The 137223-nt window shown below is 39.9% G+C and overlaps 6 protein-coding genes across 6 annotated transcripts in view; all 6 read left to right on the top strand.

Annotated features, from left to right (window-relative positions):
- The window catches only part of LOC116439569 (collagenase 3-like), a 7058-nt gene extending 6537 nt beyond the window's left edge, over positions 1–521 (top strand). Inside the window, exon 10 of the mRNA XM_032099260.1 lies at positions 1–521. This exon is cut by the window's left edge and continues 93 nt beyond it. Coding sequence (XP_031955151.1) covers positions 1–8 — 8 coding nt within the window. The 3' untranslated portion in view covers positions 9–521.
- Positions 522–25397: 24876 nt separating this feature from the next.
- Positions 25398–31884, top strand: LOC116436379 (stromelysin-1-like). Its single transcript, XM_032093450.1, has 10 exons — positions 25398–25531; positions 25676–25917; positions 26377–26525; positions 26620–26751; positions 27607–27768; positions 28177–28393; positions 29554–29687; positions 30242–30401; positions 31250–31353; positions 31547–31884. The coding sequence occupies exons 1-10, from the start codon at positions 25427–25429 to the stop codon at positions 31645–31647; spliced, it is 1506 nt and encodes a 501-aa protein (XP_031949341.1). The 5' UTR covers positions 25398–25426; the 3' UTR covers positions 31648–31884.
- A 5277-nt stretch (positions 31885–37161) lies between these two features.
- On the top strand, positions 37162–44340 carry LOC116439567 (stromelysin-1-like). Its single transcript, XM_032099257.1, has 10 exons — positions 37162–37368; positions 38132–38373; positions 38462–38610; positions 38926–39051; positions 39577–39738; positions 39871–40027; positions 40815–40948; positions 41470–41629; positions 42864–42964; positions 44028–44340. Exons 1-10 carry the CDS (start codon positions 37261–37263, stop codon positions 44126–44128), a joined length of 1440 nt encoding a protein of 479 aa, XP_031955148.1. The 5' UTR covers positions 37162–37260; the 3' UTR covers positions 44129–44340.
- A 522-nt stretch (positions 44341–44862) lies between these two features.
- LOC116439568 (interstitial collagenase-like) lies at positions 44863–60872 on the top strand. Its single transcript, XM_032099258.1, has 11 exons — positions 44863–45394; positions 52508–54136; positions 55081–55325; positions 55621–55769; positions 55860–55985; positions 56749–56910; positions 57315–57432; positions 58060–58193; positions 59209–59368; positions 60266–60366; positions 60577–60872. The coding sequence occupies exons 2-11, from the start codon at positions 54026–54028 to the stop codon at positions 60675–60677; spliced, it is 1407 nt and encodes a 468-aa protein (XP_031955149.1). The 5' UTR covers positions 44863–45394; positions 52508–54025; the 3' UTR covers positions 60678–60872.
- A 2732-nt stretch (positions 60873–63604) lies between these two features.
- Positions 63605–71165, top strand: LOC116439566 (matrix metalloproteinase-27-like). Its single transcript, XM_032099256.1, has 10 exons — positions 63605–63835; positions 64192–64430; positions 65039–65187; positions 65284–65412; positions 67164–67325; positions 67493–67616; positions 68465–68595; positions 68805–68964; positions 70460–70563; positions 70771–71165. The coding sequence occupies exons 1-10, from the start codon at positions 63683–63685 to the stop codon at positions 70869–70871; spliced, it is 1452 nt and encodes a 483-aa protein (XP_031955147.1). The 5' UTR covers positions 63605–63682; the 3' UTR covers positions 70872–71165.
- Positions 71166–118395: 47230 nt separating this feature from the next.
- MMP7 (matrix metallopeptidase 7) lies at positions 118396–123358 on the top strand. The gene is made up of 6 exons (XM_032099255.1): positions 118396–118689; positions 119218–119441; positions 119548–119696; positions 121811–121936; positions 122466–122627; positions 123146–123358. The coding sequence occupies exons 1-6, from the start codon at positions 118573–118575 to the stop codon at positions 123166–123168; spliced, it is 801 nt and encodes a 266-aa protein (XP_031955146.1). The 5' UTR covers positions 118396–118572; the 3' UTR covers positions 123169–123358.
- Positions 123359–137223: the final 13865 nt, after the last annotated feature.

Here is a 137223-nt window from a genome sequence, read left to right as displayed (position 1 = left end):
GGTGCTAATTGCAGCTGAGCACCATGTCATAGGCTGCAGGGCAGCTTGTAGCGCATGGGAATATTATTAAAGTGGGCATTTAGGTTTACCAAAGGACAGAAAGGTTCTATGAACAAGTACTGGGCTACCTACCACCAAATATACACTGTATATGTGGACTTATACAGCTACATGTCACTCTGGAACTGATTTAACTTAATAGGAAAAGAAAAAAGAAATCATTAGCATTTCAAGGGACATTCCACCATTTAAAGTTTGTCTAGTATTGAAGTGAGATGCTGGATACATCACACATTATCATGAATGCTACTAATTCCCAGTAATCTGAGCACATCTAGCATCTTGCAAGGATCTCCTAGCATGTTCCAAGAAATAGACCCGATAAACCCAGGAGCATTGTATTTTTAAACTAAACCTTCTTCCCTTTTTGAAATTCCTTTTAACGTACTGGGTATTCCGATGTGTAATGAATGAGTCAGGTCTGCAGGATGACTCCTTGAGCAAGTAACACCAGGCAGCAATGAAGAAGTTAGGCAATTCAAAAGTATTTGGCTGCATCCCTGCTGGATGGGAATGTCCCCCTGGAAGCAGATGCCCATGTCATCTTTAGAACAAGGAGAAAGTACAGAAGCAGTGAGATGTCATTCCAAAGCAGACAGGAAAGCAGGAAAAGGGAAAATTACTCCCTGCAGAAATCATAAGCCTGTATGATACTGGGGAAACCAGAAGGAAGCAGCAACAAGAGAATCACACAGGTTGAAACCGTGCATGATGCTACATGTGGTATCACAGCCCACGGTTTCAGCTGGTGTTAACTGAAGTGACATTTATAGAGGTTATGCCTGTGCCAGGAGAGAACCTGAATATCCAAAGCAAAATATTGAAAAGAATGTATTTTTTCATGTTGGCCACTCTTTTAATATCTATATCAATTGTTTCAGTATATTGTAAGATTTTGTTTTGCTTAGTTTTGTTTTAAGCAATGCATATGATGTGGAACTGTGATTCTTTTGATTTTAAAAAATAATATTAAATCAACTGGAGGAATAAATCAACATTGTGAATTACTTAAATTAAAATTTTATGTGCTGCCTGTCTCAGAAGCAATAGCTATTGGACAAAAGAAATCAAGACCCTTAATCTGTGCATCATATTAATTAAGATTTTCACCTCTGTTTAAAAATATGATTTACTTTTTTTCCCCTCAAGAAAAATAATTATATAGAAAAGAGAAGGAGAAGAAGACAGAAGAGAGAAAAAAGGAAAGACTGCTCAAATCTGAAAAATAAGAACAAAGTTGGAATTAGTCCTTATCATTACAGAAAGAATGAGAAATTATTAAGAAATACTGGGTAAAACAGTTACACATTAGTTTGAATATCAAATATTATCAATTAATGAAAACTACATTGTCTTGTTCTGCCTCCTCAATACCAGCCCCTAAGTCAATCAATCAGCCAGGACTGCCAAGCAAAGCTCACCAAAAATTAATATCTTTAAACAGACATAAATGACCAGGCTTACCTAGTGATGGGCCAGATGAGGGTAATTCTGTAGCTCACACAACAGAGAAGGTTAGTTGAGATAACCTAACAGATTGAGAGGTCTCTTATGAACATAAAATTGTGAACTAATGAGTTTCAGACCTTGATAAGCTTAAAAGAAATGGATGGAAATAGAACTGGAAAAAAACCTTTACAAATAGAAAGACTTAAAGTGGACTAAAATCAAAGTTCTGGCTTGTGATAACATATTGAGAAAACTGCTGGGGGAAGAGTCAGTAAAATCCTCTAAGCATAACAAACATAAATTGGTTCAATTACATATAAAAATAATTCTTGACAGACACAGTGTGCCTGAAAAAAAAAATGTTTAATATTGGGCTGAAGTTTTACTTTATTCTTGGCAGTGAAATAAGGGTCTGGACATGTAATCTTAGTCTTCATTTTCCTCAGTATAAAGACTTGGTGACAAATTGTATCAAAATAATAATGAGTCTTCCATAAGGACTAGTTGTTGAGTCTGAGTCTTCTGAGTTCCAAAGGTCTGACATGAGCTGCACTGGATAAGGGAATGCAAAAGCGGACAGGGAAGCAAGAGATGTCAATGAATGTCTTTCACATCTATGTGAATTTCTGTTAACATTGAACACTTGGCAGGGGAAAAAGGTACTGCATAGGAAGCTGGACCTTCAAAAGCCTTCAGCATGATCATATCCAGCTGCTATCCAGCCCAAACAGACAAATTCCTGTTAGCTGCTGGGCTGACTGGAAGCAGCCTTTGGCACAAGTCCAAGCACAGCTCCAGCTTCTGTGTCCACATCCCCAAGAGACGGGAGCTGTTCTGTGGTTAGCTCTACCTCAGCTGAGAAAAGTACCAGGCTGTCAGTTCCTGGCATTTTCTTGAGAAAAAAAAATGGAAAAAACTGCTTGTGCTATGGACGTAGAAGGCTGAGATCAGAGCCAGAGGGACCCTGTTGCTGCTGTCAGCCAGAAAGGAAAACTCTCCACAGTACCTTGTGCCCTGGGACCCATTGCCACCACATGAGAATAACACTGCATGGGTGCCTGGTGGAGACCCCATAGGATATCACCCAAGACCATCAAGAATTGAAAAGAAATAAGTCTTTTTCCCAAGGCAGAGATTGAATTGACGGCTTTCTCTGAGATGTGAGTGAAGAAAGGACCAGAAGGAGGCTGAAGCAGCTGTCCCCCAGGATGTAATACAAGCAGAACTAATAACTTCCCACCAGCTTGCTAGTTTTTATGTGAATACACAAATCCACCTAATGGCAGGGGATGGCCTGAAATCGTGTCAGGGAGGTTTAGGCTGGATATTAGAAAAAGGTTCTTCACCCAGAGGATGGTTGGGCACTGGAACAGGCTCCCCAGGGAAGTGGTCACAGCCTCAAGCCTGACAGAGTTCAAGAAGTATTTGGGTAACACTCTCAGGCACATGGTGTGACTCTTGGGGTGTCCTGTGGAGGGCCTTCATGGTGTGATCCTTGTGGGTCCCTTCCAACTCAGCATATTCTGTGATTCTGTAATTCGCTGACTAGTACATGAACAGCTATTGATTAATGTGTCTTTTACATCCATGTTTATCTCTACTAGGAATGATCATTTGAAGGGAGAGAAAGGATAAGGCAAGAAAAGGAATGTGTCAGATGATCCTCAGGGAGCTTTCTGTGCTGGTTAAATGCTCCTGAACAAGTAGGACTTAAAGGATGCAAATATATATTCCAGGTGAGAAAAAAAGTGAGCAAACATCATTTAAACTTTCCAAAGTGAGAAACTAGGCAACACTGTAAGAGTTTCCATGAACTAGAGATATACTAGTAGCTGAGAAACTTGAGAAGGAATTCAGTGTTCTGAAAATGCCTTTTTTTCCTTAACATAATCTCCAGAAACCTGCTCTGCAGACACTAGATGGCAGTGACAGCTTTGCTTCTTAGAGATTCTGCACGGAACCAAAAATTATAATGGTGTGTGAGGAAGACACAGGTAACTACAGTGAATTCTTATATTAAGTGAAGATATAAAAACTCCAGACACTAATATGAGAATTTAATTATTTATTCTATTGAAATTCAGATCTCTGAGCAAAAATGTAGGATATTACAATGTTCAGGAAGCTTCTAGATATATTCACTATCAGGGCTACTAATTTTTAAGTATTTTCTGGAATTCAATGCGATACACTTAAAACAGTATACTCTTGTCCTAGGCACAATGCAATGCCTTAGTCTAACTCCATTCATTGGAAAATTACACAGACACGTACACAGGCATGTTCTAACTGCCTGGGATCCAGGCAAACTTTCAGTATTCTTACTGACTCTGGAGAGAACTTACTGTTTCAGCAGTTTCTCAGATTGACTTAACAAGGATCTAGACCTCAGCCTTCAGTCTAGGTCAAAGAAGTGCACGTTCACTTATGCTGTGGTGAGTGTGTGTTCATCTGTCCTGCTGGAGATGTTTTGTCTTTACACATGTACAATTAAACAGTACTCTTTGGAAAGACTGACAGTCCACTAACCAGAAAGCTCATTTGGGATGTAGGATCAAGACCTTCTGTCAATTTTGTTTGGGAGTTTTTTGCAAAAAAGTGAGGTGTCTGCACACATGGTGAATCCACACCAGTTTTTGGGTTTGATGGTTGCGCTGCTTCTGATGAAAAACATTTCCAGAGAAAACCTCAGTAGCTCTCCCTAAGATGACGCGGAGGGTACAAAGCCCACACAGACTCCATCCAGCCTGGGATCTTCTTCTTTCCTGCTTAACACAGAGGGTTTGAATTTCCAGCCAGCCATTTCAGGACTATCTCTGGCACTCACTTCACCTATGTCCCATGTGCTGTTCTACAGAGGGTGTGCTCTGCTCCTGTCCCCTTACTCACAGGAAATGGATGAAAGAACATTTTCCTCGAAGGAAACTCTTACCAGGCAGAGACAAGCAGGTTTCAGTTTCTTTTTTAAATGTCATATAATGACTTTCCTACTGCCACAGAAATACAGGATGGTGCATTTCTGTGTGTATTGGAGTAAGCAATCCATGTTGTGTCTTGGCTTTTTTCTGGACTACACCAGGATCCTCCTACCACTGGGCAGGAGTAGGCTCATGGAGCAGTGTCCTCAGAATGGTCAGATCCATACTGCGTAGTCTCTGCTGGATCTCACATGATCCTGTTCTGCTCTTCTTAGAAGAGGGGAATGGGTCATTTCAAGGGTGAACTATTGCTTTCCCAGCCCAAATTACATTATTACAGCACTCTGTAACTTCATAATTACAGGGATTAACACCCCAGGAAGTAAGAAAAATTTCTTTTTATATCTGAATGATTTGTGTTGTCTGAATATATTCTTCACAGGAGCACACAAATGATGTAGCCCTCCTCAGAGTCTCTCATCCTAAGAAGAACCTGTGAACATTTGCTGGCAATCAGCCATGTCTGAAGGGTCTGGAGCTCATAGTGTCCTTCCCACTATCTCTTTATCTAGCAAATGTCCTTTTCAGACTCAGCTTGGACTGTGTCCTGAGCATGTCCCCCATTGTGCGCCATCCTGAGAGGGATAAGTAGTTTAAGCACTGTCAGGAACTGCTATGCAGCAACAGCCCCGCACTAACCTAGCAAGCATTAGGGAGGAAGCACGTGCAAGCCAGTGCAGTTGTGACGAGGGATCCATTCTGGGGGTGCTTTTCCTGGGCTGTTTGCTGGTGTCCCTTGCTGGTCTGCACAGGCAGTCCACAGTCTCTGTCAGGAAGGACATGGGCAGTTGTAGCTTTGACTGGTGGACTCAGTGCTGTTGGTAGTGGGAGCAAAATGATTTAGGAGACCTTGGTAGATAACCACAGCTTCAGGATCCCAGCAGTCAAGGCATAGAATGCTTATACATGTGTCCCTGTCCATGGCAGGGGCGTTGGAACTAGATGATCTCGAAAGTACCTTCCAACGCAAACTATTCTATGACTCTATGGTTCCGTGATTAAATTAATGGTTCCAGGCTGGTTTTGAGTGAATCAGGAGAACTAAACATATAAATCTTACCCCTGGTCCAAATTATGTACTCTTTTGCTATAGCACATGGGTGTTATAATGGCAAATCATGCAGAGATGCATGATGGGGTCAAAAGATATCAGTGGTGCAGAGAAGACAGGGTGAGACAAATGCCAGAAAGAAACTTGGTCATGGAAAGCTGCAAGGACCCTTGGGATAAGACCCATGTTTGAGGGCTCCCAAGGCAAGCTGCAGTACAGGTAAGCCAGGACCATTGGAGCTGTCTGTGCAGTGCCACAGAGTGCAGTTTCAACAAGGGGCAGTAAGGATGTGGCCAGGCAGCTGGAACAACTGAGATTGGTAAAATACTTGCTGTCCTTCTAGCTACATATTCTGATCTGTCGGTTGATCAGATTAGAACCTGCAGACAAAAGCCATAAAGGAAAGCCATTTTCATTATTCTGGCAGAGCCTAAACGCAAGGTTGGTTTATGCCTCAAAGTAGCCCATATCAGAGATTTAGCTGATGGCTGATTTCGGTCTGTAACACTAATAATTTAGCACACCATTTTATTGAGAAAATGCTTTTGTAGTTCCAATGTGGATGTTCAGCACCAAAACACAGGGAAAGAAGCTCCAATAGGGTCATTGGTTCACCAGTTATCTTGTATATGAGAACAGATTTCCAACTGAGGTCAATTTCAAATTTAGAGAAACAAAAATTAAGTTACACTCTCAAAAGTACGACAGAAACATCCTGTCTAAAATTCTGTTGAAAATTGTGGTACAGGAAATAAAATGCACCCAGGTCTATCTACAGTGATAGAAAACAGTGAATGACATTGCAACAGGGAGATAGAGAGCTATAACAGGAGAATGAGGATGTAGTAAGAAATACAAAGCAAGTGATAGCATTAATTTATTTCCAATTACTGTATTTGTATAATTACTAGTAGTATCTGAAGTGTGACTATTAAGAAAGAAATAATCAATAAGAAGACTGTTAGGATTTGAACCAAGATTCAAACCAAACAGAAATCTTAACATTGACTTCACTTGGTTTTGGTTTAGGGAATAATTGCCCGGATAACAGCTGCTTTGCAAAGAGCTTGGGCAAATTATTGCTCTCATATAAGTAGTCTCAAATTTAATAGCAAGTTGAGAGAAGATGCTACAAACTTATGTTTTGGAAGAGCACCTGGATCTGGTACCATTCAGGCATTTCAAAAAAACGGCAGCAAAAGCCCTTTGGCAGTTTTCTGCTGAGTGCCAAGGAGGAAACACACAGCTCACAGCTTCACATTCGGGAATTTTCTGTGCTGTGTTCATGAGACTTAGAGGATGAGTTGCACTCTCTGAAACTGAGTCACTTGATGCACAAAGTAAATATCGGATGTGGGCTCCTTCTCCATCTGTGAGGCTGCACAAGCATCAGCTCCAGAAGGAAAATGCTTGTTGAAATTTCAGGCTCAAACAATCCAGTGCTGTGCATGCAGCCTTAAATAAACACCGGAAATTTTAATTGTTATGATTCCTACTCTATTCATAGCTCTCTCCATTAAAATTTTCATGACACTCCAAGGAATGACTTGCATTATCTTGACATGTGTTTAAAAATGTGACATTTCTCCTTGAATCTAATCATTAGAGAGGCAGAACGTCAGCAATACCCAGCTGTCCAAATTAGGCTATCTCAGATGGTCCTATTCTTTTCTATCCATAATGGAAATGAGGAGTAAACAAGATCCTGTCCTGTGATATTTCAAGCGCTGCTGAATTTTTCATTGTTTTTCTTTAGTTCTTTCTTGCATAGATACAGGCGTTCTTAATATCCACATTCTCAACTGAATCTCAGATTTAAAATAAGACAGTAATCTCAACAGATATTTTGTGCTCATTATGAAAGACTATTCCCCTATGATCTATTTTTAAACTATTGTCCTAGTTCACTGAATGTGTCATTGTTCTTATACCAAGAGCAGTAAATATGAGGACCTACTTTCTGCAAGTTGCTTGCTTATGTATCTTTAGCAGAGCTCTTTTTTTTTTTTACTTTAGAACTGATGTTACCATTTCTTGCCCTTTGATGTGAGCAATATTTTTTAATTCTCCTGACAGTTTTGGCAGACTTTTTTTCTTGCTATTTGCTTCGTAAGCCTGTGTGACCAGAACTAGACACAATATTTAGGTCAGACTGAATCAGGTCATTATGTTTCCAGAATTATCATTAATCTCCTCCTCTACACTTTATAGTCTTATTTTTTATGGATGTGTATTGGTTTTAGTTGTTATAATAGGTTTACTTTAATCTTGGTTATCCGAGATAGCATCTAATAAGGAAAGACAAGCCACAGAAACACAAATTTAAGAAATGCCTCCAAAATTACATGAAAATAAGCAGGAGTCAAGGACACCATTGGTTTTGCTTCAGTGATTAGCTATCTGCCATTTATCATCTTCTCTGTGTTTACTGAAGGTCAGAGATTTACAGTTCAATATGCGTCAACGCCAACTGCCAGTACTGAATCACAAAGAAGCCCGGCCATCCTGTTACAATGGAACCACTCAGGAATAAAATAATAGATATTAGTGTTAGACGAAGACAGAGGACTGCATGAAACTAGGAATTATTTTCCTTCTTCCGATGTGTTTTACGGCAGGGTACTCCCCACTCAGATTACTGTGCCAATTTTATGATGCCAGGTTTTAGAAAATGAGTTTAAAAACAGCCGGAAGGCAAGAAACGTAGTCTGAAAATACACTTCTCGGAGGCAGAGGATCTGGGAAAACAACCTACTTTATGACAGGGTAGAGATTTAATGAATGTATGGAATGCAACCTTTGGGGTACAGGATAGGAACAAACCGTGGCAACAGGAAAAGGGGGAAGGTTACTGCTACCAGTAAACTCTACCAGTGCTGTTATCCTTACAAGGGAGGATACATGAAAGCAAAATTCAAAGGAGCAAGAAATGTCAAGCCAAACTTTACAAATAAGTGAGACCCACAGCTTTGATCCAATGATGAAATGTATGCACAGATTAAATCACCCGCCTTCGCAGATTAGCCTACAAGATTAGGCGGCTGTAATTCTACCACCACCACCCCAGGACACACCTTACAGCAACCACAGCTGTGTAGGTGGCACAGATGTGTTTAGGCTCAAAGAGGGTAGACTAAATTTTGACAAGGTGATATAATCAAAGCAATTCTCAGTATTATTTCTAGCAATGCAATTTGTTACTGAAAATAGTGCACATGTAAAATATCTATTTCTTAAAATATCTCAATGACATAATTAACCTCACTTCCTCTGTGTGAGATGACTAAACAACACTCTATATGTCTGCATAGTCAATACAGAAGTTGCAAGGCTATATGATAGGGTGATTACTGTATCATTAGTGAGTTGCCTTGGGAATGACCAAAATAGACTCTTGCTTCTTCTGAAATACCAGGGCTGAAGCAGAGGCAGGCTTTAGAGACAATGGAACTCAAGGTAAAATGCCTTCTGTTTTGGCACAGACATGCTCTTTCTTGTGGACCAGGGAAAAGCAGTCTTCGTAACTCCAGTTTGGGATGAGTCAATTCCTCCTCTAAAGAGTTTATGCTCCAGGGAGATGTAACGCACAGTGAGCTGGCAGATATAACCACAGTAGCCCATGAGCAGAGCACCAGCCTGCAGGAGTCAGAACCCATCCATGGTGTATTTCTTATTCCCAAGTTTGGATGACATGCTGTTGGTTGGAGAAGCCAAAGACAGAGACAAGGACCACCATGAAGAGGGCCAGGCAGGGACCAGGGAAGGGAAGGCGAGTGATGGTCATGGAGAGTGAAGGATGGGGGACTATCTCAGACTGCCCTGGACTGTGGGGCAGCTCAAAGCTATAATGCATCCCACTCATACAGGAAATGTGGAGCGAGTCCTTTGCTGCTCAGTTTCCTTTCTATGGAGACATAGTTTGTGCTTGATTTGATTCCCAGAGGAAACTGAAACTGAGAGCTGGGAATTTGCTTCCAGACCACTTTGCTTAGATGTAGGGAAGATGTTTAATTGCCCTGCATTTCTTATAAGCCCTATTGAATGGCATGACATTGTATCCTCAAATTTTAATATTTACAGTGTTTTGTTAGTGAGTTTTTAGATTATGGTCTATATTGGACCTTTTGCTAAGAAAGCAGCAGAGTCCTAGCCAGACCTGGAGAAAGAAAAGCTTTCCAAGCCTGACCGTTCATTCGCTCAGGATTGTTTTCAGAGTCAGGCTGAAGGCTTCAAACTTCCTGTTTGAAGTTTCAGAGCATGAAGGATGAGTTATTTTTGTATAAACAGTAAACATTTTCCATGAGCTAGCTGGTTAACTAGATCCTGCCTTCTCAAAAGGAGAGATTTACTGGGTCTTGGTGTTCAGTTCTAAATAATGTGTTTTTCTGCAAAAAAATTCTGCTGTTACTCAACACAAGCAATGCCAAGGAAAGCCTGTAACCCCATGTTTGAGACAAACTAAGAAGCTTTGGATGTTGTGTTGTCTTCATTCCTTTCCATTACAATGAGAAGAGAGCAAAGAGTGGTAGTGATCATGCCAGAGATGTGCTTTCACAGGCAGAGCCATTGAGGTCACTCCCGCAGCTTATAAAATTTTTTTAAAATTAAAAAATTTTTACACTTCTGGGGCATCTGAGATTACATTTCAAAGTTGCTTAAACAGCTAAAACACATTCAAATTATTTTTCTGTGCAGGTCTGAGAAAGTGGCTCTGCTCCATATGCTTGGCAGTATTTTCATTATTTTTCATACTGGAGATCATCACAAGCAACAGTTGGGTTTTTTTCTTGGGAATATTCCAGATTTATTGTGTGGGTGTAGTACATGTCTCCATGATCCCCTTGACTAGTCTGCTTCCTCACTTTGAATCATTAGATATTTCCATTAAGCAGATTGCACCGATTTAATTTTATTTTGGCTCTCAGGGGCCACAAACCCTTTCTCATTTGCTGTGTCAGGCATTCTTCATCTGGCATGGAGTAAATAGCAAAGACCTGGAGGGCCTTTCTGCACCCAGCAAAAGAACAAATGGGCCAGGCTGTGTTATGTCATGCAGCAGGAAATAATGCTTGCTAGGACTTGAATGGAGGTTAATATAGTTCGGATTAGTGTTGGAAGAGCAGCTTTTGAGCCTTCCCTGATATGTGACTTCTGTAACAGTATCTGCATTTGGATGTCATGGAAGCCAGCAGGATTTCCATCCTGATTGGATCCTCTGGGTTCAGTTGTCACATAAATGACACAAATTAGGCATCCCATTCCTCCCACCTTGCCCACCCCTCAATGCCCTAAAATTTTTCAGGATGTTTAATTTCAAAGGCTTTCAAAAGGAATTCAAGTATCATCCAGCAAAAAACAGCTGCAGGTAAGGAGATGTAATACAAGTGTCCTGAGACTTCATCAAACACTTCTCAGTTACGCTCTCGTCCCCAAACCACCTGGCAGTGTATAGGTGATAACATGTGATGGCAGATGATGGAACATAAGGGACTCACTTATTTGAAAAAACAATTGCAAAACAGTTAATCAGTGAAGGAAGGTACAGGACAACCTTCAGGGTAGTAAGAGAACGTGTAAACCCAGAAAAGAACATGCACTTGCATAAAGACCTTTTTTCAGCAGACAGGGTGAAATGCTTCCATAGTGTTACAGGAAAAATGGAGAAAATAAGCTAGGTATGTAACAGAAAGAAGGAAAACATTTTGTGCAACTGAACTACAGGATAAATTGTAAAACTCCTTTTTTCATACTTAGCTGTGAGATAAAAATAGCAGAAGCAGCACATTGGAGTAATTACTTCTTTATTAATAGTGAATACTTCTTCTATCCATGTAATCTCTTCTGAGCTAATGTAATTTCTTTTACTTGCATTCATTGGAGCAGGTTTGACTTAAAATCAAGTAACTGAGATATCATGCATGTGATTTCAGTTTGAGCTTAAGGCGTGGTATCTTTCAAGTAGAACTGATTGACTGCGAAAGAAAAATAAATTCTTCTTTTGGAAAGATAGAAATTATTTTTGGTTAAAGAATGAGTTTGGTTTTAGTAATTATTTATTGATCTGAAGGCAAAACCCAGTGGCTTCACAATTAGTTTCCAGAACTCTTACAGCCTTGGTGCCATGACAACTTCCCTGGACAATCTGTTCCAGTGACCAAGAACTATCTCAGTGAAAAACCTCTTCCTACTGCCCAATCTGAACTTCCCCTGATGCAGCTTCATTCCATTTCCTCATGTCCTATGGCTGGTCATACAGCACCGTGAGTTATGTAAATGAAATCATTTTCACCTTTGTTACAGAAACAAACGAAGCCAGAAACAAAGCAAAAACATTTTCTTGCTAAGCGCATGAAGAAAGTAGAAAGATTTGGCTGTTATTGAAGGTAGATTAATGCTCTAAATAAGGACAACATGCTTCATTCATATTCATAAGATAAACCTGGCTTACATTACCTAAGGGACTTTGGGTATTTTGCAATCTTGTTCTCTTTCTGCCTAATCATGGGGTATCCCTGAAGTTGTACAAATTGCTTAATCGTCTCCTCTCTTCAACAATGGCTCACTTCTCCTTTTGTGCAGATTGAGGACTGAGCTTAGCAGAGGTAAAGGGCTGAAGCCATCATGAACTTGAATTGAATATGGTATTAAGAGGGATCTTCCTTACACATGGTCTGGACATGTATTCCCAGTAAGCACACACCAGCCTTTGGGAGGCCAGGTGTGCTCCTGTGATGCTGTGTCAGTGTGTTAACAGGGTCCCCTTCACAGAGCCTCCTCTTTGCGTGGACACCACATAGTCTAACTTTTACCAGTGTAACAGCCTCTAAAGGAAATGCTAAGCCAGATGTAAAATTATCCTCTGCTTCCCATGTAGTCAATGAAGAAAGGTAGACAGAAGGCGATTCACACCACTAATACCTCAACTTCTGTCTGAAGACATCTGTTTTTCTTCATTGACTGCAATTAGGAAACTGGATGACTGTGCTCCTAACCTAGACAAATCTATGAAGCCACTACATTTATGCAAGATTGTCTTAGATTTAGGCAAGTTTTTGAATTTTACATGCAACACCCTTGGTTTTTTACCTTTTTAAAAATCAAATTACTAGCATTCTGATATGTTGAAGCATTTTTCAAAGGGGTTTTTTTGGGACATCCGGTTTCTTTTCACCTTTGGACCCTCAGAAAATTCAGATCCCCTCTCATTCAAGTACCTGAAATTTTTACTCCACCTAACTTCTGATAAATTCATTGATTTTGCCCAATGAAAGTCAAGATGCTATGACTTAGTCAGTAGATAACATTTCACTTTTTGTAGTCAGCTCTTCATTGGTACTCAGCAAAGTCCAGGCCAAAATAGAAATACTTCATAATGGGGGCACTGATTACTGGTAATCACCATGTTGTCTACAATACCAAGGTCCATCTAGACCCTGCAGCTGTTTTTGTTAGGTTGAGGTGAGTCCTTCAGGTGAAACATAAATGTTTAAACACTTGCTATCCCCTTTGGGCTTATGTTTTTGTTAAAGCAAAGAAACAGAATATTCTTATAAAGCTCTTTTAATGTATTTTAAGTGTGTACATTAGGTGAGATGAATCACATTCTGTGTATGTTAATCTTTCAAAAGGAGCGATCCAACACTAAGGGAAATCAATTTCATTCACAATGACTTTCATAGCTTTTATTTCTCTAAAAACAATTCCAAACAATATGTTTGGAATCTACACAAGGATCTCAGTCAGATACTCAACTGCACATAGTTTTGATCCAGATAAATTGCTTGTCTTTTGAAGTGACTTGTTTTTTTTTATTCCATCACATCAAAATGCTTAAGGCTAACTGATCCTCCTTTTTTTGTTTCCCACATCAGCCCGCAATGTGTACACATCCATAATTATGTTCCACTCACACTTTTGTTCTGTCATGTTCTTGTTAACTTTGGCCTTGGATTCTTGTTCTGAGATACTACTATATTTGGAAGCATGCAACATTTTAATGTTTGGTGTCTCTGTTTACAGTCAAAAATTAAAGATAAGCTGAGTTTAAAAAAATTAAAATTCAGACCTATTATGCAAGAGAAGAAAAATTAATAAGGATTAGGCAGAATGTAGAAAATAAATAACATAAAACAGCAAAAAGGAAGAAAAGTGATGTATTTGCCTGCAAACAATTGTTTTGAATAAGGGAATCTTCATTGCACAAATAGTTTCAAACTACACTTGAAGACTAAAAAACAGATGATGCAGAAAGATTCTGGAAGCCTCTGTGGTCAATAATGCTTTTGGACAAATAATGTAGAAGTGTGGGAAAAGATAGAAATAAGCCAAATTTTAGCTGTTATTGATAACAGGGAAATGGAGGCAAGGCAGATCTCTCTTGAGGGATTACTGGATTCCACTTCTTTCAGTTTTGTCTTCTCTCACATAGCTTTTGCTATTACAAATACAAGAAACAGGCCCAGGCTGATCAATATTATGCAAGTGACAAATCCAGATTAACCCACCAGTTAAGCATTCTAAAGTGATATCTCAGCAGACTCCACTTGAGCTTGTAGGTCCATCTCCTCTGTTCTGGCAGTGCCTGAGAGAAGACGAGGGCAGTGGCTTCTCTGCCAAGTGCAGTATGCCACCCTGTACAGGGTGGCAGCTGCTCCACAGGCAGGCTCTGCTCCTGGGACAGGGACTGAGGAGCCTGGGCTCTCACACAGCACTGGGAAAAGGAGGGAAAGAGCCTTTTCCTGACTTCATTTAGTTACCAGTTTTGGCAGCTACCATGGCTCATGGGTCAAATATTACCTGTGATGGTCAGAAGAGACTACACCGGAGTTACTCAGCTGACAGGGACAGAGCGGGTGTGACTGACCATGGGGTTCAGTGCTCAGCCCACCCCCAGTGCCAGGTGCCACACTGCAGGCAGAGCCTCTGGGCACACCCAGGCACCCTGGCTGACAGCACCAGTGAAAGGGGTCATTCTGGAACAGGAAGAGCATGAAAGCTCAGGTACAGGAGGGCACAAGGCACACTGTACTTTACAGGACCAGTGGGTGACCCTCTTTCTTGACCTGGATGGGTGTCCCCAGGAAGGCTTCCAGTGGGTGCAGAGCACTGGCTTACATGACACACATGAGGAGCTGCCTTACCTGAACTGATACTAATGACTCTGTTTATGAATGTAGATATGCCCCAGACTCAAGGACACACAGGGAATATTTTCTCTCAAGGAAATTCCCTGAACAACTATTGGCTTTAGCTACTTTTTGGGAAGGATCAGTGTCCAGGCTTTTGTTAAAGCATGTGTGATTTTCAGAATCTTCCCCTATCCTACTGGTGTTTCCTCACTCCCACAGACCTATATCTCCTGGCCATTTGTTCAGCTCCTCATCAGATCAGTTCTGCAGGGTGTGGAAGTGGGTACGTGACTGCTTCAGCAAAATGCAAATTCTTCCCAGTATTTTTTGCTCCAGAACAGAGCCTCAAGCAGATACTACTAATTGAATCACTGTGCTAAATAAATTGTAAACACCTGAGTCACGCATCATTTAATGTTCTTACAAAAGCATTAGGTTCAAGAAAATTTATATGGATTACTCAGACAAAGTGATATTTCAACAATATAATTTAGGTTAAATGTTCCTTTCGTGAAATGCCTCTTGAGAGTCATGGAGATATATTGGTGCATTCTGTTTAATTCCACAACTAAAGTATGGTATCAACGACTGCACTGAAGAATTTTTTCCTAAAAAACTCTCCAGAAAAATTAACTAGATATGTTTCTTTTATGGCCATGAGGACAAGATGCTATAGGACAATGAGAATCCTATTCTTGCCACGTTATTCTTTGTTTAACAGCAAACAGGATGTTTTTTCCTTTTTTATTATCCTTCTTGTACAAACACTGTAATTTATAATTAATCACATTGTATCTAGCAATCTATAAATTGCTTGTGAGCAGAACAGACTCTCGTCTGTGTTTGCCATTCCCTGTGCTAATGAGTTGGTGGTTAACATGATAGCCAGCTGGTTTTGGCACTGTCTATTTTACTAAAAGGAAAAATAAAGAATTGTTTATACAGCTGCACAAAAATGTGGAAAGTCTCTTGTGGAAGGCCTTATGTCACTTTTATAAAACTATTTTTACGGTCACTGGCCAAACAGAGGAAACTCTCTAGGGGTTGGTTCACTCCATCTTAAAGGAGTTATTTCAGGCAGTTTCAACGCATTATGTTCCACAGGTACCTCTTGAGAGTAATGGGAGCTGCACTGCCAGCAAACTCTATCCCTGTCTTTACACAGATAAAAGTATGACTGAACCTCATCCTTATTGTGCTGGGATCTTAATACTAACAAAGGACGTGACTGCAGCAATACACTCCAGTCCTCTAAAGCAGTTTGTCTGCAAGTACAAAGACCTCCCTTTAGGTTCTTCCTCCTTCAGGCTCTGCTAGTTCAGTGAAGGAATATCCTCCCTCTAATCCCTTTTCCTGTATATTATCTCCCCTCCAAGGTCAACTGGGCATCCAGAAATCTTACTAATTTTTCAGGAAATATTTAGGGTAGACAGGACAAGGCAAGGTGTATAAGCAGCTACTGTAGTTGTTCATCTCTCCTTCTCTCTATCTGCCTTTGGGCTGTGACAGATGAAATCACAAGTGCTGCTTTGAGTGTTGGTCTTTCCCTGCTCTGATGGATGTGATTATTGCAGTTTGGAGGTTACAAGGTAGTTTTTGTCAAAGATTGCTGCTTTCATTTTCTTTGCTTTAGAACTGTGTTTCAATCTTTCGTGTGTGCCTGAAAGTGATTATTCATCTGTAGTATAATACTTTGGTAGTAAGGATGTTGTCCTGATCCAAGCATACAAAAAACAGACTGTGAGAGAGAAACATCAGAGCTCCGAACTTTATTCTCTCACCATAATTACCCATCTATATGTCTCTCTTTATGTTGGCTGTGTTGCTCTGTATATGAGGTAGGTTCATAAGTAAAAAGCATGGATGGATGTGTGCATTATCTGTGGCACCAGTGTAAGGCTAGAAATTACATATTTCTGTTTCTGAGCACTTAGTTGAACATTAGTGCTCTTTTATATGCTGTGTTTCAAGGAAAAAAAAACTATTTTTTCCTGTTAAATTCAAATATGTGTTACAAGCAATATACACGTGATTGGATTTCATGCCTTAATTTTAATTGTATTAAAAAAATAATGTGTAAAACCAGAAATCTAAATTTTCCAAGTTCAGGAGTAAAACTATATTTAATATTTTCGGTGCTCTTGCCATTCAACAACCCCTTCTGAATTTAATGTGGTTTAAAATTTTGTTTAAATAAGCTCTTTCCCTTTATTTGTCAGCTTTCAGCAGGAAATGGTTTCTAACTATGTGAAGTAATAAGTGGTGTAGAAGTTTGGAAGAGCTAAAACATAATGTGGGAAATTTTGGGTGGTTTTGACTGGTATATATTTTAAAGGGAAATTTTGTTGTTGGAGGAAAGAAAAACAAGGAGTTGCCAAGCATATTATGTTTGAGAAATAATGAAAAATTATTTATTAACAATGTAAGAGTCTTGTATGATTACTTTTAACACATATTCAGTGACTAACTCATATTCCATGTTATGGAATTTCTCAAGTGAGCAGCAATTTAATTCATTTTCTGCCCAACTATGGTTTTTATTCAAATTGAACCATGTTCAAGCCATTATTGCAACAGTAGATTTTTTTTACTCTTCCATTAGCGAAATCTCTATCAACACCAGAGAAACACCACATTGTTTCTCACATTACATACAATGAACAATCTTCCATGTCATTTATACATTTTGTTATTTACATAAAATGAACAACCTTTCACGTCAATTATACTTTTCTTAATTTTGTCCTACAGTGGCATGTGAATATGTCCTCAAATTATCATCAAAGGAGACAAGAAGTCCTTTCTTTGCAGTACTCGGTAATAAACTATACACAATACCTCTTTTCAGAAGACATAAACCATGGAAATGATTGCTAAATATTATATTAAAAGTTTATTTCAGATGTATTGGGACCAACTGTTCTTTGAAAAAATACTTTTTTCCTCACCTTTTCATTTTCCTGGAATATAAGGGAAGATACACCTGTTTCTTGAAGAATGTTGGCAGGTCAAAAGAATGAGAGTTTTCAAATGAAAAAGAAATCAAGGTTTTAAATGTTCCTGCTCTCCTTTAATTGCATGTCTTCAACTAACAATAATATGGACAACAAGAAAAAATTCCCTTTATCCTTTTTCCATCTACTGTGAATAGAATGATAATACCTCTATTATTTTGCCTTTTTAATTGCTTCACAAATATTATTTGTGTTCTCAAGTAGAATGAGGAAAGACTATATGACATAGATGATAGAGAAATGAACTAATGATCCATTTTACACAGCATCCCAGTTCAGACAAACTAAAATTTGGATACTGCAAAAACAAATTCCCTATAGGGTAGGTCTTTTGAGAATTACAGTGTTATAAAGGATAATCCTGTGTCACCTTGGACAACTCTAACTCTGTATTTTTCAGTGCAAGTCCAAAGATCAGTAACCACTTCAAGAATCAGTAAATTATAAAAAAATTTTTTGTAAACTATATTAAAAAACTCACAGCCTATTCCCCTTGGTGTTTTGTTATTTGTAATACTAATTAAACTGAATCTGCTTAGTATTTTTAAATATTGTAGGTATCTATTTGCTAAATTGCATAGGTGAAGAAAACTCTTGTTAAATAGCGAAATGTTCATGCCAGTAAAAATATTTTTTTGGGGGTGTGAAAGAGAAGCAGATGACTTCAGAATCAAATGCAATATGAGGTTATTTATTCAGAGTTTAGCTACAGTTGTATCATTTAATCCCTGTAGGAAAAGATAGTTGCCATATGTGGAGCTGAAAAACTCTGTACTAAGAGACAGGTAAGGCTAACCAAAATTTCCCTGGGAAAATAAATAATATTATAGTTATCTCTGGAAAATAAAGAGATAGACAAGTTTTGACCTGTGGACAGTAGGCAGAGTAGTGACTGGGAGGGTGCTCATGATGTGCCCTAATCGTGTGTGTGTTGATGCTGAGGGTTTTGCTATTGAGCACAGCCATGTGATTTGGTGTCCAATGCATCTGTGAAAGACATTGTGTAAATTTCCCCTAGTTTACCCCAGATAACTGCTGAGACAGTATGGGGCACACTGAATGGAGTGCCTTCTACCACAAGAAGTTCACGTGTGATCTGGAAATTATAATGGGTTTATGATGAAGTGTTTACAGTAAGAGCACAGGAGATGCACTGACAAGCCTTGTGTGTCTTGTAAATGCATGATCTAGGGAAAAATCAGTCATTCTGAATTACACAGCTGACTATTATTTCATTCCTCAAACTCCATGACAACCCACAGCACTTCCTTCTGTTCTCATACACCTGAAGGACTTCTCTTAAATCTGGGAACAGTTTAGCAGGTCTTTAGCATGTGAAGTAATATCCTAAGGCATTTTGGAGAGAAAAGACAGTGATCAAGTCTTACAAAACCGTAGTGAAGCAACATCCTGATAAACCTTGTGGTTTTTAATTAGCTGGAGGCCACTGGATAATCATTTTCAACAAAGTTGAGCGAGTCCAATTCCTTGAGACCACTGTGAGCATGAAAAAGTAATTTAATTTAATATCTGAAACCTACTCCTTGATCATGTTCATGACTGCACATACAGGCTTGGCTCTTGTGCCATCTTCAGCAGTGACAGCTGGAGAAACTGCTGCCCAGAAGCCTCTTCCTCTGCTCTGCAGAAGAGCCCATCCCTCCCTGACACACTTTGCTCAGATCACCTGGATTTGATTAGCAATTAAAGTTGCAAAGGTTTCATAGTTCAATTTATTTTGGGTGAGGTAACATGAATTCATTTGAATACCTCAGCCACATGTTCAGTAATCCCAGTGCAGGCAGATAGTGGTGAGCTGGAGGAAGCCACTGATGGAAAGTGATGTATTAAGTAGTAATTTCATCTCTGCTTTGGGCTGAGTCTGCGTGCTTGAGATCACAAGTCGTTCTCTGTTAACGACAAGAATCACATGTTCATATGAGTTTTTTCAGATTGTGAATTTAATATTTGCAATATTTATTAAAATGCACCTTCTTTTTTCATCAAAAAACATTTTGGAATTATGTTCCAGGGCAGTTTAATGTGTTAACTGTGATGTTTGATTACTTGAACTGGTATTCAAAATAAGAATAATCTTTGGAATTCAAGAGTGAAAAAGATGTTTACTTAATGATTACTTACTTTTAGCTTAGCATTTCCACAAATGCACAATGACAGCACCTTCACTAGTCAGCATCTTTAAAGAAGTGGTTTGAGATATTGACTAGCCTTCTTTTTTGCAGGAGTTTAGACTAAATAAGTATTTTTTATCTTTTAAACATACAAGAAATATTCAATTATTTTGGCTTCTTATGTTTGGCAATTCCCCTCTGGTTTGTGGCTTCATCTACAAGAACATCTCTAAAACATTTAATTGTCAGTTTTATTACAAAGCTGATGAACTGCACCCTTGTCTGCTATGGTAGCATCTGAAGATTTCCCTCTTCATCACATTGTTCAAAGACATCCTTCTGCTAAGTGAAACCTTTGTGGGTGCAGGTTTGCTTGGAGCAGACAGGGCTCTAAGGTGGCTATTGCCACTTTATTTCATTCATCAAAATAAAGAAAAGATTGATTGCACAAACAATGTTGGTCACCAGAAAAAGAAGCAATGAAGGTAAAGTTCACGTTTGGTACTCATGGTCTACTGGCAGCTATTTAAGGATCAGTGTAAGGATCAACCACTACATAAAATGACTGCCAGTAGTTGATTACATAATTTTCAAATTATGACCATGACATATGACAGCAGGATGGCAGACAGTTTCCTAGAGTGCTTCCCTGCTCTCCTTGCTTGGGTCTTGTTTTGGACAGAGAACTCAGGCTTCTCAAGGCAGTGTCTTTTTTTTTCATATATCAACAGTGTGTTGGCTAAATATCTTAGGGCTTCCAAGTCAAATTATAAAAGCTGTCAGCTTTTTCCAGCCCACATCAAAAGGAATTTCAGAAAAATTAGGAGGTTCTTTACATGGCAAAGTTTCCTATTTCTTCCTGATACTTAGCTGAAAGCATTGCAGTCAAGTTCACATAACTTTAGCATATAATATATTAAAAATATGGCTAATGGACATTAAAAAATCAACTGTTTAAGCAGTTTTGAAGAGATGGGATGACCAACTACATATTGGAAATTATCTTCTGTGGACTTGTCTTCTGCTCTACAAAACCAAGAAACTACAGTAAATCTTCTTGAGTCTAAAAAACCATCACCTTAACTAACAACCCGAGATCTGGCAGCTTGTTCATATCCTTTATAAGAGAATAAGAATCGCGCAGGTTTAGGTCCTTGACAATAAAAGACTGTGCATGGGAGAAGAGAGAAGTGCAACATTTCACTGGCCATTCCCTTTCAGAAGGAAAGGCAGGATCCTGCCCAGATTTCAATTACCTCAATGGTTTGGTGTGAGATAGTGACACTGAATCTCGCAGGGACCAGGATGGTAAAGAGGAAACAGTGAATTAATTGTGTCTCATGACCACAGTGCTTCCTGTCACACCCAGCACTCTGGACACATCTAAATTCAGAGTATGACCCCAATATATTGCCACATACAAAATAAGGGTGCCATAATTTCCAACTTTCATATGCCAGTTTAGTTCCTGCAAACCTCAGAATTCTTGGGCATTGGATTCTGTCACACCTCTTGTTCACTGATGGATGATATAACACCAATGGACTGCAATCACTCTGTGACCCTGCCTTCTAAGCTACCAAGTCAGACATTGCTGAGAGGAAATGACATGTAACTTATGAAACTTGTTTATACACTAAATACAAGTACGGAAGTGATTTCAGCTTTGTTATTGCTGAGAATACTGGAGGATACAGACATCAAAAATATCTAAATTCCTGTTTGATTAAAATCTGCTATTGAGTCTACCTCTACGTGCCATCTCTCAGTTTGCAATGGAACCTGGACAAAATGCTTAGATGAAGTAGAAAAGTGACTGATATTATCACTACTAGCAGCTGTATGTTATAAAAGCAGGATGAAGAGGTGCCACCAATAAATGGAAGTATATGGATATACAGGCAAAATCGTGGAATTCAAGACAATACCTGTTTCAGGCTCAGTTTCAATGCTCTCAAAATACTGTCTTGCAGAAAGAGATTGAAAGTGTTTCAGTTTCAGTAAATATTCTCTGGTTTTCCTGAGTCCTCTAATAGCAGACCTACTTGTTTCCATGTCGCAAATTTATTGCTTGCTTACCTCCCCCAATCAATGTGCTATGATCTAGCTGTTATTTATTAAAGACTGGCTCACATAATGATGTAAAGGGCTTGTGTTTTTTCCTGTTCAGTTATTGTTCCTCAAGTCCCAGAATCTCTTTGTATAAATTTATCTCCCAATTCCATTCAAGTGAAAGAAACCAGCAGCTTCTTCTATGTCCGGGCATGTCCAAGACCTTCATAACACACCCTGCTTCTTTGGCACAAGTCTGTTAAAGAGGGAGAGTTTAGAAACGGTGTGAGTGAAAGGGAGGTGGGAAAGAAAACATCTACAGATCCTTCTAAAAAGTTTAGGAGGTGAAATCATAGTGTGCATGTGTGTGTGTGTTAAATTATTTCAAGCTTCCTCTGACCTAATTTGCTGTTGTTTATGCAGTTAATGACAATTGTTTACATTACTATGTTAAGTATCCTTCCACTTCTTTCCATAAGTTAAAAGTGCCAAGCAGAACTGGAATGACATTTCTGGATGGATCTCAATAGCACAAAAATAAGAAATGGCAAAATTCCCAGGTAGAATTTTGACAAATCCGCTAAAAACCCCTGGCACTTGGACTAGACCCACAGGATAATACAAATTGCACTGTCAGAGGGCAAACAGTTCTGTGGTGAAGGAATATTAGCCTTAATGTTGGCAGGCTTTCGGTGAAATGCTCTGTTCAACTGCAAGGGTCTTCCTGGGAAAGCACCCACTCTTGTCCCGGAGTGCGTGGTTAACTGCTGGTGATGTGGGACAAATGAGTCTGAGTGACGATGAGCTGAGGGAAGACATGAGCAGTATTCCTGGACCATTCTGGCTGCTCTGCTGCTGCATTAGCTGGAAAGTCATCCCTGACATCTGTATGGTTTCCAACCCAGCTGGAGGGCAACAGTGACTTCAGGGCACAGAGGGGATCAACTTCCCAGGACAGATGGGAATAGCAGCATCTCTTTACCTATGGGGCCAAGGCATGAAACAGACATCTGACCTGTTCAGCCTTGTCAAGGATTAAATGTTTCTGGGCACCCCTGAAGCAGAACTCATCAACAAATCGACCTATAGGTAAGGCAAGAATGCCATGCAAGGTCATCCGTTCAGCTCAGCTCACCCCATTTTAATTCTAGCTCTGTCTTTGCCAATAAATCTTCACTCTGTCCCCTGGCAATGTAATATTTAAACACTTTTAAGTGTTTAAACCTCTGATTAAAGCCACAACACAGTTCCCAATTTCATCCTGCAATACTTAAACCCAGGACTGAATACCCACGTTAGTTTGAATGCTAAGACTGCTGTCTTAGGGTCCAGCATAAGAAGACAACTCATCTCTTGGATCCACATGCAAGTATCACACTTGCTCACACATCTCAGAGCCATGCAGACTGCTCAGCAGTGAATTTCCATCACTCATGCTGCCAAACACAAGGCAAGATGCAGTTCTTCCTCCCCACACTCACCAGCCACACCATAAATGTCAGCTCAAGTATACAGGCAACAGGCTCTGGAACGGCAAACCAGCAGCTGGAGCTGCAACATGCCTATTGGCAGCCATGAAAAAGTCACTAAGAAAAGCTTCCTAAACGTCCAAAAGGGCTCGTTAGAATGTTCTCCTACTGGGTGTGCTGCATCTCATGCTGTGTCTGCTTAGCCCCTGAACACAGCAAACAGGGTGTTTACAAAACATTTAGCTGAAAGCAAATGATAAGTGGCATATGCAAGCTGCTGTTGCCAGGTGGAGAGATACAAACACAGTATTTAAAATGTCCCTGCTTTGTGTCTGGATTTCTATGTGGAAATGCAAACATAATACTCTACAAATGCAGTTTGAGATACTCTTCCAATGACCAGCAGAGAGAAACCCCGCTGCTGCCAAAAGGAGAGGTCCTAGCTTCCCCTCTTTCCTGGCTGTCTTCCTGGATCCCTGTTCCCATCTGTGATATCCCACCTCTGCTTCATGGAGGCTCTTCTCACCCCTTAGGGTGCCAGTGCATTTACTAACTTCAGTAGCAAACTATTTTTAATGGGGTTCAGGTTATTTTTCTTGGCTGTTTCCCGTAGCTTCAGCCCTCTGAATCGGTTTATTGAGGATACACTTGGTATCAGAAGGGCACAGAAAAACAGCAAGAGTACCGGCCAGGCTGGGAGGAGCAGGAGTACCCCATCACAGCAGCAGTGAGCTATTGGCAAAGCCACGCTCATCCTGCTGCAGCCTTAGACATAAACATTTGTACCACTTCACTCAGTGGTTCAGGGACCTGGGCTCTGACCTGGGTCACACACACAATGTGACCTGACTCCAGCCAGGCTGTTCAACACCAGTTTCCTTTGGAAGGAGGCCATGCCTTTCCCCAGGCCACCTTGCAGACTGCAGAGCTCAGCTGCTGTGGTGCTATGATTGTTTTTAAGAAGTCTCCAATATGTTTGCTCTCACTGGAAAAGCGGTTCCTTTTTCTTATTTTTCTCATGTTCAAAAAGAAGTGGATTATTTTTAGCTCATATTTCTCCTTTTGAACTTGCCTGTGGTTATTAAGTCAACACAGGAGAATTGTGCTTCCGAAGATGGATGTCTCGGAAATGACAGTGCATAGACATCCAAGTGACAGTGGTTCTGCAATCCATCCATAATGTGCAGTGCACCATGTTCAGAAAAGGACATAGGAACTAAAAGTAGGGCTTCTGGCAAATTGGGAAACTTGGAATCTATGGCACAAATCCTCATCACCTTCCATCTGATGTTGGAGGAGTTTATTAAAAGCTTTTGCTGAAGACCCTGGCATCCCAAAGATGTCTGTAGTTCCATAGGGCAATTTCTGCCATTTCTTCTTTAGTTGTGAAACCACTCTTGTCTAATAGACCATGCAGACTGGGATATATGATCCTGGGTGCTCTACTGAGACTTTTACATTGTGGTGTGGGGGAACAAGAGGATGAGGCCATAGTACAATGATTACATGGGCCAGGTAGCAGCACAAATGATGGTTTTTTAACAATGCTGGGATGTCAGGTTCAAGAAAAGATAAATGAGATTTTTGTATAATTGGCTATGACACTAAAATTATCCTGGATAAGACGGGCTAAAGGAAGGCATTCTTTCCTGACCTGCTGAGGTCCTGCATGCAAGCCACATTGAGAAAACTGAAGGAAGTTTCTGGAGGTCCCTTTTCAAGTATTATGAAGAATTACAGATGGTTGTCCCTCAAAAAGAGCCACGTCGCTTCAGCACCTCTGAGAAATGGGGTGGGTTTTGTTCAGCCCACTTTAGGAATGAAAAAAAAAACAACATACTGTTCGATAATATGATTGCGAAATCAGGGGGGTTTGGGCAAGGTAAACTGTCATGTGTTTGCTTGCTTCTAAACCCAAATTTGTTTTCTGTGTTTCTGTGGAAAATCAGAGGATGTTATAAGCTGAGTCATGCCATTATTGACTTTAGCAAGCACAGCACTGATATAAATAGTGAAACTCTGGTGTGTCTTAGACAGAGGAAGAAGAGATTGAGAGGTCTTCTAGCAAGGGCTGGTAGGACAGAGAGAAAAAGATGAAGAAAAAGATCCTTCTTTTCCTTGAGTTATTGTATGTTATATGCTCTTCTGCTTTTCCAGTGGCTCCAGAAAAAGAGAAAGAAGATATGCAATTTGCTAAGGTAAGAACTACAGACAGAACTGAAGAAATATTTTATTGAGAAAATCAACATAGTATTAACGATGTGGAATCTTTTATTATCAGCTCTCTGCATTTGAAAAGAAAGTTTCATGTTCTAAACCACTGCTTTTTTCTTCCCTATCAGAAATATCTGGAAAACTTCTATGATTTTAAAGAAGAAAAAGGTTTGTTTAAAGCAAAGGACCTCAACCACATGTCTGACAAAATACAAGAGATGCAGTCATTCTTTGGGCTAGAGGTGACTGGGGAGCTGAATCATAAGACACTGGACATGATGAAGCAGCCTAGATGTGGGATACCAGACGTCCGTTCATACAGCACCTTCCCACACAGCCCCACGTGGAAGAAGGAAGATGTGACATATCGGTAACATACATTAAAGCGTGCTTTTCTCCACACCACTGGCAAGCTCTGTGAATGCTAGGCAGAAGTAATGTCAACAGGCTCTTTACTATTTATTTCTGTATTTCTGCATGTAAAAGCTCTTTTCAGGATGAAAGGGACAGGAAAGTGGGAACTATTCAGGCTTCCAAATAGTGATGAGAATACCAAAACAGGAGTTTACATTAGTTAGCTAGCAGCTTACTAAATAATATACTCAGTGGATAAAAGGAATACAACTGAGAGTATATGTTAGGGTTTCTGAAAGACATGAAAGAAAACTGTAAAAATTTCATCTGTTATATAGGCAAATATTTTGAAAATAAACCACTTGAGATGCATAAATTATAATAGCTACTGATTAAAATATTTGACCTTGATACCATTTGTCCCAGTCAACATGTGATCTGGTTGCTTTTAATTCCTTTTGTCTTTATTTCACAGGATTTTGAACTACACTCCAGACATGCTGCAAGCTGATGTAGAGGAAGCAATTGCAAGAGCCTTCCAGCTCTGGAGCAGTGTCACCCCTTTGAGGTTCAGCAGGGTCTACGGCGGTCAAGCAGATATAATGATCTCCTTTGCAGCTGGATGTAAGGGGACTCTGTTGCCTGGGAATGATAGTACTTGACACTTTTTCTTCCCAAGATAATGAAAAGCATCTCTTTTTCCCCCCCTTATTTTTAGTTCACGGTGACTTCTATTCCTTTGATGGTCCAGGAGGAACTCTGGCTCATGCCTACCCCCCTGGTGGTGGGATAGGAGGAGATGCCCATTTTGATGAAGATGAAAACTGGACCAAATTTACTACCTATAGTGGTAGGTAACCTAAAATATTGTGTTGCCTGTTTTCTATTAGACAGTGTTGTCTTGAAGATGCTGTAAAGTCATATATCCCATGGCAGTAGTTCCAGTATTTACTGAGATGTAAAATGTCAGTGTAATTTAGTAAAATAATTCTGCATATTTGGATCTGGGCTGCAGTCACAACAGTCCCTTGAAGTTAATGCAGACTGCAGTTACAGCTCCAGTGAAGGAAATTAAGTTAGCATGGAATAGCAATGTCAGGTAATCATGACATCAAAAGACAGGGAATCTTGACCCTCAGATAATGACCTTAAAAGTTGTAATATAATCTCTCCCTTTTGTTAGTTTGTTTGTTTGTTGCTTGGCATTGGGTTTTTTCTGATTTAAAGTGATGCTCATCTTTAACTTCTGGAAAGGAAAAAAAATCTTGAATTGATTGGCAAATATAATATAACAGTGAAGTGTTCTGGTTTCAACAGTGTCCAGAGATTATGTTGCACATTACTGGTTTTGTGAAGGCAAATTCCGTGTCAGTTACTATTCCCAAAATCTGATCAGGTGACTAAAACCTTCTCACCTGCTTTTCAATTGTTATTAGCATTAAAGTAACCTTGATTCTTTGTTGGAAAATTTCTGCAACATGGGCAGAAACTGTTCCCAGAGTGGTTTTCCAGTGAGAAATCAATACCTATAATTCAAAACTCATTTCTTCTCCAGGAGGCCAAAGAGCTCTTACTTGGGCATAGTTAGATTTTGCCATTTTTAAGACCGTGAATTATATATCCCACATGAGAAAATGGTGGCTGTATCCTGGTGTCAAATGAAAAATGTATTTATTTTTTGTTCTTTGTGCTGGGTCTTTTTTAGGATACAACTTATTTCTCGTTGCTGCTCATGAGTTGGGCCATTCACTAGGTCTCAGTCATTCCAACGTTTTTGGTGCTTTGATGTATCCTATATATATGCCCACAGACACAAGGGACTACCAACTTCATCAGGATGACATTGATGGCATTCAAGCCCTCTATGGTAAGCAAGAAGCATCATTTTCTAGTGAAAAACGGATAACAATTTATAATGAATTTTTCCCAACAGCTAAAATGTACTGAACTTCCTACTACAAGAAAGATACTGAGGTTTAATTTACTTTTATTGGTTTTGGGCAAATCTCTTGGGTTTTTGTGGCTAACAGTCTACACTGCAAAATGGAATCTGTGGACTGATTCCATTCCAATTAGTACAAGTTAGTCAAAAGATCCAAGAGCCTTTCTCCGATGATACCAGAGGAACAGCCTGTGTCTGTAGCATTAAACCATCTTATCTTCCACAAAAGGGTGGTTATGTGCACATTTGGCTTCACATCATACAACCTGAAATGCTGTGGCATGAACTGCTCTGATCCACCTTCTAATTCCACACTTACCTTATTTTCCAAAGGACCCCCCAAGGAATCATCTGCACTTCCACCAAAAACTTCTCCCCCACAAGAACCAACTGAAACGATACCTGCAGAAGCCCCAACTGAAATGTCTCCCAGGGAAGAACCAACAGAAATGACACCCTCCAAGCCACCCCAAAGACCAGACGACTGCGACCCTCTGAGTTTCGATGCTATCACTACTCTCCGTGGGGAAACACTGTTCTTCAAAGACAGGTAAGCACTTTAATTTCCAGCAACATCTTTTTGTGAGTCTCACAAAGGCAAAGCATAAAATTCAGTTCAAGGAATTTATCTTCCCTTGGTTACAAAGGAAAATATTTCTTTCTGCAAGTGTTAAGGCAGAAACTTTGAAATATTTCACTAGCCCACCTGGGTTGGGTGAGCAACATGGTTTACTGACAAGTGAGTGTAATGTTTTAATCCATCAGACATCATCATCCATGTCTACTAAAATTGTGCAAGGCTGAGTAATTCCAGTATCACTCCTTAGCCTGCAGCTGCTTCACATGTGGCACTGTCCTCATCACACCATGCCTTGTGTGGGCCAGGGAGCAGTGGAAAATGTCCCTGGTGACTTTTAGTGTCACTCTGACCTAGGATTCTACACTAGACCTCTGCCCAGTAATGTCTACAGGGAGCCCCTGCTGTTGCAGGGTGACCTCATTTTGGGCATGTTCTGACACTGCACTGTCGTGGGTTGTTGGCTGAGCACATCCAGCCTGGTGAGAGCAAACAGCATGTCAGGCCCAGGGCTTCACCCCCTTCTTGGTTTGGTAGTTGTGTTTTGATTGAACAAGCTTCCTTTGATGGTGTGAGTCTGATTTCCCTTCTAAAACACATGAAGAATTGTAGCTTAAAAATTTAATAATTTTCAAGGAGGAGGGGGAAAGAGCAGTTCTTCCTTAAACCGAGTTTAACATGTTTTCAAGAATGATTATTTAACATTTGTAACCAAACTGAAATGAGCTGTGCCTACCAACATGGGTCATGGTTAAGTGAAAGCTGCAATTGTCAGCTTTACCACAGATATTCTATGTTGTCCTGGACAAACAGCCAGGCTGCAAATGCAGAAGTCTATGGGGCCACCAACGGTAGGTGACCCTGGCTGACCCAAGGGGTTGGACAAGATAAACTTCAGAGGTCCCTTCCAACCTGAACTATTCTGTGACCTCAGAGCAACTTACAGTAAAGGGCACCTGTCTGTGAGGGAGCAGGGCAGAGGGAAAGACTGCATTCCAAAAGGGGTAGTATCTCTGCCTCATAGGGACCACTGGTTCCAGAACCCAGACATTAGGATTTAAAGTACATTAATGGGCCCCTGATCTCCTGATGAAGTAGAGACAATGAAACTCTGCTGGTTTTGCTTCTATCAGCTACGTCTGGCGCAAAAGCCCATATTTCACAGGAATTGAGCACGACACCATCTTCTCCTTCTGGCCATCACTGATAGCTGGCTTTGATGCTGCCTATGAGGTTGACAACAAGGATCGAGTGCTGTTTTTTAAAGGTACCCCTCTTACATTTCCATCAGTTTCTTATGACTACCTGAAGTTAAAGCAATACTGCTAACGTTATTTAATCATAATGGAATGATTATGCTAATATTCATATTAACTCTAACACTAATACTAGCGCTAATAGAGAATATTCTTAATATTTAAATCCATTTAAATTTTGAAAATTATATTGCTGCCGTTAACTAGTGCTGCCTCACAACAGTCCTACATGCACTTTCTTTGGTCAGTGAGAGAGAAGACTATAGCTGAGACAAAATTGATTGCTACATTACAGTATCTAAATACATTTTTAAAGATGACAAACACACCTAAAAAATATATTGACTTTTAATTATTGAGTATATAATACTCTTAATGACTATAAAATGTGGAAAATCCAAGAGCTGTGAGATATTCAAACTTCTGTGTGCCCTAAGAGGGTAATGTTTTCAGCTGGACATCTGTGCTGTTTGGCGACATTAACTACACAGAAAGCTCTGGGGCTTTGACAAAAAGGAGATCAGACTCCTCAAGAATCCTTATAACTATTTCTGTTTCCTTGTAGATAACCAGTACTGGGCTGTCAGTGGCTACAGCATAGAGTCAGGCTTCCCCAAGCCCATTCAGAACCTGGGCTTCCCCACCAGTGTCAGAAAAATCGATGCAGCTGTTCATGACCAAAATACCAAGAGAACCTATTTCTTTGTTGGTAACAAGTACTGGAGGTAAGGTTCTTTTCTCTCCTGTACGAGAGTTAATCAAAATGGTTTTTTAAATCAAGTGATATGATTATTTGTACAGGAAGTTCATGTCCTCTTTTTGTTAGCCTTCTCAGCCACGGAAAGTTGAAACTCAATTACTCAGGTCTTTTCATAGAACAAAGTCTGTAACACCTGAGTGTTCACTTACTCTTACCAGGCTGTGATTAAGGGGCAAATGAGCTTTGATTATTCATTAAGAAGCAATGTGAACTAGTGTAAAAATATTATGTAGTATAATTAGTATAAAAATATAAATTGAGTAGACTTTGTCACCATGTCATGTATTCATTCTGTAGTTACTAAGGAGAAAAGTGCTCTGTAAAATTTATAAATGACAAATAAATCAATAAAATTATAGAAGGAGATTAAAGCATTTACTTCTTAAGAAACAGTTCAGCTAAGCAGTAATCTTAGCCTAATAATTAATCTGTAATACTATCTTAAAAGAGTGTTATTACACCTGAACTTGCATTTCTCTTACGGGGTCACTTCATGGATTGTGTGTTGCAAAATTAAAATAATTATGTTTGAATAATTATTTTTGTTACTCAGTATAAGCCCCATCTAGCCTTATTGTCAGTCTCAGGGAATGAAAGTGAATGTTTTAGTCTGATATTCTGAAAACAGGCTTACCTAGGCTACTAAAGATGTAAATATTCACACAGCCAGGATTTATACAGCTCTCTGAGATCACAATGCTTGCAGGTACTGGATTTTCAGCTGAGAGTAGGCATATTGTGTAAAAATCCATGTGGTTTCAACATTGAATATCCGATGCTTATTTTCTGTTTCCATGCAATTTCTTTATTTAGTTTCAATGAAAATACCCAATCAATGGAAAGAGGCTATCCAAGAAAAATAGCAGCTGACTTCCATGGGATCAGCTATCCAATTGATGCTGCCCTTCAGAAAAATGGTAAAAAAATCAAAATATAATATAAAAAAACTCAAAAAACAACTAACCAAAGCCAAAAAATTTATGTTTCCATAGATATACTAGATTTTTTGTTTGATTTTTTTAAAATCACCCAAGAAAATAGTGGGTGTGTAACAATAGGTACACAAAAATGAAATATTAATTTGTCAATATTTTGTCCTTCCAATTCCAGGATATTTCTACTTTTTCCATGGATCAAGCCAGTATGAGGTTGACATCAAGAAAAAGAAACTCATCCGTACAATGAAGAGCAACAGCTGGTTTAATTGCTAGAAATATTAAGTGATGGTGCAGGGGTATATTTGTACCAGAAAGAGTTTTTCATGTTTCTTGATTCTAAACAGTGTTATTTAGCTGTTCCTGTGCATCTGAGTCTGAAATGCTGACCTTTGGCAATTCTAATTTAAAATCTTAAAATGTAAAACCTAATGTACAGTTTTAATTTATTTTGTTCTCCAACTATTTATTAATCAAGTTGTTTTTGAGTAATAAATATTTTGCTTGAGTTTAGCAGTTCTTGTGTTCTGATTCAGTCCACTGGGGACAAGGCATCTGCTATAACCACACAAAAGCCTGAATGACACCAGGACCCATCAGAATTTCTAGCAGGGCTCAGTGTCTGTGGGGGGAAAGTTAAAGAGAAGAAGAAGTAGAGGGGCAGTTCTGACAGTCAATTAGAAATTACCCAGGGGACAGAGGTGTAAACAAAGACACTCAGGAACAATGTGGGGGAGGCATAAAAGGTAAGAGATCCTGCACAAGCATGTGCAAAGGGAGAGATTGGAGTCTGTGGCCTCACCCTCCATGACCCCCAGCATGGGGACAAAGACAAGGCAGGGGCTGGGACAGCTAGATGGGAACATGGCCATGGGCTGAGAGGACCGGTGCACCAGTGCCACTGAGGGTGGCTTTGATGGACAGAGTCATTGGTACAGCAGAACATGAGCAACCAGAGAGAAGGATAAATGTCCAGTCTGGGGATGGAGGTAGCATGCAGGCAGATAGGGAAGTGATGGAGATACGATCACAGGGTCACATGGAGTCAATGGATTAGCCCTCCTGAGCTGTGACCATGTGCCATGGAAATGGAATCAGGGCTGGCAGTCCACCTCACAATGCTGGACAAGAAGCCACAAACAAGAACCACTTCCCAGCAAACAAGCCAAAATTATAAGAAAAAGCCAAGGATTTTTATGTAACTACCACAGATGAATCCTCCAGAGGAGTGGTGCAACACAGAGAAATGCACATCTGATTCCTCCATGCTCCTTGTTTGGGTGCCCCTCACAGGGCAATAATAGCTCAGTGACTTTAAACACCCCTTGAGCTGTAAGACAGCTTGTCTGGAGTCCATCCTCTATTTGAAGGGATTTGATCCCATCTCTTACAACACTCCTCTGATGACGTGATTGTACAAGGAAGTGGACTTGCTATTACTCTTTCTCTAGCAGACTTGGCAAAGGCAGAAAGAGAGGATGGGAATGGCTGACAAGGAGAGTATTCCAGCTACCACAGCTCAAACCCATGAGGCAGAGGTAAAATTTGCTCCTGGTCTTCTGCAGAGGGAAGTTCCCTCAGATTTGATCAAAGACATATTACCCCCTGTCCCCACATCCATCAGGGCCAGAGGAAGCCACATGTCTCTCGGTGCACTCACAGAGCCACTGTCCCACTGTGCTCACAGACAAGATCAAAGAGAGGCAGGAGAGATAATGCTAGCCTGAATGGGGCTTTGAGCAACCTGGTCTAGTGGAAGGTGTCCCAGACTATCACAGGTGAGTTGGAATGAGATTATCCTTAATGTCCTTTCTAGACCAACAATTCTATAGTTTTATGATCTTGGAATATCTCTTCTCTGCCATGTCCTCCTCATGCATGTTTTGTGCCATGCTAGATATGCTCTAATTACCACTAAAGCCAAGTCTAAAGCCAACCTATGTTACAAATCAAGCCATGTCTTAACAGCCAAGTAGGGACACAACAGCTCAGCGTTGCTGCAAGGGATGCACCATGGTGAAGTCATGGACTCAAAAGTGGGTGAGCTCACCTGGCAGCAGTCCAGGCAGGGCAGAAACACGGGAAAACTGGGGTTGCCCCAGCATTTTCCAGTGTCTTTTTCAATAGCTTTTGCTCTGTACATAGCCTATCCTGAAGAAACTTCACTCCAAGGACATTAGATGCCTCCAGGCTTAGGCAGGGTGCTTGTGAGTACTGTTTGTACATAACTAATGGGATTCATTCTCTTTGCTTTTAAAAATGCCTACATACTTTGATATCCTAACTAGACACCTTCTTGTATGTGAAGTCTACCTTCAGAAACCAGGCCTTTAGGCTCTGGTTGTTGGCTGAGACTTGAAAGTGGTTGAGGAGGAAGCAAAAGGAACATTTCAGCAACAGTGAAGCAGAACACTGTTGTTGTTTACAATGACTCACATTAGATTAAAGTATTTCTCCTGCATAAGGTTAGTACTATTTTTTTAGTTATGACATCCAGGAAACAGCAAAATCAAAATACTCCCTCCACCTCTGGGTTTTAATTAGCTTAAACTCAAAGTACATCAAAAATGAGTGATATTTATTTAGCTGTGAAGAAAAATCTAGCAAGTGTAGCTTGGAGTAGAAACGAATGACAACATGCCATGGATTCCACATAGAAAAGGGGACTAGTGAGATGTGTAAACCATGGAGTTTTTATGTGTATTTCTGCTTTGTTAATGTCTTAAACTTGGAAATGAAAGAACATTACTTTCGGTTTGGGAAAAGCAATGAAATTCCTGGCAAATGAAAGACGTAGCTCAGATGACGTTGGAAACATTGGAAATAGGAATATTGGAGTTGCCTGTCTATACTTAGGGTAAAAGAGAAGATTTCCTGTAACCAGGATTTTGTTATAACTCATAAATGATTTCTGGAATTAAAGGCCTCTTGGGTACCAGCAGGGGAAATTTATCCATAAACATAATTTCAAGTACTTGTCCTGTATGAATAGGAGCTTTCCTTGGAATCCAGGAGCAAGCATGCAAATTAGAAACACAAAAAAGAACCTATTACATCTAAAATTCTTGACTGCACAACAGTTGACCTAGACCCAATCCCCTGCACATGAAATCTCAGGCAAAAACCCCTTAATGAGTTCACTGACAGAGAGCAAGGGTGACCCATGTGCAAGCTGACTGGAACATTGAGTGGTGTCAGTGAATCAGCATTACCATACTGGAGACTCACAACTTTTATATAAAAGCCAGAAGTAGGTCACACACTCACTTTGTCAGCAATAAGACATTTTTGAGGATAGGTTTGTGCTGCCAGGTCTGAGGGTTTGCAGCACAGCCGGGAAGGAGGTGCCAAAGGCACTGAGTTAAGAAATGTTCATGGCAGCACAGGCTGAAGCTGCCGTTTTACAGCTCAGAAGATTCCCATGCACAGACCTTCTCTTCCAGGTGTTATCCAAGGGTCCTACACTGCTACCAGAGTTCAGCCTGGCCAGGACACTGAGGATACATAAAGCAGCAGAGAGGTGCAGTTTCAAACTGAGTAATTAAACTAATCAATTTAGCTTGATCCTATTGAGGCTCTATGAGATGTTCTTTTTCTTTTCTCTATACTACATACTCACTAGTTTTAAAATACATAGCCTGTGAACTAGCAATAACCTTGCCAAAAGAAAGGAGCAAACTTTAACACTTCTTGTCAGTTATATGTCTTTCTCGGGTACAGCTAGCTTAGGGTGGGGCTATGGGAATGCATCCAAGGCAGAAGATTAATTCCAGAAGAGGTAGAGATAAGGGTAATCCTAGGAGTTTGCTCAGACACTTTTAAAGGTTGAAAAAAGGAGAACATAGCAATTTTCACACTGACTTCTTTAATCCAAAATGAGATTGACATTATATATTGTGCTACTTCTGGATAAAGTCACCTCAAAGAACAACATCAAAGAAGATCTCTGTGATTATGGAACTTTCTTCACAAAACATATTCTAGATGATTGATCTCTAGGTGATTGATGTCCTGAGGGAAATGCGGAATAGTAACAAGAAAAGTGAGTAAGAGGTCGACAGAGTAGCAAAAGTATGTCCTTGAGGAGACTGATAATTAGAAAACCGTAAAAATTTCATCAATACATTCTTAGATGGTTTTGACGGCTTCCAATACCCCTCTCATTAGAGACAAAGGTGAGCAATGAAAATTTAAGTCCTACAGGCTGGAAAGTTACTTTTTCCTTCTAGTACACACAGAGACACAGAAGGAAGAGAAAAAAAAAAGAGTTGGAAGGCTATAGGGGAGCTGTAAGTACCAGAAGCTGTTTCTGCAGAGAAGTATTTAAGCTGCACAGGAGAACTCTGCAGCCAATTTTTAGATTCATCTCACCCACCCAGGTACACCTCAAATAACTGTGTGAGTGGAGCCATTATCAAAATCTCCCTCAGGGAATTGCTTCCTGTCAGCTCAGCTGGCCCATTTCTAGGTTATTCCCAGAGCCTGTCCAAATCCTTCCAGGTCTAGGGAGGGGTTCTCTCCCCAGTGGAAATGCCACAGGTAGGTGTCTGCTCTTAGGGTAGGAATTCAGTCCTCAGTGACCAGATAACCTTTGTGGAGTCCCACCAGACTTGCTGGTGACAGTCCCTGTTTCAGCTGCCCAGATCCAGCAATCACTCTCGTCCTGCCTATGGATGGCCACTGGCATGTTGTGCTCTGGGGATCCTTCTGGTACCAACAAAATGCTCTTCAGCAGGAAAATATTTCAGCAAATATCTCAAGTGCACAATATATTTATAACCTCTCCTTTCACATGTCTATTATCCCATCAGCTCTGTGGAAGGGAGTTTATCTCTCTGCACATTCAAAGTCCCACCTGCACTGCAGGCTTACCCAAAATCCTCTGTCAGCCCCAAGCAGAAGTGGGCATGGAGGAAAAGTGGACCCAATCTAGAGTGAACCTGCTGTCGAGTGTCAGCAGTTCTTACCACCAATGGCAGAAATGGAGAACAGAGGAACCTCTCTGTGACAAGAACAGCCATCAAAGAGTTTGATCCAGAAAACCTCAGTGCTTTTAAAAACCTTATAGTAAGTATCAAAGAAGGAGAGTGTGAAATACAAAGTCTTTGGGCAATTCTCTGAGAACAGTGGAAAAAACTGCTGAATAAAAGTAACATGAAAATGTCTTGGCCCAATTTTTATAATTTTTATATATGATGGAAACAGTATTTTCATTTATTTGTGTTAATTTCACATTTTCCTGCAGAAAAAAAAAAAGAATGTTTAATCCAGGTGCAAACTCTTTTAAAAAAACTGCATAAACAAAGCATTGCTTCATCAAGCAAGGAGTTAAAACACTGACAGGACTCTATCAAAGAGAAAGATGGTGGCACTATAATAGCCTCCAAAAAAAAGGTATAAATCCACCCACCCACCCCCTCCCCCCCAAAAAAAAAAAAAGAAACCTAGAAAACTAATTTCTGTTTGTAGTCTACAGTCCTGTAACCTTCTGTGAATATTTGTCACTTTAGGTACTTCAACAACCCTTTTGAAATCAATATTATCTTCGAATGGAAAGCAGTAAAGAGATATGCTTTAAGTTTTGGAGCGTTAGACTACATTTTAACAATTAAAAGGTTAATAAGCTTATTAAAAAGATCTACAGGTCTATTATCTTCTCATTAATCATATTTCCATGTTGCAAAACCTGCACAAGGGTGGAACCGGATGAAAGACAGCACTGATCTGTTTTATGGCAAAACCCTTGTTTTCATGTTCTGTTGCTAGCTAGACATTGTGAGAATCAATGAGTCAGGGATTGGAAAGCTTTATAAAGCAAACAAATACTATATAAAGGTGAAGCAGGTGTGTGGAAGACTGCAAAAAAGACCTCTCTAAAGATTAGTGCAAATGAGAATGGAAAATCGCCCATTTCTCCTATTATTATGTGCAGCACTTTCCTGTGCTTTTCCTGCAGATACAAGGCAGACAAAGGAAGAAGGCCTGAAGCTTATCCAGGTGAGGAAGGCAGACCTCTGGGGAGATGTTTAGCTACTGTTGAGCATCCACGGCAGTCTGTGTAACCAGTATAGAGCAGCCAAAGAGCAAGTAGAATAAATAACTGATTGAATATTTCTCAGAATGGAGGGGGGTACTGTGATGACAAAGGCTACTTTAGCACCAACTCATCTTATTTTACTTTTTTTAAGAGATCAATTAAATCCAATGATGCATTCATTCACTCTGTTAATTCTACAAATAATTAAACTTCTGAGTCAGTCTAGGGTTGGTTTGTAGTTCACGTAGAAATGTGGTTATTTATGTGACGTGTAATATTATGAAACATAACTCTTGATGAAATAAGTATAGCATTTTTTTCTGAATTATTACTATCTAAAATGTAGGGAAATGGGATACAACTATTGAAATTTTATATTCAGTTGTGTATTTCCAATTACTTCCTCTAAAGGACTCTAGGTAACCCTAGGGCACAGGGTAAGTGGAGGGCACATTATCAAAAAATAATTTGTTAAACAAATACTAATTTTAAAAGTATTTTTGATAGCTACAAAATATTTATAGTGATAATACAATGTAAAAAAACTACTATTAAGAGAAAAATATTCATACAGGCTTTAACAAACTATTATCCATGCTGTCATAGAACAGAAAGAAAAGTACCAAAGGCATATGACTGACTGGTGTTTGTATAATACTTTATAAGCTACAAAAGCTAACACTATTGGTTGTTCTAAGTGTTGGGTTTGGTTTTTTCCATTAGAAGTACCTGGAAAATTACTATGGCTTTAAGAAGGATGGGGAATCTTTTGTTTGGAAAAGTGACAGTGCAATGTCCCAAAAATTAAAAGAAATGCAAGAATTCTTTGGGCTGGAGGTGACAGGGAAACTGGATTCTGGCACTTTGGACTTGGTACAGAAACGCCGCTGTGGATTCCCTGACATAGCTGAGTTCTCCACCTTTGCAGGAGAGCCAAAATGGACAAAACAAGTCCTGACATACAGGTAATCACAATGGAATTCTTCATGTCAAGACAGTGTGCAATACAGGGTGAGTGGTAAGAACACAACTGGTTCTTTTTATATTTTGAAGGATAGTAAACTACACACCGGACCTGCGTCCAGCAGATGTCAATGCGGTGATCAAGAAGGCGTTAAGTGTTTGGAGCAGTGTGACCCCACTGAGATTCATCAAGAAGGACCGAGGTGATGCAGACATAATGATCTCCTTTGCAGCCAGAGGTAAATCTTTATGCAACTGAGTAATTGCCAAGTTGCTGCAGTATAAGGAGCAGTTGAACTGGAATGATTTCTCCCATACATAGCACATGTGAAGTTCAATGTCCAGTTGAACAAGCAGACAGAAACACACAGTTCTTGCTCTAGGTGCTATGGCTATAATTCTTGACAGACTTTGGGGGAGGGCATAGAGGCAGATGAAGAGAGAGAGGAAGAAAATATAGGGAGCTGCCAGTAGCTCACTGGATCTATACCTGCTATGTGCTGCTCAATGTGTGCAGGAACCCCCAGTCAGCTTGTATGGGATTTGTTCTTCAGCTCACAACGACTTCATCCCATTTGACGGCCCAGGAGGCTCCCTTGCTCATGCCTATGCACCTGGCAAGGACTTTGGTGGAGATGCTCACTTTGATGAGGATGAAACATGGACCAAAAGCACAGAGGGTAGGTAATTAAGATCTCCAAATCATTCCTGAAGAAAGTTGCACATGGAATCAAGAGCGCAGTGTCTGTCTCCTCTCTTCTTTAAGAAGTGTTTAAATTGCTGCTGATTTGAAGGAGCACTGGACAGCTGGTTTCATAGCTATATAAAACCTCTGAGCTTCTAGTTTAAGTCCCCAGCTCAGCTTCTGCCATGCACTGGAGAGAGACTTATTTTTAAGGGGGCCCTCCCTCTCTCCACTCCTCCAACTTCTTCCCTCACAGCTACCTCACTTGCACTGGCCCAGGGTCCTTCTCCCACACTGAATTCTGCAGGATCTACAGACTATTTCCTCGTACTCTGCTATAACAATTCCATTATTTTTACTTCTGACCAGAATTTCATCTCCAACTGAATTTCCAACAAGAATTTCATTTGCTTAAGCAAGCAGTTCTGAAAGCCTCTGACCTACCTTATGCCCTCCATGTTTTTCAGGACAAATAAAAAGACACCAGTCTCCTATTATGTGTTTTGTTTGATGTTTTCAGGCACGAACCTCTTTTATGTTGCTGCCCATGAGTTTGGCCATTCACTGGGACTTTACCATTCCAAAGATCCCAATTCTCTGATGTATCCAGTTTACAGGAAGTTTGACCCTTCAGTACTCCTTCTTCATCAGGATGATATTACTGGCATACAGTACCTCTATGGTAATTCAGATTTTTTCATCAACTACTGCTTATAATTTCAAAGACTTTGGATACCTTTCAGTGACATTTTTGTGTATTGGTATACCTCAATGAGTTCACACTAAAATTTCTTCCATAAACTGCTTCTTTTAGGACCATCTCCTAACACAAACAATGATCAAAGGGAATCTACTGAGATAAAAGACCCAACTGAGTCAAAAGATCCTGTATTGCCAAACAGCTGCAGCTCCAATTTAACTTTTGATGCTGTCACCACTTTCCGTGGAGAAATAATGTTCTTTAAAGACAAGTAAGTCAGCTTCTGGAAGTAAAATAGCTGGGTGTCACTTTTTAAATTATGCCCCACAGCAGAAAAAAATAACTTTAATCAGAATATCAGCCATTTTAGACAGGAAGACAAGACAGGGAATCAGGAGAAGAGATGGAAAACAAAAAAAAGAGGGTGGTGGAGAAATAAAGAGAGAGGTTTAAGGAGGAGGATGACTTTTGGAACAGGGGCTGCTGTGAATGGAGGGTGAAAAGATGGCTCCTCTGCAAACATGGGCTGTTTTCACTTTAGGCTGTAAACAAGTCCCAAGTGTTCAGCATCTGGGAGAGCAAAACCTGTTTGGCAAAACACATCACCAGCTCTGGGACACTTCATACCCTCTTCGGTGTCTTTGCTTTGAGAGAGCTGAGACAGCCCTGACAAATACCTACTTGAAGAGCCCCTGTAGTGAGGATTTAGTATAATAATAAAAAGAAAGGAAAATTGCACTTTTGTTCCCAAAGTCTTACCCCATACCAGCCACGTGAGCCAGGTCCCTCTAAGTTCAATTTCTGCATTAGGGGAAATAAATGTTTTGACAAAAGGGTTCATCTGACCTATTTTAGATGTCTGCATCAAGAAGAGAACAATCCCACCATGCAAATAACTGTCTTCACATCAACTTTACAGGGAATGTAGTATAACTAACTCAGGGTACATGGTTGAGTTTAGTCTGATATATACTGCCCCTGTTCCCATGATGTGGTTTCATGCATTAATGTGTGTGAACATCTGATTTTGTTTAAAACCTGTTATGTATTTACACGAGGCATATTTGGCGCAAACATCCAGCGGTCAGAACAGCTGATTTTGATTTGATATCGTCATTCTGGCCACGGCTGCCACCTGGTGTTGATGCTGCATATGAAATTTCTGAAAAAGATGAAATGGTCATTTTTAAAGGTAAAATGTTGTCTTTTTATTTTCACATGTTATATTCCCAACTAGCCTTGACATTTTGTGTCTGGTTTCAAAATCACTTAAACTGTTTCTGTAGGATTCCACAATCTTTAATTTAGTCCAATAAATTTGTGTGTGTTCAATCACAGAGATAACAAAAGCATTATCCAAGTTAAAGAACATGTATCTTTTTTTTTAATATCCACATAGAAAAATTTCCCCCCCAGAATAAGTGTAATTACTTTTTTTTTTTTCTGGGAAATTATCTATTGAGTTTAAGAATGATACCATCTGCTTCTTCCAAGCTTGTGGGAAACGAATATAAGTATGAAGAAGGAGTGAAATTTCAGTTTTCAAAAAAAGTTATGTGGATAATTATTGCATTTTTTTGGACTCTACAACTATTTTCAGTTATTTGCAAGTACAGTGGTCATTTTAAGGTAACCATTAGATTTCATGAAAAGGATTGTGTCATTTCCAGAAGAAGATTCTCATAACATGTTGTTATCAACTTTTCTTAATAGGGAATGAATTCTGGGTTGTGAGGGGAGATACCATACTTCCTGGATACCCCCAAAAACTCAAAACCCTGGGTTTTTCAAAGGATGTTACCAAAATTGATGCAGCTTTTCATAATGGAAATGAGGGCAAAACATATTACTTCATAGCGGACAAATTTTGGAGGTAATATTTCCTGTATTACTTTATAAATAGAAACAAACATAACCACATGATCAATATCCTGTCATGATTTAGGATGCATTAGTCAGGCACTTCTGGTGATCTCTTTCAGTGTCACAACTGGTTGTTGAAAAATATTTGAAAGGAGGTGGAAGAGTACTTGTAAGTTCTCCTTTTAGTTGATTTAACTATTTAACAGTTTGTTTGTTTTTTTGTTTTCATTTAGCTGCCTTGGTTAAAAAGCCATCATACAGCTCCCCAGGTCATCTCAGGAAATCAGGCAGAAGCTCACTATTTATATCAAATATGTTTCTGTGGAGTAAGAAGGAGAATGTCACCCATTTTCCAGTTACTAACAGATAGTTTCATAAAGTTGCTGATAAATGCTATGTACTGCAATGAATTATCTGCTGTGAATGGTTATCATTTTTTTTTTTTTTTCCAATCCAGTCCCTACTGCTCAAGTTTGTCTTACAGGACATAGATTTCTAACAAAGAAAGTGCTCATGTTGTGGAAGCAGTAAATAACCTGAAGTATTGCAGATGAACAAAACTTCTTTTTCCTTCCACCACAATGCCCAAATGATTGTACATACAGAGATCACCACAGAGTAACTATTCAGCCACTTATTTGTAGTTTAGGCAGAAGATTAGACTTCAACATTTTAGGTCGAATTCTTGTAACTTGAATGATGAAGAGTTAGATCATTAAATCTCCTGTTAAGCAAATTATAGAAGGGAAAAGCTTTCACAAGCCCTCTTATTCCAGCACTGATAGATAAACTCCACTTCACCAATAATGTAATAGCTTGCTGTAAGTAACTTAAGTAAATTGACTTAAAATAGCTTATAACTTCAGAAAAAAACCCTAGATTTTTCCTGATAAACTTTTCTTACAGAGATATAACATGAAAGCACTCTTTTTTTTGATCTATTATCTATCACTCCTTGAGGCATGGTCTCTCATAAAAAACATAAAGTAGATTTATGGTGATGGTTCCAATATTAGGTATTCTTAGATGTATCTTAAGGTGGAGTAAATAGAAGAAATTCACCCAGTGCAGCTAACAGAGTAATAATGAATTTATGGCAAATTGTGTCTCTCTACCTAAATAATACTGAAAATCTTCAATGAACTTGGTTATCTGTTGATAGGTAGGAGATAATGTGCTGAGAGAATTAATCAAGAGTTGTTTACGGATTTCATTGACTCCTGTTTGTTTATCTCTTTTCTCAGTTATGATAAAAGAAGTCAGTCTATGGATAGAAAGCCATTACTGATAAGAGATATATTTCCAGGAATTAATGGGAAGATTGATGCTGTTTTTCAATATGAAAGTGAGTTGCTGTTCTTACTAAAATCTATACAAAATGCTCAGTGTGATAGGGCTGAGAGTGCTTGGGCAGAGAGAGGCATTTCTACATGCTGCTCAGAATCCCCAGGATGACCAGCAAGACCCTGAAGCAGTCACATAACACTCCCATGCTTCACTTCACCCCCTTGAAACATAATGATGGTGCACCTTTGGTGACAGCTGCACATCTGGAAAGGCCAGCTCTAAGGGACAGATGTATCTGTATTCATGCTGATGTGCACATCATGCCACAAAAATCAAGACAGTGGCGTCTCAACAATGTAAGGTGTACCTGCTGTGAGCGAGGCTATCACAGCCTGGCCCTCTGACACAAAACAATCAGCACCAGCTTCTCCTGCATGAGGGTGAATGGTACTTAGGGAGATGCTGGACTAGACTCAAGGGTACATTCACACTGCCACATGTCACAGCTTCCCAGTTGCCTGTTTGCTCCTCATCTGCTGCTCATCCAAACATGCTAATTGTTTCATAGCAAATCTTACTTCTTCCTTCAAAACAAGTCTCACACATTGAGCTGAGAGATCTCTCTCCCAGAGAGCAGTGTGGAAGTGACTAGCCCAGACTGGACCTCTCCTTCCCTGCATGGTATCTGGCAGCACCCATCAAGCAAGTACCTGCTCACACCTTGCTGTGCTCTGTGCCCCACTGGGGACTGTGCAATCCCTACCGACAGGTGGCTAGGAATGCATCCTTCTGGGGGTTTCAGCACAGCTGGTGTGTAAGAGCAGATACTTTACACTGAACAAATGCACAGGATACATCTTCTGTAGTGTGACCTTGTGGGGTTCATTGAATACATGATGCAGCCTGTGCAGCATGTGCATGGCTGGTTTGCTGTGGAAGGTGCCCTCATGCTGCTGTGCCATGTTTTGCAGAGGTTACACCTGGGAGTAGATGCTCTTGGCAGCATAAATGTATCCAAAGGTTGCTTTGAGCTCTTTGAGGATGTTGTTAAAGTGTACATATCTTTATATCTGCAATATCATAATTCATCTGGGTTGGTTTTTGTTTGTTTTTTTTCCTAGGCTTCCTTTATTTCTTCAGTGGAAGAAAGCAGTTTGAGTTTGATCTTGATAAGAAGAGAGTTGCACGCTTCCTAAAGACAAACTTTTGGTTTCCATGTTAAGAAAATGAAATCTGTAAGAAAGAATGTACTGTTACTGTGCCAGAAAAGCTTTTTCTTTTATAAATATATAGAATATGCAGGTACTTCAGCACTAGTCAGCAGACGTCAGTCCCCACACAATCTATGTTTCTTTAAATAGCGGAACAGTATTTAACATACTGATATGTACATAAGCATGTAGTTAACATCAGGCTGGCTAGCTTACCAAACGACAATGAAGTTTTTACTTTTGATACAAAATTGTGATTGATTTTATTATTTCCACCATCTTCTTTTCACTCTTCTTGCTGTACATCACCCTACACAGAGCCCTGCCATGGAGCCAGGAGTCCATGAGGAGGAGCATTTCTCTTCCTAAAGCTAGGATTGCTTTCAACCGCTTCTAGACATTTCAAAGTTAACCAAAAAGATTTACCTAGTGCTCATAGTTACAGTGAGACATACAGGAGTTCCAGAGAGCAATCCCTCCCAGCCTGAAGTGGGTGCTGAAAGGTCGAGGTGCTTCTTTTTTTCACTGAATGGAGAGGCAGTTTTTGTTGGACACCTGATAATAGCAGGCTAAATTTAAGTGTGACAAATTCTACCCTAAAGTATTTATTGATACATGTCATTTCCTGTGCAATGTGTTCTCAGGGAGGTTGGAGCAGATGACCCTACTGAGGTCCCTCCCAACCCTACCCATTCTGTGACCAAAGGTTCATCTCCACGGACACGGGAGCAGAGGGGCACACTGGCATGTTGGGAAAACCCAGACAGTCCTGCCCTGCCTCTTCTCCTCTCCAGTTTTCTCTGGGGACAGCCCATAAGTTGAGGGACATCCGTCACCATGTGTGAATGAGAGGGTCCCCATCACCTCACCTTGGGGGGGGATAGGGATCCTGGCTAAGAGCATTTGGGGATTTTATAAAATTTATTCTGTCATGTTTGAAAGGGACTGTGGAAATGTTCAAAATTTATTTTGAGTTGATTACTGGAAAGACCAAAGGCAGGGAAATGGAAGGAACCAATCTACCAATGGTAGACTGGGGAGGAAAGGAAAAATAGAGAAGTAAGTGGATGAGAGAGGGTGGTTCCGTGGAAACAGGCTGCAGTCAGCTGCTTCTTTGGCCCTGCCCTGCACGTTTGGTCCTGTCTTCTCAGTAAATCACGCCTTATGTGTGGACGAGCTCTTCCCATGTGTGTTTGGGTGAGCTTCAAGCTGGACTGGCTGCTGAGGAGGTTAAGAGGTCTGAATGCCAGCAGCTGGGGCATGACTGCAAGCTCCGGGTACGTGAATGTTCCTGGGGATACGGGCGCAGGGCCAGCTGCTGTACTGGGAGGGCCGTGTGTCTAAGGGCAGCTCCTGAGGGCCTCCATACTGTTGGTCTTTCCATGTCGGTGCTTCACCATGGGACAGAAATTCTCATCAGAGGGAGGCGAGCAATGGGGTGGGCTCACCATTCCTTCTCATATTTGCCCAAGCGCTCCATGTTTTCTGTCTGTGATGGTCTCTGTGGCCAGCCTCACAACCCTCTGGACCCAGGGGGCACATGGGAACCACCTGCTAGTCCAATACTGTTGACAATAATATACCTAATCCTGAAGCAGGACATCACTTGGGGCCCACAGTATTCAGATAGACAGCCAGCAAGATCTAAGGTCTTAGAGAAGGTATCCTTTCTTTCATGCATGTAACAAAATGTCTCCCAGCACCAATGTCTCTCCCACATAAAACAACATCCCCCCCAAAAAGGGAAAAAGCTGAGAAAAAATAGCTCTTCTATTTGATTCTGCTTCTGCACGAATCACAGAATCACCAAATGGCTGAGGTTGGTTGGGTCTCTGGAGGTTATCATGTTCAACCTCCTCTGCTCAAGTAGGGCACCTAGAGTGGGCTACTGAGTCTCTAGGTGGCTTTTGCACAAAGAAGGAGACTCCATCACCTCACTGGGCAACCTGTGCCAATGTTCTGTCACTCACAGTAAAAAAGGTGTTTCCTGATGTTGAGAGGGAACCTCCTGTGTTTCAGTTTGTGCCCATTGCCTCCAGTCCTGCCAGGACAAGGCAATTGTATTCTATTTATGCATAAAATAGTACTGCAAAAATGCAATGAGATGTTGCAACACATTTTATGTAACCTTTTTTCTGATGCATTTTTAAAACCCCTGGAAGCAGGGCTGCTCAAATGGGGCGCTCCAGTCACTGAGGAATCTTCATCAGAATTCTCAGGGTCAAAAATGTATCATGGCATTGTCAGTCTTGCAAATACTGCTGCCACACCTGCTGTAGAGGTGGCAAACAAGGTTTTGCTGCCCAAGCAGAACTAAAGTCAAAAGGATTAAGTTTAACCACAGGACCTCAAGAAAAGGAAATGGGTAGCTGTGGTCAGTGTCTGATATTGCCAAGGTCAGAGCAGCAGGTTCAAGACTTGTAATTTAAAAGTTTCTATTGAACTTAGCAGGAAATAATTCTGTACTGTTTATTTCATTCTTATTAGTCTCCTTGCACTGTTCTTGTTTTCTAATTCTGTATTTCCTTCGTGTTTCTGGTATGGCTTTTTGATTGGTCTCAGCTAAAACAATGAAAGTTAAAAAGATGCATGAACAGCTTGGCTCACACTTTTTAGATTTCTTTTTTTTGCTGTTGTTCCTTAAGGAAGTTTCTAACTGTTCTGGTTTGAATACTTTTCTTCTGTTGTTCCTACTGCTGATGCTCTTCTATGGTGTCTTTGCCTTGCACCTTGCACATCACATCCATTGTGGATAACAGCATGAGACCATATTATTTTAAATGGGATAAACTGTTCTATCTCTCTTCTATCCAACTTTCTTTGGAAATATTGTCTTTCAGATGAGATTATATCTCCCAGAACAAAGTTTGCTGGTACTAGACCTTTCGTGATTGTTTTGTAGTTTTCTGGCTGTCACATACTTATTCAACAAGTTCTTCCTTGGGTTTGGGGTTTTTTTCGTTTTTTAATGATTTTGATTAGTTGGAGTTCTTTCTTTACCTATTTCTGTGCACACAGTCATACTAATTGTGAATATGAAGCCTTAGATCTGTGGCAGAAGTAGAACTTAGCTGACTCTAGTACTGTCTGGCTTAATATAGTTTAGCTGGTTTAGTGTTGGATGTTGGTATCATTTTTTGCTTCACGATTCTTATTTTAAAAATCTCTGGTACCACTAACAAGACAACCTTACCATTTGAGTGAAAACAGGCCTCTGAACTGAAGGTGATTGACTTGTATTCAACATCTTGTACTCTCCTAAGATACAGTTTGAGACCTGGGCTCTGAGTTAAATGCATTCATTGTCTGTGGTACACTCAGTCCAAGCATTTCAGTTATAGTTTTCTCAGTCTTCTAAACACATAAGACGTTCTAGCAAATTTCTATCTTATTTGCATAGAAACTTGAATGAAGACAACAGTCTTTTCACAAGGAACCGGCTTATTATATGACTCTAGAATTCAGATCACAAGAATTTCTTTGTTATCTTCTGTGTTTTATATATAATAGTATCATTTATTTTGGTTTGTACCATCTTGTCTTGGAGGACATTTTGCCTGCATCTGGACGTATAGATTTGCCTTTTCCTTTTCAAAGATTCCATAGCACAACCATCAGACACAATACAAGGAAGTCCCAACACTATCTAACCCGGGAAAAAAACTGTTTGGTTTTCAAGTTCTTTTTCTTACTATTTATTGGTTTTCTTGGTTTCACACACTCATCCTGCCTAGAAGGGAGGAATGACCTTTGATATTGTTCTTGTCAGGATTACAAATATTTTATCAAACAAGGTAGGTCTGAGGTGCTGACCTGAACTGAATGACATTGTGTAGTGATTTAAACACTCAGACTAAGAGCAGAGATTTTATCACCTCAGTAAACCAGACAAAAGTAACTGATAAGTCCTGGCAGAACAGAATAAGATTAAAATGAGCCCATTTAAATATTGTTTGCAGGAATTTGTTCCTAGCGAGATGCTTGGTTTTGTTAATGGAAATGCTGTGGGGAAAAAACCCTTCCTTGGTGACAGAAACAGCAGATTTTTGGGTTCAGAAGTGTTTAAGACAACTCAGAACTCCAAAGATGCATGTCTTAGTTGCCGTTGATATTACAGAGAAAATACTTTAAAACTGCCAAGGAGCACACTTTGTTTCCAGATAATTCCCTGGCAGCCACTGAACTTCCATGTGGCTGCCAGGAGGAAAACTGCCTTTGCAGGTTCACAAGCAGCAGCTGCCTCACAGGATGTTTTAGCATTTGTGCTGGGTATCCAACTGCGGGACTGTGAACCCATAAGAGTTCCAGTATGTCCCAAATGGTGCAGATCCCCCGGAAATACGCAGATTTATTTTGTAGAGCAGTGTGGAGACATTGATCTCTTCTTGCTGCGTCTTTCAGGACAAGTTTTACATCTGCGTATCTTGTGTGATAACCACCAAGTTTAGAGGCAAAGGATTTCAAGTTGGTGAGGTTGGTTCTGCAGGGCATCCCAAGGCCTTATCTGCCATCAGGGAAATCAAGACCTGGACACTACACACCAAATTCCCATCCCAGAGAACAGCCCAACTGCAAAGATGAAGAACGTAATTTGATTTTCCTGTGTTCAGGAAACAGGTGCTTGGCATGGAAAGTGGCACTCCTTCCTTTCTTCTTTTACTGAAATCATTGATGATGCCACGTCTGAGACTGTGCAAGTCACTGAGGTGTAACACAGGCGCTGCCCCAGTGTGGGACTGGTCACATTGAACTGCTTTTCTACAATAGGATAATTACAACTGATTCAGCACCTGTCATCCTGAGCCCTATCACAGTGGCCTTTGGACTTCTGAGTGGTTTGGACTATAGAATTGTGCTCCTAACACTGCCCAGCACAGCACTTTGGTTTGTAAACTGAGTGACTGATCATTCCCTTGGAGCAGTGCCAACAGCAGTTCTACAAAGGAAATGTTTAACACTGGGTGACGTGAAGCCATGAGCTTGTGCAAACTTCTAGACAGCTGATTTGGAGGCTTGTCTTTGGTGGTTTCATCTCAATATTAGAATGTAATTGGTTCATTAAGGGCAAACTCATAATGAACCCTCTAACTTCAAGCAAATATCTGGCAATCAGTAGAATATTGCTGCGCAGTGACACGACTTACATCTTTGACACATTATACTTCACATGAAAAGTGACATCTTCCAAGGAAAACAGCTTGTTTCAGGATAATATTCTAGGTTTGCAGAAAGATTTTTATTTTGTTGTTTCAAAATAGATTGCAAAGACATTAGAAGATTAGGATATACATAAGAGCACGGAATGGAAAGAAAAGTACTTCCTGTGGGAATGCTGACTACTTTTTAATGTCATCTGCCATTGAGAAAGCAGTTGCAAACATCATTGTGACAAATAGCTAACAGTAAACAATTCTTTAGAATTATGAGGTACCACTTTTCATTTTTGTAACATAAAATTACAGAACTACCAATCAAAGTTCCCTTTTCCACAGTAATTTTGTGGTGAGAGACTTGATTTAGGGAATTTAGGGAAACCCCACTACGATTCACACTGTGAATTTATTTTTTCATAGTTCAGTCGGGGGTGTGGGTAGAAGTCATTAGAACACATTATCAGAGATAGTAGGGGAAAAGGGAAATAGCTTCAAGAGTCAAATCCAAGCCCTAGGTAAGTGAGATACAAAGTAAATCGAAGTCACTGAGGCAGAAAATTGCTCAAGGCTAGGAAATTCTTCTGGGGAAATATGTCTCCTCTTAACACCTCTGCCTAAGTGTCTTTTTCAGTTAATGCTGAAAAGGGAAACACTGCTGGGTAGACCTCTGGCAGTGCTTACATTCCTGTGAAGACCAAATGAATGAGGAACAGTAGAGAACCTAGAAAAGGGACATTTTGAGTAGTCTCTTGTCTCAACACAAGGAACAAGGGTGCAGTTGTGCCAAGGAAGAAGTGTGCTCATACAGGGAGACACAAATCTGGACTGCACGAGTGTACACTGGAAAAACCCTTGAAAGCACTGTCGTAACAACTGTGTCACCTCCTCTTCCTTAGCAGTTGTTTAGCAGATGGGTACCAGACCTAGAAGGGTGATTCAGGGTGAGTGAGGCACTGATGCTTTTGTTCCAGACAAGAGCTGCCTCTGAAGAACGCTGGAGGTAGGTAAATGTAAAGTTCACCTCTCTGCTTTGGTTACATGGAGATTTTCCATGTAAGCAGCTCTGGAACATCTCTGCTGTGAAGATAGGCTGAGGGATCTGGGAAGAGAAGGCTTCAGGGACACATCATGGTGGGCTTCCAGTACTTAAAAGGGACTTATAAGAAAGAGGGATAGGGATTTTTTACAAGGGCAGATAGTGATAGGACAAGGGCAAATGGTTTCAGCTTAAAATACAAGAGATTTAGATTAAGTCTTGGGAAGAGGTTCTTTACTTGGAGGTTACTGAGGCACTGGAACAGTTGCCAGAAAAGCTGTGGATGTCCCATCCCTGGAAGTGTTCAAGACTAGGTTGGAGGGGGCTTTGACTAACCTGGTCTAGTGGAAGGTGTCCCTACCCATGGTAAAGAGGTTGGAACGAGATGACCTTTAAGGTTTCTTCCAATTCAAGCCATTCTATGATTCTAAATTTCTATGATTTTAAGCAAACTCCAGGCAGGGACAGTGTGTTTGGAGTTGTCCAGATCTGGTACCCTGATGGATCTGAGGCTGCTGCAGCTCCCTGACCCCAGGTCCAGCAGTGAGGCTGTGCTTGTATCCCAGTAGGTACATGCACATATACATATGTACCCAATGGACTTGTGTGCACCCTGGCGTCTTTCCAGTCACAGCACCACTGACACAGGGGCCTCCAGCCCCTGGCCCCACCTCAGAGGCTCTCACTGAGATCCCCCAGATAGGATAGAGCCACTCACACAGGAAAATAACTAGAAATGGGGTTTAGTGAGAGACCAGGACAGTGCCAGTCAGATGCACGTGCAACACAGTGGTCCTGCAAGAAAAATGAGGAACTGTGCAGACACCGGTTGGTACTTAGTAACAATTCTCATGAGACCTGCTCCTCTGAGGAGGTCTCAGTTTGATTTTGGCATATTCATGTCTCATCCTGTTGTGATCTGAGCCTTTGTGTGTAGGCAAGTGCTTGAGAAGGAGAAGGTGGTGTTTTGCTGGCAGTCACACCATGGGAAAGCAGATGACTGGAACCTGTCCTTCCCTTGAGTGTGAGTTCAAGGGACTTGTGCCAAAGGACACGCAGTAGGAAGTCAATGCAGATGGTGAAATGGGACACAGCTTTGTAGCCCAACACCATGGAAATTCCCAAGACAGGGGGAAGCCACTGCTTCTGCTTCCTCTTCCTGATGCTGCTTGAGGTTTTTCACTTGATGACTCCTCAAATGCACACAGAGTTCCCCCAGCTGATTATGGATCCAGGACCTTCTAGTCCTTCCACTGACTGCTTTGGAAAGTAATTTATTTAAAGTTTCATAGAAAACAGCTACATGTCCTCTCTTACCCTCTGCCCAACTCACTATCCTCTTGATCACATTAAAATTTGGCCATAGACCCTTCACAGAAATCTGCAAGGCAGAAGAAACTCTCTGTTAAAGCCACAGCATATGACTTCCTTATCTTCCAGTCTCAGCCACTGAACACATCTGATTAATGTGCTTCTCTTCTTTGTGTGCATGTGTTTAAACGTGTCTATGATGCCTTCAGCAAATAAAAGGGAAAAAAGAAGAAATAAGAGGTTAACTACATGCTATGGAAAAAAAATAAGAAATGAAGGTAGTGAATCAGGAACTGTATAAACCATCCTAAAGAAACACAGGAAGGAGAAAAAATTGCAGGGAAATAAGACTAGTTTAGAAACAGAGTTAGAGAAGTTAAGCAGCAGTTCATGAATTCCAGAATCTTTTGAGTTGTAGCCAAGTGTTTGGAGAAGTGTCCAACATACAAAATTCTCTTTGTACATGTCTGAATCAAGATGGATTAAGAACAACCAATAATTAAGTCTCATTGGACTATGAACCATGAAGTTGAATTTCTTTCGTCAACAACAGCTGTACCCTTTGAGGAATTCTTTTCCTAGTTATTTCAAATCACAGCTTCTGCTTTCGAAGTGTCCTGTATTAGCTTCAATCAATCACTCCAGGCAGGTTATGTGACTCAGATTGGAAGGTATAAGGTAATTTACTTTCCCCAGGAGTGGTGTTAGCTTTGTTGAACCTAGCTGTAGTTGGGGGTGCTACACTACAGTGAGTGTAGAATCTCACACTGAATACATTATTTTCCATGATGCTTGGGAAAGTAAGTGAAGAATTTCCCATCAAGATTAAAATAATGTTATTTATTCGTATTTCTCCCTCTCACACTAACGTTTACTGTTTCTCTTTTAAGGTTTACAAGGAGGGTCTTTACTTTCAATAAGGACAGAAAACCATCCTGAAAGATGTCCACCCTGTACCTGACAGCCTGCATAGTTAGCAGCACACATCCCCTTCAGGCCAATTACTCTGATGCTTGCAGTTAGAAATGTTTTCCTTAGTTTAGGAGTCTACACTGTCCAGGATATTTAAACTTCTCTTAACACTGTTAGGGACCCAGCCAATAGAGTCAGTGTAGTATAGAGAGCAGTTCATCTCATCTAGAGGTCCATGTCATGTGGTCAGTTGAATCACTCTCTAGAATTCATAGTCCAAAATGGGAGCTTGGAGACCTAAAAAACTTTCAGACATCTACACAACATAACAACGCACATTCCACCTCATTATTCATTTGCCTGTACTTGAGACTCCCACCCAGGGCTGGCTGCCATGACACAGGTGCTATGGAGACCTGCATCCTTTCAGGGCAGCTGGAGATCAGGTGTATTCCCTAGAGAATTTCAAATAACACTAATGCTCAGGCAGTTGAATCCCAAACCTCATGTCTAAACTTAATCACTGCTGTTTAAGACCTCTCTAGAGTCTTGGAGACTGGACACTGCTAAATTTTTATTAAAAAATACCAGCTTTTATCATGGCTCCACTCATCTTCCTTCCACGAGACAGTGAACATAGCATAAAAAATGGTTACTTTAATCTTCCTTTTCCACACTCATGAAAATTCCTGTTGTACTTCATGAAGTCTTTTCCTCCCAGAGCTCATCTTTCTCTGCTTGATTTCAAACACACTATGGCAGCTGAGACCTTATCCATGCTGGCAAGAGTAGAAATGTTACCTACCACACATATGGGAACCCAGATTATGCATTCCAGTAGCATGACTGAATTTGTTAATATCAGTTTAAAAATATTGAATTATTTTAGCATTCATTTCCGCTAACATCATAAGGTTGTTTTAGATAGAACTGTTAGATAACTGATAACAGTCCACCTGGAGTTATGCTGCTGGTTATTCCTAAAAAAGATCAGGTTTTTTTACTGTCATTTGTACTTTGCTATTACATATTGCAACATAATATTCTACAGTCTGTTTAAGATTAAATCATATGTATCACACATAGCATAGTTTGATTAATAATCATAAAATAGATTATGTTGCTCTTATATGTTATTTCTTATTATTTCTCCAGTTTGTCAAAATCTTGTCTAAATGGTCTAAATGGTCTAAATTCATGATTCAAAATAAACATATGAAATTCAACTCCACATTTTTCCTGAAAAACATTTCCTTATTTGTTAAACATGCTATGAAATTGCCCAAACCAGAAGGCTTGGGCAAAATAAGGATAGTGATATTAGTTAAACACCTTGCGTCACTACCTGATGATGAAACTGCTATGCATCATTTTTACTAATCAGAGGATATTATACAGCATGAGTCAGGCTGTCACTGATTTACTATCAGCTATATAAACACAGCTGAGAAATGTGCTCGGTAGCTCGAGAGTGAAACTGAGGCAGACAACCTCAGATGAGGATGAAGACCTTTGCAGTTCTCCTCTCGCTATATGTGGCCACCTCCTCCACGTTTCCTGTGGCTCCAGAAGCAGAAGATGAAAGGAAAACCCTACAGTTTGTAGAGGTAAGCATTTTTTTCAGTGTATATCTAAGGGAAACCTAAGGAAGTCTGAGAGAGAACTATAATTGCAATTCACAGAGTATGGCTGGAAACTTAAGATGTACCATTTTGCAGAGGTTTCAAGAGAAAGCTTTTCCTATCAGCCTAGAAAATGTGGGAAAATTATGTGGAACTTATTTACCCAGAAGTCATCTGAATATTGTATACTTCCCTTTTGGTGTTGTCAGTAAAACAATAAAAAAACTACTGAGGCATGAGCTCTAGCAGCAACAGTAGAACTCAGCAGCAATTTACATTTCAGAACGTGCTTTGAAACTTGTGATATGACTGGTCTTAATAACATAAGGAAGGAAATTTGCTTGAAGCAGGAACATTTGTCCATGTTTTGGCTGAATAGATCTTTTATAGAATATTTTGGAAAAAGGGAACTCACATAGACACAACATAATTTGTTGTAGACAAAATTGTTGAAATTTAGTAGCAAGGCCTGAGTTTCTAGTATCATATTCTGTAGCTAAAAATAAAAGGCAGGATTCACCAAGTCTGACCCTTTAGCAGTAATCACCGGCTTCAGTGGGAGTCCTGGCTGTGTGGAGTCTCACTGCCAGCCTCAATTTCCTTAGTTATAAGTTTTCTTGTTATAAAGTTATAAGCTTTCTTGTAAGCTTTGCTCTTAGAGGAATTGAGCACAGTAAATAATGTAGAATTAATTATTAATAGTACATATTAGATTTTCAAGACATTTCTTGATCTATTTCATCAGTGAAACAACAAAGTCAGAAAACTATAGGAAAGCTGTACTGAAGAAAAGAGGTTGGTTTTGGTCCTGGTAAACAGAGGGCATGTCCATATGGCAATAGTTAAAGATTACTTAGAAAATTTAAGTGTGACCAAATATAGTACTGATAAGTCACAATGCTCTCTTTTTTTTTAAAACTCTGATTCAGAGTTATCTACAGAATTTCTACGACCTTCAAAAGGATCACCATCCCCATTTAAGAAGCCATGGTGAAAACCCCCTTACTGCAAAGCTCAAGGAAATGCAGTCATTCTTTGGACTACAAGTGACTGGAAAACCTGATCTTGACACACTGGAGGTGATGAAAAAACCCAGATGTGGTGTACCTGATGTAGAGCAATATGTGTTCACACCAGGGAATCCCAAATGGAAAAGAAATAATCTGACATACAGGTAATCTTTCCTAATCTGGTTCAAAAAGATATAAATCTAGCACACCAGCTTTGGGATGGAGGGTCTGAAGGAATTATATTACGTGATGTATGGACATATGGAGTGATTTAGTGATTTCTGGAAGAAAACAGATGCTTTAGAAGGCAGTATCTAAAACAAAGCATTTATTAATTTTCATTCATGAATGATACGTCTAAGATTTTTGACTTTTTCGCAAGTAATTATATTTCACCTAAAATGCTGAAATTTCAACTGTTTTCTAAATAATATATTATGTGCTGGGTTTTCTTTGAAGGATTTTGAATTACACCCCAAAGATGAGACGAGCTGATGTAGATGAAGCAGTCAGAAAAGCTCTCAGTGTCTGGAGCAACGTGACACCACTGACATTCCAAAGGGTTGAGGACAAAGAAGCAGATATAATGATCTCTTTTGCTTATAGAGGTAAAAATGATAACGTGGGATATTAAATACCCATCTGAAGTCATAGAAGTAATTTAAGATTTTAACTTATTTTTTACCTCTTCACTTTAGACCACGGTGACAATTCTCCTTTTGATGGTCCCAATGGACAGCTGGCTCATGCATTCCAGCCTGGTGAAAATATTGGTGGAGATGTGCATATGGATGAGGAGGAAGCTTGGACAAAAGATGGAAGAGGTAAGCATTTCGTAGCTGAATCTCTATAGTTTTAACCTCGTACAGTCTTACCTCGTGATGCTTTCTATTTAATGAGTCTTTCTACAGGCAGAAAAGTGAGCAAAAGTGACAGAGCCTTTAATTTATAATTGCTTGCCCTTTTTTGTTGTTTTTTACTGACTCTTTTAGGCATGAACTTGCAGAAAATAGCTTTTTTAGATCATAGTGACATTTATAATGGCATATAAATATTTAGGTCATAAGAGTGTATAATGATTTTAAGGTCAGAACTTCAAAATACTTTTTCATTCAGAGGAAAGCTAAAACTTGGATACAAGAAAATCGGTAGACTTCTGAAGGCAAATTCTTTCTTTTTCTTAACCTAGCAGTTCAGTTTTGTGCTAACTAGGGTGTCCTAAGTATCACTCAAACTATAATCTCCTTGCTTGTTTTGAAGTTCTTTTTCTGTTGGTTTATTGCCAACAATCCCTCAGCATGGACATAGTCCTTGATCTGAGTAGTTGAAGTGATAGCAGGGGAAACAGCTCATGTTTCAGACATAAGGACACTAGAGAAATGACAGAGTCCACAATTAAGGCCAGACATTCTTTTTATACTCTTATAGCTCTTCTGTCATAATGGTTTGGAGTTGTTATGATAATAGAATTACTTACAGACTCTCTTGTACCTCTAGTGTATTTTAGCATGAGTGTTTCCCCTTTAGTGAACTGTGTCGAGTATTGAAACAGATTTTATCTTGTTTCATATGGTTTTTATCCTACAGGCTACAATTTGTTCATTGTTCTTGCCCATGAGCTTGGCCATTCACTGGGTCTGTCTCATTCAAATGATCCTGGAGCACTGATGTATCCAACTTATTCCTACACGGACCCAAATGAATTCCTTCTTCCTCAGGATGATATTGATGGAATTCAGGCCATCTATGGTAAGAAATAATATATTTATTTAATATATCTATTTGGGAGGCTGGTAAATGGTAAGAAAATATGTATTTATTTAATATTTCTACTTGTGAATCTGGTAAATGGTAAAATGACGGTATTTAATATTCCACCAATGACAAGTTTAACAGTTTCTGAAAAATAGATGACAAAAGAGAGATAATTCCTGGAAGCAAACTTCAGCTGAAGTCCAGTTCCACAAAAATCTCATTTTGGAAAAGATGAACAAAACTGGTCTTATCAACATTAGAATTCTGCATTTAATGACAGACTCTTACTTTAAAATTACATCCTTTTTCATTCAAAAAGTGTTTTCTTTGTCCTCAGAGACCTTCTGAACATTTTCCTTATACTTCTCCCCACTAAATCATAAATGTTCATCCTACAGGACGGTCTAATGCTGCTGTGCAACCAACAGGACCCATAACTCCAGAAGCTTGCGACCCAAATTTGACATTTGATGCTATTACTACTCTACGTGGAGAAATATTCTTCTTCAAGGGCAGGTAACAACAACAAGCATACATATTATTTCTTCAAAATATTCAGTATTCTAAAAATAATCCATGAGGGAAAACTGTCCTTTTGGAACGTAATACAAAGAGAAGCACTAGAAAAGCACCATGTATTTACAGAAGTGAGTTCTCAGATCATTAACCCAAAGAGCCCTATTTGATAAAATTAGGGAGGGTGACATGGGCTTATAGGTTGTTTTCCAGCTGTTCTGCCACTGTGGCCAGCACTGTGACAGACTTTTCTCTGAAATCAATTCAAATGAACAGCAAAGTAAGAGCACTCACATACCCCTAAACAATGTGTTCCTGGGTCCCACCCTCATCCTCCGTACAGGAGCAGGGGCAGAACTGAAAGCACTGCCAGGGAGAGGATGTCTGAGCCTTACTGCCCTATAGAGAAATAGAAGGTCTCAAATTCAATTTGCCTGATTTTTAGCATGTAATTGAGGCGCTAAAATTACAAATGACTTTGCTCTAAATTCCTTTTACATGCAGTGGACAGGGGTATTCACATCCAAGTACCCATCTCCCTCTGTTGTACTCCAGGAGCTATAATAATTATTTTGAAGTTTTGATAGGAGCGGAATTATTTTATGACATAAATTTTGTCTAAAACAGATACATGCTGCGCAAGCATCCTGAAAGGACAGAGACAGAGCTCAATTTCATCTCCCTGTTCTGGCCAAGGTTACCATCAGGAATTCAAGCTGCTTATGAAAACATTGAGAGGGATGAAATTTTATTTTTTAAAGGTAATTGGACCAGAAGTTCTCCACTTTTTCTGACCTGTTACTTCCTGCTTCTTAAAAAATGATGCAGTTACAGAAGTTAAAATGTTTTTAAGGAAATAGAACAGATAATCTTACAGTTCTGAAAATAATTAAACCAGAGGATCATATTGCTGTAATGGATCTTCAGAGGTCATAATCTAGAAAACTTGCCCCTCTGTTATAGTTAATGCCTTGATAAAACAAGTAATGAAAGCAGCTACCCTTCTTCAGGTCTAGTTCTCTTCAGATAACAGCACTTCACTTTGTGCAGAAGGATTTTTACTGAATTCAATTGGCAAATACAGGCATTTCATGCTACAGTTACTGATATTCTTGTTAGTGTTTGTTATATTTTGAAAAAAAAATGCAAAAATATGTCTGGAAAACTTTACTATGAGAGGGAAATTGTTTGATGAACACAATCAGTCCTTCTTTTTAAAGGTGTCAAATACCCTTTAAATATCTCAAATAAATTCATTATACAAATACTATCATGCAAGACCTATTACCATAAACAAATATGTTCATTGCATCTAAAATTACCAAAACTTTTTGATTAGACATGTGCTTTTCTTAATAGTTTAATTTGATGCACATTGCCTAGTTTTCAAAATATTATATCGCTCTATAATCAAATAGCACATTACAGGAATTTTATAAATTCAACATCCCAACCCAAGGTCAATGGTTTAACTCATGAGCCTCCAGCACTCCCCAAGCTGTTATCGAGACAAATACCTTATTATTTTTTTTTTTAATTCTGGGAAAAGTTCTATCCAATACATCTTATAATTCTAATGTTTTACTCTTAAAACAAAAGCCAGTTCCCCTATCTTCATGATGTAGTCCCAGTGTAAGAATTAGAAACATTTTCTAAAGTAGTAAACTGAAAGGAATAATACTGAAATCTAGACACATTGTCTTCTACACATCTGAAACACAAGTAAATGCTGTTCATAACTAGCAAAAACAAATGAAATTTGCTCATATTTTTCAGAGGATAAGTATTGGGTTGTCAGGGGATATGACGTAGTACGTGGCTATCCCCAGCCAATCTATCGCTTGGGGTTCCCGAAGACTGTTAAAAGAATTAATGCAGCTTACAACGATGAAAGCACAGGAAAAACATACTTCTTTGTAGCTGACAGATACTGGAGGTAAGATTTAATGATTGTTTACCAGGAGGCATGTTTTTATTTCCCTGGGGACTGATGTATTACTAAACAGTTTGAGTGGGATGATGTTTAAACCAGGTATATTCCAGAAATTTAAATGTGTTTATTTGGAGTTTAAAAAAAATTAAGCACTTGCTAGAAAATGTCACTTTTTCATCAGGATTTTTTTTTCCTGAACATTAGATTCCTGTAGCAGGAATATAAGTACTTTCTCCTGAATGAAACAGCTACCCAATAAAAAAGAGTGGCTTTCTAGTAGATTTCTCACTTCTTCTCCACAACAGCGCTGCTTCTTTATGGGATGTTGTGATAGCATCTACTTTTACTTCACTTTTCAAACAAAATGAGCCATCAATGCAAAGTGTTGTAATTGAATTCCTCTGTGAAGTAACTATAAATATTCTCCAATTTTAAAGTTGCTTGTATTTCTAATTGAAGCTCATGACAAATATTCAGAGAGCAGTTTTGTTTGAGAAGTTTATCATTGAGACTAATTCAGCTATGGTTCAGGACTGTGCTACTGTCTTCTTCTCTGAAGTTTTATGTTTTGTTTTTATGTTGAACTGGATATTCAGTGCCTTGAAATAGAAATTCATTTTATGTGCAAGTGATGGCCAAGGCTCTGCTAGTCCAGAAATACACATGATTAATTTCTGAGCTGTGTTTCCAAGATCCCTGGGAATAAACTTTACCATAGGTAGGATCTTCAAATGTCAGAGAAATCTCTCAGAGAAACTTAATAAGGAGAATTAAAAAGCTACTTCAGTTAATCTCTGTGAGACTTCTTAGTAACAGCAGAGTTGCATGTAAGAATTTGCTTTTGAATTTCAAACTATTGTCCGCTTCCTCACAAATTGTAATGACATTTCTTCTTCTAAGATATGATGAAAAGAAAAAATCCATGGATCATGGGTATCCCAGGAAAATAGTCTCCGACTTTGGAAATATTGGCAGAGTTGATGCTGCTTTCCAGAAAGATGGTGAGTGAAACATACCTTTAATCTGTGTTTATGTGAATATTTGGGCTTCTATAGATAGAATAATTTTTTTCAAAAAGCTGTTATTAACCTTAATGAAAAGGAAATTAAAAATATCAGGTATATATGGACTGTCTATAATGGGGATTGTTTTTTCCAAAACACTGAAAAAAGTCACCTATGAAATATAATTGGATTAAATTTTGCTTCTAGGCTATGTGTATTTCTTCCACGGAACAACTCAGTTCCAGTTTGATCCTCGTGCCAAAAGGATTGTTCGACGAATGAAGAGCACCAGCTGGTTTAATTGTTAATTGCAATGTTTTTCCGTATGCCCATTGTATGTTTTTATGTGCTGCATTTTTCAGCATTTCATGATTCTCAGGTCAGAGCGGATTTCTGTTCAAATACTATGACAGTATAGTCTTAATAATTATTTATTCTAAGCCAAATAAAAGTATATAATTTATCACAACTTCTCATGTTACAGTTCAAGTTTCCTAATAAACTATGTTTCTCATATAATTGTGTTCTTGATGTCTTTTTTGCCCTGATGCTCAAGAGCCAAGTCTATCTTTTGAACACTAAAAAATGTATTCTGGCAGGAAATGTCAGGTTTGGTCACAAAGACAGGGAAAGGAGCACACACCTGTATCTGAACCCCCCACCCCACACAAATCCTAGTGAAAATCTGACGGTTAATTAGTTGGGGCTCACTATCACCAGTGTACAGCTCTACTTCCACTTTCTATTCCTCTTTCCCAACTTCCGCTATTAGACCATTCTCCAGAGCGTACATCTTTACAACTGTGGGCAGAGGACAAGGCTCTGTGGAAGGATTGAGCCTGAAGAGTAGTGACTCAACTCACCTGCCTGAACAGTTCTCTAGCACTATTAAGGCTCCTGAAGGTTTCCGGTTGGCTTCCAACTACCAGTCTAGAAGTCACATGTCCCCTCTAGGTTCTGGGTCACAGCCACCAGTGTGAGAGATCTGTCTTATGTTTTTAAATTGACATTTTTGTTTGTTGCAAAGGTTTTAAAGCTGGAAGGAATGACAATGGTGCTACAGTCTGATTATATTCATGCATATGTCACACAAGACAAACGTTGCTCAGGGGCTTTTGCACCAAACATATTTTTCCATGGCACTAGTATACATTCTTGGAAAGCATGTTTCAGCTGATATGAATTTAATTTTACAGAAAAATCAAGAACTATGGGCAGATTCAATATGAACTAGGAGAAGTGGTTATCTTGCTTCCACTGTGGCTGGCTATCAGATCCCCACAGCCATCTGCCATGCAGCAGTGAAGGATAGAGACAATAAGAGCAGCTAGGTTAAGATCAGCTGCACCTAATTTTATGCATTTATTAGTTAAGTTTTCTTCTACAGAAAATAGAGAAATACATATCCCTGGAGAGTGATTCAACCAGCTGTCTTAGAATAGGGTCATCTGACCTCTGCAAATATCTTCATTTAATCTAGACAAGTTTAAACCACTAATTTAGACTACATTTCTAGTTTCAGCTAACATTAGTGTTTGCTCAGAAGACATTTGAGTGACAAATAAGGGAGATCTACATCACACAAAACACTACCAGGGTTTTGCAACCTGGCCACCTACACAACACAGCAGCCAGTTCCCACTGTCCATGGGAGAGAGACCTGAAAAAGTGTTCTCACAAGTGATGTTTCGCAAACATGTCTATAGCTGGCCTTGGGGCCTGGGAAAAGAAGAAGCTGTATAAGGAGCTTCTGGTTACGGTTTCCTAATGCTTATCTTTGACATTTATTAAAGTTGGTCGATGTTGAACTGCCTCATGATTTCTTTCCTCCACTTAGAAGACAGCAGTAATGTGACCTCTGTTTTAACCCAGAAAGTTCACTGCCTATCCTCATCACATCAGCAGTACCAGGTCATGTTACTCAGAGCATCCCAGGAACCAGAAATAGTGCTGAAACATGGTCATGATGTCAACACAATACCAGCAGGGACTCAACATTCCTAATTGTTCACAACATGGGTGTCTGTTAGTTAGCTGTCTAAGTGTGCATTATATCAACAGGAATCTAATCAGTATGGTCAAATACATAGAGAACAACCCATACAATGCAATGATAACAAAAATGAATCAAGGGAAGGGTCCAAAATTTTTTAATAATAGCTCAGAAATGCCATTAACAAGTTTAACAAGGAGGCTATTGGGATGAAAAAATTCATCATTAATGCCTCCAGCTGGAGAAGAGTTGGCTGCAAGTGACAGCAAAAACGCCAAAAACACGGAAGCAAGTATTTCCCAAGAAAAGCAACAGTCCAACATGAAGGCACTTCTTTCAACAGTTTTGTAAAATTTGAGTACGTGCTGTCAGGGCTCCTCTGACGTGCCAAACACCTTCAGCTCCCTTTGCTGCCAGTGGAAGAGGAAGATGCTTGGCTGGAACAGGGTGAAGTCCCATAATTCGTCACAGCCTGGGTGACTCTTGAAACTTCCCTTATTCCGAATTACTTAAGACAGGAAATAATCATATCCCCTGTGGTTAATGTGGTTAAACTGAAAAAAACTTCTAGTGATGAAACTGTAGCTAGAAGAGAGATAGATAGATAGATAGATAGATAGATAGACAGAGACAGAGAGATAGGTGCAGACAGAGATATAAGATTATTCACATTTCTTAAGCTCAATTTATAAGGCAAAATCATTCTCATTTATGCATATTTTGGATTCCACCAGAATAATTTAAAAGAAACACACAGTTTCAAAGAGTTGCCAGGAGTAGGTGGGTAGGGAATTGGCATTTTCATCCATTTTCCAAAACATTCAGTCTCACTTTATGAATCAATTTGAAAAGAAAATATTCTGTTTACAGTAATTTCTCCCAAAGTTTGTTTTGTTTTGTTTTTTATGATATTCATATCTCATGCACAGTTCCCATTTTCTAGGCTGAGAATGGTTGAGTATTTCTACATTTGGTGGTCCCATTTCACACAGCTATGTTGGGACAACTTACAAGGTTTTGCATTTGTCCACCATTTAATCAGGCATGAAATTGCCCAGGTTTGTCAAATTCAGGGTAAAATAACTAAAATTGAGTGCCAGTTTTGAAACGGTAGCCAAGCAGGTTAGGCGTATTCAAATCCCAACTGACTTCAGATGACTGTGAAATCGGATGGGTTCAATTAAGTTTTATTGTGTCAGTCTGCACAGTGTTATAGCTCATGTGGAGGGAATCAGAGCACGATGAACTCTGAGTCAGTCTACAGCTGACTCTCCAGAGCACCCCATAACCATACTAGCTGGGAGGCGAGAAAGGAGGCACATGGAGCAGAAAGCAGACTGCTCTCCCACCAGGACAGGGATGACAGTAAAAATGAAGGCTCTTTCACTTTGGCTTTTAACATGCACAGCTGTTTCTGGCACTCTTCCCACCCACCCAGAGAAAGACAACAAAGAAGATGCAAAGCTTGTACAGGTAACTGCATTTTCCATATCTGAGATCTATCGAGCCCTCTGTTTTAGACCTAATCTGTGTGTTCCAGCTGCGCAGCAGCTTGCTGCTTTTCTGAGAAAATGCTATTGCATAGAACTCTGTTACCCAAGATTTACTAAAGTAGGATATATCTGTACAAACTGGAAATGTCAAGTAAATAAGAGTCAGGGCAATGTTGTCCGTTTCTGTTTAGCTATGGTCCTCAGGAAAACATCTGTGTGCTCCAAAATCACAGGCAGAAGGTTTTGTCAGCAACCTACACAAACAACATCAGTCCTAAGGTATTTGTTTAAGAAACATATCAAAATGTGAAATGTGTTTGCCTTTTTTCCCACTAGAATTATTTGAATAAATTCTATGCTGCTGAGACAGATCCAAATCAACTTGGATGGAAAATAAATGCTGAATCCACAGCTGAAAAACTTCAGAAAATGCAACAATTTTTTGGTTTGAAAGTGACTGGAAAATCAGATAATGAGACATTGGAAATGATGAAGAAACCCAGGTGTGGAGTTCCTGATGTGGGTCTCTATGGCTTCACTCTGCCTGGATGGAAAAAAACCAAACTGACATACAGGTAGTATTTCAGAAATTGCTTTCTGAGTTTAAATTTTAGGTTTGTGGGTATCCATATTTGCTATATTTAAATATAATTCTATAGCAATTGTTTCCTGTTGGGAATACAAAAATGTTTCACTCTCCACAGCTATTAGCTGTGCATGCTCCTGAGAGAAATTTCTGAGAACCAAGCTGAGTATTTTACATTTACTGGTTTAACCATATTATTGTGCCTGTCATGTATCACTCCTGACAAAAATTCTGTAAGCCAAACAGAAACATCAATTGCCCCCTGTAGAGGCTTCATTATCTTTAAAATTTGCTGAGACAACAGTGTAGTAGTCACAGAAACCTGAGGAGATAACTTTCCTTATGCTCAAGTGACAACCTCCTGGCTAAGGGCCATTTTAAGAAAAAACTGGTAACGTGTACACAACTATTATTATGGAAAAGACATATTGGACAGTTATCACATACCTTGAACTCACTCAGCCCAAGATGAATCTTGGAAACTATTTGTTTACAGGTTAAATTGCTTCTTGTTTTTTCTGTTCATCATTTTAACCATATTAGGAATTTTTTTTTCTGCAAATACTAAGTATTATACTTGCATTCTCGTAACTGTAGAATTGTGAATTACACACCAGATATGAGCAAGGAGGATGTGGATAAAGCAATGGAGAAGGCGTTGAAAGTGTGGAGTGCTGTCACTCCACTGATTTTCACTCGCATTCAGAAGGGAATAGCAGATATCATGATTGCTTTTGGGACCAAAGGTAATATGATGACTGCATTCAATGGTCAAATTAATTAATAGATTTTTCAATAGTCATAACCTAAGCTCAGTGTTGTTTCAACTCCATATTATTTAGCTCATGGACAGTGCCCTCGCTATTTTGATGGCCCCCTTGGAGTCCTTGCTCATGCCTTTCCACCTGGGAATGGTTTAGGTGGTGATGTACACTTTGATGAGGATGAAGACTGGACCACAGGCTCAGCTGGTAGGTTCAAAAAAGGTTTCTAAAGTGTTATACAGATGAATAAACTCCTTTCTGACTTTATTTAAGTGAAGGAAGAGACTGAGATGCAACATTGCATTAACCATAAGAGCTGTTTGAGGATATTGCAGGTCATCATCCAATAGGGATACTTACAATGGCATAGACATAAACTCACCCTGATCTACTCTAGTTCTTATTTAACACTGATAAAAATACCAACAGGACAATCCTTTTCAGGTAGGAATGCCACAGACAAAGCCACTCTTACCTGTGGGCTGGTGGTGGCCCATGTCCACCAGAGCTCCACAACCCCTGATAAAAGCTTTCCCCTCCTGGTGCACACCAGGCTTGGCACTACCATGGCCTGTGCTTTCAGCAGGCCTCAGAGGACATCCCCACCACCTAAAAATCAATACAACCAGCAAGGTTAATGAAGAGTCTTCCTGGGTAGGTTCAACAATACGCCACAGAGAGGGGAACACCAAGTGCCCAACAAACCATGTGGTCCTCTCAGCCTCCAGGCTGGCCATACAGCACATACTGCCTCTGACAGGTCCATCAGTACACAGACACATTACCCTCTTGTACGTTTCTTTTCTCATCCAGTTTTTGAGATGGAAACTGCAACAGAAAAATCATGGTCAGGAAGAGCAAGGAGAAAAAGAATAGGAAGGTGCTGTAAAACCACTGCACAAGGAGAGTACGGGTTTATTGTGGTGGGAAAAAAAGAGGGATGAGGGATGGACATGTCATGTGATTAAATGTAATGTTTTCCCCATCCTGGGACTGAATGGGTCAGGCCCAGTTTTGCTGCTGTTCCTCAGCAGCACAGCTCTAGCAGCCAGACATTGTAGAACTCAGAGCGCTTGGAGGACTCGTGAGAGGGGAGGACAGACTGGAAATATGTGTGGAAAAAATGAGGCTTTATTTTGTTTGGTTTTTTGAGAAATGAATGTCTTGGCTTCAGCCAGCCTTTCTTAAGCAATCGATGACCAGTCCTCTCCTCTGCCACAGACTTGTGATCTTCACTAAATCTGTTGACATTTCTGGCTCTTGGTCTGCAGAGCAGATGACCATTCTTCCCTAATTCAGAAATGCGTGTTACTTGCATGTTGAAGGAAATTCTGTTTTTAGTTATTTGTTGTTAACATATTTCACTGAGAATAAGCATGCATAAGAATAACATTTTAAAAATTTATTTTGTTTGACAAATCTATAAAGAAACCATATGCTTTAAAGTCCCAATGGTAGGAAGGTAAAGTGTTCTGCTAACATTTTATTTTTTCCTTGTCTATTCATGATCTCACCTTTCTTTCTCAGGTTTGTAGGAGGGAGAGTGACACACAGAGTGACACTTTGATACCTGCAGTGAGCACAGTGTGTTGTCCTGCCTTGCCCTGGAGAGCTGTTTGTTTGATCTGACTCACTATCTAATCTGTTCTACCTCAGTCAGGAAACCCTGCCAGGACATTCCAAAGAGCTGCACCCACACTCACCCCCAGATGTCTACTCATGCCACACACATATTTTCAGTAGCTAACAGAAAGCAGGAGGGTCAAAAGTCTCTCCCTTCTCATAGGGGAAGACCACAGTCTTGTCCAATACAAAAATGTGTTCACATATATGCATTCCCTAGTGAATGTCAATATATTGTATGAAAACTGTCACTGAGCAATAGCCTTGCTGTGGTCATTATCAGCCATTTGATGAGTAAAATTTGACTGATCTCTTCTCTTTATCAATTTCTTAAGGTTTCAATTTGTTCTTTGTTGCTGCTCATGAGTTTGGCCATGCCCTGGGTCTCTCCCATTCCAGTGATCAGAGGGCTCTCATGTTCCCCAATTATGCCTATGTCAACCCCAGTGAATTTCCCCTCTCTGCAGATGATATAAGTGGCATTCAGTCCATTTATGGTGAGTAAAATCCATGGCTTTAAAAGAAACAGTAAGCAGAGGGGAAATAATCTCTTTCACAAAGTTTCACCATAAACTTAATCATGTTGTCATAATATTAAAAAAAAGCAAGGTATGGAAACCTTAATATTTCTTTCCAAATCTCCTTTCCAAAATGTCTCCCTTAGGATCTCCACCAAATGCCCCAGACAGAAGGCCAACCACCCCCACCTCACCTAAAACCTGTGGCTCTCAGACGTCTTTCGATGCTATAACTACACTCCGACAAGAAGTCATTTTCCTAAAGGGCAGGTAAATACTGGTATGACATTTGTCTGCATGGGGTTTAGTTTTTCTTGATTTATACAAAGACTGAATACTTCCGTGGTTCACATGTTTACAGGATTTACAACAAGACAAGTGGATTTCAATTAATGGAAATAAAAGTTTTAGCAAATATTAGTTATACTAGTATTTTTAGAGGACCCCCTGAAAAAACATGCTTCATTTTTTCCCAGAAAACACCTCAATCCCAATGAGACCTTATTCCCAAATGTATAGATGGTTACACTGAGCAGTGACTTGACTAAATGATGCAAATATTTCCTGAGAATCACATAAAGGTTTGGTTTGGAAGGTACCTCGAAGATCATCTAGTTCCAACCAGGAACACTTCCCACTAGACCAGGTTGCTCAGAGCCTCATCCAACTTGGCCTTGAACATTTAATTAAGTATTTAATTGATTTTACTAATTTAAGTAATTAACTAACTAAGAAATAAGTATGTTTGACAATACAGTTGAGCCAATCACCTTTGCAAGCCCAAAATCATCCAGGGAACTAATCTGCCAAAGAGGTTACAGCAAGTCCCACCTGGGCTCCTATAACCCTCTTACTATATGGTACAGCAACAACCTGAAATATTCAGTTGCTTATAATTGATCCCACTTATCAATCAGTACCAATGACATGCCAGAAAGGAGCTAGAATAAAAAAAAAACCACTTCCCAGTACGGGGAGTTATTTCTGACACATCAGTCCAGGTAACTCCACTGACAAGAAAAAGCTTGTAAGTCCCAATGTTGTTCACAGTCTTTTGCACATATAGAAGTTTCTGTGGTTTATTATGTACTACAAAACCTGTTTCATATTTAAATCAGGCACTTATGGCGGGTCTATCCTGATAACTCAGAAGCTGAACGTGAATTAATTTCTGCCCTCTGGCCAAATCTACCTCCTGGCATTGAAGCTGCATATGAGAACACAAAAGATCAGATCTTACTTTTCAAAGGTGACGTATGAGATTTTCTTTAATTTTTTTCTTAATTTGATTATGTGGGAAGAAAGGATGTGTGCATAAAATTTACTTTTCAAATAAATAAAATAAAAACTCAGAACATTTCATCTAGTTTTCCTACAACCTACAATAAAGGAGTGCATTTTACCATTTACTGTCTGAAAATGACTGGTGAAATGAAATATTTTAATTTCTTTTAACAGGCAACAATTTCTGGGTTATCAGCGGCTATCGGGTGTTGTTTGGTTATCCAAAGAATATCAACACACTGGGCTTCCCTAAAGGTGTCAAGAAAGTTGATGCAGCTGTTTGTAATAAAAATACAGGAAAGACAGACTTTTTCATAGGTGACAAGTACTGGAGGTAAGAAGAATTGAAAAATGTTTTCCTACAAATGATTCCAATATAATCTGAATAAAAATTAAACCTTTTAGATAACTGTATGCAACTAGATAATTCTAGTAATTCTACTTTTCATAGAAGTGTTTCTTTGACTTCTGCATGGGGAGAAGAGTACAGCTTTGTGTTTGGAGAGCTTAAGTGTGTTCTGAAGTGGGAATTCAAAATATGGATGCGCTTTGATACATTATGCCTGGAAGCTGAAAAAAAATCCAGCATCTAGAGAACTTTTACAAATACACAAGTGTCTCTAAAAATTAAGGATAATCTACTTCAGCAGAAGGCTGTCTGTGATGGCTTGTGCAGGATTTCTCTGGTTTCTGAAAAGTCCTGGATTATTTTATCCCTTTTAGAAAAAGAAAAGTGAGAGCTCCTTTCCTGTCTTTGACTGGTTAACACCGGTTTTCAACATGTTCCCTCTAAATCCTATTCTCACACTGGCATGAGTGAGTCCTGATAACCAAAGTGCAGGCAGGTGGAAGAAAGAAGTCAGCTTTGGGAAGCTGAAAGATTCCTTCTGTGTGCAAGGACAATGGCTGCAAAGGTCTTCCTCAGGCAACCGGGGCAAGCGTGGGTCACACAGACTTTATCGTGACTAATTGTGGGGTTCCTCAGTGAGACATAAAGTGTCAGCTGGATGCTGAGATTCCTGTGGTTTCCTGTTTTTTAGTTTTGATTAATTTGGGTAGAGTATTTACAATATCTTGCATTGTTATATTACTGCCTTGGTCACAAGACAATAGCATGCAAAAAAACCACAACACCCATTTCTTACCTAGTAACTCATTCTCTCAGCTTCATGTGCCTGTGAAAAAATATTTCTTGTATCCAAGGAGAAGTAAAACAAAGGCTTTGTTTGCTTGTTTGTTTTTTTTTTTCCTGAGAGAGTTCCTCAAATCTGGAAGAACCTTTTAGGTTCTCCTTTCAGCTGCCTTAATTTAGCCCCATCTCACAAAAATTGTCCTGGCTCAGTTAGGAACAACTTGATTGTACTAGAAATAAGCCAGCTTCCTTGCCTCCATCTAAATCTGTCAGCTAATACAGACTATGTACAATATCCTATTGAAGTCTAAGAGGAGGAGTCAAAATTCATTCTGTAAATATGTGCAGTCACTACAGCAGGAATCAATCTGTCCTGTTTCCGTGCACTGTTATCAATAGAGGAGGTAAATCCCATCTCTGGAGTCAAAAATGTGGGTCTTCCTTCAATTTTTCTCACCTAAGATACTTCTTTGGAGCTGTACCTGTCTTTATCAGGAAACAAGTAGCAGCCTCATGGAAAACACAATGGCCAGCACTCTGCAGCCATTTGTGTAAGTAAATAATACAACTTTCTGTTGCAATCCCAGTGAAACCAACTAAATTGCAGGTGCTGGCCACCTTTAAACAGCTGCTTAACTCTGTGCAGAACTGATGTCTAAATTGTGTAAAATTGCATGTCTCCCTTCATATGACTTAGGTTTGACGAAAACAGCCAGACCATGGAGAAGGGTTATCCTAGACTGACAGTCAGTGAATTTCCAGGAATTAGCCAGAGGGTTGATGCTGTTTTTCAACAGAAAGGTAAATGAAATAAGCTTTTCAGTAAAATTGGTTTAGTTCTAAAGATCATAAATTCTGAATTATGATGGATGTCATTATTTCTGCATCCTGCAAAAGACAGAAATGAAGAGATGCTCTCCTGTGTGCACAAAAGGGATGGTGCCTGATTTGTCAGAATAAAGCTATTTCTTGTGGTCATAACATAATACATTATTTTTTCATTTCCAGGATTATTCTACTTCTTCCATGGATCAAAACAGTGGGAGTTTGACCCTATTGCTAAAAAAGTTATCCGGGAAATAAAGAGTAACAGCTGGTTTAACTGCTAGTATCATTAAACTTTCTTACATTCAGCAAAAGACAATAAATACCATTCCAGTGATCTCAGAAATTGCTTGTATGTACACTGCTCTACAGAACAGGCAACAGGACTAGTTTTCATAAATGCTTTTCATGTACTTTAATAAATAAACATGTCAGCTCAAATTTTATCTTCAAAGACTAAAACAAAATTGCACTTTTCCTGTAAGTGGAAAATGTACAAAATAATTTATTACTTTATACTCCAGATGATTTGGGCTGTTTTTAATATTATGGCAATAAACAGTTTTAGGTTGATGGCACCTGTTTTCTGCTTCATCTGTTGAAGGCATTCTACACTTCCAAGGTGTGAAAGGCTGCAGGTTAATATGCTAATATCCCTCCAGCATACAATGCTTGAACTTTGCCTCTATTCTCTCCAAAGAGCAAGTTTCTTTTCTCTCCATCTGTAAGATACAGGCTTTTCATTAGTCACTCGCTTTTCTGCTTTCTGCAGAAGATGCATTTTCCTGCATCTTGTCCTGCTCTTCCTTGGCTGTTGCAGCCTTGTCCCTTTCACATCACAATAGTATTTTGCCACCAAAATCGCCCTAAAGTCCCAATGTCTAAATATATTATCTCACCCAATAATCACCCTGATCTGTCTTTATAGCATAACAATTAACGTTTCATCAGTGGCCACTTTTTCTGAAGCTATGAATGGCATCCTTCACAAATCAGCCCTGCCCTATTCAAGAATAGATTCAACTACCATATCATGGAGCACAGCCATGTGCTAGCACTAACCATGTGCTTTAAGTGCACATACATCTGACATTTATCACCACCATTATTGCCACCACCATGGAAACTCCTCATAAAATCAGACAAAACCTATAGAGCCACAGTCATATCCTCTCCAGGTATTTCTTTTACATTTAGTTCTGGAAGCAGGCCCAGAGCACACTGCCAAATGGCTGGCCATACTGCCTGCATGGCTGGGGATATCTGAGAACCTGGTCTCAGTACCGGTTTGCCCTCCTGTTCCCTGGTTCTCACATATTCGTCTGTTTTACACACCTCTTGCATGCTTTAGTAAAATGTTTCTTTTTGCTGTGTATTTTTATAGCAATGCAATGACCTCAGCCTGAACCTTGCCCACCTGATTTGCTGTGAACAGCCACAGTACCACTGTGTTGCTGCTATTGCTATGAGAAACCCACTGGCTTTGTTCCCACCAGGAAATCAAAGTAAAGGCTCAAATGTGCTGTTTCACTTACCTACAGGTCTAATCATTGTGAACACCATCACAATCTAGATGCCTAACAAAATTTAAGCTTAAAGTGTGGTGGCATGGTAGATATTTGAGGGAGATTTGTCTGACTACTTTGGCTTTCTGTCTAGCTAGGTGAGTTAGGGAAGATCCCTGTACTGAGAGGAAGAAGTTTTCTACAACATTACTCATCTGGTCTCGTCTCGTCTCGTCTCATCTCATCTCATCTCATCTCATCTCATCTCATCTCACCTCATGTCATCTCATCTCGTCTCGTCTCGTCTCATCTCATCTCATTTCATCTCATCTCATCTCATCTCATCTCATCTCAAACACTATGCTGGGGCAAACCAGTGTCTTCAGGCTCCAGAAAAAAAATCTCTTTGCAGGGGAAGGCTATCCAACTAGCTTTCAGACAGATAAGGCTGTGGAATTTAGAGTGTCCTTGATGGGTATCTTTCAGGTTTTCGTTCAGAATAGGACATCCTACTTTTCTCCTCTATGAAGCTTTTTGACAAGTTACAACAGCAGCTTTTTATTATCACCACAAGCCAGTGACAGAGTTGTCTGAAGGCACCTGCTTGCACTCCCACTGTGGAGTGATTGTGATATCCAACACAAAAAGAGCAGAATATGCTGGAGGCAGGTGGAATGGAGACCTATTTCTGTATTTTCAGGCTGCTTAAACTCTTCTCCAGCGTGCAATTAAACTGATGGCTGTGTCGTAGAAAGCAGAGTTTAACAGCACAGTTGCAGAAGCTGCCAAGTTACACCCAAGTGTTTATACTCAGAGGCAAGATTACTCTTTCACACACAGTCTGCTCAGTGTGTAATATGATTGTAATTTTAACTTCAAGAAACGTTTAGTCATTGAGTCATAGAGGAGATTATTCAGTTCTTTGCAACACAGGCAAGTTCCTCTGTCTTCAGATATATAAACAAATATCATAGTGACCCTGTGCTCCCTCTTTTCCCAGGTGAAAAATTTTTCAGAATTTATATAAATCTCTTGTCTTAAGGCAAGTTAATCTTTAACAGCGAAATGTAGTTAATGAAGTTTCCTGGCTGGCAGCTCTGGCATTCTGTTAAACCAGTGTGCAGTTCATGTCCACAGGTCACCTGTGAAAATAAATAAAGCAACTAGTATTGCTTTTCCTTTATTAGCAAAGAAGGCCTAAAAAGTCATTCCCAACACAGAAAGACTTGACTTCTGATTAGTGATAACAGCTTGGTCACTCAGTTTTCCCTCTTTGACTGTCATTTCATTGGAGGAATAGGAACCAGAATAGGAGTGTCAGAACAGAAATCCAGTAAGTGAAGAGTGCTTACTGATGGTCCTGTCCTTCTGTCTCTGCCAGGAGCCTGGACAACATGGGATTATATTTTGCTCCTCACCATATCCTCCCACAGCCCTAAAGAGCCCCCAATACCACTTCCCTCATCTCATACCTCCTATAGCTCTCATAATGCATATCCTCCTACAGTATTTAGGTATCTAGCTGAGTAATCCTGTGTACTTACCCATGGGGTGGCCAGCACTGGTCACACAGCCTAGCCCAGGGATGAATTATCTGTCTTCCCACTAGCAGGGGTTTTTCTCCTCTAGCCAGCTGCTATTTTCCACAAAACCTGTAGGAACTGTGACATTTCAGTTTGGCTTGGAAAAATTGGCCTCCAGTTGCTGTGGGACCAGATGGACACACAGACACACAGAAAACAGGATCCCATGTGGTCAAGCTAAAATAATTTTCTCAGTGTTTTTACTAAGCATTCTTCTTGCTTTCCACTGCACATTTCCATTCACTTTTATAATATCGTATTCCCCCTAATGTTGACAAGAGGAGTTTGGGAGAGCAGGCAAGGCAAGGCAGAATTGACACATAAAACCAAGGAGACAGCTAATCCACAATTTCATTCCAGTTGTTTCATATCACTAAGAAAAATGGTCATTTGTTTCTCATCCAATTAATGTTTTTTAACAGCTGTTTTTCAAATTAATCGTAAGATAATAAGATGATGAGACTGAACTGAAACGAGGAAATTATGCATCCTAATGCAATGTGTTACTGAGGCACACAAACTACAGCATTCCTGGTAGATTGTCCTGAAAAGTCCTGCTCATTTCTTTGCCTACAGGAACCTGATCTCCTGACACTGGCATGGGAACATTTCAGCTAACAGAGTGGGCCAGGAGCTGTGGATAATCAAATACTTGGTAGAACAGAGCTTAAAAGCAACATCGTACCCTTTCAAGTGAGCAGTTCTCCCCTGTGCTCTCAGGTGACAGACAGATACCTCAAAAGCCTTGAGAAAACTAATATTGAATTTTTTAAGGGTTTGGTACCTTAAAGGAAGACAAAAGACAAGCATGGGAGCTAACCTATAAGGAAAGAACTTGCTATTACCTGGATGTACATAACCACTCTTCCCTGCACTTGATCATAACTTCATGCCCCTTGTTGCAAATTGCCCAAGTCCCAGTAACAGGAAAGTTGTGTTTAAGCACTGATAGCCAACATGCTCTTTACACAGCTTATGAAGTTTGAACCTTTTTGGACACTGGTCCTTCAGACGTGCCAGAGCCAAACCCAAGGCAGAGAACTGAAACCCAGTACAGACATTGCAGGTGCCGAGACAGGACGTCAACACGAACTGAGGATGAGGGGCACAGTGCAGATGAGAGGCCTGGCCAAAACAGGGAGAGCATTTTTCTGAGGTCGACACACACAGGCAGAGAGCCTTGAAGGGTGAACGTTTTTAACGACAGCCATCTCAGTGACCTTACTGAGTCACCTGCACATGTACTTTGTAGACAGGATCTAGAGGTTTGAGATGTGGGTTCTCTGGTTCTGGTTGTGAATCAGACTTTTTCATGGTCTGCCTGCACTCATTAATTAAATCAGCTTGGGATAAGGGGTGTCTCTTGGATTTTTTCCTCATGCATCCCCGGGCTTCATGTGTTTTTATGATCTGTAAGCACTGTACCTTGCTAACTTTGGGTGAGTGAATGGACATAGATCCATGTGTGTGTGTGCTCCTTGAAGTGCCTTTCTCACAGGCGTGTGTGGGTCTGCGCAGGCTCTGCAGGGCTCTGCAGCCTGCAGGGGCTACGGGAGCAGGGAATGCTTGGAAATACCTTCTCTGTATGATAGGAACAAATGCTGCTGGTGGAACAAAGGGCCATACAGCCTCCACTTAAATGAGGAGCACAAGGTTTCAAACTATCAGGTAAAAATCCAACATAGGCTCCTAAAGTCTAGATCTGGGTCTGGGGTGGGTAACTCAGCCTTTGGATATTGTGATGTGGATACTGTGACTGTGGATACTGTGACTGTGGATAATGTGACTGTGGATATTGTGACTGTTTGCCTTGGACTATTGAGGGTGGTGATTACTTTTGGAGCAGTTGCTGCGGATATGGGAGGTTAGCACAGGCCCCCCGAGAAAATGCTGCTTCTTGCAACAGATTGGAGTTGTGAGCTTCACTTTGCCAAGCACAGCCTGACAATTCCCATGGACACAGCCCACGGGGACCTGCCAGCGCTGCCCGCTGCCCCTGTGTCGGACCCCCCGAGCTGGGAGTAGGGGTTCACATCTGCGGCCCCAAGGCCACAGCTGTCGGCCAGGGCTCACAGCTGCAACCCCGCGGACACAGCTGGCACCCGACGGCCACAGAAGCCACCCAGCGGTGACAGCTGGCACGCGAATGTCACAACCAGCACCACGCAGGAGATGTCGCCCAGGGGTTCCAGCAGCCACCCTGCGGTCACCGCTGCCACCTAGCGCTCACAGCTGGCACCTCGCGCCCACATCTGGCACTCCGCGCCCACATCTGGCACCCCGCGCTCACAGCCGCCCCAGCCTCTGCTCCAGGTCGGCTTCCGACAGCTCCGCTCCTCAGACGCTTAGTTTCAGTTGTGAAGCTCCGCGGCTCACGACTTTCTAAATAAGAGTTTGCATAAAGGTATTTTATGGAGAGAAAAGTATGCGAGGAGAAGCACTTAGATCTGAAAATGAAAAATGCTTTGTTAAATATACTGTTAGCGTAATTTAAATTGAATAAACTGAGCTGTGTGTCTGCTACGTTGGTGGTAATTCAAAATCACCAAAGAGAAAGCATATAGAAAAGCACTGAGAGAGTACTGGAAACTGTGTTCTGAAAGACTGAGTCCCCTAAATTATCAGCAACTGTTACAGGAATTGGTAAAAGCTGTTTTTCCCTAGACTGAACGGTTTGCACTGGTTTGGATGAAGAATTGATACATAAAAATGCAGGTATTTTCAAAAAAGGAATACTTACAGACATATGGGAAGTGTCATTATTGGACAGAACAATTTTGTAATAAAGATGAAAAATATATAGTTTACAAAAAGCAATGAAAAGCATTTTTCAAATGTATGAGTAGGCATATAATGCAAATATGTATGCATATATTTACCTCTAGCTATGTTTCAGGCTATCACCATTATTTTTATAACAACTGCTTTTGATTTTCACCCAAGATTATAGAGGAAATTATTTACTCAGTAAATATATGAACTCTTTAAATCATGATGTAATTTCTAGTTTGGTTATAATTTTCCAAGTAGCTGAACAGTGCATTTATCACTTCATACTACTGCAACCAGGATTACTATGAACAAACCATGATTTTAGCGCAAGATAAATATATTTAGTGTAAGGAAGTAAGAAAAGTTTACACTGATCTCAGGAGCAGACCAAAGGTATGTTCTGGAGCAAAATTCTGCAAGTCAACAAGTGCTTGTTTATGGAGATGTACAGAGTATGGAAGGAGAATGACTATTAGTAAAGACATCTTTTTGATTTCTAAGTGCAATCAACTCTTTCCTCATTTCTAGGAACACAGTGCAGCCTGTGTACATCATAAACCAGAGGACAGAATTTAATTAGAGAAGAAGGCACTGATTCAGCAAAGCCTTCAAGCTCATGCCAAAATTCCAACATGTGTTTAAATAACACTCCTGTGGAAATCTTTTGTGCAGTCATAGCCCTAATGGGACATCTGTGCTCATTAAGACCATAGAAATGTACTGCCCCAAGAAAGTTCACACAAAGCAAGGCCATTCCTCAAGCACTTGGCTGAAGAGATGCACATACACACCAGTACATTCAAAGTGATCTGTGTGCAAATGAGAAGGAACCCCACCATGTTCCTTCCCCTTGCAGTGGCCTTGACCCTCCTTCCCAGAGCTTCACCTCCCAATACCGCCTCACAAACCTTTCTGCCTCTGCCTCTGGTTTTGCAAACGTTATTTTCTGGTACAGATTATTGGAGGCCATAATTTTGGGAATTAGTGCTATCAAAAGGCAGAGGTCTACATAAAATGCAAATTGTACAAAGGGAAATATAGAGGTCTTTCTTTAATTTCTGAATAGGCTGTGAGATATTTTTGCACATATAGCATTTCTGTAAGAATTTGGTTACACTATGAAGGCCAAGTTCTAGGTATCTAAGTATCTGATTTCCACCACATCTTTGTGTCTGGTGTCCTGCTGGCTGGATCTGAGCCTTTAAAGATGCTTAACCTTCAGGAAAACTCTCTGTGATTGGGATGAATTTGACCATTATTATGCCATCCTTAAAGTTTTAAATGAGGGTAAAATGAAACACTCATGGAAAAAAAAATTATTCTGAGCTTAAAGAACATACTGCCAACAGGCAGGATAAAGATTTTATCTCTTAGGACATCTATCTGGAGAAAGGATAAAGGAACTATGTACTTTAACATGAGGATGGTTTTGAAGACAGCCTCTTCATTATATTCACTTGCTTTGCATGCTTTTAGTTTGTGGAGCACTTTGTGGCCACAGAAACCAAAATCCTGGTGAGAGCTGCTCACATGCCTAATGGAGAGATCTAAATTCAGACCAATGAATGGTCCTTTGGACACCTTCAAACAATGTGGCCAAAGGTTTGGACTGACTTCTGCTTTTAGCACCAGAAGTCAGTCCAAGTCAGCTACCAAGTGCTTTCCCTGTGTGTGGCTGAGAGCAGAGACTGAGAGAATAGATGGATATAAATCTCAAGTAAAGTTTTTCTCCAGCATCAAGCCAAAAAAGGTACATGATGATCTCCTGCAGAAAACTCTTCTGGGAGCCTTTTCCTCCTTCAGCACGGGGCCAGGAGCCATTCTCAGTGAGGCATGGACTGCTTAAAAATCTGGTCTCTGCACCTAATGTTGGTTACCAGGCTAACAGGCCAGGCTGACATTGTAAGAGAAATATGGGGCTACTGGGGCTTTTTTTGCACACTGAAGAAAAGAGTCAAAGTGTGAATACTCTGTAAGATGGCATAGCTATGAGCCACTGGTGAACAAGGCAGAGGGGTTCCTATCCTTTTTCTTAGACTAAATACAATTGTCTTCCTCCAGCAGTGGTGCCATCCTCCTTGGCTGGCAGCTGGAATTACCAGCAGCGTGCGGTACCTGACAAAGGGACAGAGGTCTTGTTTCATTACAACATAAAATTTGTACGTTTATCTCCATGCACAGTAGTAAGTTTATCTCACTCTTTTGACAAAAAATCACAGCTGAAATAATAGTATTTTTCTTGTGCTGCTGCTAGACAAGAGCCTGTACAAGTCACAGCTTATGTTACAGCACAATCTGTTTATTCAAAATAGAAAAGCTGAGCACTAACCATCTACAAAATAATAATCACTCTACATACTAGAATAAAGTTGTTCTTTAGACTTCTTTGCCAAATTTCTATTTGCCTTAGAGAAAGCTGATGTAAATAACCTAAAATCATCAAAACCTGAATGTTCAATATCATAGAAAATTCCAGAATTATAATTTCCTTTCATTCTGAATCAAACCTCAATTCAGCATAAGATCTAAGATTTAGTATAAATAAACTATACTGTCTTCATACTAATAAACTAATTACTCAGTTTGCATTGCCAGACTTTTCTAATAATTATATGTTCATCACACGATTATTTTTAATCAGCATTTCATACATTACAAATTGTAAAATTTGTATTGGAAGATACCTACTTTTTGCCAATCAAAACATTGACATGTCAATGAGCAAAATTTGCTTGAGTTTTTCGGGTTTTCTAGGTGTTCTTTCACATGTATTATATCACAAAGGCAATGCATCAGTCTGTGGAGATAGATGCAGCAGCATGACAAGAAATCTTGAGGACATGCAGGCATTCCTAGCTTTTCAGGTGATCAGAAATGTAGGCTGCAGCACAATGAGCATGAAGGACTCAGAGACCGTGGTGTGGTGTTCCTGACATAGCAAACTACCAGCTCTTTTCAGAAGAGCCCAAATGGGAAAAGAGTACATGACTGCAAGGTGATGAGTTGTGGATTTTCTGGGTTTGGAAATGAGTAGGCATTGTTTGGATTATTTAAAAGGATCTTTAACATTTTAATTTTTACTAATGTTGTCTTCATTTTGTATTTCAAACATTTTACCTCTGTTATAAGCTCAACAAGGACTTTGTAATAAGCCTCTAAGATTTTTTCCCAGAAATTCCTAGTACTTAGAATTAAAGGAAGACTGTACTCTAAAAGGGCACAATGCAATTTTGAATGTAAAATGCTTCATCTCTTTTAGTGAGAAACACACTCTTGTTACTGCACCACTAAGTGAATTGCACTACATTAAGAAGACTACAAATTTAAAAACGTAAGTTGGCTATCAGAAAATGAAATCACCCCATGATATGAGATCATGAAGGGCTAGAATTTTCCACGGTGTGACATCTCCAGCTTTGTTTTTGACCTCATCCCTATTGCACAGCACTGCCACTAGATGTCAGATGATGAAAGGGCCCCACTAGTCCCCACAAGCCAGTCTGGTCAACAGATGAATTGGAAAAAAGTATTGCACAGGATAAGAGGAGTGGCCAGGTAAAAATAGGCAGCTACTGATCTTTACCTGTTGGTCATATTAAATTATGAGTTTTCTAGAACGAATTGCACTGCTGTGACACACAAGAACACAGGAAAATTCCTGAAGTCGCCTTCCTCCTCTGGGCTGTCACAGATTTTAGAGCATCTTTCAAAATGAACCCTGATTCATTACAGGAACTCTTCAGCATTACCACAATGATAACAATAAATAGAAATGGCAAAATGAGACTCAGATCTTACTCGATGTAAATTAAAGTCAGATAAAGAAAAATAAATTATCAGGTATAGACTTACCTGTATTTACATCTCAGCTGGCTCCATGGCCTTGCCCTTCAGCCCCACACTCACAGATAATTACAATAACTATGGGGTTTGGTGGTGAAATATCATGACGTATTTACATCCAAGGAAGTTTTCAAACTGGATACTGTAATGTACTGGATGTACTTGGTACATCTTCTGCGTCATGTCATGGAGTTGATGAATAGTCTCCATACAGGTTAAGGGAATTTTTGCAAAGATCAGAGCGAGGAAGACAGCCTTGGACCATATCCTGGTACCGAGCAGAAGCACTAGACTCAGACCATGAATGCCATCATGATTAAAACTTCCCAGGACAAGAGCTAGAAAGGGGAGGGACAGGGAAAAGGCAGTGTTCTGTGTAGAACAGGAGAAAAAAGCTTCCCACTTTCATCAGCATACAGGTAACATCAGCTCTGTATTCTGTGATTACAGCAGTTTAACCTGGTTTCTCTAGCCAGGTTTATAGGAAAAAATGTGCTTCAGTGTACTTCATTCTCTTCTAGGACCTTGTGTAAAGTGGAATGATGCAAAGGGATCTTGGTCATGGAGAATGATACTAAAACCAAAGCTGATGTCAGATTTATCCCTTCCCAGCTAGAGGGACATAATGCATATAGTGTTGAATTTAATTACTGGGGATGAGTTTAAATCACATCAGAATGGTGTTGTAGCACTATTTCATAGCACTGCACAACCTGAACCCTTCACTTGAATGCTCTGAGTACGAGGCGTTCAATTTGCACAAGTGGACACATAACATTTTTTCTAGATCTGATTTCCTTCCCTGGAGTGGTTGAATGATCGCCTTCCATGCAGTCTTTCCATCACTGTTCATGGTCACAGCTGTGAAAAGGCACCTGGTCTTGTTACCTGCTTCCGAGGCTGATGCTGGGTTATCTTTCCTTCCAAGAAAGAAGTGCCTCAGTTATTCATTAGAGTTCCTGGAATGCTATGTGTGGGGATGTTCTTCCTCTTTCCTCTGCTCTTATTTGCTACATCATCATGACTCTTATCCCTTTGACAGCCCATGTGGGACCCTGGCACATGCTTTTGCCCCAGCGAAGGGTTAGAAGGGGACAACAATTTTGACAGTACAGAGGAGTGGACTGTGGGAAATGGTTTATAAGCTTTGCAAATTCAAGGATTACCTGAGAACCAACCATTGAAATTTACTTCCAGAAATCAGTCTATTCCTGAGCTACCTGAGCATAACAAAATGGAACATGAGAACAGTTTAAAATGTGGAAGTGTGAAATACAAAATCCTACATTAGGGGATAAATTTGAGGTCAGTTTAGAAAGTGAGTACTAAATGAACAGACTGATAAGACTTAACCCCAAACAAACTCGTTGAAACAATTATAAAGCAATGGATCTAATGTTACTCTATCAAAACCAGACTGACCCAATAAATTCTGAGTAAGTTATTTCTGACCTATCATTGTGAAACAGAAGATGGAAGAACAAAATTTTATCCATTATTATCTGCAAATAATATTTTAACAAAACCCACAAGCCACAGCTTTTACTGCTGGTCAGTAAGAATCAACATAAATATTCATATAAACTTATTATGTTCCTTTTTGTTGTGGTTTTCCAAGAAGCCACGAGGTAAGTTTCCCTGTTGTGTGAGAGGAGACTCTAGGACCCTAATATGAGGGATTGCTGCTTTAATGTTAAGCATATCCTGAAGACCTATGCAAGTTCAGCACTGGAATATTTGTCAGCTTGTAATATTGAGGAGAAAAATCCTGAAATGTCTGTGGGACATACTGGTTCCTTGTCTCCAGTGAAGTAAATTGACCAGCAGCATAGAACTAATGCTCTATACTGTTAAACTAATAACTTGGTCCCTGACTCAACTTTGTCCTGGACAAACTTGCATTTGGACATGGTTCAGGAGTCAGTAGCATTCAGAGACCTTCCTCAAGAAATCAAGCAATCTGCATGTATCTGCCCTGTTTTGAAAGATAATTTTAGATAAGAAGAGAGTGGTTTCAGTCCTATTTATTTTAGTAGTACAGCAAGAGTCAGTGTTTGCTCTTTGTCTTTTGATGGTTTGCCACACTCGCGACGTACTCAACACCGTTTTCTTGTCTATACCACCATATTTTCTTCCCATCTGATAGGTCATCTGTCATGCAGCTGGGTCTTAACCAGTCCTTTTCCCTTCAGGATTCTCTGATAGCACATCCAAGTTTTAGTAGCCTTTATTTTGGGAACTGGTAAGGAAAACAAACCTGAATGTTAGATAAAAGTCATAGGTCCAGCCTTAAATCCTGTAAAAATTGCAAAAGCCTTTTTTTTTTTCCCCTGGATATTCCACTGTTTCATAACGCATTTTTGTGGCTTCGTTTTGGGCGTTTTTTAAGAGCATATCCTCTCAATATTTTCAGTCTGTTTGGGTGGCTTTGCTTAATGGTGCCACTGAAATCTAATGCCATGGGGGCTCCTGTTCAATGTCTGCTGTTTGTCCAGCTACAGTCTATAATACCCTTCCTTACAAGGTAGACTTAAGACTAATGTGCCACTGTGCCACTTGGTCTCTAATCAAAGCAACAACCAACTTGAAGCATGTCCAAGGCGTCTGACAAGCCACTGACTGCAGATCTCTCTGCCAAACCCCAGGCTCTTCAAAGATCTGGACTATCTTTTTTCTAATCTGCCCCAGAGCTCAGCTTTCATCTGTTTCATTTCAGCATCTGTATAGACTGTCTTGCTTGAATAATTTAAGAGCCAAATCCAGCATTATTTCTCCAGTCCTTTGATTCACCAGAGAGGTCCAACTCTGGCCATAGGTTGCTGATCCAGGTGATTTGTTGCCCCCTAAGCAGATGCTTCAGCAGCTGGAGAGGGTGAAGATGGACACACACCATTTCTGTGAGAGCATCAATCAAATTATCACTTAGAAGAGGGCAGACAGTGTTTGTTTGGAACCAGTTCAGCCCAAGTTTACAGCAGAAATCCCAAACCCTAACTCTTCCCCTGAGCTTTGCAGGCCTGCCACTTCAGCTACTGTGAAGTCAGGGACCAAGGGGACCACAATCTCTTCTGTGAAAAATGCAAAGTTCTTTCAGATAAGAATCAATCAGCATTGTGCTAAAAGCCATGACAATCACTGTTCCCACTGTGCTTTCCAGATTTAGAGCAGTCAGCCTGTTTATACCTGTTAATTTTGGAGCAACAGTCCAGTGAAATCCCATATACTGCAGCCACCCTTCACCACAGCCTCCCACAAGCTGAAAGACAGTCACACAAGACTTCACTGGATTTGTGCCTTAATGGCACTTTTCCAAAAATAATTGATGTCAGAGAAATCCTTTGGAAAATAAAGAAAAGTTCCTGAAAAAATAGGCAATTTATGTGATTTTTATTTTTCATCAGGAACTGAAAAATGCCCCAGATTTCATAAACTCGTTGCCTTATTCTTTGTGGCCTGTGAGTCATCTCCTAGATCTGTGACAAGACTAATTTTATTACCACTCAGTCTGTCATTCTGAGGCTCATAGAGGATATACCACCTGCAAAAATGCCTGACAGACCAGAGGCAACATGATTGTAGCTCAGTTAATGCTTTAATCTGTGCTGGGGACTGGTCTCCAGCTGTAGATATAATTAATATGACCAGATCAAAGAGAAATCATAGCACTGAGGCTACTAGAGTGAAGCATGTAAGATAGCATTTCAGGTGGATCCTAAAGCCTAAGGCTATGTCTCTAGCAGGAGATGGAATACAGTTGGGACCATTCACTGGCATGGTGCCCAAGAGATGTGAAACAGCTCACACTCAGGCTACTAAACTTTCTTAATTGCTCAGGTAGTTTGTCTACTTCCAAACAGGTTATTTGGGAACTGCCCCTGACACATGACGTGTCCTGAACAGTGCCTGGGAACCATCCAGAACATTGGTCTGAAATGAAGACACGCAAGAGCCATTTCAGCAATTTAGCAGGACAGAGGATTGAGATCTAGTTCCTGGGAATGTTTTTCAGTACAGCAAAATCTACTACCACCAGCCATAGCCTGAGCTATCCATCTCTCTCAAAGTCCATCAAACATCAGGTTCACAAATGCTTGTGCTGCAATTTTCAGTGAGGCTCACTGACAAAATATTTTGTGGACTAATTCATTTGAATTTTATGCAAATTTAGTTTGTTTCCATTTAATTTTAGGCCTGACAAGACAATTTATGTCTGACAAGAGAATTCAGATGACTTTCACAAGAACTTGAATCAGACTTGCTGCTGCTGCAACCATTTCACAAGAGGCAACATAGGAATGACTTGTAGGCAGCCACCACACCACAATTAAAAAACTGGAAGAAATTATAAAGTAGGATATTCTTTGGAGACCGCTATTGCTCATTTAAAACATATGTGAAACACATTGGTCTAGTGGTAGGATGAGCAGAGAGAAGACTATGCAGGAGAGCTGGCCCAGTAAAATAGCACAGAATCTTTTTAGATGCACACACAAAAACATGTATGTATATACATGGGTGTGTGCATTTGTATAACTTCGAGGACAATTCAGGCAACATACTGCAGAGATTCTCTGTGAGTGGTAGCTGCATGTGGGCAAGCTGAACTTGGCAGATCTGTAGCCCTTTGACTCTCTTCTGCTCCTCCTTCCACCCCACACAACCTCCATCAAGGTAACTCTGTGCTCACTATGACCAAGGCAGCAGTTGCTGCAGAAAATTCAGCGCAGCTTTCTGTGACCTCTTTTTGACAGATTCTTTATACATGACCTGCATTAGTGTTCCTTGTGTTGCTAGCCCAGTGGTACAGTTCTGACAGGTGTTTTTAATCTCCTTGTCTAAACGGAACACAAAGTTGAAGCTTTGTCAAGGAAGTCACTGCCATGTGCCATTCATCAAAGTATCATTATACTCTGAACCTATGATTTACTCCAATCTCTGGACAGTAATTTATAGGATGCCTCCACTGAACAGAGCTAAAAGCAGAAAAAGATTGCTCTGCCATCTCTCCAGCCTCCCCAAGGCTGCCAATTTCATAGGCATAGGGTGAGATTTACACTCAAGACAAGGTTAAACATAAAGCACAGACGTGGTTCATCAAATCATGGCTCCTGCTGCTTTAGAGGTAACAGTATCTAGAAGATCCACAAAGTATTTATCCCATATTCTTTCACATAGTACAAGGCACAAAACAGTACTGAAATAAACTGTTCAGATAAAGATCTTCTGTGAACACAGAAGAAGAGAGAAAAAGACAACACCGAGCTATCCCCCAAACCACACCAGAAGAAAATAACAGCTGTCACAGAGGACCTAAATCAGCAGACAATGTATTAAATACATGTAGCAGATCCCTTCTTACCTCAAGCACATTTTCCACCATTACTACTGCTCATTCTCTCTCCAGGAAGATGCTGGGGAAAAATATGCCCAGAAGCCAGTCTAATCAAACCTGTGTTTAAAACAAAATTAATCATCCTTAAAATGCTCTAGCTTCATCTACATAGAAGTGAAAATTGAAATATTTACATAAGTAAAGGTAGTAAATAATAAAAATACCTTAAAATTGGTAAAATTATAAAAGAAACAGTGGAAAAGAAGTGAGTTGTTTTCACATCTTTTCCCTCCTAATCCATTTTGATTATTTACCTCTCTTATCTATAATACTGGGTTTTTTCTGACTCATCTAAATAAATTTAATTTGATGTCTTTTTTTTCTTCTAATGAAATGGGAAAAATAAATGCTAACTGAAAATTGAAGAAAGAGGCAGTTACTTAAAAAAAAACTCCATGACTTTTACAAGAAAACTTTTCTGGAAAATTCTGACCCACCTATCTTAAAATCAGCTCACATTTACTAAGCCAATGAAATAAGGTTGCACAGTGAACACAGTATTATTACAGCTGCTCCAACCTCTGAGCAAACACATTGATTCATTCTAAAGAAGCCTCGCTCAAAAAAGCTGTAAAATCTTCACAGGAGGTATTGAATTCATTTGATTTGATTTGATGAATAGAGAGCTTGTGTATTTTCTGGCATAGGTGTGGGTAATAAAATAAACATGTACAGAGCTAAACCAAAGGTCTGTGCTACTGCAGTTAGTACGCAGCAAAGTTGCTGTGGAGAACATCTGATTTTCCTTGAAGACTAACATTAAAAGTATCATCAAAGCTTTAAATCAGATTTTCCAGAGCTTGTTGGTGGATATTAACCTTAGAGAAAACCAGACATGGTTTGGTGCTCATGAGCCTTTTCTACCTAGAAATTTCCATTATTTCCTAATGATGTTTCTCACTTGCAGTTTCTGTAGCTTTCTTTTTAGACCAAACAGTTTCGTATGGCTCCCTATAAATTTTCTTCTTAGCACATTACACGAAAATCTTGAAATATTTTGTTTTCTGGCTTATTCATTACATTTTTTTAAGGCATGAGAAAGTCTAGCTTCATCCATGCAGACTATATTATATAAATTGTATCAGCAAGGTGAAATTATCTGAACCCAATTGTGTAGGTGAGGACGCAAGGTTAGACAGCCATAGCAGGGCTGCTGGGAGTGTGCAAGCATAAGGGTTGCATGCTTTCCTGAGGGAGAAACAGCAGGAAGAGGAAGAAGGGATTGTTTACTGCCCTATTGCTCCTCATACACCACCAGTAGGCTGAATAGAACAGCCTCTGCCCACTTCCTGATATCACATATTCAAAGTTCTCTGTCAAAGGCACTATTTAGATCTCACTTGTCCCAGCCCATGGCAGGCAGATTGCAACTAGATGGCCTTAAGGTCCTTTCCAACCCAAACCATTCTATGACTCCATGATCCTACGACTGTGGTGAAAAAATCTTGCCATTTCAAATACATTTTCAAAAGTATGAAAAATACAGCATTAGCTGGTTTTTATCCTTGTGTTTTTTCTTCCAAATGTATGATAAAAAACAAAAAAGGTAAAGAAATATGGGAAAGGACCATCTAAAAAGCATTCATAAAGAGTTCAGAGAAATCAGTGGCAAAGTAGATGCAGCACTGAAAATGAAGGGTGAGTATTTATCCTTGCAGCAAACAGGCCTGATCCTGTCAGTCTCTGTGGAGGTAAGGAAGTTGATATAAGCATATTGTCTGTTTCCAAAAACAGTACATTTATTGATTTATTTCTGTGATTAAGCTGAATGAGATTTCTCTACCAGCTGCTATAACAAAGACTCTGAAATATATCATTTTCATATCGAAGCCATGTAATCATCAGATGATTTCAAATCCCAAGATATAATTCTGTTCTTCTCTCTGAGATTTGCTGACAGGACACAGGGGAACAGTTCAAAGCTGCACCAGAAGATGTTCAGACTGGACATTAGGAAGCATTTCTTTATGAGAGTGTGGTCAGACACTAGAACAGGCTTTCTAGAGAGGTGGTTGATGTCCCAAGACTGTCAGTGTTTCCAAGGCAGTTGGACAATGCCATTAGTAACATGTTTTAACTATTGGTCAGCCATGAAGTGGTCAGGCACTTAGGCTGGATGATCCCTATAAGTCCCTTCCAACTAAACTATTCTATTCTATTCTATTCTATTCTATTCCATGTTTATTTTGACATAAGACCTACCACAACAAAGAGGCGAGTGGTTCATGCTGACCCCATGAATGTCAAGAGCAAGTAGTGATGTTAGTTTTGTCCTGACATCAGTAGTTTAGAATTGACTTGACAGTTAATTTGGGTTGTTTGAAAATGAATGTATGGATGTGCTACAGGTAGTGCAGCCCAGATAGCCAAGCCTGTGCTGCCTTTGGGCACTCTGTGTCAATAGCTCAGATGTTGCTAAGCTGGAGCTGGGGTAACACAGATTTCAGTGTTGGCTCATGGTGTACGCTTAGTCTCTGAGGCACTCTGGCGAGGGAATAACAATGAAAAAAGGAGGTCTTAGTGAGGTGAGGCTTGGTCTCTTTTCCCAAGTGACAAGTGATAGGACACGAAGAAATAGCCCCAGGTTATGCCAGGGGAGGCTTTTATTCGATAGTAGGAAAAATTTGTTCATGGAAAAGGTAACTAAGCACTGGAGCAGGCTGTCCAGGGAAGTGATGCAATCACCATCCCTGAAGGTGTTTAAAAAGATGTTTAGGTGAGGAGTGTAAGGACACGGTTTAGTGGTGAACAAAGCAGTGCTGGGTTAACAGTTGGACTTCATGATCTTAAAGGTGTTTTCCAACTCAAATGCTTCCAAATAGGTAAAAACCCCCTATAAAATACAGAAAACTCTTTTTTTTTAACAAATAATTTGGTGATTAAATAGTTAATTATCTAACAGTTAATCATCTTTTATTCAAAATATAAATAACTTCTCTAGAGGATGAGAAAGCTGAAAAGAGACCAGTAACAGTCAGGCAAACAGTTTTTCCTGTGACAGGCAGCAACAGCTACTGACATGGATTCAGCAGAATACAAGTTCTGCAGATGTTCAGAGGTGTCAGTCTGATGGTGCTCACTGGGACTCACACCTCACACCCTTCAACAGCAGAACTGCTTCTCAGACCTCTGTCTAGAGGTGATTATGAAATTCTTCTCAGTGACTCAACAATAATCTGCAGAGAGCAGTGGGGGCATTTCATGAATGCAGACAGGATGTGGCAAGTATGAGGTTCAGTTCCAGAAATTCTTCACCAAGGTTTTCCTTTGTGACAGTAAGTTGAAGATGCATGAGAGTGAATTTGTCTGTTCTGTTTGAAACATATCATTGACATACAGGCTAAGATTAGATAAAGGTCCCCAAGAAGAGTCCAGATTTGCAGCTCCTCTAATGAACAATTTATATAATCCTTATTTTTAAGGATTTGCTTACTTCTTTCTTGGTCCAAAAGCCTATAAATAGGCTATTTATAAATAGACTATTGAGACCTATAAATAGGCTTCCCTTTGAGAGAAGGGGAATGTGATTAATATTATGAAAACCTAGTTGTGAAACTCTAGTTCCTAGAGTGGTTGCTATAGCAGTACTCAGCAGAATATCAGATGGAGGTAGAAGAAAGTAAAAACTGGACCATGAGGTCCAGAAAAAGGGTTGATTCTTTTCTAAGATTTCCTTTTATGTAAACACAGAGTACAATGAGGAATGCCACGACTCAGCCTAGCAGTATAACACTATTCCAATAAATACATCTTTATTTAATCAGAGTGGTATTTTGAAGAGTTTCAGTCTCACCTCAGAAACTCCTGGACATCGAATATTTTTACTTTTCTTTAATGTAGAATCTTTTCTAATGGAATTCAATGAGAAACCCCTACTGGCCTCTTCCCTAAGACCTGCATTTCCAGAGAAGAGGGTGACATAATGGGAACCCACTGAAGAAGCTGTGACTAACAATCTCCTTTCCCAAAAGAACCAGAAAAATATTCTGGAGTAACAGCTCTCTGGATGAAGAACTATCTTGTGGTTTAAGTGGTCCTATGCAAGACCAATGAGCAAAGAACCAAATATTCACACCCATCCAGTATCTAATTTTGGAGTTCAGCCTACAGCCTCTTCAATCTGTGCTTTCATCAACACAATCTGGTTTCATCAAGGAGAGGTGATGACAGAGCAGAAACCACTCACCATTTCTCCATTTTTATTTTGAAAGAACATACTGTATGATCTTATGAATGGGACCTAACACAGTAACTACACAATTATTTAGCTGAAAACAGTGGTAAAGGATTTGCATATCACTCCTTAAAACACTGAGGAAGCATAGTATAAAGTAGGGATATGAATGAAGTCTGATGCCTTTTGTAGTTGTTCTGTTCTGTTGTCACAGTTGTTTACATTGTACAAAAAAAAATTGATATTTAAATATATGTATCTTTTGTATTCCTTCATTTGTCTTTTTTATGTCGATCACAAATTTTCTCTACCAGAAACTGTTTCATTCAGGACACTTCAGATGACTGCCAGAAGACATGGATCCATGTTGCAGAGGAATTGCAAATGTTTAAAACACTTGCACACAAAGCAATTTAAGTAACACCTCTGCTGCCTCTATTCCTTTTACTTAATAGATGGAATAAGCCATTTTAACCCCCAGGAGAGCCTGAGATCTAGGTATAAGTGGATACAAAGCTGTTATGCCTCCCCTCAGAACTGTGGAACCTATGCAGAAGACAAACATATTTCATGTCTGGTATCTGCAATTCCTTGAATGATTTTTAGTCTTTTGCCCTGCTTCTTGTGGGTCGATCTTCCTTTTCTGTCTACTTCCAGAACAAAGCCAAGACGAAAAAAGCTATGATCCAAAACTGGGTCAAACTTGTCCCTACTTAACATAGCCTCCAGTTTTGCGCATCCAAATAAGTGTCCTGCATACATATCCCTTTCTTTTCTCCTACCACCAGTGAAAAGCAAAATCTTTTTCATCTCTTGCACTTTGAGCAAATAACTGAAAACAAGATTTGTCAAACACGCTAATAAAAGGAGACATCTGTTGCTGTTATTGAATTTAGCAGACACCAGTGAGCAATCCTGAAAATTGGGAAAAACACGCAAGGAAGCAGCTGTCAAGAATTTAAGCGAGTTGTTCAAAGCCACAAAGCTATGAGAAAGTACAGTAATTCTGTGCATTGGCATCCATAAAAGACTGGCTAAGGCAAAGGCAGACTAATTTTCCCAAGACAAGAAAAGCAGGTGTCATTTTAACCAATGAATTTTCGATGACATCAAAATCTTTGATTGAGAGTTTGATTACTTTCAGTAATACATGTCTTAGATGAAAATTTGGAGAAGCCATTCCACCATCTCTCCACCAGAATGGAATGCCCTCAGACAAAGAAAACAGGACATTTAATCAGATTTTGGCCTTGTGGATAGAGAAAGGAGAGGAGTGATTAATTTGTGGATGAAAATGAAACTACTTCTGGGATCATATGCACAAAATAATTGATTTGGGTTTTGTACACATTCTAGGTTATTGAATAAAAACATTTTAAAGCACTAAAATAAATTTAAAAATAAATATTAAAATCTGTATCATAATTACAAATTATCAAAATGCACTTTCTAAGTGACACTACTATCACAGTAGAAAACATTTATTTGTGGACTTATAAATAAACGTTTAGTACACATCTAAAATTCTTGTATTTCATAGAATCATAGCATTTAAATCATAGTATTTAAATATTTTTGCATGGACTTGTAAATATGCCAAGAAACTTGGAAGCTAACTGAATTTTAATGTTCTATCAAAAATTGCAATTTTCAAATTAAAAGTTAAATTGGATAGTAGAAGTTGTCTAATTTTTGTTATGTAATGTTTCTTGCTGGGATTTTCAGTGCAACTTTGTGGATTTTAACATAACATATTGCATCTGAACTATCCAGATACAATGATTTTCCATTTATTTTCACATTAAAAATTTTGAATCAAGGAAAACTTTGCTAAATATTCAGACTTGCACAATAGGAATATATCTTTCCATGGTACTTTGTTTTGGGAGCAGCATGGAAAAGGTTCTGGTTTTTAATATGCATGATTTGTGAAAATAGTAAGAAGTTTATTTATGTCGTCAGTGGAAATCTTTTGAAGCTAAGCTGTATAGAATGGCAAATTTTTTTATAGTTTCAGTCTGAAAAGGGGTCCCATCTACCATCGTTTTCAGCAAGATAATGGAGTCTTGCTTATTGAAAAAAAATTGTGATGATCGTGTCTCTTTGAAGAAACATAGTGTGTTCTTCTTAAGTTGTCCTGATTTCTGTAGAGTTAAAAAAAGAAACTGTGACAGGCTACTTGAGTTAAGCTTTTTCCATAATGAAAGGTGATGCACAGAAAGGTTACAATGAAACAGTTCTTTACCTTCTTCCTCTATGGGTTGTGACACAGTGACAGCTCGTGAGAATGGGGTAAAGAGATCTGAAGGGAAATGCAGGCCTTACTGAAATCAGTGATTTTTATCATTGGCCTCAAGGGGTCAGAGGTTTCCTCCAAGAGTTAAGGAATTCAGGATCCCAAAACCTTGCTCCCACACGTAAGTTATAGTAATTTGAAATGTGTTGTACCATGCTTATGTAACCAAAATACTGCACAATAAATCTATTATGTATGTATTTTCCTTGTTTTGAAGTTTCTCATTATGTGTGGTTTACAATAATGGCTCCTCTGTTATTCGTGCATAGTACAAAGTTGCATAACTTAGGGAAAATTAAGAAAGCCCTGTGCAATCCACACAGGATTATATGTGCAATTATATATGCAATACCACACAGGTACCACTCAGGTACCACAAAAAGTCTCTGCGCTGTCCCAGGTGAGCACTGGCACTTGGCGTTGGCCCTCCCTTCAATGTTTCCTCTCTCTCTAGTCGAGCTGCAACACAGCACAGTCCTATCTAGAAAGACAAGGCACCAAGTTCATGTTGCCATATTCCAGTGAAAGATCTATTTTGGGACAGATGAATCTGTCACTGCTGTCACCCTCATTTTTCTATTGCTGTTGTACCTTATCACAAATGAGAAAGATAAATGCTGAAAATAAAGAATTTCTAACGTAATGTGAGCACACCCAGCAAGGAAGAGCTTAAAGGACAAGGCCCATGTGAACAACATTCTGGCTCACTGAGTTCAGAGCTGTCTGGAAAACACATTGAGTAGTCCCCACAAAAATTTACCAAGCTCCCTTTTGAAGACTCTCCAGTTACTGCTCTTCTTACAAGAGCTTCATTCCTCTCGTGATTAGAAGCCTGCCTGGCATTTCTCTGGGGTTTTTTTCCACAAAAATTTCTATATCCTGTAAATTCAGTTCTCTCCAGTTTAATCTGAGATGCACTTGAATAAAATAATCATGCCTCCTCTTCATTGAAAAGACGTAAATCACTGCTGTCAACTGTCAGCAGTTTGGACTTTAGTTGTGAGATTAACAGCTGCCCTCCCATTACATAGACACAAAATTGTTCCAGAGCAGAAAGCAAAACACCCATTCTATCAAATTTCAGCAGATGTAGCTCTTCTGACACCAGTAAAGATGGCAGTGAAGGAAACTAGAAGTCCAGCTTAATATATGATGAACAACTGTGGAATTAAGCCATAGGTGCATTAAAGCAATGCAGTTATCAGTTACTTTGCAATACATTGTAGACCAATCATCTTTAGCTACCAACAAATCTGGACATATAAATACCTGTAGGCTACAGCTTTTGATTACAGCAATGTGTATTTTAGTTATCACTAATGGACATGGAGATATTACTAGTATCAGTGCCATATCTTCCTTTAGTCAAAACTTCAACTTTTTGCTGACTTTTTACTTTTTCATCTAAACTTCTACACTTCTTTGTCTTCTATGAATTTGTCTTATTTTCTAAACGATATAAATATGTAAATATACTGTATAAGACTTTATTTCTTCAGCTTTAAGAGGTTTGAGTGATTTTACCCCACAGATATTTCTGCCATACCATGCAAGCTGCTACAGAATGACGTGTGATTCAAAGGTGTTTAAAGGGATGGCATAGTTTTGTCCTCACTCTGTAAACTTATTGAATTTTACACTCATTACTTCCTAAACACACACGGCAGATATATACTGCTTTGTATTTCTTCCTGATCATAGCCATGTTCTACATCCATGTGATGTACTCTTACTTCAGCTTTCAAAACTGATAAATCCAAGTGTGAATTTTTGGGGGTTTTAGGAGTTCTCCTTTTGTTTTTCTTTTTCTCTTAAAGAATTTTCCCCATACATGTTGCTAGGAGACAAGTTACTGGGTACTTAAGAGAGACAAAAAGACCTGGCCACAGGGGGACGAGTCCAGCTGGCTACCCTCTTTCACCTGGAGTTTTCTTGTATAGGGCAGAGATGTCATGAGATTTGAACTGGGAAAAGGAGGTTGGGTAGAGCCCCCAGCTCTCTTGTTCTCCTGGTGTTCGGAGGGGAGAGAGAAGCTGCAGTCCCTGTAGGGAGAATTAGTCACCGCTGTGGGGTTCTGAATTCTGCTACCTTCCTTCTACCAAGAGTGGAGATTGCTCGCTGGAGCGGCTATTGCACCGGGACCCTATTCAACACCGTACCTCACTAAAAGAGGGACCTTTTCACCACCTGCTCAGGTGCCTCAGGGGACCCTGGGATCCAAAGCCTGGCTTTCCCTGCCCCGCTTGGAGCTGGACCACCTCTGTCCTGCCCCTGCCGTTCCTTTGCCACTGCTCCGAGCCTCCACTACACTGTAGCACCACACCCCCTGCCTGCCAAGATGTCCCAGGGCTCCTGCTGCAGCTCCGGAGTTTGATACATCTCGTCTGCCACCCGGGATTTGTGCTTGTCCCTGCTGTTCCCAAGGGTCCTACTGAGGCACCAGGATCGGCTGCCCAGGGTGTTTGTGAAGGAAACTTTTTGTTCGCCAGTGCCGCGTGCTCCCCGAGCTCGCTCCGGAGCGCCCCCTGCAGCCGCGGGGGAACCATCGCACCTGCCCTGCTCACCGGGAGCCGCCAGCGCCCCTGCCGGCTGCGAGCGGAACTGCACCCGAGGGGAAAGGGCCTGACAGCCGAGAAGGCTGGCACTGGGTTTGTGATTGTTTGCTCTTACTGCCATGGTTATTGTTGTTTGTTTGACTGGTTGTATATATATTAGTAAAGAACTGTTATTCCTATTCCCCATATCTTTGCCTGAAAGCCCCTTAATTTCAAAATTATATTAATTCAGAGGGAAGGGTGTTGCATCTTCCATTCCAAGGGAGTCTCCTGCCTTCCTTAGCAGACATCTGTCTTTCAAACCAAGACAACTGCACTTTGTTGTTGCTCATGAGTTGTACAACTCTGAATTCCCATTCAAAAACAAGTACCTCTGAAGTGCCCTGTTGTGGTTTGATGCTGGCTAAACGCCAGGTACCCACGAGAAATCATTCACTCATTTTCTTCTGCTATAGTTGAGCAGAGGAGGGGAAAACAAAACCAAGGTTTCCTAAGTTGCGATAAGGATTAAGGGAAAAACACTCTAAGGCATAACAGGTTTAAAACTTAAACAGGTTTAAAACTTAAACAGTATGAAGAAAATTTATTATTAACAGAGTTAAAAGTGGGTAATGAGAACTAAAAGAAGCCTTTAGAACACCTTTTTCTTCCCAGTCCCTCCCTCTTTCCCATGGAAAATGCAGGGAGACAAAACATGGGGTTTTGGTCAGTCTTTCATGAAAAATCTTTCTTCAGTTAATTCAGGGAAAGGAGTTCTTTTCTTCTGTTGTGCTGGGGGGTCCTTCCTTCTCCCACCCCCACCAAGAAACAGGTGTTAAACCAACACATGCCCACATACCAAAATAGTAGCATTCCTGGGCCACTTTCCCTTGAGGATGTGAAGACAGGCTGTGAGAGTTGGGGTTGTACAGCCTGGAGAAGGCTTCAGGATTGCACTATAGCTGCCTTCCAGTACCTAAAGGGGATGTGCAAGTAAGCTGGAGAGGGTCTTTTCACAGGGGCATGTAGCAATAGAAAAAGGGGCAATTTCTTCTTTAACTGAAAGGAAGAAATTTTAATTAGATATTAGGAAGAAATTCTTTACTGTGAGGGTGATGAGACACTGGAAGAGGTTGCCCAGAGAAGTTGTGGATGCCCCATCCCTGGGAGTGCTCTAGGCCAGGTTGGATGAAAGCTGGTCTAATGAGAGGTGTCACTCTCCATGGCAGGGAGTCAGAATCCGACGTTCTTTAAGGTTCCTTCCAGCCCAAATCATTCTCTGATTCTCTGATTCAATGTGCATGAATAAACAAGTTCCATTTTACAGTTCTGCACTCCGTGCACTAAAGCATGTTTCACGTTACCCAACAGGGCCTGCTGCCAACAACATCACCTGGTTTAATATGGAAATGCGAAGATGCATTAAGGGGTGGATGGAACACTAATACAAAGCTAATGTTTGTGAACCCAAGGGTTTCATTCTGAAAGCAAAGGTGAAATTTGAAGAAGCCATAAAGGGTGCCAATACCAGTAAATCCCTCCACACACACCTCTTTATACCTGCATTCTCAAGTAGGGGAGTGTTCTTTCTTAGACTTCTGTTCTGCAAATGCTCATACACGGACAAAATATGTTTCCTCAGAGAAGTCTTGCTGTTGTTTCTGAAAGTACTGTAGTGTGCAAAGCTAAGCAAGGACAAAGAAATGTGAAGAACACAGACCTTCATTTAAACACTGTCTTAATTCTCCCTTTGTTTGTGACACTGTAAATCTCATGCATGCCCTCTGGAGTCAAAATAAAACAGGTGAAAGTAACCAAAAGAATAAAATCCACCTTAAGAACAAGACCAAAATGGACACAAATGTCAAATTCAATAGATACAGTTTCTTCTCAAGATCCCAATCACACAAATTCTCAGCATAACACCTCAGGCTGAAAACATAACACCATTTATTTAACATTAGCATGACAGACGCCCCCTACCCTTTTTGGCTGCTGTGCAAAGTCAACAGGAAATGTGTCATCAAGAAATCTTTTTCCCCTTCCTTAATAGATCTCATAAGAAATCAAATCTATCTCGCGTTGAAATCCTGGCCCCAATGAAAATCTCCAGCAAAACTGGCACTGACTTTAAGATACAAATGACAATACCTTCGTTGATGTGATTCAAGGTCTCCATGACAGCCAGCAACAGCCACTGGAAAGTACAAGGCAGAGCACGTAAACAATAGGCCCTGCCCTGGCAAATAACTTCAGTGTTTGGACAAATATATTCAAGATTTCATTTATTTTGCATCACTTAGAAATGATCAGTCCAAGTCCTCAGGTAAAACTAACCTTGATCTTGTTAGTAGTCTGGGACAAAATTGTTGTATTCTTCAGAAATGAATGCAGTAAATGCTACACCATTCATTCTGGAAAGCAGAGAGAAGAACAAATACTTTAATTCGAGCATTCCGATTCATTTTTACCAGTAATGAGGAAGAAAAGGCAATCTCTAGCTAAGCATGCTTTATAGGAGAAGTAATTTCCTTCTCCTGCTTTGAACTTTCCCATGAACACAGAATCCTACACCCAGGAGTAGGCTACAGGATGCCTCTTCAATACTAAGTTACATGCATTTGTGTCTGATGAAGGTTTTTAAGAAGTTTCTCTGATCTTCATAAAGTTCTATGACTTTCATCAGCCACTGAAGGTCTCCAAATTCGTCTGTGTCTAAAACACACAGAAGGAAAAGGATGTAGTTTATTTCTTCTTATCTGAGACTTTGAATAAACAGATATAATCTGTCTATTGTTTAAATCATAAACAACTGTTGAGAGTGACCTTCAGCATGCTGTGTTGAGAAACTTACAGAACATGAAACAGCTAAGGTACATTTTTTTTTTAATACAAGGATTCCACCATGCCTTTTATAAGCCCTGTAGAATAGAAACTATCAAGCAATGCAAAAGTTTCCAAAATGCCCTGTTAGAGAAAAAAAAAAGTGATTGAGGTAAAATACATCATTTAAGTATTTAATGTGTGCTTTCTTCCACTACTAGCAAAGAATCAAAATTGTAAAAATTCAAGTGCTGGGTCAATTTCACATTTTGACTACTAATGTTAATTTTCATTTCCACGGAGAAAAGTTTTAACCACAGCATAATGTTGCACCTGAAGACACACCTTCTCATTTACTTCATTGCCCATTAATAATGTCAATATTTAGGCCACCAGAACAGGCAGATAAAGAAGATGGGAAACACGAGAACTGTTTAAGAGATATCTGTTTAAGGAGCCTGTGGCAATTTCTAAAGAACTTGTAGGAAGAAAAAGTGAGAAGGAATGCATGGTAAGCTTTAAAATGGAAGAGGGTGATGTGAGATGGAATAAGGTTGGTGAAATGACATTCTAGTGAATTGAGAAATGTGATTTCATTCTATGAAATGAGATTCTAGTGAAGGGGAATGGAATCAAAACCACCTGATGAGTAAGTCTCAAACTTCCCCAATCTAGAGACTGGGGCAGAGTGGCTGGAAAGCTGCCCAGCAGAAAAGGACCTGGGGGTGCTGGTCAACAGCAGCTGAACATGATCCAGCTGTGCCCAGGTGGCCAAGAAGGCCAATGGCATCCTGGCCTGCACCAGCAGTGGTGTGGCCAGCAGGACCAGGGCAGTGACCGTCCCCCTGTACTCAGCACTGCTGAGGCCACACCTCCAATCCTGTGGTCAGTTCTGGGCCCCTCACTGCCAGAAAGACATTGAGGGGCTGGAGCGTGTCCAGAGAAGGGCACCGGAGCTGGGGAAGGGTCTGGAGCACAAGTCCTGTGAGGAGCAGCTGAGGGAGCTGGGGGTGTTTAGCCTGGAGAAAAGGAGGCTCAGGGGGGACACTCTCTACTACTGGTGGGCAGGTGGGGGTCTCTCTCTTCTCCCAGGTAACAAGCAATAGGACGTGAGGAAATGGCCTCAAGTTACACCAAGGTAGGTCTGGATATTAGGAAGATTTTTTTCACAGAAGGGATTGTGGATCATTGGAGCAGGCTGCCCGGGGATAGTGGTGGAGTCACCAGGCCTGAAGGTAGTTAAAAGACATATAGATGTGGTCCTTAGGGACATGGTTTAGTGGTGAACACAGCAGTGCTACGTTAATGGTTGAACTTTATGATCTTTTCCAACCTAAATGATCCTAAATAGGCAAAGAAGTCCCTAGAAAATAAGCAACTTTTTTCTTTTACAAAAAAATAATGTAGTTATTAAACACTTTGCTTTCTCAAAGTTTGGCTTCAGTAGTAGAAGCTGAAAGGTGTCACAATCTTGGAAAAAGTTCTGAACTAAGGATCAGAAATAGACAATATAATCCCCATTATGGAGGAAGGCAGGACCTGTGACTTAATATTTTCTACAGTTTGTTTCAGCTGACTGAAGCATTTTCTATTGCCTATTTTAGGACAGAATAAATCATTTCCTAGTGTTGCTTGTTTGACCTTCCTTTCAATAGGAAAAGCACATGTGACCAGCTAATATTAGAGGGCTACCTTGCTCATGAGCTTGTAGACACTGATGTAGCAATCAGACAGGGAGAAGTTCCTCATCCACCTGATTCATACTCATCTGCCCACTCATCCTCCGATGTATCCACAAAAGAAAACAAAGAAAAAAACCATGGAGGTATACAAATTTAACTGGCATAAAGCTGAATGCCTGGTGGAGAATGTACAGAAGAATAAAAATGTATTTTGAAGAATAAATATGGAGGAATACTACAATAACCAAGAAGGACCACTAGAAAAACGTTAACATTCTAGAAATTTCTGAGTTTGTATCTTGTAGGGACCTCAGACACTGCCCATGAACAACTGAATAAAGGTTCTAGGAGAAGAGAGTAAAGACAAGGTGCTAGGAATAGGGGTGTGACATAAACCATGAGACTGAGGGCAACAGGACAGAGGGGCAACACTCAGTGGCTCATTTCACTGAATAGTATAAAGAGCGGGAAGGCAACAGGACAGAGGGGCAACACTCAGTGGCTCATTTCACTGAATAGTATAAAGAGCGGGAAGAAAGACATTTCCATATTGTTTCATAAGTAGGTTCAACAAAACAAAGACTGTGAAGATCAGTGACCTTATAGATCTGAGATGAGGTCATGGTAATTTGCCACAAATGAGAAACTACAGATTTAGAGAGAAAATGGTAATCTCTGGTTCATTGCTATATATTTGTCAAAAGGTATAGCTTTTCATTACATTTAGCATTTCTAAGTAGTTACTTGATCCTTCCTTTTGCTTAATGTAAATCAGTTATTGCTCAAGGACTAATTGCTGTCCATCATGCAAAAGTTCACCCCACACAAACAGAGATGCATACTTGAAGAGTAAAATACTGTGATTTTTAATGATCTACCCTGTGAATCAGAGAACACAAAAGTATCTCTCTTCATTGCCTTTGAGTTCAGCAAGGTCCTTATCAGACACTGCATATAATTACACTTCCACATCTTTGAACACAAAACTCAGCATAATTGGGTCCTTGTGTTATGCAAAAGTTTTGCTGCCAAGCCAGGAAGCACAGCTCATGCACTGTGAGCGGTGTGACAAATCACACTGGACAAACTCAGATTAGTCAAAGTAAACTGTTTTGAAGCAAACATAGTTTGAAAACTTGTCTTCAACAAGCTGTGAAGAATGAATGTATTCATTAGCAATCTAATGGTCAAGCTTAAGTACACTGCAAGTCTGTATAGAGATCATTTCCATAACAAGGTCATTTAGAACTCCCTAGTCTCATGTTTGTGTAACTCTTGTCAAATCTAGAGTTGAGGAACTGGGCTGGAAAATTTGATTTGAGAATGTGAAGAGATTCACAGTGGGAAATGCAACCCAGAAATCTATTCTTTCAACTACAGAAGGCTGGCATCCTCACTAAATGCTGGTTAACTTAAGAAATCCTGGGACTTCTCAGGAGGGAACAGGGTTTTGCAAGATTAGGTCCTAATTGGAGGAAGTGCTTGCTTCACTGTTTCATATAACACAGCTGCACAGCTATTGAATTTTCTGGACTGGATTTTAATGAACAACTCTTTGACATATAATTTCTTTTTTGTTTCCTCATAGCTAGGCTTTTAGGAAGAGCAGAAGATGAAAGGATTTTTATTCTTCTTCCACTGAATTTCTATTTAAACCCACTAAATTGATGTGTCCTAATTTCTGTAGATTACATTCTCCTGGCAACAATCCAGAAAGTAGGGAATAAGATTGGTCTGGGTCTACTGAGTACAGGAGCACTCAAACAAAAACACTTCTTTGCCATGAAACACGTTCAGCCACAGTAAGTACATCCAGTACAAATGGTAAAAGCAAATATTGCAAAAATTAATTGCTATAGAAGAGAAAGGGTGTCAGTATATCTGATACACTGAACTGCAGAGTAAATTTAGGGCTGACTGCCCAGGTACAACTTAAAATTGTGCTTTTGTGTGGTGCTAGTCTTGCATTTACTATCCTTCCTATTGGTTTAAGACAAAGCCAGAGGTACATCCTGTTAATGCACAGGGTTGACATTGTAAGACCACAAGGAGTTAAGCATTCAATCCATGTTTTGATGTAGCCTTCTAAAGTTTTGACATTCACCTTATCGCATTTCAAAGACAAGGAACTGGTTATACAAACCTCAATTTTCCAGTCAAAATACCCATTGTCCCAATCAGATCCCTTTAGAAAAATTGTGTACCTTCCTTTGCAAAACATAAAGAACATATTTGAACGTACATCTTTATTCCAAGAAAAAAATCCAAATACCCAAGAATCAAATCCCACAAATATTTACAATCAGGGTAGCTGTATTAGTAGTAAGATTACCAGATAGGGTAATCAGCACTAAGTGTTTGGAGCAATACATCTCACCTAAAATCGCTCAGTAATAGAAATTTGCATTTGGACATCAGATTACAAATAAACTGGCTTGCTTCAATACTCATAAGACCACTTTTGTAAGTCTCCTGGTGTTTTAGTCAAATGAAATATTTTGTTTTACCTTAAATACTTTATTTGCTTCTTTTAAAATTTTAGGTACTGTAGCTTTGAAATATCACTAGTAGCATAAAACTATTTTATCTCAATTTTGCAAAATAACTAAATATTTGGTAAGGGCTGAAATTATGTAATGAATTGGGGCTGAGCTTGCAAGCTGTTCTATGTAACATGAAAGTGCATTGTTTTAACAGATGACTCATTTCCCTGGAAAAGTTCAGTCCATTCTATTTCTGCCACCTTTTGCAATGTGTTAGCAAAATGCATCCTCCTCTGTTTCTGCACTGCAGGTACAATTGCACAAGGTGTATCCACACATCTCCAGTTGTTAGTGACAAGAGAAAAAGAGGAAATTGCGCTGGACAGAATCATCATTTGGAGTTAGTTATCACCAGCTATGTACAAGTGTCTTTTCATCAGTCTTTGAGTACACTCACAACAACTTTCTCCCTAAAATATTTGATCCATCTCTTACCATATTGCCATATCCATAACAATCTTGGGCTCAGGAGTGGACTCCATCTTATTCAAAATATAATTAGGCATAAATCACCTACAGGTAGACTGAAGGTTGAATCACATCCACAGATCCAGAGAAAGACAGTGCGGGGAACTGGTTGTGAGAAGGAGGTTCTGTCAGAAGATACAAAGCTAGTAGTTCAGTTTTCCTCATTTTGTTAAACTCTGGACTGTAGTTTTGATTAACCTTGCAACATAAGCCTGAAGGAATAACTTAACATGGTTTTTCCTCAGTAAAGGAGGTGAAACCCTTTCACAGCCTGGAAAGCCCCAAAATAAAGAAGGCAGGATCTTTGGGTCGCACAAGGGCTTTGTGAGGCTCCAAGGACTGCTGCAGACTTTGTGGGCCAGATCCTGATCTCATTGCCCTGGCTAAGCTGCAGGACTGCAAACAGCCCTAGTCAAGCTGGTGGGAAAGGGTGGAGAAAGAAGTTGTTTGTTATCAGCCAGAGCTGATGATACCTATGAAGTAGTGCCTGTAGTCCTTACTCAGACAGACCCTCTCCTTCCAGATGGAAAGTGAATATGCCTTCAGTAGATAGAGGGGCCTGAATTAGCTCCCAGGAACTGATTTGACTCCAAAGGGTTATTTTAGGTCGATTCAAAAGACAGCTGAGGCCCACATAAGTCAAAGTCTGTGGCTGAGTTACAGAAATGAAAAAGAATAACAACATGTGCATCACCTTCAGACTGCACTAGCACAGTATTTCTGGTCATCCTTTTGGATGATTTGATTTTGGAATAACCACTGATAAACACTATATGATTTTGTTTAATTTTATTTTCAAGAATAACCTTCAATACTACGGGATCCTTGGCTGCATCAAAAGCTGAATGGCCAGCAGGACAAGGGATGTGGTTCTCCCATTCCACTCTGCTCTCATAAAAACCCACCTGGAGACTTCATTCCAGGTCTGGGGCCCTCCAACATAAGAAGGACATGAACCTGGTGGAGGGAGTCCAGAAGACAGCCATGAAAGTGATCAGAGGGCTGGAGCACCTCTCCTATGAAGAAAGGCTGAGAGAGTTGGGGCTGTTCAACCTGGGGAAGGGAAGGCTCTGGGGAGACCTTAGAGATACCTTCCAGTACCTACAGGGGGCTACAAGAGAGATGGGGGGGGACTTCTTACAGTGCCACATAGTGATAGGACATTTGGGAATTGCTTTAAACTGAAAGGGAGGAGATTTAGACTAGATAGAAAGAAGAAATGCTTTACTGTGAGGGAAGTGAAACAGTGGAACAGGTTACGCAAAGAAGTAGCAGCTGCCCTATCCCTGGAAGTATTCAAGAGCAGGTTGGATGGATCTCTGAGCATCCTGGTTGGATGGAAGGTGTCCCTGCCCACAGCAGGTGGGCTGGAACTAAATGATCTTCACGGTCCCTTCCAACCCAAACCACTTTATGATTCTATAAGTACTTGGGAGGTAGGACTTCATTTTAATGACTGGCTTCTGTGTCTTCTGACCCCAACCCACGCCTACTTTGAGGCAGACTGGGCCCTGGCAGTTCCCTCCTGTACTCGCAGTGTCCTTCAGCTCCCTCCAATGCTCATTCTGAACAATAACTCACATCCAGAAACAGCGTTGTGTCTTTCAACAGGATAGCCTGAGATGTGGTTGGAGCGACAAATGTGTGGTCTGGGCATGAGGTTTCCTCTGTCTCCCAACCTGTGTTAATAGCAGTTTCATTCATGCTGCCTTCCTTACTCATCCCTACTCAGTCAGTGCTAATGGAAAATAGAAATGACAAAACCTATATATTTGCTTCTGAATTTGCATTTGAATTTTTTGCCTGAAATGTCATCATTCTTAGGTTTTCTTCCAGAGGCTAGACATATTGCCTCTTGTTTTGACTATCTAGTTCCTGTCAAGAACAACCTCTGAACCTGTTGTTTTCAAACAGCAATGTCTGCCACAGGTTTATAGAGAGTTCTTCAGGGAGAGCTAAGAGCTACGTTCAATGTGTCAGATATATGATCAAATGCAAACTTTCTTTCAGTTTCATATCCCTGGAAAGTTGGATGCTCAGAAAGTCACAAAGATGAACAGTCTCAATGTGGAATTCCTGATGTGGAGACATAGCCATTCTCTCCCTCCTCTTGGTTTCATATGAATGTGACAGCTTGCTCTTTGTCATCCTTACACACCAGCTGCAGAACTAATACCATTGCTTTAGAGCTGTACAATGGTAACACTGTGGGAAGGTGTCCTCTGTTGGTAATACCTGGAATGCTTCACTCTAATGAAAATTTAATTTAGTAAGCAAAACTTTTAGAAACAAAAAATCTATTCAACAAATTGAATATGGTCTCTGACCACTGCACTGTCAGTGTGATTGCCATAGTCATATTCACATAACCTCACCTCTTTCAAAATTTCAAAGAAACATCAACTAATACATGGACAAAACATACTTGCACATTAAATAATAGAAGTGAGAAAGAAAAGAATAACCATGGTGTCCAGGTGAGCACTATCCAGTGTGTCTGTCAGCAGTTTCATGCTGTGATGACATCGCTGTGCTGCTATACGCAGGATAGCCCTCTGCTTGGGCCTCTCTCATTCCCCAAGAACTATTTTCTTGAGAATCAACCTGAGCATCTCTTCCTTGTCCTGCATTGCAGAAGCACATATTCCCTTTAGCATATCAGCCCAAGTACTTGAATATATGTTGTGACTCTCAAAAGGGCTGGTCAGAAGAGAGATGGCGAAGCTCTAACAGTATCTCTGTTTACTTTGTCGTTCCGAAAGCATAATATGATGAAATTATTCCAAACATCCAGAAAGTGACACATTTTTCCAGAATTGTCTGAACAATAAAATACCACTGCATGTAATTCAAAAGCAAGAATCCTTTCGTTCTGCTAGCTAGTGTAGTGTCATTATTATCATCCAAAATAAACATTTTAAATAAATCTGAGAATTTTGCTTCTATAGAAAGAATAGTAAAAGATACAGATGCTGAGCATTTTTAGGGAAAATAAGCTTTTGATTTTTTTTTTAAAAACTACTTTCTGAAGTCACATAGTCAGTCAAAATCCAACCTGGGTCAACCTTCATTGCTCAGAGAAATTAGATCATTAGGTGATGCTATTTTAGAACACGTTTTATGATCACTACAGAACAGGCATAGGATTTCAAAGCATGTGGCCAAACACCAAGGTTTTTGCCTATTAGCAGATTGTAACCTTTTCTTTATGGTATGGGTAGACTTTGAGCAGTGATCTACAACTTTGTCACCTCCATTTTAGATTGTAATGTACCATTACCTTCAGACCACTAAATTCATATTAAAAGAAAAGGTAAAGAAAACATTTTGTGCCATTCTGTTTAAACAATATCAAAAGGTAGATTACAGTAACTCTTCAGGAAGTGATGAACACTCGTAGCTTCCTTAAGCCTGCAGACGATATCCCACAGACAATGGGAAATTCCAGTGTCAGCTGCTTTGGATGTACTCAGTACTATTTTTATGAGGCTATAAACAAAGCAGAACTTCCTAGACTGAAGAATAAAATACTTGTATATCAATGTGGATATTTTTTAACTTTCCTTATATGCAATGATACAGATGCATCAGAAAGAGATGACAAAGAGTCAAAAGGAACTCTAAGGAATTCAAAGGATGTGACACCTCTGAACTTGTAACTGCAAAGTGAGGACAACAACATTAAAATAACAGTTTCTAAAGGTGTTTGATTTCTCTGTTTGGTGGTTTGTTTCTGTTGTTTGGTTGTTTGGTATTTTTGTTTTGGTTTTGTTTTGGGGGGGGTTTTCTTTCGTATATCAGCTGTCAAAAATAAGGTTTTCTTCTTAGAGAAGTGATGAGAATCTTCCTGCTATGTCACCTTCTCATGCAAGCACTGCTGGAGAAGGACAACTTGTTTTGGTCTTAGCACGTACAGGGGATTTGAAAGTAAGCAAAGTTAACAGGGAAGAAAAATACAAGGATTATTATCTTCTAGGTTCAAGTTACACTTGTTTCTACTTGAACTGAGTACAAGAATTGCCGTCTAAAATCCAACATGCATTTTGCTAAAACAACAAGAGGACTTTTTCTTTCCATTTTATGGATGTCCTGTTGTGCTGGCATATGTATAAGGATGCGAAGGAGAGGAAACAGGAGATTATACTTGCCAAGATGAACTTTGGAGAACTGGCTATGTCCCACAAGCTCAGTCATACCTCCTACCAGTAAAACCTTTCTGATGGTTTCCATGAGCTCTGGATCCTGTCCAGAATGATGACGTGGCAAACCAGGAAGTGTGAAAATCCAAAACCACTTGCGTCCAGCAGCCAACAAACCAGGCAGGTCCACATTGACCTTCAGTCAAAACTGGGGGTTTTCCACCAAGGATCTCATACTGCGATACGTGCCAAAGGGTTGAAGAGCGATAAGATCAAAATAATCCTTTTAGGAAGAATTTTTACTTCTTCCTTCTCTTTCCATGCCCAGATGGTGAGCAAGTTTATTTGCCTGGAAGGTTTAGGATTGCTGCACGTAATTCTCAGCAGCTGTCATTCATTAGCCCCTCTCAGTTCTCCGTCCACAGTGCTGCTGCACCTGAAAACAACTATACATTTCCTTTGTAGCACCTACCATTGAAACATATTCCTCTGTCAAACCTTTTTCCATGTGTGTCCCTTATTTCAGGCCAAATTTGACTTTCCCCAATGAAGTAACTAAAGTGCCAGTACCCTGGGACACTGCAGTCAAAAACATAACAGAACCTAAGGACAAAAGTTAAATAATATATTTTCTTTGTGTTACAAAGAAATTCAAAATAGATTATCAAAACTGTACCTTCTGGTCTAAAAATCCTAAGTTCCATGTGTTTGGTTTACTACAATATAACACCAAATTGCAAAAATTGTTCTCATGTCAAAACAATGTAAGTTTCTTATGAAACCTAAACCATGCTTTCAAATCTGCTATTAATCCTAATGTATTTTTTTCTTTTGTTAGGACATGATCTGTTCAGTGGGTTAAGATAACTCATGAATTTGACCATTTCCTTGGGCATGTTCACAATATTGAAATTTTTCAGCTCAGAGGAATTCTACCCTTTCTGTTGTGTTCTTGGGCCAGAATACAGATCTTGTATGGCAAGTTGAACTGAAATGCTCCCCATGTGTAGGGCTAAAGTTCTCTCTTCCTCTGAAATGCATCATAGCATTTAGTCTAATCTACAGTTGGATGAATACTTTGCCAAGGCCTGGAGGGAATATAATAATTATAGGTAAATGGAATATGTGAATGTCCTTTAAGAATATTAGTTCTCATTTAAGAAAAAAACCTAGTAAGAGTCCACTTGTCTAGTGAGAAGAACTTACATGTCCTCTGGAAAATTAGCTCAAGAAGAGAACCTTTCACTGCATAACATTCTGGAACAAATCTAAGTATTTTGGTACATATGTAGCAGATTGAATAAAAATCCAGAATGCAGAGTAAGGAATAATTTATATACAGTTGGTTTTGCTCCATCAAGAAAAAACAAATCCTGCTGTTATGGCTACTTGCACAGTCACCTTACTGAAAACCTTTAGATAAAGTTCAGGCTCCTCTTGACAGTATTAATTTCTTCTGTTTCTTCTACCTCTCCTTAAGTGAGAATATTTACTACATATTGTTGGGAAGGGACAGTTCAATAAACTGTTGATAAGCAATGCGCCATCTCTACAAGTTAGATCTAAAATTAGAAATCGTTATTCTGCATTTGGTCGAATTGTCTTAGGCTCTCAAAAAGATGTGTGAGCTCTGGCCTATTTTTTTTTTATTTTTAAGGCAAATCAGTGTTTTGTCAGTGGATTTTCATTCCTGTTTCAAAGTTTTTCACACCTCTGGGATCTCACTCTTCACGTCATCTGTGCATCAGTGAGCACAGTGAGCCCCCAGTACTTCAGGGCTCTCTCTAACACTGCAGGAATGTTCCCAGTAATACGTGAATGAAGGATACAAACGATACTAAGATCCCTTTGATGATTTGCTAGTAAGTAATAGCATGAGAATATTTAGAGACTGCTTATTTGAATCAGCTTTTTCCATGAAATTTTAATCCAGTTCTCTCAACCAAAAATAGACACTTTCATTGTTCTGAGGAAACTCACAAAATACTTCAAAGAAACACAGAAATTTTTCTCTGGGATTAGCAGAAAATGCAGGCTTTGAAAGAGGAGTTGGTTGGCAAATGGAATATTGAGAGAAAAGAAAAGTTGTGTTGGGTTTTTTACACGTACACTTCACTTTGCGGAATACATTAACTGGCTCCATCAGTCAGCTGTCAATAGCCCCTGTAAATTACTTCCATTGTGCTTGGAACAAAACCATGGTTGTAGAGACTTAAAATTACAAGCAGAGTCTGCTGAGGCCTCTAACATGCTGCAATTGCTTCTACAGAACTCAGGGAAGGAAAAGCAGATGTTCCTCAGCAATTTATACTGATATCATGTTGGTTTGTGGTCCAGAAAAACAGTGCTGGCCATGGTCCAGCACACATGTTATTTTCTTAACCTCATCAATATTCATAGTCTTACATAATTCATAGGAACTATGAGCAAGTAAAAACCAATTAAGGTTTGGTTGGGTTTTTTCTAGATTTCATTTACCTGTTTTCCTGACTCTTAGGAACATATCTACAATTACAAATAGGAAGAAGTCCTGCCTGGATTTTAGTGTCCAGAGGCACCACAAGGATGCTGTCAGCCTGCAGCTGTGGATCTGAACACAGAGAATTCCTTTACGTGCACGCACGCGACTTGGAGCACCTGTGTGCTTTGCACAGGCTCTTTCAGGATACTATCACCTGTCGTACTGCAAGAAAATGAAGCATGCAAAGTACATTTGGTCACGCAAGGTAGTACCTGAAAAATCACTCATTTTCTTTTGCACCACAGGTCTAAAGTTCAGACACTGTAATTCTGGTTATCTTGCTTCTGTTGGCCTTAAATCCAGCTGGCCCTTAGGAATGAAGCTCCAGTTCTCCAGAGAGAGTGGCAGACAAATGAGTGGTGTCTTTTAACCTGCTTTTCTTAAAAGTACTGCGGAGATTCTGAAGCATCATCAAGGAATCTGCTGCAAACTCAACTATCTTGGTGTTAGAGCATTTGCCCTACCTGCTAAGCTGAACCTATTCCCAGCAGACACTTCCTTCCCCTTTGTCAGTATGACCCATATAGCTGTGGGGTGATATCGCATCTTTGCTCAACCCTTTCTGCTCTAGATCTAGCAAGCCCATTGTCTTGATCATTTCCACAGAAGTAATGTTTAATATAACATTCCTGTGGCTCAGGTCTCTGCCCCTTTCTGTTGGTTCCCACCTTTCTAGATGTATACTGTACAAAACTGCGTGTGAAACTCTCCTCAGAGATGCACCAGGACCTCTTGGGGCAGAACAACGACTTCATTTGTTTCACTTCCGGGATAATGTTTGCCTTTTTCAAAAGAGAAAAACACTCTTTTTACTCCCATTCAACTTGTGATCAACTATTAACCAGTTACTCATTATGCCTGATGATGTGCAATGTTTAACCACAATCACAGCACATGGTTTTAATTCCTTTTTAAACTGCACTGTTTGGCTGGATCTTGGAGGTCAAACAATAGGTTTCCAACCAAAATGTGTATCACTTTCTGATTTAAAGTGCAACAGCAGATTCTTCAAGGCTTCACTGTTTCTATCTGCAATACTTGTACTTCATACAAAATTATTCATTAAAAAATTAATTATTCAATAAAAAAATTCTCTTCTTGATTTTGATTCAGAACTTGACAATTTATTATTGTCTTATTTTCTGTTACAGTGATTTCATAACAGCTGTCCACTATTGTGGGATTCTCTTCTTTCAGTTCCACAGATATATATATATATTCTATAATCATTAAAAGATAATGTAACTTCTGTTGGTTTTTCCATGCTATAGGAAAGAAATCCAGCTGTTGGGAAGATACTGGAAGCTGTGAAGCAGCTGATTAAAGTGCTAGTTCACACCAGGCCACCTCTAAGTACATCACTGCAGCTGTCTCTGACCTAGCCCAGCTGAGCTGTGTGAATTGCTTGTCCATCATCACCTACTCTGCAGCATAGTAATTGTGCTGTAACCATGCTCTGTTTGTAAGGTAAACATAAATTGAGAATAAATAGTTATAAATATTCAGACTGTTGTAAAAAAAAAAAAAAACAAACCAACCAAACAACTAAGAATGCTAGAAAAATGCACCAGTTTTACTCCTGCCTTACCATCAGGCCATAGCTATGCTCCCTGTCAGATACGTGGTTTTGAGGTCTCTCAGATTCTGCTTCTACAAATCCACAGACTTTTTCTAATTACTAAGTCATCTCATTCATACATTTGAGAGCCCCTTCAGCTGTCTGAAACGTGCATCTGATAGGTAGTCACTGACCTTAGTCTGAAAGTTCTCCCATCCATGACAGTGAAATGAAAGCTGTATTTTATTTTCTTTGGTAATGTTCAAAAGTGGCAGCAGTGTACACTTGCCTAGTGCAGATGAAGTAAGCAATCCACTCCTCCTCCCACCAGGAAATTACACTGTAGTGTCATTGTCTGATGGTGGCTGGAAAACTGCTGAAAAAGATACACACTCATGTTCAAGTGGTTTGCCTGCCCAGCTCACTGAGGAAGTGGGGATAACTTCCTAGTCTCTGTAAGGATGCTTTACATCCCATGATAGCTCAGCCAAGCGAAGCCTTCACACAGTTCAATTGGGAAGTCAGTAAAGCTGCATGAGGTTGCATCCCTAAAGTGAAGCTGGCAGAAACTGGTTTCAAGCACGGTTACAGAAATTTTCCTTTTCACAATTAACAACGAAATTTTTCTCATTAGGTGTAGGCACATTCTGCTTTTTCTCTCAACAATTTCTCCTCCTGTGTATCTCCAACCATAAAATCTCACTGTTCAAGTAGCATAATATACCCTTAGCTGCTTAGTGTATTCATTTGCTGCTTGTTCACCATATGAAAAGTGTACTGCCATCCTGAGGTATGCTCCTGTCACACTTTCTTTCACTCACAGCATTAAAATCTACCCATTTCACTGACCCTTATGTACAGAGCCCTTAATGATAGAACATCTTTCTACAGTCTGCCATTACACTTGGCTTGCAAGTTAGGGTTGTGCCACTATAAAACTACATGGTGTGAACAGCCTGCTGGCATGTATGTACTCTATAAAAAATAAGTAAATAATCATATCTTCTAATTTCTTATGTTTCTCCTCAGTTTAATCTCATATTACAAGACAAAGTTGAAAAGAAACAAGGCACATATAAATTCATAAAAACATTATGTAGAAACAAAAGAATCATGGGAAATGTCTTACTGCAATAGAGTCAAATTCTGTAGGGGTAAAAAAGACATTATAAGCCATAGAACAGGCCAGCTATACACAGGTCCAACAGAAAAAACCATCAATCACCATAAAAACAGTTGATCAAACATTAAACCAAATTTGCATCCTTAAGACCTCTAGTACAAACATGTGAACTTTGCTTTCATGTAACAATGCCCAAAGATTTGGCTTGGTGGGCATCTACAGAATTGTTTTATGATCAGCTGCAGTTTTTGATTGGGCACGCATGGTTCAGGGGCTTTTTGAAGCCTGGGGGCAGGTATGGCAAACCGTGGCAGAACTTTCCAAAAGCCCAATCCTGATCTTGCAGTTAATGTACATGACCTCAGAGTTTTAGGTCAGATGTCCTAAGTGAAACTAGAATAGTAAGAAATGTTTATTTCTTCTGAGGAACTATGATAATAAGGCAAGGAATTAATTGTATTAATTCTACAAATACTGGTGTCACCAAGGGCATGATGTAATTGCTCTTTAAAGATCTGGCACTGTTGCCTATATTAAGTGGAGAAAAAGCCACCCTTGCTTGCTAAAAACATTCACATTATTGAAGTTATTACATTTTTTCCCCAGGATTTGGGAAGCTGTCATAATCCACAGTGCAACAGGCACAAAAGCCAGTACAGGCTAATGTCCTGCTCTGACCTGGACAGAGAGCACATCCCTAGGGAAACACTGCTGCTTTCCCTGTACACAAGAGATGAATTTCAGCTAACTGTAAACTACAGAAAAACACCTGTATTTCAACTGTGTAAAGCATACTGGGTTTGCTTTTCTTTTCCTCCTTGTCATGGTACAGCCATGGATCTGTTACTAGTGTGATGGAGTCAAACTCCTTCATCCTCTGCAGAACAATACCTGACAACTACCTCCAGAGAAAGGCAGAGTAACAGCAGTCTGGGGCAAATTAATTCTGCCTTCAAAGGTGCTGCTCATTTGTAAGAAAGAAGAAAAGAAGATAAAACAAAAATAAACAAACACACACATCTTCCAAAAACATAGGCAAGTAGGGTAGTTTCCTCCTTCCATAAAAGTTTAAATTTGCATTATGTAAAAATGCAAACTTGATTTACAGTGAACTTCTGGGACACAGGATGAGGACTGGAGTGATTCTTCCTTCAACGCGCAATCTCCTGTTGTCACACATTAATAGAATGGATAATGAAAGATTAATATATACAAAAGCCTATTGTTCCTGATCTGAGATCAGCCATAGTCACCTGGCAGTGAAAATCGCCTCTGGAGAAAATGTAATGATGTCAATTAGATTTTAAAGGGCCAGGGTGTTGGGTGTGCCTCCAGGAGTGTTCCACTCCAGACCAGGTGCGTGTTTCCAGCCTCGTAACCATCTGCACTTGTTGCACTTGAGTTCACACCAGGATTAGCTGGGCGTGAGCCAACTGTGTCCCTTTCAGATGGTGCTGAGCATTCCACAGTGGATGCTCAGCCTACTGGACCAGACCTGAATTGGCCTGGGACATCCCCCTCCCACATGGGCACCAAGGCCTCAGCACTCGCTGTTTCACCCTCTACAGCCACTTAACTCCTTAGTACAGAGATAGACTTTGGTTTACTCAAATAGAGTTTGGTTAAGCAACCACTCAGGCTTGTGAGCAGCTGCATGAAAAACTTTTCTAAAGTCAGCAAGGCTCCTTTGTGACTCACTCCTCACCATCCCAGTGCTAACAGTCCTTATTTGGTTGTGCACTTTTTAATGGTTGGGTTGCTTTTCAGTGGTGCCAAAGTCAAAACCCACCATGTTGGAAAACTCATTGTAACTTGTTTGTGGGACTGCAACTCTGCTCAAGGAAGGAAATTTTGGTGAAAGAAAACCTCAGTGGTATAAACAGGTTTACCAACAAAGTGATGGTATTGGCTTTTCACTCAGTTACTGGAAACCAGACAGGGTAATAGAAAAGGACCCGTCCCACACCTGGAGCACCTGCCTGAGCAGCAAACAGCTTCCAGACATGAATCAGTGCTGGGAATCAGGAATCATTTGAATAGACACAATAACATAATCACACCTGACAACTTCCAGGGAAATGGTGTACAAATTTTCTTACCTCTGTTCGCATACATCTGGTTTCAGTCGTTTGCAATCCTCATGGCTGAATCTCAGCTCTAATACACATGAGATAAATCAAGCTTCTGCACTGGTCTTATATTGACTACATCCAAATTCAGTCTCACACTTTCTGTACTAGAGCAGAACACCATGGAGGTAAGCCTGTAATTCCTCTGGAATTGCTTTACTGCATGTCCATTTACAACGAAATCTTCTATCAACTTTTGGTATTTCGGCGCCATTGAATTTTTGTATAAATGTAGGATTTTGCAAATCAGCCTAAATGCAAACTTTGGTTGATGTAATTTATACTCCCAGCACTTTTTCCAAAGACCTGTACAAGCCCATGAGGCTCAGTGCAGGTCAAGTCCAGCTGTGTCTATCCTGTCTTTCAAACCCTGGTCTCCACAATCACCAAAGCTCAAACTTACCATGCTGACCCAGCATGTACAGACCCTTGCAGATCATCAGGATGAGTCAGGAAGAGCTTCAGACTTTGACTTCTCAGTTTGGGTTACAGTCAGTGCAGACAGACCGAGTCCAGCATGCCTCCCATGCTGTCACAGCTTCTCTGCCTGTCCTTGCAGCACCACTACATGGTCAGTCTGTTTTACGTGGGACTCTGCTGCTCATTCACAGGGTTTTGCTGCAGGATTACAGGCAGTCTGAGTTTGTCTTAGTCCAAATGCTAAGTTAGGGGTTTCCTACAAGAAATAATGTGGTTTTGCCAAGACAAGATGTATGCAGTGTTCTAGTTTACATTTTGTTTCAGTCATTTAAAGACAGTGTTGAGACAGACGTACAAATGGATGTGGACAGCCAGCTACAAAAAGTGAGTTCGCAAATGAAAGCTGACTGTGGGAGGTTATGTAAGTTTTCCTACCCAGTAGGGTTTTGAATGACGCTGCAGTGAAATGCAGCTGACTGACCTCTGGCCCTCTTCCCTTCCCCATGTCCTGTGCATTGCTTATGGAAGACAGAAAGGCTGCATACAACTAAACGTTATTGCTTCTATTTAAATTGAATAAATTCAGTTATTATGTTGCCATTTCTAAGAGATCCACATCTGTTAGCTAGAGGAAACAGATTTTATCACTGACCAAAGGACCAGAAAAATTAAAGAAATGAGGGTGTCTGAAGGTCACGCAGGTAGATAACATTTACAGGAAAGCCATTTCCCTTGTGGTTTGTTCCTCAAGATCATTATTGTAAAATAATCTCTGTATTATATCTATATTTGCATCTTTTTCCCACCCGATGTCCCAATTAACCTGTTGTAAATACAAATTAGAGAAACAAAGCAAAGCAATTCTAGACACTGTGAGAAGATGATAAATCCACAAGTTGAGATGTGTTAAGTTTGATTGCTTAATTATTAGTGACATAGATGTGCTAGTTGTCATCACATTGTTTGTGCTGAATTTGAACATCTAATCCCTTCCTCGGGCCTTTCCTTCCCTAAAGCAGTGGGATCTTGCCGAGAAATAGCTCAATGCAGCTTGATCCAGCCAAACAGGAGAGAAGAACTGGCTTGTCTTTCTCCCGAGACAAGCTGACGCACTGCCGAGGGGCCCTGGCACGACCCCGGTGCCCAGGCAGGAATGACTGGAGGGTTTTACCGTCACACAGCCTGCAAAAACGATACGTAGCCCTGTATCACAGGTGCCAAGGTACTTCTTTGAAGAGAGCCCCCTCAGGGGTAAAATCTGTGGAAATGGACCACAGAAGCCAGGAAGGTTCTGAATCAGACTGCTCCTCATGGGACTTAGCCTCGGAAATTGCAATGCAAAAAACACCATTTTACTCTGCAAAACTATTTGCCGTGTTTGAATTTTATTTTTAGTTAGTCAAATTGAATACCCAGATAACAGAACAAAACCAATCATGTGTTCTGCTGATCCTAAGAAAACAGGTTTATCCTGTTTGGTAGGACTTTAAATACAATATTGCATAATTCACAAGTGACCCAAACAAGACATTCCTCAGAAATTTTTGGCAATTCTTTTTTGCTTGATATTCACTGTGGTGGGTAAACAACAGCCAACAGCTAATCACCCATACAGCCACTTACTCAGTCCCCATGCACAGTGGGAGAGATTAGGATGAGCAGGCAGTTTAATAAATGAAAGGACTGGGTGGAGGTGGAGGGAAGTGTTGCATAGGCTCACCACCTGCTGCAAACAGATTGATGTCCAACCAAATTCTAGGCAATAACTGCCTTGGAAGACAACCCTCACCCCACCTCCTTCTTCTTCTGCTAGCCCAGTTTTATTGCTGAGCATGACATTATATCATATGGAATATTCCTTTGGAGAATTCAGGTGAATTGTGCTGGATGTGTCCCTTCCCAGCTGCTTTCCCACCCAGCCTCTTCCATATACTATGAGAGCAAAGTGTGAGCAGAGAAAGTCTTCACACTGTGGGAACACTGTTCACCAATATCCAAAGCATGGAGGTGTTATCAACAACTGGTTAAGCCACAAATCCAAATGCAGCACCATACAGACTGCTATGAATAAATTTAGTCCATCCCAGATAGATCTATAACACTCACAAAGATATTTGATCAGCTCTCGACTTGTATGAACTCTGTTGTCTGCATTCAGATTGGACAGAATTCAGCTGAGCCTTCTGCCCAAGTCAAATGACCAAGACAGAATGATCATTCACTACTGAATCATTCAGTTCTACTTCACTTTTTCATCCTCATCTTGCCCAAAGGAAGCTCTGGTATTACTTCTTACAGAAGTATTTTTCTCTAGAACTCAAAAGGTCTGGTTTCTGTTAATGAGTTCCACATAAGACAGTTTCATGAAGCATCCTTGATCACAGCAGGGTTACTCTCCTCAAAAATGTCACAGTGTAAACTTTTTCATGGCAATGTTGTGAGTTTTCTTAACAGAATTTACATCATGGAATACTTTTATCTTCACCATGTGGCTACAGCAACTTTTATTGTTAAATGTCTCTACAGTGTTACTTCTGATCTCCTTGATCTTTGTCTACACAGGCCATCTTTGTCTACACAGGCCATATTCTCCAACATAGGCACAGGTTCTCTGCTGAATATGAGATATATGACTATGATTTTTGTGCAGGAAATTTTTTTTTCCTAACCCGTAATATTTTTTACCATTCAAGATCAAGAAAAAACAATAAAGTCTGCAAAATTCACACAGCTAAATCTAAAGAAACACAATCTGTTCCTTTTTGATATTGATCTTATTAGAATTAGATTGATTCATGCTGATTTTGAGCCCAAATAAATTAAAATGCTTTTCACTGATTTTTTTTTTATTTCAATTCAAGCCTAATGTTCTTCAAAATCTTCTCTCTTTTTTGGGAAGAAAAAAGAAAAAAAAAGAGACCAGAGTTGGCAAACTTCCAGCAGAAAATTAAATACAACATACAGCTTGTCCTTTTTCATCACGCTCTTATGTTTAAAGTCTCCTTTTTTAGTTTTGCTCATGGCACAGTAAAAGATATACGCGAGTTGCTCAAGAGTTCATCAGTTCTGAAGCCCTTCAGATTCCTTTTGTGTCTGTGAGGAAATAACCAGTCCCACACACTGGAGTCATGGAGTTCAAAGTGAAACACATCCCCATCTCCTGCAACCTGGTCCAGATCCAACTCTACTACCACAGTCAGACATAAAGGCAGCTGTTGAGGAAGAAAAAGATGAACCTGCTCCTAGCAATAAAATATTTGGATTTTTTTCATCAAATCTTAACATTTGGGCATGGATAGATTTTCTGTAAAGTACAAAAACATACAGAAATGATCACAAGTTGGTAACTGGGCTGTTTTCAATACTAGGTGACAGCATCATTCCTTTAGAAACTGTTCCAGACATTGCTGTGTAGTACTCTCCTGCATAATTCAGCAATGTCAGGTAGAGATCATCTCTCTGAAATTCAATTCTCATCACATCAGTCAGAAGTGCATCAGAAATAAGTTAATTACCCACAAATGCTTCAATACATGTTCAGCTATACCCATAAAATCTGTCCTAGTGTGAGAAATATCTATGTTCTTTCCTTAGTTATGCACCTTTCCTTTCAGATTAGAGGTAATATGGTCACAAAACTGTGCACCCTGAAGTAAAAATCATAAACCAGCCTGTGGACTGGTGTTTCCAGGCCTCAAAAACTATCCAGTGAAACTTAGTGGGGTGAAGCTGAGACCAGTGTTGGTATCAGGGAGCCAGGGAGGTTATGGCTGCCCTGCTCTGTCAGTGCTTCAATGCGCCTCTATCACATTGCACTGGTACAGCCGGAGGTCTAAGATAGATCCATACTCGATAGGGAATGCTCCTCTCTTTTCCCTGAGAGCTTTCACCTGTTCTTGTAAGCAATGCCTAGTTCTAGAGGGCACTTTTAAAGAGCTGTTTGCTGATCTCTGTAAAAACTGCAGAAGCCTCTTAAAGTTTACTGAACTGGGCAGTGCTGCTCGCGCTCCCTAGGTAATGGCAGCGGTTTCAGTGAGACAGTGCTCGCATCCATCTCCTCCCTGCCTCTACATCGACTGGTACAGGCAGGCAGCCAAAGGGCTGTTGCAAAATGCTTTTGTGTATAAGGAACATGGGAAAAGTGCAGTGTGAAGTGATTACACAGTAACTGTACCGATAAAGTTACAGAAAGTGAACTTCCCTATGACCCTGTGGTTTCACTACTGGAATAATATGAAAAGAGCCAGAAAAGCTGGCTGCTAGCTGTGATGTGACATCAACAGGGAAGTTACAGGAAAGATTTGTTTAACATGCTTTTATTTACTTCTTAGAGCAGTGATGACATTACACTAACACCAAAAAGTGAGTCACACATGTAATTGCTGCTAGGAGCTATCAGGATCTATATAAGGGTTTTTAGCTCTGGTCTTGGGAGACAGAAGCTCAAACCCTTTCTGCTGCAGCAAGGCTCCTCAGCAAGATGGGCACCATGTACTACCTCCTGCTTTGTGCTGCCATCTTCCTACCTGAGGCTCCTGCTTTTCCAGTACAACTGAGACCAGAACCAGGGACCGGCAGAGACCTTCAGAAAATAAAGGTATGTTACACGGAGGAAACACAACTACATTATGAATAATCTGATTTTTGATTCAGTTTCTACATTCCTTTCCTATCTGTGTATATTATCCTTGTCTTACATTACCACAACAGTTTTGGCAGAGGTGATATAAAACAGTTTAAACTTGCTAAGTAGCTTAGACATCCTAAGACTAACTTTAAAAAGAGACCACCTTCCAACTGGTAAATAAAGGGGAACATGTAATTTTTAAAATATCTCAAAAATTTTACGTGTACTGTGTTTGAAGGCTGTAGATTTGAATGCTCAATAAATTGTGGTATCTTTAAAGGATTTCTTACTTCCAATGTTTCATTGCCATCACAATTCTTTTTATATATGCTGGTCTATACTACTGAGAGAGCAGAATTTGGTAAATTGAAATGGAAAGATACAACTAAAACTAGACATGACGGCAGGGTGTTGAAACAATTCAACTAAGTGTAAAATACAATTGCCAAAACATCACAGATATACGTATTAATTTTTATTTTTCCTCTCTCCTTCTAGGCATATCTTGATAAATTCTTTCCGATTTTTACAAAAACACAAAACCTAAGCATAGAAGAAAGGATCAAAGAAATGCAGAGGTTTTTCCACCTGACCATAACTGGAAAATTAGACACAGAAACAGAAAAAATAATGACACTTCCCAGATGTGGTTTGCCCGATGTAGCAGAATACCAAACATTTCCTGGAACTCCAAGATGGAAAAAGACACATTTAACTTACAGGTAAGTGATGTTTCAGGTTTTATGGAGAAGGGAATTGCTTTGTATTTAACTAGGTGGGTTTCCTTCACGCCCTAAATGATATTAACGTGTTTTTCTTTGCTGACAGGATTGTCAGTTATACATCTGATCTACCCAGAAAGAAAGTGGATGATGCAATTAAAAGGGCCTTGATGGTATGGAGTGATGTGACTCCACTGCGCTTCCAAAGAGTCTACACAGGGCAGGCAGACATTGTGATTGGATTTGCACGTCGTGGTGAGAATACTTGTCATTTTTAGAATACAATGGTCCATATTTTACTCAAAGCATGTATTTTTATAGCCATAGCTTTAAGAAAGAAAAAAGTTTCGAATTAAATCAAAGTCTACATATATTTTATCTTCTTTATATCATGTCACCAAATTTGTACGTTATGATTCAGTTTTACTTGTATAAAACCATTAGAAAAATCCTTTCAGAGTCACAGCTATGAAATGAAGGGAGAACTCAGCTCCAGAACGAGACACTTAAATTTAGATGTTCAAGGCTCTTTTTGCCTTGATAAATAGTGCAAACTACTGGTAAGAACTCTGTAGAGCAAATCAGCAGGTTCTGAAGATCCAGCCTCCACAGGCTGGATTCAGGCAGGTTAAGGCAGGTTTACTTAGGCCTAGATCTAGTCTGGATCCCACACTAAACAGCCTTTGGCAGCTAGGTTGCATTATGTTTGGCCACAGAGAGTGTCTTTTGGTTGATTTGCTTCTAGAAGGAATTGCATGCTTCAGCCCAAGATTGCACCAAGGTGTAGGCCAAAGCGTGGTAAGTGGGCATGACCAGAAGAGTCACTTCAGAAGTCTGTCTGCGATCAGGAGTAGTCTACGGACGTAGTCCTACCTTCAACTTGTGCCTGGCATCTACACTGACTCAGCTTAGACAAACTAAATGCCTTTAAGGTTATCTGACTTGTTCTCTAGATCCATTGGCCATGTTTACCATGATGCCTTTTCCTGGTCTTAAAATTAAGAGTCAAACACAGTTAGAAGGGAAAAAGAGGGATTTTACATGAGAAAATAATGGTATTTCTTTTAAGGATTCTTAGGTGCACACGTCCAGGTCGCATGCACTGAAATGCACACTGCAATGCACACCCACAAAAGATCTGGTATAACATTACAGGTCTTACTATTTAGCATATCTATCAAAGATTCCCCAATGAGAGGCCTGAATGAGTCTCCTTCCTCAAGGAACCTTCTACTGGATGGTTCTATCTTAGTTTACAGAATGTGTTCTGGAGAGGACCTTGGGGTCTGGAGCACATTACTCTCTACCTACAAAGCTTCTAAAATGTTTAGTTTTCTAGCTGAACAAACAAGTCCAAGAATGTAGGCAAAAAGCACTAAGAATACAGAAGCTGTAAACAGGTATAACAGGGGTATAAAAGAAAAGGCAAAAAATCATCATGGCATCAGCTAGAGCTCCATTGACTGTAGGTGAAGATCAGACACTTGGCTTGCAAGCAGATGACTAAAAGTGAACACCAAAATGTCCAAAGCCTATGTGTCACTGATAGGAAGAACATTATGTTGCCATAAAGAGGTGATTTCATGTCCCAGTCAAAGTGAGAAATGATCCTGAAAGCTGGAATGGGTTTTAATCCCATGTCACACACTAGAATTAGGTCTCTTCCGCCTGTGTTAGTCGTGCCCTAAGGACCATCCACATGGTCTGGGGGAAAGGGCACAGGACGGCATCTGGGTTCCCAACTACTCGTCAATCAAGTCAGAGACTCACTATGAGGGAGGGGGAAATTTTCAAAGTTGGTACAACTCTGATCCAGCTCTTGCACTCGAGGTAGGAAACAGCAATATTTCACCTGCACTGTGATGGAAGTAGGTAATAGACCATACCTCAAGGCTGGGGATAAATGAACTTACCTCTTCAGAAACATGGTTATCTATTTCAAATCACTGTCTCACACTAAAATCAATGTGAGAATGTTGACAAGTAATATTGCCCAGCACTTTTCAAAATGGAAAGCATTCAGATGTTAACAACAATGTTGCCAAGCATTAAGTATTTATTCTGAAATAATCCCTGATTGCTGCCTCAGAACCACGCTTCTGACAAAAACTCAGGAAAAAAGTATTCAGCTCTTTCCGAAACATGCAGCAGCACGAACTATCAAATACAAGATTTGAACTTAAGACATGAATTTGGAGAGTGTTCCCTAAGCCTCACTTCTCATTTTCACAACCTTGCTGCCATTGTAAGATTTTTTTTAAGGATTGGCAACCAGCAAAACTAGCACAAACCAGCAACATGCTTCAATTTGCTGAATTTAAATATGACAACTAATATCATCTGATGACATTGATTTATTTCAAATGCAGAGCATGGTGATGGATATCCTTTTGATGGAAGAGGTAACACACTGGCCCATGCGTTTGCACCCGGAGAAGGGATTGGTGGAGATGCTCATTTTGATGATGATGAAAAATGGTCAGATATCAATCAAGGTAAAGCTCACGTGTATATGAAAGAGAAAGGCCAGTACTGTACATGCTGGAAGAACACATCTACGGAAGTGCTTTCAATAACTCTTCATGCTGCAGTGCCATTTCAGTATTAATATTTCTGTTCTTTTCAACTACTTTTTTAAGTATTTGTCCTTCATTGCCATGAACAGCTACATAATGCCTGTTCTGTCCATATTTAAAGCACATTTTGCAGGCTAAACAAGGACTATGAGCCCCTGTTTTCTATATAAATTTTGAAAAGGTAAATTGTCTTGCTTCCAGGTATAAGGTTGACTAAAAGCAGAGTCAGGAAGGGACTCTGGGTCTCTAGATGCATATGCAAGGAATCAGCAGGTTTTTAATAAAATATTATAGTTATAGAAGAAAGTTCTACAATAATGGATCAAAAGCCTAGGGTTTCATTCCAAGATGAATTGAAATATACAAATTTTCCTGCTGTTTCAATTCATTGTATTTTTAAAATAAATGCCATACCTTTAACATACATTTCTGTGCTTCTGTGTTGCAGATGTCAATTTGTTCCTTGTTGCTGCTCATGAATTTGGCCATTCTTTGGGACTTGCTCATTCAAACGTCCGTGGAGCTCTGATGTATCCTCTCTATTCATATCAGAACCCACAAACCTTCAGACTTCCGGCAGACGACAGGCGAGGAATTCAGAAGTTATATGGTAAACTCTCGAGGAAATTTGATTTTTCAAGACAAAACCTCCTGGGGTACAGGTTTCACTCTCCCTGATTGCAAGGGCCTCATCGTATTACGAGAAAGAGAGGGAAGAAACTTGGGAAAAGTACACTCCTGCATACTCTGTCCCCTCACTATGTTTCCTGCAGCCTGTACCCACTGCAACAAAGAGGTGACAAAGCAGCAGTGCACTGTCCTTACATACATCTGCATGCTGCCAAGCAAATCCTGTGGCCCTTGCTCTGTAAATGAGCTGTTTCAGTGAGTGGGGCTACTGGCAGGAAAGGAGAGGTACTGTGCCACTCACCAAGTTCAGTAAAGGCAGAAACTCCTGAGAAGCAGGGGAGCATAACTAAAATTGACCCCACAGAACAAAATTTGTCAGGTTGCTTTTCTTTAGGCACTGCCTTCCTCAGGGCATGCTAGAGGAACACTAGGAATAAAACATAGTTGTCTGCATTGTCAATTTTCAGTAGAGTCTCTCTTTTTGCTTCTTTTCCACAGGGAAAAAAACATCGAACTTTTGAAGGAAGTAATGAAGACCAAAGAATTCACATCTCATTGTTTTGTTGTTCCAAAACAATTTTAATCCTCTCGCTAAATAAGATGATAAACTCCTGGGCTGCACCTTCTCTCCTGAATTTTTATATTGATTTATTTGCACTTTACACAGTTTCACCAAACAATAATAAAAAAAAAGTATACTCTGTTTTCTAATGTTTTCTTTTTTTCTTCTGGCATTTCACTGGGGGATTAAATTACTCCTGCATGCATGATAAACAGTCAGACAAGTATCTTTGTGAATAGATTTATAGGCACCTAAAAAGCCTGTGTGCATTTACTGGTGTAAGAACAAACCCTGCTCCTGGCTTGCTTCCAGTTCCTATGCATGTCCTGGCACTTTGCAGTACTGACTCCTCAGAATCAGTGTGATTCCCGTACGGCTCACACATAGAGGAGGTCTCCATAGTGCTTCCATCAGTATGAGCTGGGATGTTTTCCCAAACGCAAATGCTTTTCATCATCACGTCCTCCCTGGCTTCCCACAGAAGCAAGTTGGAGAAGTAGTGGACTGGGATTCCCATTGTCCTCTGTGATACTCAAACACTCTTGGGTATTTTAAAATATTTTAAAAAAACATAAAAACAAAACCAAAACCAAAAACAAAAACAAAAACCAACCAACCAAAAAACCAGTAAAAACCAAACTGCCCTCCCCCCCCGGATTCTCCCAAGGATATTCAAAATCGTCAAAATTAGCAAGGTAGAAGGTGTATTTATTAATAGTTTCCGACAGATGGCTCCCTGCACACAGAGATGCGGAGCACCAACACCAGCTCAGTGTCACGGCCAGCATCTTTATCGTCTCCTAAACCAGTGTTACCCGGTACAAGGAACGACCTTAACTCAGCCCCCAGAGGAGAGACAGCACAGCAGGGAACGTGGTGCTCACACAGCGCAACTCGGAGAACAAGCACAACTCTGAGAGCAAATAAATCAACATGGTGACCAGTGACTATTAAACTGATACAATGAATACTTCTAACAAATTTGGTTTAACACGCTCTGGTAAGATCGTGTTGGGTGCCAAAAAGGACTGACACTGTTTAACCCGGAAGGTAACTAAACACCACACTGCTGCTCATTCCCTCTGCCCTCCTCAGTGGGATGGGGGAGAGAAATGGGGGTAAAAAAGTAAAATTCGTGGGTGGAGACAAAGATAGTTTAATAAGACAGAAAAGGAAGGGGAAATAACAAACAACAACAATAATAATAGTTAGAATATACAAAACAAATGATGCATAATGCAATTGCTCACAACCCGCTGACCAATGCTCAGACAGTGCCCAAGTAGAAGCCCCTGGACAGATTTCCCCTTAGTTTGTATATTGAGCATGACATCCTGTGGTATGGAATATCCCTCTGGCTAGTTTGGGTCCCAGCTGGGTCTTTTTCCAGCTTCTTATGCCCCTCAGCCTTCTCACTGGTGGGGTGGGGTGAGAAGCTGAAAAGTCTACTTAATGTAAAGGCTGCTGAGCAACAACTAAAGCATCAGTGTGATATCAACGTTATTTTGAAAACACTCCCATCTGTTACCAGCCATTTCCTCCACACAAAGCTCAAAGATGAAGTAGCTGGTGGTAAGTGGATATTATTCTGAGGGCACATTCTTGAGGTATGAGAAAAACTTGAAGCCCCAGAATGGAGGGTCAGATCCAATCTGTATTAAAGGCTATGAAGGATATGAAGAAGGGGTCTATGGCCTGTGAGGATACTCGATCAACCTGGGTTGACCTGAGGGGTCCTGGAAAGATGCAATGTTGACAGAAAGTACCCTGTTCCCTTGGCCAAAGTCCTCACAGGGAACAAAGCACAAAACAGAGATATGCCATGCTCTTTATCAAGCTCAAGTCACTTGCTAATGCTGCATAAAGAGAAAACAGACATAGAAGACAGGCTTCATGAGAGGAAAGGCTGTGCAGAAAGAGCCACTCCTAAGGACACGTGGAACAATCCATGCACAATGCTGGAGGAGGCACAAATGAAGGAGGTGACAAATGAAGCCAGGAGAACAAATGCTTGACTGAAAGTAGCAGATTTGTTTTCTAGTGTACAATTAATATCCATATGAAGGGAGATGAATGGGATAAAACCCAGATGTGTATTCCTAGGAATACTGTCCTGAAAATGGGACACATCTGGGAGGCAGCTTCCTGTGACCACATGAGGTGACTGGCCTGCAGTAGGGCCAGCACAGGTGTCAGTGAGGCCCTTGTGTCTCGAAGGGTACCTCTCAAGAGAGGCAGGAGTGCCAAGTTAGCATCTCCATAGCAAGTGAAATAAAATAAAAGCCAGGAATTTTGTCCTCAGAGACAGCAAAGGTACCACTGATGAGGCTGCCAGCAGCATTTTACTTCTTGTTGAGCTTCTACTGCATTTCCATTCCTATACAGGATCTCCCCTTTGGGAAAAACTGCAGCCGCTGGCACACCTAACCCCTCTTAGAGGCGTGAGCTGTGCAGTATCTGTCTCCATCTAGTGGCACAGCTCGGCAAGCCGCACCCTGTTGTAAAGCGCGTCTTCCTCGTCGGCAAGCACGCAGCTGAGGAGGTACTGCACGCACGCCATCGTTAGGGGAAATTAGGGACAAGATTTAGCAAGGGTGCTGCTACCTCTTCCTTCTCCACTTTATCTCACTGCATCCTGTGTCAGTTTTTACATGGTCCCTCTAAGCACCTTATGTTACTCACATAGCATCTTGTCCCTCCTTTTCCATACACAAGAAGAAATGGGTAATAACAGCATTGTTTTGTTGGGGATTTGAAATTTTATTTGCTTTTACTACTGTTTTTTTAAATAAAGGTATACTTAAATGCATCTTTGCTGTTCCAGATAGTACAACGAGCAGAAAATGAATTCTCTAATGTGTTAACATTTCTTTTGACCATGCACATATAAAGGATAAGCTCTACTCCTGTTTTAAGAAAGTCAGAGTTACTATCTAGAAAAGCTATTATGGGGACTTACCCAGTCATTTAGGTACCCTGAGCCCACTGCATCAACACAGAGTGATATTCTGAGAGGGCAAAGTCAATAACTGCAATATCTGGTATTAACAGGGGAATAAGATTCCAGAAGAATAAAATTAGTTATATCAGCAGCCTTAGCAATGCATATTAAAGCTGTCACACATAAAAAGTTCACAGATATGGGAAAGACCTGATGAGCTGCAAAAGTGTAAGTATGCCCTGTCCCAGTAATGTCCTCTTGACTTTTTCTTCACAGTGTTAACTGCAAATTTAGTTCCAAATCTTTAATCTTCAAATTTAAAGCATTTAAAGATGCCTTTTTCTTTTTTGTTTTTATAAAATTATATCTTCAACAAAATCTGCCTCAAACAGGATGCTCTTAATGGCATGAGTACGGTGTTTTCAGTTTCAGCAACGTCAATATGAAGTAGCTCCATTGACGTCAATGGAATTATTTTGGGTTTATCTATTAGAGTAAAAATGTTAGCAAAGGGCTAGAGAAAATATTCTCTAACTATTTTTACAGCAGGAATCACCACAAGACAGAGAACTACAGATAATCACTGTTTGTTGAGGAAAAGTATTAGGGGGTGAAAATTGTTCATTTTCTGTCAGCCCTAAAAATAAAGTTTACAGACAATAAAACAAGAATCATAGAGAAAAGCAGCAGGCTGCTCAGGTATATAGAAAAGTATGGAAGTCTATCCACATCAGGAAAACAGAAAACATTAGTGGTCTTCTACTTGGCCACGTGAAGTGACCTGACAGAGCTGCTATACTGAGTGTAGTGAGAGAGTCAATATTTCTTGCATCACAAAAAGCAACACGCTCCCAATTAAATGTTGGGGAAGGTTTTAAATGAAGAAGGATGTACGTTTTTACATAGCAAACAATTCAGTTGTGGAATTCATTAACACAGGGTATTCAATGACAGTGGTGACCTAAATTCATAAATGGAGTTTGGAGTTTAGTTACATTTATGTAGCCTAACAGCTACTAAACATGAGGGCATGGTGGCAAATGCTGAACACCAAAGGAAGAAACCATCTAAATTTATCCAGTTGTGCTAACATTGCAGGACTTGCTGTAGGGAAAAGGAAGCACATTGTCTACAAAGTCAGGATAAGGATTGCATCTAACATTTTAGTGACTGCCTCAACTAGAAGATCACGTGGATCTACTTATCTACCAAGAATTTAAGGTCTTGTCAGAATCACTGTCCCACCACCAAGGCACACCGCCCTATTCTAAAGGCCATAATGAGGCTGAAAGGGATCTGTGGTACTACTGCAGGCTTTCTCTAGATGAAGTCTTGCCTCAAAGCAGAGATATCTAGGAGCAATGTAAGGTGGTGCCAGAAAACCAGTTTGCATTCAACACCAATCTACAAAGTTCAGGCATGAGTTACAGAATACAGTGTGAGTAGGAATACCCACAGGAACGCCAAAAGCATGGGAATGCCAAAAGCATTTGTCCATTCCCTTAACTGCTGTTTGTGCAAAAATTCGGAAGATAAAATTAAATCTCTAATGTTAAATATCTTCTATTTTCAATTACAGGAGAGTGCCATGGTAGTGTTCCTGACTGCAGACAACTTTTGACAAGTAATTCACTCTGAGTTCAACCAGTACTCTGAGATCAATGGTCCCCCAACATAAAAGCAATTTGCTCATTACAAAAATGAGATTCGGAAAAGATGAAAACCAATGTTTTTGTCATTTGTGATTGGACATAGGATCAGGAACAGCCTGAACCTGTACTGTCTCATCTTTACTTGAAGACAGTCATTCTTATTATAATCATAGTATTTATGACTAGCAGAGCCTTTCTTTCTCGTGATGATTACAACAACAACAACAACTCCTAGCTGTTAAGGATGAAATTGAAAAATATTGCAAAATACATTAAGAGACTGCCTAGCGCTTCTTTAATGCTCCCAATGATGCTCTATTTTTAAATATTTGGGGGAATATGCAGTAAGAACTGACATTGCTTCAAAGTAGAGAAATATATAGTAATGGTGCTTTTGTTGCTGATTGGGCTTATCAGAAACATTTTTGCCCCAAAATTCTTTTAATATTTTCTAGGGGTTCCAAATATGGATGGAAGGAGCAGTAAAAGAGGTGGGAAAGAATAATAATGTGCTGAAGAATTGTTTTAACTTTTTCTCTCTGCTTATATTATTTTCTTCATTCCTACCTCCAGTGCAAGAAATAGGAATGAGGATTGATTCTTTGCATAAAAAGATTTAAGCTTTTACCTCCTGGGAATGAAAAGTCAGGTAATAACTTGAACAGATGTCAAAATGCTGGCACTACTCTAATATTGGCACATTATTCTTTTAAGTGTGCCTTAGCTTTGCAAATAAAACTCAACCACTTAGAGTTCTCCTTGAGATAATTTTCCAAACCATTAGGTGATTATCCAGTCCTGATGCAAAAAGACCCAATTTTAATTTAGCAGTGAGTAGAATACTTTATGATAATGAGAAATATGATCAAAGAAGAAATCACTTCTCTTGCTCACATTCGCTGTGGCTATGAAGCAGAATGTTTGTATCATATCTTTATCAGGCTACTTCCATAATTCCAACATCTCAGGGTTCATACACATTGCAAATCACCATCAAGATGATGGACAAATAACAGTCAGTGCTTTCCAATGAGCTATTTGCTCCCACTATATGATGTGTACAGCACATAAATGTGGGTATGGGACTCTTTGTACACACTCCACATATGTAAAGTGAGGAATGGGACCACCTGTTTGGAAGTGTCTGCCAACTATGCAGATCTAAGCTGCTTGCCAGGTCAGTTCAATCATTTTTCCATGTTCTCTCATACAACCTTTAGAAAAGCCCATGCAAATTCCACCCCCCATTATATTGCCCGTCTTTATATTCTGGTTTAACACTGGGTTTCAACAAAAATGTGCTTAGGAATCCAGCATATCTATCACTTAAAGCACTAACCCTAACCTTTGCACGCTGTCATCCTGAAATTTTTATTGCCCTGTTATCTCTTAGCTCTAATTTCTGTTCTAAACCTTTCAGTTGTTAGCTGTGTTTTCATTATGTTTACATGTTATCTAAAATTATTGGCCCTCAGTTCTGTTTGTTTGGCCTCCTTGTTATTATGGAAGAGGAAGCAGTAAAAAATAATATTCACCCATCTCCCACAAATGAATTACACGCTAGAAGTAGTATCTTGGCACTAGTTTATTTAGCAACCTAAAAAATCACCTAGCAAGAACTTTACTGTGAATACCCTGGAAGAACTTGATCAGACCAAACCCACTGTTTTTAAAAGGATCCTGTGTCTAGAGTATTTTTGTCAACCTGACTGACATTCCTCCAGACACCTGTAGCTTCTGAACTTCACATGTAAAATGTTGCCACTATTTCTATTTGAATAAAATATATTACAGTGCAATCTACTTATCCATTCTGAGAATACCAGTTTTTTCACATCTTCAATCCCATTTGTCACTCATGAGATCAAAGTTTTCTTTTACCCAGCAAACGATGCAAAGAACCTGCATAAAAGTAAACAGAAATTCTATAAATCAAGGCTTAAAAACCTCAATGCATTTTTTATTTCAAGCAGTAATTTAAAGAGTTGAAGCAGACACATCATCTGGTAATTTGTGCTAAGAGAGAGGTATGAACAGTGAAAGTTACCTTGTTCCCTGTTGGCACTTTATTTCTAGGCTATGTCTATAAAGCACAGAAAAAAGTACCATTTTTGTAATTACTTCAAATTTAATTTCAGGTATCAGATGATGTAAATTGTGCATTCAAAAGCTGATGTGCATCATTCACAGTCACAGATGCTTCAAAGTGTACCTTCTTCAGCATGGGCCACAATCTCTTCCATAATCACAGCCATAGACGCTTTGAGATATGCTCTGGTGGGGACTTGGCCATGGCCACAGGTGCTTCAGGGTGTCCTGCTCTTGAACGAATTCATCCACAGGTCACAGCCCCTTCAATTCGAGTTCCCACCAGAGTACCAGCCTGTCCAGCACAGCAATACAGACAGCAGCGATGCCCCAGCCATCTGCCAGCCCAGACGCATTTCCCTTGCTGTTATCAAACTGTTCCCAGGCTCAGCAGAGTCAGATGATAAGCAGCACAATATTACAGCAAGCAGCAAAAGTAAAAAGTAGCCATTAATGAGCACTGGGCTCCAATATACAGTCAGGCAAGCAAGCACAGGGGCCTGTCAATCAACAGCTAAATAGCAAGAAGAGCTATGAATTCAATCCACTGAATTTCATTTCATTTCCAATGAAATCTGTCATTATCTCAAACCCTTCAAACTCCCCAATAGGTGCCAAAAAGGACTGTTGTCATTTAACCTCAGGATTCCCAGGAATTTGTGTCAGCAAATGACTTAAATTAAAAAATGAGATTAAGAGAAGATGGATGTACAGGCAATCACAGTGAGAAGTTCAGATATTGGGAAAAGCTGTCTCAAAGTACCAAGAATTACTGATGGAAAACAGTCTCTTGTGATACTGGTTTTTGCCTTCTTGAGTTCTGCAGCACATTTTTTCAGTTCAGGACCAAAGTCTGATATTTCACCCTCGTTGGTTCAGGAGAATGTGTTTTCCAGCTACTTTGTGTCATTGTTCCAGTATTGGTCCATGTGTGCCAACATTGTTGTGCTCACAACAAGCAGTGCATCAAAACCCAAAATGAGTTTGCAGCTCACAAACTGTTAATTCCCCTAAAGGTGACCCAGTCCACCAAACAAAAAGATGGCATGGCCAAACTAATTCCAGTATAAATATTTCATCTTACTATTAGGGCAGATTTGAGCAGAAACAGAAGCAGAATCCTCTGGAATCTAAAACATTCACAAAACGAAGACTCACATTCCAGCATATTGCAGCAGCGACCTAGTTTGCCTGCCTTTTCATAGCAGCAACAGACATATCTGCAGTCTTTGCTTAAAAGTCATCAGTCATAATTACTATCTGGAAATAGGATCAGTTAAAGTGGATGAAAGCGTTTTAAGACCATCAATAGTGAGAGAATGGAACTCTATGACAGACATAATTTACCGATTTTTCAGCTGCTAAGCCGCAAACAGTATTTCCGGCCTTCAGAAAGAGTTTGGTTTGTGTTTTATACATCAGGACTGATTCACCTGTCTCAACTGTTTTTCCTCAACAGAAATAAGAACAAAAACCAACATATATGCAACCTACTAGAAAATCCATCTTATTTCAGGATACTCGATAACATTAAAATTTTAAAAGTTAGGAAAAAAAGGAATAAAACTTGGCAGCCCTGTCACTGAAGTAGACTGCTCAATGCTGCCTTCCTTGCAATGCACTGTCACAGAGTACTAGGTTCTGAATGAACACAGTCTAACGTTAAGAATTCTTTGCAGCTGATCTAGAAAGCTTGGCTATTTAAAAATAAAAACAATTACATCTTATACTAATCAACAAACACTTTTAAAAGAAGCAAAAAGATTGCAAAGCAAGCTTATTAGATAGGACTGTGAACAATGTATTGGTCGTACAAAAAAATTATATAAGGATTATTTTCAAATAGAAAAAGAGAAGTTTGAACAGTAGAGACAGGGATGGTAATGAAGATCAGATAAAACCAGGCTTGGCATACAAAACCTCATCTTGGAAATTTTTGAGTGCTTTAACTGTGGAGTTTTAATGTAGCTGTTTTTTAAAAGAAATTTTGTATGTTTCTGGGCCTTCCATCAGCCCTGGCTCCCCCAGTGCTGAGGTGGCCATGTCACAGAGGGCAGAATGTTGGTAGTGGCTGTGACAAGGGCCAACATCCTTGAGTCAGTGGGATGAGGCAGGAGGCCGAGTTCAACCTGTGGCACATGGACTCCATGCAGACCTCAGGATGGGGTCATTTCATTTCAAGTCCACAGCTGGGATGCTCTCTTCTCTGTCTCTGTAAATTTTCACCGAAGGCTGTTAAAGGAAAACATTTCACCATCTTACATTTTTTCTCCTAGAAAACACTCACTGGGCATGGAATTCCCTATAGATTCATCTGAAGATGAATATGGCTGCTATTCTGGATTTATTAATAGCAGTATTACCACATAGTGCATGAAATCCAGGGCAGACTTTATTAAATAGTTAAATAGCTTTCCTCCAATATTTCATTATATAGATTTTAATCCTCCTCCAATTCTCAGAAACTCATAAATCTAAGTCAATGACAACAAGACAATACTGGTGCCTTATAAAAATATCTTGGTAACTTCCCAAAGTCATCGTACAACTTAAATTTTGACAAAGCATGTAAGATAATTTTTTATGATTCAGGTGTCTCTGCAGTAGATTATGTCCTGAGAGCTGGAAAAGCACTCTTTTAATTCCTTCTTAGTTGAATCTTATTTGCCATCTTTCTTTGATTATTTTTATTTTTATTTGAATAAAAAGAATAACATCAATATTTGAATAAGAGAGGCTGCTAATCAGATAATACAATGCAACTAATGCACAGGAAGAGAATACTGTCTAGAGGAGACTCATAGACTTACATTGGGAATTTAAACATCTGTGGTATTCTTTCCTTGCCCTCTGCTATGATTTTTGAAGGCACACTTCTCCCAGAAATGTCAATGCATAGAAAAGAAGTGCATAAAAGTCATGTTTCTCAAAGCCTAGTGTGACATCTTCATGTTACTCAAAGTGTTGAGAAAAGAGATGAAACACGGACTGTTGTAAAAAGATCTGTCAGATAAATATTAGTCATGTTTCCAAACCACACTCTGAAATAGTTTTTTACTTGTTTAGTTGCAAGGCCATGCCAACTTGTGAGATGACACATACTACAGCTCCTAGTAAGCTTAAGCTAACAAATGCACCACACCTAATCAGACTGGCTTCGGGATTTTTGTTATTAGGATCAGTGCAAATAGAGGCCAGAAGCAGTAGCAGGGAGACTTCGTCATATTCAACTAAGAGCATCCATCCCAAAGCAAAGAGTTTATCTGGCCACTCTGTCAGTGCAGTGCACCCATTTGCATTATCCAGCTCCTCTGGACTCTGACAACATCAGCCAAAGCTGCTTGCCCCACTTCTTTTTAAATAACATCATCATTTAATATTACTTTGTTAGTAGTTATTATAGTAATAAGTATTCTTATTATATCTACTGTTTCCTCAACCTATGTGTTTGCTCAAAAAATGAAAAGTAGAAATCCTCCCCAACCCAATATCAACACGATAGTCAGCTGGGGAAAAAAGGACAATTATTGTTTTCCAGAATATACTAGAAACAGAAATATAAAGAAAGTATATTTTTTATTGAATTGTCGAATTGTCTTCTGCAGACTCTTCTAGTCCCTATTTGAAAGCCTTTTTTTCTTTTTTTTTTACTCAGTAAATGGCCTTGATGTCATTAATTTTCTGGTAGGTTTGCAATGAGGCCAGATTAGTTTCTCTGGAACCAGCATCTCTTCAAATGGAAGTTTTATTTGGAATCTTACTTAACTCTAGAACTTTTTTTTTCACAAAAATTAACACAGCAATATCTTCATAACAGGCACGGATGAATGTGTAATGAAAACAAGGAGGGCACTAGGATCCTCCTCCTTCCCAAACACACGAGAAGAAGAAACCAAAAAATTTTAAAAAGTCAGTGAGCACAAGCCAGCCCCAGCCCCAGTACAATACAAGAGAGCTAAATACTCCTTGCAACAGCAGCAGTCATGCATGACCTGCAAAGGCCAGAATTAGGGCTCAGGCTCTTTTGAACTGATGAAACTCAAATAATGCAAGGCCAAACCAACAGATTGGTAAGAAAGTCAGGATAGTTGTAGCAATGGACACCGTAAGGTGCTGAGGCTTCATGTGGGCACTGATTCTTAACAAAATATGGCTCATCCCAGTTGTGCCAATATAATTGAGAACTTAATTCCTTACTTTAAAAAAAACAAATTGCATGAAGAAACCCAGGTTTGCTAATGGCCTGGATTAAGGAGATTAACACTTTGGTCAACCTGTGTTCTTATCTCTCCTTTTACAAAGCTCAAGTGTTAACTTTGCATTGCTAAGAAGCAAGGATTAAATCTGCCCATGCTAGTATTCCAGCAAAACATGTTGCATGTTCCTGTCTTTCCCTGACTGAAACACTTTGCTGTAAGATAGCACTGTTGCTCTAACTCTGATGAGTAAGATTATAAAAATTACATGAGATGTGAAGCAAGGTGTCATCTATTATGTTTGGAATAAGGCATTTTGGGGTGGAGAATAAAAACTAATTTAAAAGTGGGATCTGTAAGGCTGGGAGCGACTGCTCTGGTTGTAACCTAAATTAATGTTCCTTAAGAGAGTAAGACAGCTCATCAAGTATGTCAGTTAGGAGAGATGATGGATTACAGAAGTGAACTTCCATGGCACAACAATGGGTTACTAACTGACAAGATGTATAGAAAATGACAGGGCTCATAAAACTTTTAATGAGCAAATACCGAGTCCACAGTTTTGAACACTGACTGGAATTGGTACTTCGGGTTCCCAGGTTTGCCTTTGTAGGTCTTTCCTGAGGATCAGGTTTCACATGAATAAAAACATCTTTCCTTCTTCCAACTCAGTGTTTCTGGTTTTTCATTGATCGTTCTTGTGTGTTAACCCTATGCTGGACCTGTTTTGTTTCACCTTCACCATCTCCCCAAAGCCATTTTAACTTCTCATGGATAAAAAGGATCTGAGATGTTTATGCTTAGGATCCATGAATTTTGACAATTCTGTTGTGAGGCTTTAATTTTTAGTCCTTGTGTGAATGTTCTAGCAGTTACACATCTACCTCAACAACATAAGAACAACTCTTACCACCCAAGGACATTCCTCTAGGAGGTCAGATTGTACCTTTGAAAGAACTGCCTTCAGGGAATTCCTGTCAGAGTGCTCTGGCAAGCCTTAACTGGCAATAACAAGCTCTGACCAACTTCACCTGTGACCTCCATCCACATGTCTATGCCCATTCATCCAGCAGCTCAATTTCAGCTCTTGCCTGAGCCTTCAGTCCCCACCTGAGCTGCAGCATAGTTGTGCCTGTCCCCAGCTGCCCTGATTTAGAGACTGGTTTTGCTAAAGGGACTCCAGACTGACAAAGGTGGTAGCATGTCCCCTGGAATGATATTAGACTTACAACAGCCTTGTTTCTAAGCCCTCTCCTGCTGTTCTTTCCCAACTGGACTCCCTGGATCAGGCTCATCACCTTATCCGAGGCTGCTGGTGGACCCAGTCTCTAGCACCACCCTGCCCTGCTCAGGTCCTGTGGAACTGCACCAGGTGAGCTCCTGTGGTTACCCTCAGCACCCATTCTTGCTGCTCCCTGACACTGGATGTCATACAAAATTGGGGGGGAAAAAATCCTCTCACCAATCTTTATGTGGGAATCTATACGGGAAATCATAATTTACACCATGTACCAAAAGTGCATGATTAGTCCTACTAAATTTTCCCAGAATGTTTCCTTCTCAGTGTAGGAACAACTTCCAGCCACCCCAATATTTTGCCAGAAATTTGCCTCCCAGAGAATAACAAACACCAAATGAAACAAGACCACACCAAAGTAATCAACACAAGAACTTCCAACACCTCTGCCTTTACACAGCAAAGAGCTTGTGCAATTGTGCAGCGTGCCTCAGTGCCTGCTAACTCATCACTTCTAGGTTAGCTACACTCCTATCTCCCACAGCCCTATGAGTGCTCTTTGTTCCATGTATCTTAATTACTCTTTTCCTGCAGATATGCAAGTTGAGCAATGTTAATTAGGATGTTCCCAAATAAGTTGTTTCCCGCCTGGTTAAGCCTGATGTTCACTGGAGTTGTGCAAGAGCTGAACGACTTAGATGTGTTAAAGATACAGATTATATATAGAGAGAGATCCTCTAAATAAATATAAATTTTTAAAAATACCTTTTTTTCTCACTATAAGCTTTCCCTCTGTAATCAAACAGAGGCCCTTATACTCAGTAAAATACAGATTACTAGTATTTCTAAGCTTTTCTGGAATTAGGCTAGCTGAAGATATTACTCCTACAGCATAAAGAAAAGCTTTGGAGCATCATCTCAGAAAATTCACAGTAAAAAGGTGCATACTGATCCCTGGGTACCTTAGTCGTGGAAACCACACAGGAAGCTCTGCAGAACGAAGGATAAGAAAATGCTGGAAATATAATGCATGCATCTATTTTCACTGATTGCAGACTGTGGGACCTAATTAGAATTAAAAAAGAATAAAATATTTATTCACCATTTTAGTTCACCACGCTTGCTGAGACTTACGGAATAAATGTGAGTCTGCCAGTATGGAAGTGATCTAGGTTTCACACAGTACCCGAGCACAGTTTCACAACCTGCCTGTGAGCTCTCAGGTGAGGCACTTCATCCTCTCTGGCTCGGATACGTGGCTTAACATGGGAACACCATTGTGCTGCAGTGAACATAAACGTAGTAGTACATGTGAAGTATTCTACTGCAACTTTGCTGCTGATCCTTAATTATCCACATTAAAAGAGTTTTCTCTAACTTATTGGAAAGTAATTTGCATCAATGTGTAGTTTTCTTTCCTTTGATAGATATTTATCAAGTTGTCTTCACTCTTAAGAACATATTAACACTTATGTTATTAACATTTATTTTTCACTTGAAAAATAAATAACCAACACCAGTTTAATGTTAGAAGTACCCATGGGAAATCTCAGAGAACTGAGTATGTTTGTTCCCTTTCACTTTTCCCTATCACCTTCGTAGTCAGTTTCACAATTTTCTAAGTACATCGGGAAACTTCAGGATGCCTCCACGGCATTAGCGCTGGTGACCTAAGAGCCTACAACCACAGGCTGTGTGACAATCAGCAGCACGCACACGGACTGGGCAGTGGCACCTCGGGAAGGCGTGCGCAGCGAACCCAGGTGTTGGTTAGGTGGATGTTATTAACAAGGAGGATAAATCCACGCAGTTGAGGCTCTGCTGGCAGATGTTGAACGGTATTTGGAAAACAGATCGCCAGACATCACCAGCCACGAGCGCTGCTCGCAGGCGGCGCTCC

Source organism: Corvus moneduloides, chromosome 2 (genome assembly GCF_009650955.1).
Source record: "Corvus moneduloides isolate bCorMon1 chromosome 2, bCorMon1.pri, whole genome shotgun sequence".
NCBI classification, from domain to species: domain Eukaryota; kingdom Metazoa; phylum Chordata; class Aves; order Passeriformes; family Corvidae; genus Corvus; species Corvus moneduloides.
The sequence above is the reverse complement of the archived record's forward strand: the minus strand, read 5'-3'. Positions and strand labels throughout refer to the sequence as shown.

Bases quoted from the DNA above. Each gene is read 5' to 3' on its own strand.
- LOC116436379 (XM_032093450.1), top strand. From the start codon at position 25,427: ATGAAGAAAAAGATCCTTCTTTTCCTTGAGTTATTGTATGTTATATGC. The intron at 28,394-29,553 runs GTAAGCACTTTA...TGCTTCTATCAG, and splicing joins ACACTGTTCTTCAAAGACAG to CTACGTCTGGCGCAAAAGCC. The intron at 29,688-30,241 runs GTACCCCTCTTA...GTTTCCTTGTAG, and splicing joins TCGAGTGCTGTTTTTTAAAG to ATAACCAGTACTGGGCTGTC.
- LOC116439567 (XM_032099257.1), top strand. From the start codon at position 37,261: ATGAGAATGGAAAATCGCCCATTTCTCCTATTATTATGTGCAGCACTT. The intron at 40,949-41,469 runs GTAAAATGTTGT...TTTTCTTAATAG, and splicing joins TGAAATGGTCATTTTTAAAG to GGAATGAATTCTGGGTTGTG. The intron at 42,965-44,027 runs GTGAGTTGCTGT...TTTTTTTCCTAG, and splicing joins TGCTGTTTTTCAATATGAAA to GCTTCCTTTATTTCTTCAGT.
- LOC116439568 (XM_032099258.1), top strand. From the start codon at position 54,026: ATGAGGATGAAGACCTTTGCAGTTCTCCTCTCGCTATATGTGGCCACC. The intron at 55,770-55,859 runs GTAAAAATGATA...TCTTCACTTTAG, and splicing joins GATCTCTTTTGCTTATAGAG to ACCACGGTGACAATTCTCCT. The intron at 55,986-56,748 runs GTAAGCATTTCG...TTTATCCTACAG, and splicing joins TTGGACAAAAGATGGAAGAG to GCTACAATTTGTTCATTGTT.
- LOC116439566 (XM_032099256.1), top strand. From the start codon at position 63,683: ATGGAGCAGAAAGCAGACTGCTCTCCCACCAGGACAGGGATGACAGTA. The intron at 65,188-65,283 runs GTAATATGATGA...CATATTATTTAG, and splicing joins GATTGCTTTTGGGACCAAAG to CTCATGGACAGTGCCCTCGC. The intron at 67,617-68,464 runs GTAAATACTGGT...TATTTAAATCAG, and splicing joins GTCATTTTCCTAAAGGGCAG to GCACTTATGGCGGGTCTATC.
- MMP7 (XM_032099255.1), top strand. From the start codon at position 118,573: ATGGGCACCATGTACTACCTCCTGCTTTGTGCTGCCATCTTCCTACCT. The intron at 118,690-119,217 runs GTATGTTACACG...CTCTCCTTCTAG, and splicing joins GAGACCTTCAGAAAATAAAG to GCATATCTTGATAAATTCTT. The intron at 121,937-122,465 runs GTAAAGCTCACG...TCTGTGTTGCAG, and splicing joins ATGGTCAGATATCAATCAAG to ATGTCAATTTGTTCCTTGTT.